At 47.0% G+C, this 107,961-nt stretch overlaps 2 protein-coding genes across 6 annotated transcripts; one reads left to right on the top strand and one right to left on the bottom strand.

The window, feature by feature from the left end:
- Positions 1–1,622: 1,622 nt before the first annotated feature.
- Positions 1,623–54,061, bottom strand: LOC140900621 (ATP-dependent 6-phosphofructokinase, muscle type). Its single transcript, XM_078849719.1, has 23 exons — positions 53,915–54,061; positions 42,340–42,438; positions 33,537–33,610; positions 30,345–30,422; positions 27,241–27,430; positions 25,879–26,044; positions 25,308–25,352; positions 23,967–24,075; positions 22,873–22,968; positions 21,381–21,473; positions 19,456–19,581; positions 18,701–18,765; positions 17,954–18,017; positions 17,062–17,208; positions 15,951–16,021; positions 14,799–14,886; positions 13,542–13,694; positions 10,795–10,959; positions 9,400–9,461; positions 8,411–8,522; positions 7,639–7,738; positions 3,227–3,332; positions 1,623–2,232 (listed from the first exon to the last, which is right to left on the bottom strand). The coding sequence occupies exons 1-23, from the start codon at positions 54,051–54,053 to the stop codon at positions 2,085–2,087; spliced, it is 2,496 nt and encodes an 831-aa protein (XP_078705845.1). The 5' UTR covers positions 54,054–54,061; the 3' UTR covers positions 1,623–2,084.
- A 3,245-nt stretch (positions 54,062–57,306) lies between these two features.
- Positions 57,307–90,070, top strand: SENP1 (SUMO specific peptidase 1). 5 transcript variants are annotated; one of them, XR_012155682.1, is made up of 18 exons: positions 57,307–57,429; positions 59,199–59,248; positions 60,656–60,786; positions 61,971–62,055; positions 62,568–62,727; positions 64,379–64,538; positions 65,151–65,251; positions 65,343–65,593; positions 68,399–68,453; positions 70,075–70,113; positions 71,832–71,916; positions 72,948–73,100; positions 73,794–73,925; positions 74,784–74,987; positions 76,120–76,199; positions 79,786–79,852; positions 86,155–86,239; positions 86,992–87,080. XR_012155682.1 is itself a non-coding variant. In XM_073318126.2 (18 exons), exons 2-18 carry the CDS (start codon positions 59,245–59,247, stop codon positions 87,927–87,929), a joined length of 1,884 nt encoding a protein of 627 aa, XP_073174227.1. In that variant the 5' UTR covers positions 57,307–57,429; positions 59,199–59,244; the 3' UTR covers positions 87,930–90,070. The 5 variants fall into 5 exon arrangements, 3 of the variants coding, with proteins under 3 accessions (XP_073174227.1, XP_073174228.1, XP_073174229.1); XR_012155681.1 differs by lacking the exon at positions 86,992–87,080 and adding an exon at positions 82,687–83,033 and having other exon boundaries at positions 86,155–86,241; XM_073318126.2 differs by lacking the exon at positions 79,786–79,852 and adding an exon at positions 87,867–90,070 and having other exon boundaries at positions 86,992–87,087.
- Positions 90,071–107,961: the final 17,891 nt, after the last annotated feature.

The raw sequence follows: 107,961 nt of genomic DNA, 5'->3' as shown, positions 1-107,961 counted from the left end.
TGTTTTTTGGTGGGAAATATTCCCCTTGTCTTCAAAACAAAACAACTCCCCTCCAGAAAAAGATGCCAGAGTTTTTTCCTCACTTACTTTATTTTTATTTTCTCTTTTCTAAAAAAACAGAACCTAGTTCAAAATGAAAAAAAAATTCAAAATTTTGTTTTGAAATTCTTGTAAAAATTGAGCAGGAGGAGAAACTTTTCTGCCATAGGGTCACCTCTTTTCTGTTTTTTGACAAAACAAAAGGCTTCCACCGTCTCTCCTCTTCAGCCTGAATTTCCCTCCGCCGGCCCCTCCAGAGACCAGGATTCTCTTCCTGGAGGAGGGGTTGTTTAGCGCAGCTCTTGGCATTTGTCCAAGGATCTGACCCATTAGTACCTCTGCTGCAGTGAAGGTATTAGCGGCAGTGCTCATGTGAGCCTCCACCGCCCCGTGCGGGTGACAAAGCTGGTAGACCTGGTATCTGTAACGTTCTTAGGCTCTGGCCTCAGCTCCTGCGAACTACCAGGTGCTGGGTGTTGTGATACGGAATTGTCATCCTGGAGGGGGAGATCATGGTTGGGGGGACATTATAGGCTAGGGGATGAGGACTCAGGCCCGGTCTCCATTAGACACTTTTGCCAGCATAGCAATGTTGGTTAGGGGAATGACTCTCTCTTGCCGATATAGAAAGGTCACCAAAAGACCTAACGTAGATGCAGGGATACCAGCTTAAAAGTGCTTTTGCTGGCATAGGTTATTTCACTCGAGGAGCTGGTATAAGCTATCCCAACACCAGCCCTTTATTGCCAGTATGAGATGCATCTGCACTAGGAAGGTTTGCCAGGACAGCTCTACAGGTAATCCTTTAATAGTGTAGACTAGGCTTCTGGAGAGCTGGGTTCTATTCCTGGCTCTGCCACTGGGTGACCTAGTTGACCCTGTGCCGCTTGTTTCCCCAGCAAGGGGGCTAATCCTTTGCTGCTGCAGAAGGGTGTTGAGGATAAATTCCACTAGAGAATGCGAGGTACTCAGATCTGGAGCTATGTGAAGTGTCCAGCTAGCTGGACGTGAACAGATAGTGTGTTCGAACGGTGGCATTCATAGTGCATTGATCGGTTAAGTATTGGGGCATGAGTTTGATTGAAGTAGCTTGCTAGAAAAGCAGGATGCTGAAGTAGAATCTCACCCAGACCCTGCGTGCATACTCCAGTAGCAAGCCCATATCCCCTCCATGGCTATGCTGCTGCTTTAGTAAGGCGATCTCGGGTAGGCCTACATGTGCTGCAGTCATACCTCTGACTGATTGCCGTGTAGACAGACCCTTATAAGCTCTTCGGGGAAGGGACTGTCTTTTTGTTGTTAGAAAAGGAGTACTTGTGGCACCTTAGAGACTAACTGTTTCTGTATTCCTTTTCTTTTTGCGGATACAGAGTAACACGTCTGCTACTCTGAAACCTGTCTTTTTGTTGTGTGTTTGTACAGCACCGAACACCGTGAGGCCTGATCCGTGACTGGGGCTCCTAGGTGCCACCATAATATAAATTAGTAACAGGATTCAGACAGGTTGATGCAGGCAACTCCCTGGTCAAACAATTCCTGTTCATTCAAGCGTCTGGAGAAGTTAAAACCAAAGTAATTCTACTCATAGTGTTTATTCTCATTTCGCTGGCACTTCCTGACATAACAAGAGCCAGTTCAGAAACATGGAGGGTTTCTTTTAAAACCGTGACATAAATTAGACTCTAACATTTTAAAATGATTAACTTGGATGTACAAGAAGCCTGACCGATTCATCCATTTAAACTACCCTGTGGAAGCTAAATCAGCCCCAGAAAGTGCATTTCAAAACTCTTTTTTAACCAGTAAATTAGGCAGTTTTATATACCAGGATATTGCATTGCCATCCTGGGAGTTGTGTGTCTTGTTTTCATACGCACACGTGACTGACTGCAGCCCCAACTACTGTATAAATGCTAGACTGCTGCATGCTGAGCTGGGGACGTGAGCTAAAACAGGGAGAACTTTATTTCAGAGGTCCCTGATGCCAAAAGCTATTTTTAGAGGCAGATCTGCTTTTGTTCCAGCTGTGTTGCCTCTCCAGCGGTTCAGATGTTGGCTTCAGCAGGCACCCCCTTGTGCGTGATGTGTTCCAAGTGGGCTTTCTCGGAGGTATCCAAGTCGGTCTTGTATTTGGCCAGAATCTTTAAGATTGGACGAAGTTTTAGCCACCACTGTTGTTTGGGGAGGCGGTGCCTGTTGGGGAAAAAGAAATGTATATTGTAAAACCCACTCCCGAACATGGGACACACGTTAGGCATATTGCTTAATGCATTACTGGAAGGTGCTCAGAAACTCTGATGATGAGCATGGTAGGGGAACCTATAGAGAAAAGAAAATAATTGTGATCAGCAGCGACTTTTTAATCCACACCTCTGGATCACACAGGCATATGCGTGATGCTGCTCATTCGTGAGCTAATATACTTAGAAAAGACTTGGAGTTACCAGGAAGGTCAAAGCAATGATCCCCACCCAGGGGCTGGATGAGCTACTGCTCCCAACAGGAAATAACTCTGGGAGCAGGCAGGGAAGTGTTGATTTTATTAATAGATTTCAAGGTCAGATGGGACATTCTGATCAGCTTGACCTCCCACAGGTGTAGAACCTCCCCCAGTGATTCCTGCTGTGAGCTTGTCGCTTCTGGTTGAGCTAGAGCATCACTTTTAGGAAGATACCTAGTCCTGGATTTTAAAGACTCCACATGAGAAAGGATCTGCTGTGTCCCTTGGGAAGCTGTTCCCATTTCTTACTCTGGTTTAAGGCACACATTTTTATTTCCAACCATGTGATTTTTATCTAGCTTCAACTTCCAGGTCCTGGGTCTTGTTACTCCTTTATCTGCTGGATTCAAAAGCCTTTCTTCATGCTGATCATGGTCTTTATGGTACAACTGCTCTGTACCCTCACACTGTCTTCTCCTGTTGGTTTCTTAAATGAGTTGAGCCGTGGGACTTCCACCACTTCTTTTGGGATACTATTCTGTTCGCTGAGAGATCTTCCCAGTTGGAAGACATACCTGATGTTCAGCCTATGATATACCTGTGTCTTAATTAGAGACCAGCCCTCTACAACCTCCCTCCTTGCTTCCTAACCCTTTCAAATATTGTTTTCATATCCTCCCTTACTCATCAATTCGTCACCAGTGCGGTAGATGGACAGGAAAGGGGAAGAATGTTTGGAAAACCTACTCAAAATCGGTCTGTTCTTCGAGTTCGGCGAGTGGCTGGAAGACAAGATTCCGTCTGCGCATGCCCAAGAGGCAGGCTGAATCTGCGGTGTTGGCAAAGATACGACCTGCAAGGAATTGGAGTGAAACCATCTTAGTACTTCAGTACCCAGCCCTCCAGCTCATCTGCTGCAGCTCACTGATTGTGTGCCTAAGTTCATTTGCAGAGGAGGCAAAAACCTGGACAAGGAGGCAGAGAACAAAGCAAGGCAGCCTGAGGCCACCCTCAAATGTGACAGTGAGGCCTCTTGCTGAATGCTATGGGATTGCATGGTCCCCTGAGCCATTTCATTCTGCCGAGAAATGCAATATAGGGAGATATCTTGTTTGAAGGCTAGTTGGTCCGTCTCTGCCTTCAACCAGTTCTGTTATGACTGGTGTATGGAGTACATGCTGTCAAGCTTAGATAAGTCTTAAGTGTAATTTTTCCCATATCCTCACACTGTACTTCAGAAGAGAATTATATGTACCAAACAAATTGTCCAATAAAAAAGTCACTGTCTGTGGGAGGAAAAAAAAACCCAAAACCAGGTTCCACCCTGCCCACTGATTGCATGGGGCGAATATCCCTGCGGATTTTGAAATCTGTATGTTCCTGGAGACTGACGCTAGGTGAATTCAAAGTAAGTGAAAAGCACAACTGGATGCAAGGATCCTTCCTCCTCAAACACATTTGGTTAACTTAGCAGCCACAGCATTTCATTTCTAACCATCACCTCCTCATGCGCTAAGCAGCCTGCTTCTCCATGTCCCGTAATAATGCCTAGCTCTTTTCATCAGTAGATCCCACAGTATTCTTGCCAGCAAGTTAAAGAAGTATGGGCTGGATGAATGCACTATAAGGTGGGTAGAAAGTTGGCTAGATTGTCGGGCTCAACGGGTAGTGATCAATGGCTCCATGGCTAGTTGGCAGCTGGTGTCAAGTGGAATGCCCCAAGGGTCGGTCCTGGGGCCGGTTTTGTTCAATATCTTCATAAATGATCTGGAGGATGGTGTGGATTGCACTCTCAGCCAGTTTGCGGATGACACTAAACTGGGAGGAGTGGTAGATACGCTGGAGGGCAGGGATAGGATACAGAGGGACCTAGACAAATTGGAGGATTGGGCCAAAAGAAATCTGATGAGGTTCAATAAGGATAAGTGCAGGGTCCTGCACTTAGGACGGAAGAACCCAATGCACCGCTACAGACTAGGGACCGAATGGCTAGGCAGCAGTTCAGCGGAAAAGGACCTAGGGGTGACAGTGGACGAGAAGCTGGATATGAGTCAGCAGTGTGCCCCTGTTGCCAAGAAGGCCAATGGCATTTTGGGATGTATAAGTAGGGGCATAGCGAGCAGATGGAGGGACTTGATCATCCCTCTCTATTCGACATTGGTGAGGCCTCATCTGGAGTACTGTGTCCAGTTTTGGGCCCCACACTACAAGAAGGATGTGGATAAATTGGAGAGAGTCCAGCGAAGGGCAACAAAAATGATTAGGGGTCTGGAACACATGACTTATGAGGAGAGGCTGAGGGAACTGGGATTGTTTAGTCTGCAGAAGAGAAGAATGAGGGAGGATTTGATAGCTGCTTTCAACTACCTGAGAGGTGGTTCCAGAGAGGATGGTTCTAGACTATTCTCAGTGGTGGAAGAGGACAGGACAAGGAGTAATGGTCTCAAGTTGCAGTGGGGGAGGTTTAGGTTGGATATTAGGAAAAACTTTTTCACTAGGAGGGTGGTGAAACACTGGAATGTGTTACCTAGGGAGGTGGTGGAATCTCCTTCCTTAGACGTTTTTAAGGTCAGGCTTGACAAAGCCCTGGCTGGGATGATTTAATTGGGGATTGGTCCTGCTTTGAGCAGGGGGTTGGACTAGATGACCTCCTGAGGTCTCTTCCAACCCTGATATTCTATGATTCTATGATTTCAAAGCGCTTTACAAAGGTCAGTTTCCTTATCCCCATTATACAGATGTGGAAACTGAAGCACAGAGAGGGGATGTGACTTGCTCCAGGTCACCCAACAGGCGCCCATGTTTCCGGAGTCCACCCAGTGCTCTAGCCTCTAGGCCACACAGTTTTGCTACCGTAAGCCTCATCCCAGCCTCTGTTAGTTTTTGAACGGCCAAATTCTCTTCTCCCCCAAACGTACCCTAGGTGTCTGTGGCTCAGGCTCTTGCGGTTCCTGGGGCCAGCGCTGGTCCTAGCCCTTATACCCCCATCTGTTTTTTTTTTCCCCATCAGAAATGAGGAGCTGCCTCCCCACCCAGCTGCTCTCCCACAGTCTGAAACGTCCTCCTTAACTCTGAAAAACCAGGTCCTAAATGCGCTGCGTTAGGGTTACCGCCTTTGTGAAAATGCACTGAGAACTTAGTTCTCAACGTCCGCCACTAGGTGGCAGCAGTGCCTTCACCCACTATGCTGTAAATGCAACACTCACCCACCTTGTCTCTCTACTCTCCTGGGACCCACACAGCTACACCAACACTGCAGGGTCCCACAAAGCAGCTGGCAGAGAAGCAACAGCCCCAGCGTGGATTGCCAAGTGCTTTGAAAGCATTGGTTTTAACCATGATTTAAATCAGCAGGCAGGAACCTCTGATTTAATAATCCGTTTTAATCTTATTTTGCATTTGTACTTAGTTATTTTCCTTTAAAAAAAACTGATTCTCATTAGTTAATAACCACTACATGTTGGTTTGCAACTAAATACAGCCTTTTCACTCCATCTGATGCTTCTTTTTGCTAACCAGGAAGCTGTAGTGTCTATTAGCTTAACATACATTTATTCAGATGCTTAATTTTTCCTTTTTTCTTACTCTTAGAAAACGGTGAATGACACATTTATTTACTACATTAATTTTTTACTCAAGCTACCTTAAATGTGCTGAATACATAAGAAAAAAATAAGTTTATCAAAACCAACTGATTTATTAAACAAAGGAAGCATTGACTGTAGTTGGTGAATTGAATTGACTGTTTTCTGGTCACTATGGCCCAGATCCACAGAGAGTTATGTGCCTAAACGCCAGCCAGAGGTGCTAAGTCCCTTTTTTGGCATCATTGCAATCCATAAAACTCAGAACCCGTAGGCCTTTATACTCACTCAGACCTAAGTTGTCAGGGTAAAAGCTACCTTGGTGCTTATGTTTCTGCCTCTGGGCATGCACGCTGCTGCCTCCCTCTAGGAATCCAGATGCCCATCTCCCACCTAGGTCCCAGAGTGATTCACAAACTGGGGGAAGATCAGTGAAAGGCCACCTGCTGGATCAGGTCTCGTTCAACACCCTGGTGGAGAGGGTAATGCCCACTCTTAGCCCAGTGATTAGAGCACTTGCCTGGTATGTGAGAAGGGAAATCCCTCAAATCCTACCTCTCCAGAGAGTGCTCTAGCCACTGAGCTATGCAATAGTCTGGTGGGGGGCTTCCTTAACCTCTCCCACTGAAGCTGTTCCACTCTGGATAAATAATGGAGCAATTGGAGCCGGGGGACTGGACGCTGGGTCTCCGTTCTCCCAGGTGGATGCCCTAATCGCTGGCCTACAGAGCCACTCTCAGTCATCGGGCCAGAGAGAGAGAGTGGCTCTGTCGGCCAGCGGTCAGGGCATCAGGTGGGTGATGGGCGACCCATCTTCCATTGACCTCATTCCATCAACCTCACACTGCCTACACTGGGGGTTAGGTCGACTTAACTATGTCTCTTGAGGGGTGGATTTTTCATACCCGAGAGATCGCTCTGCCGATACAACTTTTCAGTGTATACGGTGTTGCAACCCTGAGTCCCTTCATAGATCCTCATGTCCTTCAAGATTTTAGAGCCAGTAGATCTCATCCTCTCACAGCTCCTTTAGATGGAAAGAGGGAAAACAAACTTTCCTGCTTTTTTCAACTCCCATTCGGTTCCTCAGCTTCAGACAAACTAATCATGGAGCTGAACTAGTTGAATAAACCGAAATGAAGAAAACAGCCTCTCTGCACTCGCAGCAGAGGCTGTGGCTGTTAAAAGCTGGTTTAGCATGTCCGCAAAGTCTAGTTCCAGGTGCTAAGCCAGTGCTTTCTCCCCGCTCAGCGGTTTGATTTTCTTTAAAACTTCTACAGCAATCAGGTACTGTTTGAATATTTTTTATTTAATTTAAATGATTTTAAAAGATTATAGTAAGTTTAGGCCTTATGTAGGTTGTTAAATTTGAAATTAAATTTAAAGAAAAATGGATTTAATTTCAAAACCAAATCCCATTTAAATACAAATTTGATTTTTTAAAATCGATTTTTATCCACCCTGAATGTAGCCATAAAAGCACGTGACATGTGCACCCAACTACTGCACAGAAAGCTAGGTGGATGGCTCTGCCTGGGCCATGGGGGTCTCTTCCTACCGTGACGTGTAACCTACCATGCCTGGAGTATTCCTTGATTTTTCCAGTGAGCCATGCCACAGACTTTGCACCCATCTTTGTTCCAAAGTTCCTGTCGAAGGGAGTCGGCGTCCCACCCTGCCATTCGCAGCGAGAGAGTCAGTTTGGTTTCAGGCATGAAGAGTCATGACAACAGGGTGAACTCGCTGCCTTTCAATGGGATACCTGGCGCATCACCGGCCCAGAAGGCAGAATTAATCGTACAAGGGCTGTTGCTTCCGGACACTGTACCAACCCCAAATTCTAGCACCTGTGATCAACACCAAGACCCCCAGCACTTGGCTCAGCAAGGCGATTTCCATCTAGTATCGTTCTCTCCCAGCAGAGGATTTTGGAGCCCAGAAGAGCTGCTATTGGCTCTTTAAGGTGGTGTTGCCAGAAGCCAATCCAACTGCTCCTTTCCAGAGGTTTGGGTCATTTGGACAAAGCAATAGGGCAGAGGAAAGATGGTACTGAACTGGGAGGAGCTTTGCTGTCTAGAGGAGAGCATCCTCTGTTATTTAGCATATTATAATGGCACTGACTGAGATCAGGGCTCCATTGGGCCGAGTGGTACCGAGATAGGCACAAAGAGCTCAGTCTAAGCAGCCAAAGGGTGGGAGGGGAAACAGAGGCATCAAGAGGGAAAGGGACTTGGACAAGGTCACTCACCAGCTGAGTGGCGAAGCTAGGACCAGAACTCAGGTCTCCTGAGTTCTCGTCTAGTGCCCCATCCACTAGGCCACGCTACCTCAGCAGCTTACTGTGTACCTGCTGCATGTGTCCCAGCACGTTCTTCCTGCTCTCGAAGATGCCTTTCCCTTCCTCTGAATACAGGTTGAAGATGAAGTCGGTGGTGTAGTTTTCGTTGCACTTCTCATTCCTGTGAGGTGCAAACACGAAAGCCCAAGTGAATGAGGGGTGGACATGACAGATGGAGACAGAATACTCAAATAAGTGGCTTTTAGGCATTGGGTGATGGGGGAAAAACTGGGGCAGGAAGGAGATTCATGAAGAGAGAAATATAGATTGGTGAGGCAGAGCTGAATGACAGCTCAGGGTCAGCCCTTTAGAAATGTGCTGGGCCTGTATTGCCTATGGTTTTCATTTGTGAGTATGGCTGGATTGTTTTTTTTTTACCGTTACACCAGGGAGATGAGCAGATCTTTTCCCTAGACAGATCTGGAGAACATTCCCAAAGATACAAAATGACTCAGGTTCCTAAATCCCATTGAAAGTCAATGGGACCTGTGTTTCTAAAGCCCCAGATCCTCAGAAGTATTTAGGTGCCTAATTCCTACTGAACTCAATGGGCACCTAAATACCTTTGCTGAGCTGGGCCTAAGTGACTTAGGTGCTTTTGAAAATGTTGCCTTATAGCTGACTGTATTTTACGAATCCCAAGGTCCCTTGGTGGTCTTTGCACCAGGATTCTGATTGCTCTCCAGACCCTCAGAGCACCTTTGTTAATAAAGGCTGTGGAATGTATATCCCACGTAAGAGGCATCCAGCATAATATGGATTATCTAATGCTGTTCATGGAAAAGGGCTTTACGAGAGGGAAAGTCTCATCCCCAGGGTACAGCTGAGGAACCTGCTAGACAAAGAAGGCAAGTGACTTGCCTTAGGACAGCCAGCAGGGCTGTGGCAAAGCCAGGAACAGAACCCAGGTCTCCTAAGTCCTGGTCCAGCGCTTCAGCCACTGGCCCCTGCTACAGCCTGTGACTGTCCCCACCCTGACTTGTTCTGTTGCTGGTTACCTCAACACCAGGCCTCTCTTCACTGTGGTCTTCATTTTCTCACACAGATGCTCGACGTTAACCTGTTAACGTGGAAAAGAGCAGGAGGCTTCTTAGATTCCTGTGAATTTTTTAAAGCAAATCCAGATATTTTAAAAGCAATTTTTAGAAGGAGTAGACGCAAATCCACATCTCGGGGAGCAGGAAAACCTCTCCGGTCAGGCGATAAAGCTCAGCTAAAGGGGAATGCCTATCAGATGAGAGCTAACTAGGCTGCTGAAATGCCCGTGTGATGTATACCTAGACTGCAGTAACTGAGAGTTCAGAACTGACATTGATTTTAACGGGACGTTACGGCCAATGGCAAAACAGTGGTGTCTGCGTGCACCCTTGGAGGAGTAGATGCCCCTAACCGCAACGCTGATCTCAGTCTAGTTACTAGGCTCCATGCAGGAGTCGCTGGGTGAGATCCTTCAGCCTGTGAGGTGCAGGAGGTCAGAGCAGATGATCAGAATGGCCCCCTCAGGCCTTAAAGTCTATGGGCCAGCTTCTCATTCGCACTGTTACTGATTATGATTTGTATTCTGGCATGGACCAGGATCCCATTGTGCTGGGCGCTGTATGGACACAGGCCAAAAAGCCAGTCCAGGCTCCAAAGTGCTCACAGGCTCCAGTTCCTTTGTGTTGCCAGAGCCATGGAAAAGGGCATTGGTGTAAATAAGAACCAGGCCCTACAAAAGCCGGAATAACTCCACTGCAGCCCAGGGCCTTGCTCTGGATTTAGACTAGGATCACTGAGAGCAGCATTTGCTCCCTTGCCTGACACGAGCCTTTCCAGCAGGAAGTGGGACAAGTCCATCCACACAGACCTGCGTGGATTCCCCAGGGATCCCGGTCCACTGAGACCCTCCGATTAGTTTGCATCTCTGCCCTCTAGGATACAGGCCAACAGCTGAATTAAGCAGGCACTGCTCCATTGACTTTGGTGGACTTGCACTTGTTTCTGCTAGGGGTGAACTTGGCCTTGATGTCTGTGGAATGCCATGCCCCAGGGTGGCTCGTCAGCAGGAGGAAACAAACCTGGGGCTTCTGGATCACGAGACTCCATGGGCTGAGCTAAAAAGTCCATCGCTCTTAGCCAGGTCTGTAGCAGGCTCCTCAACCTGTATGGGGTGCTATCCCAGCCACCGCTCGAGGGAGAGCACACACTGAAGGGGCGTGGGTCAGACCTCGGGCCTGTTGGTTCCCAGTACGACAGCCACTGTGCTTTCTAGGTACATGCTTCTGCACAGCTGTAGCTCCATGCCTGTCTAGTGGAAGGTGCTTGGACTCCAGGTGAAGAAGTCGATGCACCGTGTACTTGTGCTGTGCTCGAGCACAGAGGAACAGATGAGTTGTTTATAGGTAGAGACTCACCTGTAAGTCGCGGATGGTGAAGGGATCTTCATAAATATAAGCTGCGTCCGCTCCTGAAGCCAAGCCTGCCATGGTGGCCAGATAGCCGCAGTACCCTCCCATGGTCTCGATGATGAACACCCGCCTCTTGGTGCCGGCTGCAGATTGTTTGATACGGTCACAGGTCTGGGGAGGGAATAGGAACAAGATTTACTTAGAGCCGCTTAATAAAGGCGATCAAGGCTGGGGTGATGTGAATTAGGGTTAAAGAACTACTCTGGGGGTGTGGGGACGGGGCATGTCTGTGAAACACCCAGTGAAATCTTTCATCGGAAGCGAGGTAGAGAGACTTTCCCACTCATCCCAGACCAGGAAGGCTCCTGGAGGGGAAGGACTCTCACTTTAACAGCAGCGAGGCTGAAGTGTAGTTCTCTCTTAACTGCAGAATTCCACAATGCCTCAGATTCAGTGGGATCTTGTTCTGCCGTGGTGACTTTGAGAAGCTGGGCCAAGCAGGCAGTGGTAGCAGATAACAGGGCCCCTGGGGTGGGGGTGTCACGCTGAATATTAGGGGTGGATTGGCACCTTGCAATCCAGCCTGAGTTATAGTGGTGGCGTGCGGCTGCAGTGTCCCAGGGACAGGGCAGGAAGCGAACTGAGACGGAGGGTAGCAGTTTGATCACTGCTTCACCATCTCTCCATGAGAGGGGAGTTAGCTGCCAACCCTTTTCCTGGCATAGCTTACGTCTCCCTCCATGGGCACAGCTGCATTGACTGGCACATTGTGAGAGAGGGGCACTGCTTTGGCTCCAGCCACTCCCCACCCCTGCCCACCCGTCTGCAAAGCAAGGGGATTAGCAGCCCAAAGGCCACTCTCTTCTTTGCACAGTGTCTGGCAATCATGGTATCCCATGCAGGGGAAGTGGGCTCCTCATGAGCATACAACAAGGCTCATAACTGAGGCCTTAGAAAGATGCAGCTGTTATGGATCAACTCATGTTTATTTTATATTTTGCAGTGGCACTGAAAACGCTTTTTATAGAACACCACAGACGATGCTCGGAATTTTGACTGTAATCTAGCCTGGAGCTGGGCAGTAGATCAATCTAATGGATTCAGCCCTCAGCAAGAAGAGCAATATACAAATCAGGTCATTGCTAGAGTTCGTGTGGGCAGGGAGGGACTGAGGAGGAGAGAAAGGGAGAAACTTTTGAGGTTTTTTTTCATGTTCAGTTGGAAATTTTAAGAAATTTTGTAAACTTGAAATTTCAATAAATAAATAAATTCAGCCTCCTCTATAATTTCCTCAATGTTTTTTCCTGATTTTCCCTCCCTGAGATTTTTAAAGCCGGAAGGAACCTTTGTGATCGTCTAGTCTGACCTCCTGCATAAAACAGGCCAGAAAACCTCACCCAATAATTCCTGCATCAAGGCCATAACTTCTGCTTGACTTATAGCATACTTGAAGGGGATGTCTCACAAATGGGAGATGGAATTCCCAGCTCGGGTAGAAGTACATGCATTAGTTTGGCTCGAGATCCTAGGTATGTATTCGGCCAGCTAACCTGAACTGCCGCCCATGCGGCTGCAACCAACTGCTCTTTGACTGCGCTAGCTTGACTGAAGTATCACACCCCCAATTGCTGTGTAGATGTACTCAAAGACTTCCAGGGATGGAGAATTCCCCCATTTCCATTGGTAGGGAGAACAATCGAGATGGTCGGGGTCAGAATTCAAAACATTCCACCCTGCTCTGGTAACTAGAATGGCACTAAAACCATTGATCAACTCTTGAATGAAATAAGACAGGTGTCTCCAAAAGATAAAATATTTTTTTCCTATGAAATTTCATTTAGTTAAGGTTGCTTTAATAAAAAATTTAAAAATAACCAAGGGTATTGCCTTAATACCTGGGAAGTATACAGCCAAGGAATTGTGAAGTAATTTCCTTTCTACATAAAGAAATATTTCAATCTTTTTCAGCAATTCTATCTTTCGTTTTTACCTCATTACACTCTTCCTTTACTGACACTAACTAATATCTTTCAATATATTTTCAACCTTTACTATGGACTTGTTGCTGATCTTTATATAACAAAGACAGTAAACTAATTCCTTTTGACAATTAGTAAGAACATAACATAAGCGGCGCCACCCCGCTTAGCCCAACCCCCAGTCGAGTTTTAGGCAGGGGTGTATAGTAAAGGCATGGACAGGTCACGGGCCGTGAATTTTTGTTTACGGCCTGTGACCTGTCGTTGACTTTTACTAAAAATACCCGTGACTAAAACATAGCCTTATTTATCGTGATAGATTCAAGGAGCTCAAGCTCTTTAGCTCAACAAAGAGAAAGTTAAGGGGTGGCTTGATCACAGTCTGGTACCTAGGTGGGGAACAAAAACTTGCAAATGGGCTCTTCAGTCTAGCAGACAAAGATCGAGCAAGATCCAGTGCCTGGAAGCTGAAGCTAGACAAAGTCAGAGTACAAATAGGCTCATATTTGTAAGTGTAATTAACCCCTGGAACAATTTACCAAGGGTCATGGCGAATTCTCCATCACTGGCAATTTTAAAATCAAGATTGGATGTTGTTTCTAAGAGATCTCTCTAGTTCAAACAGCAGGTACTTCAGGGAAGTTCTCTGGCCTGTGTTGTGCAATAAGTCAGACGAGATGATCACAGTGGTCCCTTATGGCTTTTGACTCTACAAATCATACTACTAGTGGACTGGAGGTTTCCATAGCAGGAAGAAGATTTCAAATGCTTTACCGTGGTAATAGTATTGAGGGCAGTGTCAGTTCCGATGCTGAAGTCAGAGCCAGGGACGTTGTTGGACACAGTGGCTGGAATAACACACACCGGGATGCAGAGTTCTTCGTATTTGCCACGGCCTTCCACGAGCTCTAAGCTCCCAGTGAAAGCCTACGGGATGCCGGGAAGAAAGGGAAAGCAGCACTGAAAAGCCCTGGGTTTGCTTCTGGCTGGGGCCACATTCTGCTCCAGGTGCAGGGAGGATAGTGACTGAGTTGAAAGCTTTTCCTAACACCCAGTAGTTTGGTAACATAATCCTGGCCCCGCTGAAGATGGGTGTTTTGCCATGGACTTCAATGGGGCCAGGATTTCCCTCGGTGCGGCATCTGGAAAATGGTCAGCGTGAAGATTAATCCTATCGTACCCAGAATGAGACAGTTGGGTATTTATTATTTGTATTATCATAGAGCCTGGAATCTCCAGTCATGGACCAGGTGGTAGGCATGGTACACAGAAAGGACAGGAAGGGTATTCTGCTGGATCTAGGGCCTTTTGGAGTGGGATCAAGATTGGTTCAGGGTCGGGTAGCAGTGGCTTTGTGGGATGCTCCCCTCCACCCCCAAAAGCCTGAAGACGGGCAATGGGTCCAGCAGGTGCCCAGCGTGTTGTTTTGCACAGAGCGGCAAAGAACGGACACCAGTGCCGTGCATCTACCATGAGAGCTTTGCTGAAGATCACCCAGTGTCCCATGCAAACACATTCTGGTCCTCTCAGAAATGGAGAACCAACTCCATGATCTTTATGATCCAACTCCAGCAATGCAACCCAGACACCCAGTGAGACCAGCCATTCTAGGAAGCTGTAGGGAATGGAACCCTGACAGATCCCCTGAGCCTGGAGAAGGAAAAGGAGATGGGCCTGGAAGGGATCAGCCCACTGGTTGAGTTCCTTAATGCCCTGGTGACTGGAGCCCCGCTCTGGATGAGACTCAGCACTCAGGCTGCATTGGGATGATCTGTGCTCCTGAGTCACCACGGGAGATTTCCAGCATTTTCAAGGCATTAACAGGCCTGGGAATGGTCAAGTTCCTCCAGTAATGACCTCCTATTCTCGGTGAGTATCTTTGCACCTGGCCAAGCAGCTGGCCTCACGTCCCCCAGGATTCAGATCTCCTCTGGGGTATTCCATGGGTGGAGAAAGGGGGCTGGCCCCCTGCTACTCCACAGGCCCGAGGTTCTACGCCTGTAAAGACTCATGGCAGCCTGCCTGACTCACCTCAAAGCCCCCGATGATGATCAGCCCGTGAATGTTAAAATCGCTGATGGTTGTGCTGATTTCCTCCAAGTATTTCTTAGGCAGAGTCCTGTTGCAGGCAGAAATGCCACAAAAACCATCAATGTACCCTCCTGGGCCTGTATAGTCCCTGGATGTGGCGAGCACTGCATTGGGGGGGGGGGGGGCGGGGGGGATGGCACAAGAGGAATTTGCTGGGAGGACATAGGGGAGTGGGGCTCAATTTGCTGAATGCAAGGAAGAGGCTGGATCAGTTTGCAGAGCTCCAGACTAGTTAAGGGCTTAACAGACTTGCCATCTGATCATTGCAACAGTCGCTTCAGTTTTCTCCATTGAATGCACGTATGTGTGAGCAGGTCAATATCCCCCCACCCCCAACACATCATTCATGGCATCCTGCTGTGTTTTAGAACAGGAATATTCTCTCTGTGCTCTGGATACCATCAAACAGCTCTCGCTTCCAGGCTGAGGCCAAGCGTGAGAAGCCACGGAAAGAGGAAAAGTAAAAAGCAACTGAAATGAGCGGCTCAGAATGCCAGGGCCATCTCGGCTTCTGCTTGCTACAGCATCGCCATGGAGACATGCGGGCCACGATCCTTCACTGCCCCAAGGGACAGCTGGTTGCAGCTCCCTGATCTCCAGTGGCCTGGGGCTGGCAGAAGGTCATGCTGCTTGAGGGGCTAATTTAACTTCCGCCGCTGGTGTAAGCTTCATGGTGGAGAGAGCTCAGCTCCATCACTCAGGCTAAGGATGCACCTGGGCGAATTCTCCAGTCTGTATCTCTGGCTGGTTTCAGTCTGTGCTGCACGTGTCATTTATTTGTGTTACAGTAGCACCTAGGAGCGGATCCTATTGTGCTAGGTGCTGTACAAACACAGAGCAAAGACAGTTTCTGCCCCAAAGAGCCTAAGTGATTTCTACGTACTTGGTGGCCCCTGAGACCTAATCTCCAGAGGTGCTGAGTGTCTGCAGGGAACGCTGATTTCACCTGGAGTTGCAGCAGGTGGTGTCACAAGTCTGAAAATCGGGCCTGCAATGACGCTGATCAAAGCATGTGTTTGAGACCACTCTGGTAATAGTATCTTGAAGGACACAAAGGTAGCTAGCTAGAGGAAGAATGCTTTAGTGGGTTACCTCTTTGTTCCAAGTTTCGATCCACCAAGCCCAGTCCAGCCACCTACGCCTCCCCAGCCAATCTCTTCCACCTGGTGAAAAAGGAAGAGAAGAACGGAGTCACGAAGAGCTGGGCTATTTGATTTGCCAGTAATTTGCCAGTAACAATGGAGGGAACAATTTTCCAACATGAAAACAAGGTGGGGACAGTGGAAGTGACTCCCGATGGGAAATTGCACCTACTGAGCCCAAAGCACATCTTGAAAGAACTATTTTCCCGTTTAGAGAGTAAGCAACTGATGTTGGTGTGAAATTGTGGGTTTGATTCTCCAGTGCCCGGCATCTTGTGATGTCATTTACCCCAGTGCTTCATAGGCAATAGACAGTGAGGCTAGTCTGTCCAGAGCAGCTCTTACCGGACAGAACTTTCCTAAGCAATTTGAATCGCGTCCTCTGGGACTGCACCCGATGTCCCCCCATATGTACAGAGTTAAACACCTTTCAGACACCTTCAGGAAGACACGTTCAAGATAGTTATGTATAGTACTCAGTACTGCATCTAACCAGAATCCACATCAGCGCGGACCTTCTTTGGGATATGCTTGTGTCTCCTGGAGACGGAAAGGCACCACTGGGCTGAGATACAGATACTGCCCACAGCAGCTTTTGATCCAGTGTTGCTGTCCACACTGCCTGGAAGCCCAATACTAAACCAAGAGCCTTTTCTCTTTCACCTTGATTGTTCACTCCATAACCCTGCTATGTCGAACATCACCTGAATAGGGCTGGAGCCTTATCGTAGGCTCTCCCGTTCAGTTTAGGATCCATAGCCTCCTTGGGCTTGCTCCAGCCTATCTCACAACCTTGTCCCTCTCTCCAGACCTCCACACCGCTAGCACGACCCTTCTCCAGACACTCCTGCCATGTGTTGTGTAAGCGCCTTCTCTTCTGCAGCTGTTGTTCTCTGGAAAGGCCTCCCTATCTCATCAGACCCCTGTTACACCTCAGATTTCCCTCCTCTCCATGGCTCTGAATGTTCCTCTCCCACGGCTGCTAGTCAGGGCTCTTTACAGCGCACGGACACTCTGTCTGGAAGAAGGATGCTGTAGAGCTGCCTTGTCCTAGTTGGTACCTGTCCATGGGCGAGACCGTCAAACCCATCGTGCACAGCCAGCATCTTGTGCCCATGGATCAGCCCAATCCTGACGGCCGCCCTCACGGCTGCGTTCATCCCGGAGGCTGGAGCTCCAACGTTCATCACAGCCAGGTTATACCCGCTCTGCAGTGGGGGGGGAGCAGGAGATGGCATTGAGAAAGAAACAAAGAAAACAGGAATGCTCCCCAAACTGTCAGGCCTGCTGAAATAAGTGGGGCAAGGTCCCAAAGCACCAGGACAGCAAGGCCCCATGGCAGTGGCACAGATGTACAGCTTTGGGCTGGCCCATAGTTCAGACTGGTAGCCTTGCATTGGCATAGCCGCATGGCCCCACAGCATGCTGAGGGTCTAGACCAGTGGTGGGCAACCTGCAGCTTCAGGGTAATCTGATTGCGGGCTGCGAGACATTTTGCTGATGTTGACCATCCCCAGGCATGGCCCCCCACAGCTCCCATTGGCCAGGAATGGCAAACCGCAGCCAATAGGAGCTGCGGGAAGCGGCAGTCAGCACATCCCTGCAGCCCGCAGCTTCCCGCAGCTCCCATTGGCCAAGAATGGTGAACCACGGCCACTGGGAGCTGTCGGGGGCTGTGCCTGCAGACGGTCAACGTCAGCAAAATGTCTCGCAATCAGATTAACCTGATGGGACGCATGCAGCCTGCAGGCCGCAGGTTGCCCATCACTTGTCTAGACTTTCATTTTCAAAGGGGCCTGGGGCATTAGGCACCTAACTCCCATTGAAAACTAACAGGGCGGGTTGGATGCCTATCTCCCTTAGCCTTCTTTGAAAATCCCAGCCCTGATGCACACACAGCTGCGCAGACCGTAAAGAAAATGGACGAGGAGCCACCTCTCGTTTGTTTCGTACCTTTGTAGAGGGCGGGCGCACATGAGCCAGCAACTTGTAAACGTTCCAGTTATTCTGAAAGCTCCTGCAAGAAAGGAGGGGGAGTCAGATCTCAAGGCCAGAAGGGGCCATTCTGATCATCTAGTCTGACCTCCTGCATCACACAGACCGGAGAACCTCTCCCAGTGAGTCCTGCATCCAGCCCAGCTCTGGTGGTTGAGCTAGAATATTTTTTAGAAAGGGAGGTCCAGCATTGATTTAAAGACCCCAAGCAATGGAGAATCTACCATGTTCCTGGGAAAGTTGTTCCAATGGTTAATTCCCCTCCCTGTAAAAATGGGTACCTTTCTTTTGTGTAGTAGATAAGTATCTTCATGCTATGGAAGAGGCTGTGAGCTTCACCTACTTGTAAGTCTCCCAATTAAGCACCATTAGAGGAACACTGGTTTCTTTTGAGTGCAGTGTGGCTTAGTAGCTAGAGCACTGGACTGGGACTCAGGAGACTTGGGTGCTATTCCTGGCTCTGCCACTGGCCTGCTGTGTGACCTTGGGCAAGTCACGTCACTCCTCTGTGCCTCATTTTCCCCACCTGTTTAATGGGGGTCATAATACTGACCTCCTTTGTAAAGCACTGTGAGATCTGCTAATGAAAAGTGCTAGATAAGAGCTAGGGATTATTTATTTATTAATTATTATTAGAGTATATTTAGAGCCACAATAGGTCCCTGATCCTTTAAATATCTTATTTTAAATAGCACATTCGCTCACCTTCCCCTCAAGTTTACAGCATCTTCAAATCGTCCCTCATTCATTGCTGTCGTGACATCTTTGGTCTGTGAAGAGGAAGCAGCAGGAAAAAGAAAAGATCTAAAGATGTGTCTCTAAAAATTGCATTTTAACTCAACTGCAATCCCAGATGGAAAACCATGTTAAGCACAAGCAGGTCTGGAGCAAGGCACTATGGGCCTGGGCTGTTCGTTCAGATCAGAATCTGTTTTCATTTAAAAATAGCATTCTTGGCTTTTGTGGATGCACAGAAAAGCTTGGAAATGTGACCTGAGAGTGACTAAGGCCTGCTGGAGTCTGCAAAGAGCCTGAAACAAGAGCTCCAAGAGGCGTGAACTGCTCCATTCATTTTAAGTCTGAAACCTGATACCTCCCCTAGGGTAAGGGCCATGCCACAGGGGTGGGGGGACATGTGCCTCAGACACTAGATTGCTTTAATTCATACCTGCTCTCCAGCAGTTCAGCCAGTCAACATCAGGAACACTATGATACCTAGAGAACATGGCCCCTAGATGTCTAGGTGGATGGCAAGTTGTGATCTCTGCTACTGATTGGCTAAGAACTGCCCATCTGTTTTAAAGCATCCATTCGTATTATTACCGTCCACCCTCTTGTTAGTCTCATCCACCAGTCTGTTAAACTGTAAACTCTTTGGGGCAGGGGCTGTCATTTACCATATGTTCGTACACCATCTAGCGCATTGGACATGGTTGGAGTGGAGAGAGGTAAATACTCACCACTTGGACACACTCCATGAGAGGCAGGCGGACAGCTTGATTCCCGGACAGGCTGACAACACATGCTGGGGTATCCGGAGTCCCTTCCAACAAGGCCATGACTGCTTCCACCCCCATTCTGCTTCCCTGAGACACACAGAAGGTGCTTTAATCCTTGATGAATCTATATTTCCTTGGACATCCATATCTCATGCTCCCACTTATACCCTCAATACAGATTCCCCCGAATCTTAGGAAGAACTTTAAAAAATCACAGTGTAACACATAGATAAGTAGATCTCTTCCCCCAGCCCTACCATTGGTGGCTAGTCTACATAGAAGATAACAGCCTACTACTGCTATCAGATAATGGAGCTACTCCTTTTGCTCTTTCATTTGGAGCTGGAGGTCACAGGTTCGTTCCATACTGATGAATGGAGGATGGTGGTCCTTTTTAGGTCTGGTCAAAAAAATTGCCATTGAAGCTGGGGGCGGTTTTTTATGTAAAATCTGGTTTTCAGCTAAACTAGTTTTTTTGTAAAAAGTGTCTGCTTTCTAGGAAAATGTTGATTTTTCATTGAAAAAATTAAATGTCCAAAAACGGAAATATTTCAGTTCTAAAATGCAACCGTGGTCCCTCATGGGCACTGTAGTTTGGGTGTCTTATTCCTCCATTCCCCTCTCTGGGCTGGGCTCTCCAACTGGCCTATATTTCCCATGATGCACCATGGCCATGAGACTGCCATGAGAGACAGTCCAGAGGAGAGCAACAGAAAAGATGCAGTTTAGAAAACCTGATCTCTGAGGAAAGGTTGAAAGAACTGGGCATGTTTAATAGAAGAGTAGGCTGCATGGGGTCACGATAACAGCCTAACAACATAACATAAGAACGGCCATAATGGGTCAGACCAGTCACCAATGGTCCATCGAGCCCAGTGTCCTGTCTTCTGACAGTGGTCAGTGCCAAGTGCTTCAGAGGGAACGAATAGAACAGGGCAATTATTGAGTTATCCATCCCATCACCCAGTCCCAGCTTCTGTCAGTCAAAGGTTTAGGGACACCCAGAGCATGGGATCGTGTCCCTGACCATCTTGGCTAATAGCCATTGATGAACCTATCCTCCAGTAACTTATCTAATTCTTTTGTGAACCTAATTATACTACTGGCCTTCACAACATCTCTTGGCAATGAGTTCCACAGGTTGACTGTGCATTCTGTGCAGGGGTGGTGGGTGAAGCTTCCCCTTGGGGAGGCCAGCATCCCTGCTCTGCCTCTTCCAGCTGAGGCCCTGCCCCTGCAGGCTGCTCTCAGCCTTCCCCCCTGCCCCCACAGTCCCCACACCCGTGGCCTTGGCCAGGACTGCAGTGGCGCTCTCAGCCCTGGCCAGAGCTCCAAGCCCGGAGCCCCTCCCCACCCCATCTGGAGGCCGCAGCCGCGGAGCTCTGAGCTTGGAGTCCCTCCCCCACCCCATCTGCTTGCAGCCCCCCCATGTCACCCACTGTGCCTCTTTTCCCCGAGGCCCCGCCCCCCACTCCCTCATTACCCACCCGCCCCCGCTTCAGCCCCAAAACTGGAAAAGCTCTGTGCCCCTGCTGGAGCAAGAGCTCCTCCAGCCCCGGGGCCAGGGAGATTTTTCCACTGGGCCACAAATTGGCCAGGGCCAGTGTGAAACGCTGGTTAAACAGTGACGCACTGGAACAGGTTCCCTAGGGAGGTTGTTTTTAAGACAAATCCCAGTCAGGGATGATCTAGGCTTAACCCTGCCTCAGGGCAGGGGGATGCACTGGATGACCTCTCGAGGTCCCTTCCAGCCCTGTGTTACCACGACTCCATGCTCTTCTCTGGAATCCCCTGGCTCTGTCTTGAAGGAAGGTCACAATGTGGGTAATCAGGGTTTGTAAAAGGATCTGAAGGAGAAGCATGGAGGAGATAGCAAATGTTCATACCAGGATGCGGTCAAAGGCAGAGGGGGTCCCACCACGCTGCACATGCCCGAGGATGGTAACTCTCGTGTCATAGCCAACGCGTTTAACAACCAACTAAAGGGAAGCGAGAAAATGACAGAAGAGATTTGTCATAAATATAAAGGGAAGGGTAACCACCTTTCTGTATACAGTGCTATAAAATTCCTCCTGGCCAGAGGCAAAACCCTTTCACCTGTAAAGAGTTAAGAAGCTAAGGTAACCTCGCTGGCACCTGACCCAAAATGACCAATGAGGGGACAAGATACTTTCAAATCTGGAGTGGGTGGGGAACAAAGGGTTCTGTCTGTCTGTGTGATGTTTTTTTCTGAGAACAGATCAGGAATGCAAGCCTTACCACTCCTATAAGGTTAGTAAGTAATCTAGCTAGAAAATGCATTAGATTTTCTTTTGTTTAGTGGCTTGTAAAATAAGCTGTGCTGGAGGGAATGTATATTCCTGTTTTTGTGTCTTTTTGTAACTTAAGGTTTTGCCTAGAGCGATTCCCTATGTTTTGAATCTGATTACCCTGTAAGGTATTTACCATCCTGATTTTACAGAGGTGATTCTTTTACTTTTTCTTTAATTAAAATTCTTCTTTTAAGAACCTGATTGATTTTTCATTGTTCTTAAGATCCAAGGGTTTGGGTCTGTGTTCACCTGTTGGTGAGGATTATTATCAAGCCTTCCCCAGGAAAGGGGGTGTAGGGCTTGGGGGGATATTTTGGGGGAAGACGTCTCCAAGTGGTCTCTTTCCTTGTTCTTTGTTTAACACGCTTGGTGGTGGCAGCATACTGTTCAAGGACAAGGCAAAGTTTGTACCTTGGGGAAGTTTTTAACCTAAGCTGGTAAGAATAAGCTTAGGGGGTCTTTCATGCAGGTCCCCACATCTGTACCCTAGAATTCAGAGTGGGGAAGGAACCGTAACAAGATTCATCTTTATCTCAAGAGTCCAGACTGTGACATGAGTGAACATGCAACAGCAGAGACCACCGGAGACTAAGATCTGGGGGCCAGATCCTCAGCCTTCAAATGGAACCGGGCCCGATTGACACCAGTTGAAGCTCAGCAACTGATGGCGGGTTTTAAAGCTTTCTGCTAGCAGAGCCCTGTCTTGCCCAGCCATAATGTCTGGCTAGCGGTGACCCTGCACAGCTGCTGGACAGCAAAGAGTACCAGCAAATCTTTAAGGCCTCCAGGCCCTCCAGATCTCATTCAGGCAGCCGAGTGGAAGGCTGCAGGCGCCTCATTCCGTTTGGGCATCTCAGGCAGCTCCAAATGGGGATGCACTTTTGGGGTCACATCTGTAGCTGGGGTAAATTGCCAACACTCCGTTGAGCAATCCTGCTTTACACCATCCGAGGAGCTGAGCGTTCGTGTTAGTTTGAAAGCAGACAGATACATTCTGGGAGATCACGAGAGCACAGGAGAGACGTTCTCGGGGCTGAGCACAGAGCTGATCCCAGGCCCCACTCACGTTTTTGATGTCCTCCGAGGTGATGGGTTTGCCCTGCCTGTTGATGGCTCCTTCAGCCACAATAATGATGTTTAGTCTCGATCCCCGGCCTCTTGTCTGAAGGAAGGGAAAGGAGAAAGCAACCCACTGATGTAATGTGTAAAATTGCATCCTGTGGATTGGATTCACCCCCATACAGGGGGACAGAATAGGGGCAGTGCACTGCTTCAGTCCCACTAACAGCCATGGGCTGAAGCAGGATCTAAGCAGAGCACTGGGTGCTAGCGAGGGCTGGCCGGGAAAGCAGAAGTCCATTCTGTGAACAGTTTTGAGCTGTCGACGTTCTTGTTCCATGTCAGAATGATGCCAAGGCCCTGCCTGTTTTTTTGTGAACAGAGACTGATTCCCATGATCAGCATATGACAGCACACTGACCACTGTGGCAAATCGCCTAGTGGTTAGGGCACTCCCTGGGGATATGGAAGAGCCTCGTTCAAAACTCTGCTCTGCCAGATTCTGACAGATCAGACCAGTGGGCTACTCAGGGGTGTCTCTCTCTCTCCAGAAAGCCCATCCTGGATGCGAGAAATGTTTTTTCACAAAATTCCTGATCAATTAGCCTTCCTGTCCCCGGGAACTCCTTCCAACAGGAGACCGGACCAAATGTAGAAAGGAAAGCATCGAGCTAAATATAGCTTCAGTTCGCATATGCCCCCCCCGCCACTACCGCAGTATCTAAGCACTTCACAATCTTTAAGTGGATTTATGCTCACAATCCTCCTGTGAGGTGGAGCCATGCTAATACTCATGTGGGGAATTTCAGGTACAGAGAGACGAGGGCTCAGATGTTTCGGCGTCTAATTCCCAGTGATGTCAGTGGGAGTTAGGCACCTAAATACCTCTGATGAGCTGGGCCTGCGTGACTTGCCAAATGTCAAACAGGAAGCAGTGGCAGAGCAGAGACCTGAACTCCAGGATCTGACCAGTGCCCTAACCGCTAGACCACTGGCCTTCTCAGAGCCTGACTCTTGAGCGTCCTAGTTTTAAGGCATCCCAATCTGGGATCAAGTCTGTGCCAAGCAGGAGTCGCCTACAAGAAGTTTGGCTGGGGTTACCTCAATTAGCCTCCTGCACAAGTGTTCCTCCCAGTCATCCTCAGGCGGAGATTCTGGAATGAAAACCCAGTCGGCACCACAAGCCAGGGCTGTTATGAGAGCTAGGTAGCTAAGGCGAAAGAAAAGGATGAAGGTTAGAAAGCCAGGGGCGTGCTGCGAGTTTTAAAGTTCACGCCTCGTGCTTAGCAAGTGGAGATGCTGCTGTTGATGGCCAGGGCTGGAGGGAGACACTCTGGAAATAACTGCTTGGTGGTTTCAAATTTGCATGCAAAAATAAGCTATTCCATGCAGTTCTGTTCGATGCCCTGGGGCACCCCAGAGCTCCCTGGCGCTCTGTTTCTCTTCTGAAGTAACTTCGATGAAATTTCAAACCTCCTGAAGTTTTGGGGGACAATCAGGGTGTATGTGGGGGACCATACTGCAGACTGAGCTCCCTCAGCTTCCCTTGGGGGATGTCTACCCTGGTGCAGGAGGGGCCCAGCTGAAGGGCAATTCAAGCCCTATTATGGGGGCGTATGTGGGACACCAGCCTTGTGCTAGGGGAGAATTCCACCTGCAGCTAACTTAACAAAACTTGTATACAACCACAGATCTCAAGGTCAGAAGGGACAGTGCGCTGAGCCCCAGAATTTCAGCCTTGATTTCAATGGAGCGACACCATTTTACACCAGCTGAGAACTGGCCCACTGTCTTCAATGGGAGCAGGATCAAGGCCCCAATCCTTATGACACTCGACATTTTCCCTTCCCTGAGTCAGCCTTTCTTCTCTTCAAACCGGAGGAGCTTGCCCTGCGGTTATGTTTATTAAATAGTGAGTGAGTCACAACCTTAACTACAGGACCAACGGTAAGACTAACGCCACTGTTTAGTGGAGGCCCAGTGAATCGCTTAGGGCGAGAAATGCCCCGGCAGGTGCGTCATCAGAGAATCCCATCTGAGGCTAGGAAGGTCCTAGCTGGAAAGAGGAGACTATTATATAGCGGGCGAGAGAGATAATGCAGAGAGGCAGCATCTAGGCCTAGTACAGTGATTTGTCACTTAAGCCCTAAGGGTGCACAGGACTCATGCTGGCCCCTCTGCATCAGGATCAGTTTGACCCAGCTTGATTACAGTGAAGAGTGACTTTTTTCCACCCCTGGGTTTTCACTGGCTTCACTGGTTGGAAAGACAGGCGGGATGGCTTTCCCCTCCGGCCTTTCTTTTCCTGCGACTGGCCCCTCTGTCTAGCCTCTCCACTTCCTGTGAAGCAAGGACCCCGCCTCCCCATGCGCTGGGCCAAAGGGTCAGGAGGTGGTGAAAATGCAGAACCGTTAAACGCGCAGAAAGGAAAGATTTACCCACCCGCAGTGACGGCCCATCACCTCCAGCACAAACGTCCTCTGGTGACTGCAAGAGACAGGAGAGAGTGCACCCAACAGTTACAGCAGGTATATCAACCTAAGTAATAACAAGGCCTTAATATTGTGGAGATGCAGCTGAGTCCAGTGGATGACTGGGATTCAGAAGACCTTGGTACTATGCCTGGCTCTCCCGTGTGACCTTTGGCAAGTCATTTTTCCTGTGTTTGTCTTGACTTTGCAGATTGTCAGCAATTCAGGGCTGGGACTGGCTCCCACCACGCATTTGTGCTGCACCTCGTTATTAGCGTTATTAATAATAATCTGTGTTGCATCAGTGCCCAGGAGCCCTAGTCATGGATCAGGACCCCATTGTGCAAGGCGCTGTACAGACACAGAACACAAAACCAAGTCCCTAATGTAGAAAGCTGCCCTATAATTACCCAGGGTGCTGGGCAGGCTGGTCCATCCACCCAATGATTGCAGTGTGGACATACCCTTAGGCTCTGGCATCCCAACACCCCTGCATCGCACCGCCGATGCTGAAAAGGAAGAGGTGAGTTGCAGACTCTCACCTCTGGGCAGTCGTCGTTATAGCGTCGACTATCTCCATGATCCTGTGAAGGGCGGAGTCTGTGCCTATGGTCATGTCCGTGCCGCAAAAGTCGTTATCGATGGAGCCGACCATTCCTACAATGTTCAGGTGACTCGAGTTCTTGGCTTCCTCTGCCGTGATGCCACCTGCGGAGAGATTCCACAGACCCCTTGGAACGCTGACGGTCTGCGGTGAGCTTATCATTGGGTGATGCACACCGAGGACCTGAGCCAGAGCCCAGTGAATTCGAGGGGCTTTGGGTAAGGCCCAAAGTCACACAGCTTAAGGCCAGAAGGAACCACCAGCCCATCTGGTCGGACCTGTTGCACATCACAGGCCACAAAACGCCACACTGCCACCCCAGTACCAAACCCAGCAACCAGACCAAAGAAGTACAGCCCTCAGGAGACTAAACTGTTGTGGGCCTCACGTGGAGAACAGGAGGGACTGAGTTGCCACCCATGCCCCAGGCCTCTGCAATGGCAAGGAATTGATTTAGTGAGATACACACAGATGATCCTAGCAAGTGACCTGTGTCCATGCTGAAGAGGAAGGGGAATCCCTGCCCCCCTCCTGACCCCCCCACAGATCTCTGCCAGTCTGACCACGTGGGAAATTCCTTCCTGACCCCACAAATGGCCATCATTTAGGGTCTGAGCATGTGAGCCAAGCCCCTGAGAAAATTCTCAGTACCACCTCAGTGATGCTTCAAACCCATCACTTCCTGCTAGAGCTGAATGAGGAACAACATCTGGATGGAAAAACAGTGAATTTCCCCTCCCCTAAGTGTTTGTGAAATTTTTTCCCACTTCCCAGCAAGCTCTACTGGCATTTGCATGCCCCCGTCCCCAGCTTTGCTCCACTGTGGTCTGCTTGGGGACGTGCATGGGTGGGGAACAGGGCAGACGGGTGTCCTGGGACGAGACACACACACTAGGAGGCGTCTCCGGGAAGGGAGTGCACTCGTGAGTGGGTGTCTTGGGGGCAGGAGCTAGGGAGATGACATGCACTTGGAGCGTGCGTAGTTGTGCCAATGTCCCTTGGGGAGTGCCTGGGGCTTCAGGGGTGGAGAAGACATGGGAAGCTGGGTGACATCGTAGAGGGAGCAGGGCCCAGATCCTCAAAGGTATTTAGGTGCCTGACTCTCATTGAAATCAGTGGAAGTTGTGCACCTGGTTTGCGGATCGGGGCCCAAGTGACTGAGGTAGCCAGTTACTTTGTAACTAAGATCAGGGGAAGGAGGAGACCGTGTACCAGAATTACTGGGGCTCCTGGCCACACTCTGGCAGGCTGGACAGCTTAACCCCCTCCCACTCCACCTATTGCTTTGTCACCACGGTACCTGTTTTAACCAGTTCCCCTAGCAAACTGCTCCACTCGGCCCGGAAGGTGTCTGCACCAGTCAGGCTGCCGTCTCCCCCGATGACACACAGGTTGGTGATGCCTCTCTTCACCAGGTTGCGGGCGGCTTTCAAACGACCTTCGTGCGTGCGGAAGTCCTGGCACCTGGCACTTCCAATTACAGTGCCACCCTGGAATGGAGGCAGAAGGGGGGTCAATAGGGAACCCCCCCACACCCACTCACCGAGAGGGTTGTGTGATCTGTCGCAGGAGCTGATCGGGCGTGGAGGCCAGCAGGTTGCAAGTCAAAGGGGATTCTCAGTGAGACTGACGTGGGAATGCCGAGAACAGTTCTGGTGTCCACATTTTAAAAAGGATGTTGACAAATTGGAGAGGATGCAGAAAAGAGTCACAGGGCTGGACAAAAAAACTGAGAGAGCTTGATGTGTTTAGTTTATCAGCCAGAAGATTGAGAGGTGGCTTGATTACAGTGGAAAAGTACCTTCCCCGGGAGAGGGCTCCCTAACTAGCAGAGAAAGGCAGGACAAGAACCAAGGGCTGGAAGCTAAAGCCAGACCAATTCAAATTCAAGATAAGGCATATATTTCTAACAGTGAGGATGCTGGAACAAACCTCCACAGGGAAGTGGTGGACTCTCCATCCCTTGCTACCTTCAGATCCAGACTGGATGCCTTTCTCAACGATGCTGATGTCAAACATACGATATTGGCCTCAACACACAGGTGAAATGTAATGGCCTGGGCTTTGCAGGAGTCCAAACTCAATGATCTAATGGTCCCTTATAGCCTTAAACGCTGAATCTATCTTGGTTACGCCAGGCCTTGATCTTTACACTGGCACTTTCCCAGCAGGCAGGTACCCTGGTAGATAAGAGGCCTAGGCACCGACTCCATGGGTGCTCTGGGGTGGCGCACCCACGGGGGAAAAATGGTGGGTTCTGAGCACCCACCAGCAGCCCCCATATCAGCCCTCCCCTCCCTCCCCCAGCGCCTCCCACCCGCCAGCGGTCCCCGTGGATCAGCGCTTCCCCGTGCTTCCCGCCCTCCACAAACAGCTGTTTCACGATGTGCAGGGGGCTGCGAGGGAGGGGGGAGGAGCAAGGACGCGGCACGCTCGGGGGAGGGGGTGGAGCGGGGATGGGAAGGGGCGGGGCGGGGGTGGGGCTTTGGGGAAAGGGGTGGAGTGGGGGTGGGGCCTGGGGCAGAGCCAGGGGTCGAGCACCCCCCAGCACTTTGGAAAGTCAGTGCCTGTGGATGGAGCTGCTATGATTTCACTGCCATGAGTAGCGCAAGCTACACCCCCCTACCCCCTACTATGGCCAGTCTTCAGCTTGTGGGGGGGGGGCCTCAGAGAGAAAAAGATTGAGAACCCCAGCTCTAGAACACAAGCAGCTAGTTATCCATGGCAGCAGTGTCCCGCGGCATTCCCCCTCGAGTCCTTTCAGAGGGCGAAGTTCACCTCTGTGCGGGAGGCCAGCACAAGGGCCTACAACCTGTGTAAGTTCCACATAAGCCTTATTTTGAGGACTTAAAATGATGCATGATTTCTGCAGAGTGGTCAGTTTTGTCCTTAGATACGGGCCGGAGAGTTAGAATCAGGTTTGAAACAACAACATTTGCACGTGTGGGGGGCTGGGGGGAGAGGGAGGTCTGATTTAATGCCAGTTGATTCCGTCTCGAGGGTGGCACACTGCTTAGAGATGGGCGCAGCCCTCTGCAGTCCTTGTTTGTGAAACCGGACCCGAGGTCCCCGATCACAAGCAGGGCTGCTGGCAGCCTTCATCTCTGATTTCACGTTATTTTAGGTCTCAGACATTCATTGTGACCCCAGCCTCGGGATATCGTTACACGCAAGTTCCCGAGCCCTTGCCTGTGACCCCGCCGAAGAAAAGGGCAAGATGCTACAATCATTTTCCTCCTGGCAGGAATCCCTTCCATGGAATTGCAATGACCTTTAGAGTCATCATAAGGTCAATGGTTCTCTTCCAACCACGGGTGGACAGGCGGGTCCAGCGAAGGCAAAAGCCTGGGCTCAAGAGAGCTGTGGTGACTATGACTTAATGGCACATTTCCCTGTCCCTGTTGCTAACCTGTGTTCCCCAGGATGGAGACAATGGTGCTCTCTGGGGTTCTGGGCCTATTTTATGTTCCCTCATAGCTGCTTGCCTCCAAGAACTAGATGGTGGGGTGAGCCTTGCTGTATGCCTCCAGGTGCTCCCTCCTCTCCTGTGCTGGCTGTTCACACGGCAGGTAGCATTGTGGGAAGTAGCTTGCAGGGTTTTCTACTCCCCACTCCCGGGCATGTGAGTGGGCGGAGCCTGGATTCAGCCCTGCCCCCTCCCTCCAACTCAGCCAGGCTGGCATGGAAGGGGAAGTATTCTGTGCTGCCAGGTATCCTGGGCTAATCCTAGGGCAGCCCAGCGACATGCTGCCCCCTTTGCTTGGGGTGTGTGGCACAGCCATGATTCGTGTGTAACGTGTCTTACCCGCTGATTCAAACCCAAGTGCCATAAGGCAGGAGGAAAAGTGCACTTGTATTCCCACCTGCCAGAGCTTCTGCCTGCGGCCTCCCGCCTGCCGCGGCCTTTTGCTGCCACGTGTAGCTACTACGCGGGTAGTGCCTGTATGCTACATGCTGCCGTAAGGGGACACATAGAGGAAAGCAGTTAGGAGCACAAGTCCCAGGGGGGAGGTCTAGGTTGGATAGTAGGAAAAACTTTTTCACTAGGAGGGTGGTGAAGCACTGGAATGGGTTCCCTAGGGAGGTGGTGGAATCTCCTTCCTTAGATGTTTTTAAGGTCAGGCTTGACAAAGCCCTAGCTGGGATGATTTAGTTGGGGACTGGTCCTGCTTTGAGCAGGGGGTGGGACTAGATGACCTCCTGAGGTCCCTTCCAACCCTGAGAGTCTAGGATTCCATGACTTTCAATGGGGACATACGTTCCAAAGCCCCTTAAGCACATTTGAAAATCTAGCCCTTAGGTCTCCAAATCCCACTGAAATTCAGCGAGAGTTGGGTGCCTGGCTCCTTTGTAAAGTGCTGGCTCCCTTTCACAGCCAGCAAGGGGATCCATGCTAGGACTTACCAGCTGAAGCATCATGGAGACACGTTCCCATGTGGCCTCCTTGATATTGTCACCGCCGTCCACCAGTCCTTGGTAACCCTAGAACAGAAGGCACAGGAGAGAGATTAGGGGCAAGTCTGAAGGCTTTGTGACGCCAGTTACCGCTTGGAGAGATAGATGGACAATTATGGTGATGGATGGACAGAGGGTGCCCACAGGAACTGGGGAGGAGAGTTAAGCAGAGTGAGCCTCAAACTGAATGGAACCATTAACATTCAGAGGAGCACTCCCTTCCTCAGCACAGACACCTCCCCAGCCCCACACAGAGGTACTGTCTTGCCCAAAGCCCACCCAGTCCATTGCAGGGTTTCAACAATCCCAGCAGCTGCTGATTTCAAAACCTGTATCTCACTGGCCTGTTGTGGACTCAGAGGATTGCTCAGACCATTTTGGGTAGACCCAGAGAGGGTGAGAACTGAAGAGGGGGGAGGGATAGTTCAGTGGTTTGAGCATTGGCCTGCTAAACCCAGGGTAGTAGTTCAATCCTTGAGGGGGCCATTTAGGGATCTGGGGCAAAAATTGGGGATTGGTCCTGCTTTGAGCAGGGGGTTGGACTAGATGACCTGAGGTCCCTTCCAACCCTGATATTCTATGATTCTAAGACAACAGTAGATCTGAGTTTGGTTCTGAACAAAGTACTCTGAGTAGGAAACACGTCCACATCGGATATTGGCAGTCCAGGCACACAATATAGGATAGTAAGCAAATAACAGACTGGCAATACAATGAGACACAGGACGAGGTGACATCTTTTATTGGACCAACTTCTGTTGGTGAGAGAGACAAACTTTCAAGCTTACAAGTAAGTTTCCCAGATCTGAAGAGGAGCTTTAAGTGTCACAGCTAAATACAAGGTGGAACAGATTGTTTAGCACAAGTAGTTAACACATATTTCAAGGGACCATTCCAGGTGAAGTGGCCTGTTAACACCTCTCCAGTTACAGGGAGGAAAGTGTGGGGGAAAGCAGGTGGGTTTTTGGTTGGTTTTTTTGGGGGGGGGGGGCGGGGGGGTTTGTTAGTGGGTTATAAATTGTTGTAATCAGCCAAAAATCCAGTGTCTATTCTGTCCATGATTTTTAGTGTCTAGCAACAACAACGAGGAGTCTGGTGGCACCTTAAAGACTAACAGATTTATTTGGGCCTAAGCTTTCATGGGTAAAAACTCGCTTCTTCAGTGTCTAGCAAGGCTCTCAATTTAAGCTCCCAGGCTCGTCTTGTGAAAGTGCAGTGCAGGTTCCCTTGGCAGTACAATGGACTTGGGAGTGTTCTTGTGCTTGAGCCTACAGCTTCTCTCTGCTCCAGTCTGCTTTCTCCTACGCTTACTGCCCTCCCCTTCCACACCTTTCCTGATCTTCTCCTTTAGCCCAGCATGAAGCATCAGTTACAATCACTAGGAAGCAGAAACGTGTAATGCTAAATTCCCTCTAAGCTGCTCAGCAGGCTATCAAGGGCTGCAAAGGTGCCAGGGAGAGGCAGCCCTCTCCCAGCTCCGGAGCTGCCACGGCCAGGGAGAGACAGCCCTCTCCCCTGGACCCGAGCTGCTGCAGCAAACGAGGGCTGGGGGGAGTCCTCTCTCCCTGCTGCAGCCTGGGGCAGCCTGTACCCCAAACCCCTCATCCCCGACCCCATCTGAGAGCCTGCACCGCCCAAAACCTCTGCCCCAGTCCTGAGCCCCTTCCCACACCCTGAACCCTTCAGCCTCATCCCCACCCCAGAGTCCGTACCCCCAGCCAGAGCCCTCACTCCCCGCACCCCAATCCTCTGTCCCAACCCTGAACCCCCTCCCACACTCCAAACCCCTCGGCCCCACCTCCGCCACACATCACCTCCATATTGGTGCACATAACAAAATTCATTCCGCACATGGATGTAAAAAATTAGAGGGAACATTGGTGTAACAAGAAAAGGAGGACTTGTGGCACCTTAGAGACTAACCAATTTATTTGAGCATGAGCTTTTGTGAGCTACAGCTCACTTCATCGGGTGCATACCGTGGAAATTGCAGCAGACTTTATATACACACAGAGATCATAAAACAATACCTCCTCCCACCCCACTGTCCTGCTGGTAATAGCTTATCTAAAGTGATCATCAAGTTGGACCATTTCCAGCACTGATGAAGTGAGCTGTAGCTCACGAAAGCTCATGCTCAAATAAATTGGTTAGTCTCTAAGGTGCCACAAGTCCTCCTTTTCTTTTTGCGAATACAGACTAACACGGCTGTTACTCTGAAACCTGTCATTGGTGTAACAGTCATCTGCCACTGCTGCCCTGATAACATGATGATGGGCATATTAGAAATGATGGCTACGTGAGTATTTATGGTGATGGATAGCTAGATGCGTATATGTAGAAATGAATGGATATAAATATGCTGATAGATATAGATAGAGCAATGGAAAGATGGGTACATGTAGGAAAGGATGGATGGACAGACATATGGGAACGTGGTAATAGATGGATAGACGATATTAATAATGAACAATAAGCTGCAGTTCAAGATAACTAATATATTCTCCCTGTTTCTCACTATTCCTCTTCCCATGTGGCAGATGTCTCCTCATATCTAAAGCCGGCTTCCTTTTCATACAAGGCAGGACAGTAAAACTAACATAGAACCTTTAAGAGCAGTATGTCCCATGGAGACATCACAAAATAAATGTCAAAATATGCACTCCGGCCCCGACTCTGATTAAATCAGTGAGTCTTAGTCTCAGGTGAGGTCCTGGTCTCTCAGTGGCTCTGTGTCTAGACGCAGAATGGGTCTTTGAGGTTACTGCAGGGGTGCAGGCTGCTGATGGAATTGCGGTGCTGGGGACCAGAGGATTGGGATTTAGGGTAGCAGGTTCTGGTTTAGGTTTGGGGTAGCGGGCTGGGGTACAGGGATGTAGGTTCTGGTTTGGGGCAGGGAGTTAGGGTGGAGGCCAAGGATTAACTGTAAGATATTACGTCAAGCACCCCATGAAAATCAAAAGAGATTTCCCTTTCTATCGCCCTTTGCCATGGGGATTTTTCTAGACACAACTGGCTACGTTTATAATGATTCATGTACTGTGGAGACATTACGTTATTAAAATCCCAATGAGAGCAAAGCTAGATGCAGTTCAGAGCAGAGGTGGGGAAGCCATCCAAGAAGGAAACAATCGTACCAACCTCATGAACAAAGTACACCTTGGCTCCTGTGAAGATACCCACTCGAACCACAGCCCGGACAGCCGCATTCATGCCTGTGCAGAGAGAGAGAGAGAGAGAAATCACTCTTGCATGCAAAACACCTGCCATCTCATTCCATAATGGAAGGGAATCTCTGCAGGACTTGGCTTTCTGATTCAGTAGTGTGCTCCAATTCAATCACAAACCGCTGGGCTCGGCAGCGGAATCGCCAGGTAACATTCTCTGGCCTGTGCCATGCTTTTGGAATGTCCTACCACTTAGATGATTCCGATGGTCCCTTCTGGCCAACATGATGGAGCTCAGGGGTTTCTGATGCAGTAACAGGAAGGGGCTTTGAGCAGTTCTGGGCTGGATATAGATTCCAGGTTTCAGCTGACACTTGCAGGAGAAGGCTAGTTTTTCCTACAGGACAGGAATGGTTTCAGCACTAGTCAAGCCTTTCCCCTACACAGCTGGGGGCAGCCTAGTCAAGTGTCTCATAGGAATTCATGGAGCCATTAACAAGAGATGGCTGGCCCAAAGTGAATGCAGGATGGTGCAACAGTGTGATGCATGGGAAGGAGGCAGCATTATTCCAGGCCCCTATATCTGCTGATCCTTCCCAGAAGCCCTCTTTGTCCTCTTCCAGCTCTGCTCTGGTGCCAGCCAGCTCAGTCTCTGGAAGGAGGATGCCTCAAAAGCAGACTTAGCGGGGTTAGCTTTTTCTTCATAAATGTCGATAAATGTCAATTTCACCCTGTACACACAAAAAATATTTCATCCATGATCATTGAGATTCACTGATAGGCAGAGCAAGAAAAATGCTGCTTAAGAATGGGTTAGAGTTTGATTTAAGGCTCTTTGCTTTGCAGCTTTTGACAAGTGATGTTGGCAGTTTGTGTTTTAATGTTATGAAGCTTTAACTTTTTGAATCTCGGTGTCTACGGTTATTAAATAATTATCGTCTGACCTCCCATAATTTTCTGCAAATCAATAAAATAAATGTTTAAATCAATAAAAATAAAAAATGCTTCAAATAAACATTATACTTTCCATCAAAATGATAAAAAACACAAAAAAATCTAATTCTGTCAGGCCTACTCAAAAGGGGTTGGTGGACACTTCTCCTCTATTGTCCAAGAGCCCCTCCCCTTACAGATCTCTCTGTACCTCACAGAAGGCACATCAAGTGGCTGTGGACCACTAGGTTGATGCTATTCTTTGATGACAGAACTGAACCCTCCATTCACAACACACCACCACCACTGAAGTAATCACGGGATAAATTGTGGAGCAAACGTGACTTGTGTGGAGCTTCCCTGTTCAACCACGCAGCGTTTCACTGCACCCTGTCCTTCCTCCAGCCGTTATCTGTTGAGGCCCTGAGCCTGCAAGCAACCCTTGTGCTTCTCTGATGTGAAATTCTATCAAAGCCATCAATGTTCAGAACATATTTGATTGAAGCAAATCCCATGAATCCCTGTGCTGCCTAAGCGGCCGTGATACAGCAGGGGTGGATTTTTATGGAAGCACTCGCCCAGAGGTGGGCAGGAAAAGCAGCCCTGTCAGCTCCAGCAGCTCAACCAGATAAGGGCCCAATTCAGATCCCTCTACACAACTCTGGTAGCCTGCAGTGGCTGTAATAGAGCCAGAAGGAGATGGTGGCAGGGCATCTGGCACAGAACCAGCAGAAGATTGATGTAAGAAGAACTGGGTAAAATTTTTCAACAAAAACTCCCCCCTCCCGGTAAAAAATTGTTGATTCAGCAACACAGAAACATTCAGGAAATTTGTGGATTTTGGCAAATCATTTCAATGGGGGGGGGGAACTTAAAAGAAAACTCCAAAAACATTGAAAAGTTTCATCTCAACATTGTTTAAGCAAAACATTTTGATTTTTTATCTGAAAGGACTTTTTGTTGAGAAATTTTTGTTAAAAAATATAAAAACCTGAAACAATGCTCGAAATTGAAGCAAAATGTTTCAATTCAGGCCAAACAAAATATTTTGTTCAACCCAAAACAGGATTTTCCCCCCAACTTTTCAAGTAGCCAAAAACGTAAAAAGAGTGTGTTTTCTGTGGTCCGAAAATGGATTTTCCCCTCCCCCAATTAGTTGGATATGCCAGTGAATTGAAACATCCCATTATTTGCCCAGCTCTAGATGTAAATGACCCTATGCTGCACCCCCCTGGGGGTCTTGGCATGGGCCGGGGCATGACAGGAAGGAATGTGCTCAGACCACTCTGTGCTACAGGGATTTTGGGCTGGGTTGAAGCCCTTGGGAAGCTGCTGTAAAAGTTAGACTAGTCCCTGAGGCTGCTCTAACTTACCCCAGGGGTCATTCTGGTCCCCAAGTCAACGCAAAAGCCAGAGAGTGCAGAGATGGCTTAAAGAACGTGCCCCTATTAAAGAGAAATATCCACAGGTTCCATTTAAATTTGGATTCTGGCACACAGACTAATGTCCCATCAGAGCTTGGGAATGGTTAGATTTCTCCAGACCCCTCCTGGCCACCACCCAGAAACTGGCCAGCTATAGAAGGGAACCTCCTCCAAGTGTTAACCTGGTGATGGCTGGGCAGGTGGAAAGCTGGGACCATTGCTACTGACCAGCTAAGAATTGTGCCCATCTTATTCTATTTATACATCACCCTGTCTCCCCCACCTCACCTTGGGCCACTGGTTTGTCTCATCTACCTGCTCCATCTTGGCTTTGAGGTTGGATGCTCTTTGAGGCAGGGAGTGTCATTTATCCTAGCTTTGTACAGCACCTAGCACAATAGTGCCCAAACTGGTTGTGGACTTTAGGTGCTCCCTCAATGTAAACGACAAGATATTATCTAAGGTACTTTTATGGCCCCCATCACCCTAGCATCTGGGCACCTCACCATCTTTAATATAGTAAATTAGTGACATAAGCTGTCATGCTTCAGGGCATAAGCTTGCCCCTAACTAACTGGTGGTCAGAAAGAAACTTTCCCGTCCCAACACTGCTCTGAGATAGGGCAAGGTGGGCCATTTCCAGTAGTTGACAAGAACGTGTGAGGAATAGTGGGGGCGGGGGAGGAAATAAACATGGGGAAATAGTTTTATTTAATTAGTAAAACTATTCCCCCCCCCCCCCGTTCCTCACACATTCTTGTCAACTGCTGGAAATGGCCCACCTTGATTATCACTACAAAAGGTTTTTTTTCTCTCCTGCTGGTAATAGCTCACCTTACCTGATCACTCTCCTTACAGTGTGTATGGTAACACCCATTGTTTCATGTTCTCTGTGTATATAAAATCTCCCCACTGTATTTTCCACTGCATGCATTCAATGAAGTGAGCTGTAGCTCACGAAAGCTCATGCTCAAATAAATTTGTTAGTCTCTAAGGTGCCACAAGTCCTCCTTTTCTTTTTGTGTCACACAGTAACTCAAATAGGCTTTGTGCTGTGTCACAGACACATCACGATCCATCCCCTGTGTGGGGTGATCCCCTCTAGCGGACCTCTTCAAGACCCTGCCGCTCCCTCTGCAACCTTTGCTCCCACTCCATGTGTGGGCAATGGGCAGTGGCTCAGCACAGCAGCTGATGTGCCAGCTTAGCCTCTGCCCTAAACCCATGCCACGTTAAAACATGCAAGGAGCTGGCTCTGTATCACATGGGGGGGCTCTAGGCTCCCCAAATTGTCCTCCATCTCTTTGCCCAGCAGAACCTCCCAATGCTGCCTAATATAACTCAGCCCTCCCCAGCCCTCCTGTGTTCCTGGAGCCCCTTACTGCTGGATGATGCTGTCTCATGCACCTGATCCCTCAGATGATTTTCACATTTTATTTTTGGTCTGCTGACATTTAACCTGGCGCGCCTGCGTGGCTGAAAATACCCCAGCAGGAGAGGCCTCTCCTTGGGACAGAGGAGTACTTTGCGATTGGATTACAACCCCTCTCCCACGGGGGTATTCCCAGCCACAGCTACCCTCCGTGTGCGGACAGCGGCCTTGTCTGAAGGCACAATGAGAGTTTGTCGGTCACAATGCAATCTTGGACGAGAGCCTGCAGACAAACTGTAATAGCAAAGCAGTGGGGGGAGATATTAAGAACGAAGACAAAGGAGAAAAGATATTTGTGCTCGACAAATTCACGCCAGAAATTACAATGCAATGATTAACAGGGAGGGTGATTAACTATTGGAGCAAGGGATGTGGTGGATTCTCAAGATAAATCAAGACTGGACCCCTTTCCAAAAGCGAGGCTCTATTTCAGTTTACAGGGGGCAGAGAGAGAATGGTCATCTTTACCTTCTTACACATCAAGGGCGGTTTCTCCCCTTGTGCATCAGCTGGCTCTGAGCCCAAAGACCCGAATTCAGCTGGGAGATGGTTTGACTCTCCCATAGAGGGACCCCCATACAGTCACGCCAGCTAATGATGCTATTAGCCAAGTCTGCTCCTGCCAGTGCTGATGCGTTGCTGGTATCCCAGCTCCTGGAGCATCAGGCTGGTGTCGCCCAGTTAATCACCCCCAGCCCTGCAGCTCCCACTTCACCCGCACATCCTAGATCAAAGCCATCAGGTCTATTCCCTGCCCCTTTCTTCTCTTGCTCCAGTGCAGGACATCCCTCAGCTAAGGGGACATGGGGATTCCTCCAGCCCTGTTCTACCCTTTGAGGATGAGTGTGTCACTTCTCTACCCCCTGCTGCAAGCTGCTGTCTCTCTCACATGGGAAGGGAGTTCTGTAGAGTTGCAAGATCAGTGGAGGTAGAGCAGAGGGCTAGGCAATGCCAAAGCACTGCCGGCACCAATCCTCCCCCCCTAAGCTTCCTGCACAATTTATAAACCGGGGGAGGTTGTGGGGGGGGCGGAGGGTCCCAGAAATTTCTGAGCGCCGCAGATCTTCTGTTGTGATTTACAGCACAGTAGTACTTCACACAGGGACAGACAAACATAACCCAGCCAAGGATTTGCAAAAGCAACTAGGGATTTTGGGTGCACAACCTGAAATGCCTTAAAGGGGCCTGACTTTCAAAGGGTTGAGGACTCAGCACTTTCTGAGCATCTGGGCCCTTAACGTGCCTTAAATAGGGCTCCCAGAATCTCTAGTCACTTTTGAAAGTATTCAGTTGAAACCAACAACATTGAACGTATGAAAGAACTTCCCTTGAAATGAAAAACTTAAGAAATTCCCAGACCCAAAAAAAACTTTGTTAAACTGGAGTTAGGTTGCAAATATTGATCAAAAACTTAAGGGGATCAAACTTGAGAAGAATGTTGTGATTTAGAATGAAATCAAACAGTGGAAAAGCCAGAAAATTCTCAGTTAGGGAAAATCTTGAAACAGACACAAGTATGGAAATGCAGAGTAAGTTCCCCTTAACTCTTCCCCTGTTGTTCTTCCCACCTATTCCTGTAATCATGAGATAAGCTCCTGCCTGCCCATTAAATACCTTCAGGATTGATACCAACTACCAACCAGTACTTTACTAATGTGTGACCACCCACCCTAATGAGTGCACATGGTACGTGCTATCTCCACAGCCCCAGATTCTCCTCCAGTTACCCTCCACGCTACCACCTTGCCTTGTGCTTCACACACACACACACACACACACACGGCCATCCAAGAAATTTCACCGCCATGTATATGCTTTACTCTCTGAACATATCCCATAGCTGCAGGAGTCTTGCAACTTCTTCTGCAGCATCTGGTGCTGATCACTGTCAGAGACAGGACACAGAGCTAGATGAACCTCGGGTCTGAGCCGTTCCGGGAGTTTCCTCTGTTTCCTTTAACATGTTGATGCTTTGCCCCTAATGTAAATGATAGTGGACATGCTTAAAGACATCTTCAGTCATAGACTCTGGTGAGCTTAAGATACAGCTCATATGTGGAAGGAAGAATGGTGTAGTGGTTAGGGTACTTGCCTAGGTCCTGGGAGACCCAGGGTTCAATTCCCAGCTTCTTAGGCAAGTCAGTCTCTCTATACTTCTGTACCCCCCCCCCGCCATCTGCAGAATGGGGATGATAACCCTGCCTGCCTCATACGGGTCCTGCCCTGCCTCATAGGGGTGTGTGAGGACAAATACAGTAAAGGCCTTGAAATGAGGGTTTGTATGTGAGATACACAGAGAACCCCTGTTCCTTGGTGCTCTCCCAGCTGCTTATTGCACAGACCTGCTGTCTCACCTCTTAGTGCAGGGGCCATCTGGGATATGTCTGCACAGCACCTAGTGCAAAGGGGCCTTGGTTACCTCGATATCAATAAGAACAATAGATGGACTGGACCTTGGGGCGAGGACAGAGGAAGGCTTGTGTGTCTCACTGTCCCTGGAAGCTATGCCAGTTGGAGCTTTCACTCCTGGTAGGATCACCTGAGCCGGACGGGTCAAAGGGTAGGGACCTGATGAACGGCAGCCGACTGGCCCCCCAGTTTGGGTTCTGAGTGACAGTGACAGCAGGAGAGACAGGGATGGCAGAGCCTTGTTTGTGCCATAAGCAGGGAAGGAAGCAAAGGGGGAGTCTAAAGTGTTGTGTTCTGGTGGGCTAGAGTTTGAGTGCATAATGAGTGTATGATGGGAGAGGAGAGTACACAGGGAGCATTGCCCAGCTCTCTGCTCCTGCACACAACCCTCCTCCTTGCATTCCCTGACTGCAAGCATCAGGAGAGCCTGCTGCAACCAAGAGCTGCCCCCTGGGCAAGGAGATTGAAGGGTCAGCCCATGCTGCACCCTGCTAAAAGCCATCACAGCCCTTGCAAGCTTGGCTGCGTGGAGCTGTTCTGCGAGGCCCCCGAATGCAGGCTGCAGCTTACAAGCTGCACTGGAGCCCATGGTGCTGCTTGACTGGAATGGGTCTCTTTACTTCCAGACCTGCTCTGTCCACACACGAGAGTCACTTTAATAAGCACCTTCCAGCTGGGGAGATCAAAGCACTTCACAAACATTGATCCTGTGGGGCAGGGGAGCGTGATCATCTTTCTTCTGCAGAAAGGGAAAATGGGGCAGGGGTAGGGGAAGCGACTTGCCCAGCATCACGCGGAAAGTCAGGGACAGAACCCAGGAGTCCTGACTCCCAGTCCTGTGCTCTACCCACTTGAAAATGCGTACTCCCATCAGCCCCGCTTGGGGTCTGAAAGCCAAGAAGCTGCAAGGCCTCACGCTCAGGCACGAATTCTGGAGACAATAGTCCATCCACAGTGAAACTTGCCACCAGAGGAGTCCAACAGCATAAGTGAGGACAGAATCGGGCCTTGCAGTCGGGACTTAGTCAATAATGCTGTGGTTCCACAAGAGGCATAGACTTCAGGCCCCTCTCCCATAGCCGTGTGGGTTCTGCAGGGCTAGCCGAAGCAGAATAAGAGTAATAGAAATATATTTCACTCAGCCAATCAGCTCACAGGACGTCACACTTGATGCTCCCCAATTTAAAATAAATACGGGTATCTATCCAGGTACCTGATTCTCTTCCCTGTAGTGTCCAAACCTCAACATTTGCCAAAGCGGCTTCTGAAAAATGATCTGTTTTAAAGTTTATATCTATATGAAATTTTGGGTCGCTTGATTTTTGGAGGGCTCTGTTTTAGCCACCCCTAACCCCGCAATCAATACACTTGGAATGAGAGGCCCCATTTGCAAATCAGGTTGTAAGAGGGGCATTATTGTATTTTTTATCTGATGGTTTATGAAAGCAATAACAGGCTCTAGGTGCCATCACAGATCATTGCAGTGCTTCCCTAGTAGTGGTTAAAGCCACAAGGGCTCATGGTCACCTGAGCCAGGTTGGCATCTGGTCCAAGATCACACCTTGTGATTTTATTGCCAGTCTCATGATAGTTAATGTTCTCCAAGCCCCAGCTCCCGGAGTCACATGATGAGAATCTCAGCTCTCCTTTAAAAAAAAGAAGTATGTTTCTAGCCTTTGGGGTTATGGAGAGAAGCTTGAAAACATGACTCCTAAAGGCTCAAAACCCCAAAGGCAAAGAAAATGCACCCACAATTTATTGTTTCCTTCAAGCCCCCCCCCCCCCCCCCCCCGATTTTTATGCCTATCTCATGACTTTGGGAGGTGTAACTCATGATTTTGGATGCTCGGGGAATACCGCATTTAAGCGCCAACATAAGGATTGGGTTTCCCGAAAGGATCTTGCCGACATATCTATACCACACACATTGGTCACCATTTTAAAAAACAACTGGGGGGTTCTGAGTTCCCAACTGGAGATACCTTAAAGCAGTGGTTCTCAACCAGGGGTACATGTACTCCTGGAGGTATGCAGAGGTCTTCCAGGGGGTACATCAACTCATCTAGATATGTGCCTAGTTTTACACCAGGCTACAGAAACAGCGCTAACCAAGTCAGTACAAACTAAAATTGCATACAGACAATGACTTGTTTATACAGTTCTATATACTATGCACTGAAATGTAAGTACAATATTTATATTCCTGTTGATTTATTTTATAATTAGATGGTAAAAATGAGAAAGTCAGCAATTTTTCAGCACTAGTGTGCTGTGACACTTGTATTTTTATGTCTAATTTTGGAAGCAAGTAGTTTTTAAGTGAGGTGCAACTTGGGGGTAAGGAAGACAAATCAGACTCCTGAAAGGGGGACAGTCATCTGGAAAGCTTGAGAGCCATTGCCTTAAAGGGACCTGCTGCAATGTGGGCGAGTGCTCAGCATTTCTTGAAAATCTCCAGCGTTCTCCCGCTGGGCTCTCCCAAAACTGAAGCAACCAGAACCTCTAGTCTCTTTTGAAAATCATGCCCATTGATTCAAACAGACAGACTCCAAACACAAACAGTGCTGTTATCTCCTTACCCTGTGCGTCTCCTCCTGAGGTCAACACAGCAATGGCTTTCCCAGTCCCCAGACTGTGTGTGTGCTCATGTTTTTCTGGTGGCGGCGACATTTTCTTAGCTGGAATATAAAAATAATATATAGATTGATGAAGGAGAGCCCCTTCCCAGGCGCCTCCTGCCTACCCGATTCCCACACAGTCTCTGGGACCAGGACAGTTTCTTGCAGTCGCGGCTATCTCCTTTCAAAGCACCACCACTCGGTAAACGACAAGCCAAAATGTCATACTGTAAATTATACTCTGTGCAGCGTCAGCCACACCTAAATCTGGATGCACACAACGAGTTGTCACGGTGTGTGACTGAGGGACCAATGGATACAGACTTTGGCAGAGCAGCTGGGAATTGCTGCTTTGGGGCCTTTTCAACAGGTTTTTGGGTTTTTTTTGTTTGTTTGTTTAGTTGTTCTGATTGTACACACCACCGACCTACAGACACATCCCTGCAAAGTAACAAAACCACATGGTAGGAGCTGAAATTTAGATTTGCAAAATTCCAAAGTACAATCAGAAGGGAAAAGCTAATTCTGTGCCTCTGAGGGTTTTTTCTCAGATGTCCCTAGTGACTGAGCAGCGGCACACACCAGCTGGTCAGCTAGCAGAAGTATCTGATCAAAGCGACCTGTTCTCCAAATATGCTGCTGAGTCCAAGGTCCGAAAGTTCAACAGTTTTTGCAAATACAAACATCATGGGCCTAATTCTCAGCTATGGTAAGGCCATTTTATACTGCTTTGGCAGTGTACAGGGCCTTACACTCTGCCACTGACATGCTGGGTGAACTTGGGCAAGTCATTTCACCACCCAGTGCCTCAGTTTCCCCATCTGTAAAATGAGGAGAATGATATGGACCCCCTTTATAAAGCTCCAATATGGATGAAAAACACCATAAGAGTTATGTATTATTAATTATCAGGTGAGTATAAATTACATTTATGTTCATTTTAAGGCCCCTTCACATCATCAGAGAGGTGTAAAGTGACTTTAGGGTAACTAAGAGTTAGGCTCAGAGGCACATTTAAAGAAACATTCTCTGGTGGCTTAAGTCCCACATGGAGGTTTTGGTTAAAAAGAAAAGAAAAGAAAAGAAACTCTAATATTAATAGATTTCTTTCATATTTTTCCAGTAAAAACATTTTAGAACATTTCCCTGCAGCATCTGGACCCAAACCATTTTAGCATGCTTAGGATCTCCATTCATCTACTGATGGAAAACCCTAGATAAGAGCTAGGTGCTAGCATGATTATTGTCCCAGGGCCCCAGAACCAGCCCATGTAGCTGCCTAGAAACAGAAGAGAAACTGACTTGCCTATTTTCATCCTGGGGTGAGTTTTAAAGAAAAGAAATCCAGCATCATAAACAGTGGCAATTATTCTTTGTGTTACAGGAGCAGAGATTGGCTCTGAACAAAAACCAGGGTCACATTGTGCTTAGCGCTGTACAAATACCTAGGAAGAGACAGTCCCTGCCCTGAATAATAATAAGGCACAAAGAGGGGAAGTCACTTGTCCAAGATCACCTGGAAGGTCAGTGGCAGAGCTGGGAATAGAACCTAGGTCATTTGAGTCCCAGCCTGTTCTATTCTATATAAGTTTGCATGGCGTGTTCAACACTGTGGTATCTGTGCACTATAGTCCAGCACTCTATTCACTAGGTCATACTGCCTCGCTGCCTGAAGACCTTATAATCTAAACTAACATGAAAGACAAAGGGTGGGAGGGGAAACTGAGGCACAGAGTGGGGCCGTGACTTGCCTGAGGTTATGCACCGGGTCAGTGGCAGAGCCTGAGTCCAAGGAGGTCTCCTGAGTCCAAGTCCAGTGCCCTAACCACTAGACCACGTAGCCTCCTCCATAAAAGTGTGACGTGTCATTCTTCGGTGTCTCAGATCAGGCACCCAAATCAGAGAGCACTTTGGCAAAGCTGGGCCTATATAACTGCAGTAAAATAAAACTCCTGTGCCCTGTGTGCTCCACCCTGTTATTAACTTCAACGTGATCCTCTCAGCCTGTCCCTACACTGAATCCTCCTGGTGTGACGAGCGGTTGTCCTTTCTCCATGCCCTTTCTCACTGTTGATCTCAGTGGAACTCTGGAGGTCACCAGCTTTCAGTTACATCAACATCTTCCAGGAAGAAGCTGAGCCGAAACCATTAATGCCGCCTGCCCACTTTGGGGACCCCGATTTGAGGAGTGGTGCTGGAGTTAGCAATGCCCCCACCAGGAAGCCATCTGCAAATGAAAGCTCTGGGGCCCGCAGTATATGCAGATGTTGTACCAGTTTAATAATTTTGATTGGGGGGGGGTGTGATTTTATACTTTGATAATTATAGTAACACAACCCCTAGTGACGGATGCAGTCCTCCTAACAGTGATAACAATACCTAGCTCTTCTAGAGCATTTTTCCTCAGTCGCTCTCCGAGCGCTTTACAGAGGAGATTATACAGGTACAAAGGTGCCACATGGACATGATGCACCATCTGTGCACACTGTCTGCCAAAAGAGCTCAGTCTTTGCTCCGACCAAGCTCTTTCAGCAGAAAGCGTGCTCTGTCCATGCAGCATCAGGTTGCACTGGCTGAAGCGTGGGGCACTGTCAGTAAGGCCCTTTGTTTGGGGTTTTTACCAGTTTTCATGGAAAATGTCCTGGGTTTTACATTGTTCAAGTTTTACCAATTTTCACCAGAATTTTGGAAGAGGGGAACTCCCCAGAACCAGCGCTCTGCTCCAGAAGGAGAGAGAGTGGCTCAGTAAATTGGTGGCCCAGGTCATCCTCCTGTCTCCAAATATTAACCTCAATATTTACTCAGAAAACCATGAAGTTAATTCTTTGCACCGATTTTCACCCATTGTAAAATTTTTGTAATAAATACTGATAAATTCTGGTGACATTTTAAACAAAATAAAACCCGAAAACAAAGGACTGTGACTGTGGATAGACACCCCAGCATCCTTTGGGCACATGGCCTTGTGGGAAATTGTCACTGTGCAGTGTGGGATACCCATTCATCACTCAGGAAGTTGTGGGTATTTGGGGTCAATCCCCTCTGTTCTATCCCATGATCAACAGCACACAACACACAACTCTTCTTCATTGTAAGGGCAGGGCATACAATCCTGCTGGCTTTGCAAGACCTGTCTCTACCTCAGCTTTCCATTGGTTCAAATGGAGACAATACCCATCCTTTGCTTAAACTCTTTGGGGACAAGGACTGTTCCTATGTGTCTTTACAGCACCCAGCACCACATTGAGAAAAGACTTGTTCTACCAGGACCTTGGTTATGGCTTTTAGAGGAAATGCCTCTACCCACTTTGAAAAAGGATCGACAACCACCAAGAGATATTCATTGCCGCTCTGGTTCCTTAGTAAAGGACTATAAAATCAATCTGCAGAGCCATCCATGGACTTTTATACACCTGAGATTGCAAAGGTGCATTTCTTTTGGATGGAGTAGAGCTGGCTTGGGCACAAGCCAAACAGTTGTCACAATATTGTTGTACATCCAACCTAAGAAGTGGCAGTCAGGAGGCGCTGGACTGTTTTATCCACTCCCTGGTGTCCTCTTGTAGGAGTGTCATGAACCATGTACATTATTTCCTTCCTTAGGTGAGTTGGAACCACCCACACAGGAAAAGGACCTCCTGTGTACATGAGGATTCTGTCCACTACTTGTAAATGCTGTCTATATCTCCTGTGTAAGGGGTTTAATGTTAATGATCATTCTCCTTCTGCTGTGGAAAGCTCCTGGATTACCCTCACTATGTCCTTGTCCAATTTTTGCATTTCTTTTTAAGTCAAGAATGTCAATATTTACAATCTTAGTTGCGGCAATTGGGCACATGGGACCAAGAGTAATGATGGAATACTCTTGGTCTTTTCCCCTCCAGAATTCCCCTGATCAGGCACCCTCTTGGGCCAATTTATCAGCCTTTCCATTCTCAGTAGTATAGGGTCTAATTTCCAGTGGGCCTTTATCTTTATCTAGCAGGCTAGCCCCATGGGCTGCACACTGGCCGCTAGGTGCAACCATAACACATATAATAGTTTTCAGAGTAACAGCCGTGTTAGTCTGTATTCGCAAAAAGAAAAGGAGTAGTACTCCTTTTCTTTTTACATATAATAATGTTGCTCCTTTGTTTAGCCCATATTTAGGGTGTCTCCCTTAGGAGGAGAAAGTGATGATATGAGTATTCTTTGACGCAATCCTGTTTACGTACAAAGTATGTACATAGCCCTTGAACACAGCAGACAAAAACAGCAGGCAGTTTCTTTGCTCACAATGCCCAAGCCTGCCTCCCCCACCAGTCCTGTGCCCCAAGGAGATCTGTCCCTCTGCTTCTTCATGAGTCATGACTACTTCACCTCCTGTCTTGCAACTTTCTGCCTTATTCACACACAGTTGCAACCAATCAATCCCCTATCCCCAGTGTTTGCAATCAATTCCAGGGAAACCCCTCAGCTCACATGGCTTAGATTAGAACTTCTTAGCTTTGCCATTCTGGCACTGTGCTTTGAGCGGTAGCCTCCTTTTGTTTCAGCTATCACTACACAAAGAGGTATTTAACTGCTTCTTCCAGTTGGCCCAAATGAAGGGTCATTATTACACCCATCAGCTTTAACCTGGTCTGTGACTGTCCATAGAGATCAATGACCCACTTGATGGCAGCCATGAATACCTTCCAGCAAAACAAACAACAACAGGGATTGTATATTGGGATGTATAAGTAGGGGCATAGCGAGCAGATCAAGGGACGTGATCGTTCCCCTCTATTTGACATTGGTGAGGCCTCATCTGGAGTACTGTGTCCAGTTTTGGGCCCCACACTTCAAGAAGGATGTGGATAAATTGGAGAGAGTCCAGCGAAGGGCAACAAAAATGATTAGGGGTCTGGAACACATGAGTTATGAGGAGAGGCTGAGGGAGCTGGGATTGTTTAGCCTGCAGAAGAGAAGAATGAGGGGGGATTTGATAGCTGCTTTCAACTACCTGAAAGGGGGTTCCAAAGAGGATGGCTCTAGACTGTTCTCAATGGTAGCAGATGACAGAACGAGGAGTAATGGTCTCAAGTTGCAGTGGGGGAGGTTTAGATTGGATATTAGGAAAAACTTTTTCACTAAGAGGGTGGTGAAACACTGGAATGCGTTACCTAGGGAGTTGGTTGAATCTCCTTCCTTAGAGGTTTTTAAGGTCAGGCTTGACAAAGCCCTGGCTGGGATGATTTAACTGGGAATTGGTCCTGCTTCGAGCAGGGGGTTGGACTAGATTACCTTCTGGGGTCCCTTCCAACCCTGATATTCTATGATTCTATGATTGGAAAAATAACTGCAAGAAAATAGTATTCAGTACCTGAATGTTTTGGGTACGGTTCTATATAATTTTAGCACAGTTACCACGGTCATTGGAACCTTTGACATTTCCTTTACACTTTGCAAGAATATACAATTTGGGGCGGGATGGGTGAGGCACTTGCATTTGATACACTGTAGCCCAAGCAATAAAGCTACAAAAGCAATGATGTTATTGCAAGAGAGGACGCGAAGGCGGATTAGTGGCTAATGCAGGGCCACGCAGTCAACCATAAAGTGAATTAGCTTAGGGCAGCAATAACTCGCACAGAATCCTAGAAACGATATGCATCTACTGGGGAGAAAACCTTAGCAAAGATCCCGTAGTGGTGTATATCTCCGCAATTGTTCCAACAAGGGATGCAAGTTACGCCTCATCAGAATGGACTGTGGGTCCAACCCCCAAATCCACCGGACTCCACAGGATCCACAGAAGACAAGGGCTATAAACCCAAAAGCCCTTATGTCTCTGGGTTCCTGATGCCTCCCATCCCATTCCCTAGAAGCATGGCTCCACTGACTTCCTCTAGCTATAGCTCCCTTTGGGACCTCCCTTAAATGGTGAGGGGAGTTCCCCACTGTGGACACCTGGCGGGGGGGGGGTATTTCCCTTTTCCTTGGGGATCTCCATAGGGGCCAGTGTGGTGGCAACAATTGTCAGCCCTGCCCCCAGTGTCAGATTGGAGCTGCCCCCACTCCCTATGCAGACCCTGACCCTATGAAGGGTTCTACATGGAGTCTCAAAAATGGGATTGGGGGTAGGGGGTGTGTGTGTACATCAGTGCCACAAACATGGTCTAGGGCAGCAGTTCTAAACCAGGGGTCCAGGGCCTCCTTGGGGGGGGGGCTGCAAGCAGGTTTCAGGGGGTCCACCAAGCAGAGGCAGTGTTAGGCTCACTGGAGCCCGAGCCCTGCGGTGCAGAGCTGAAGGCTGGGCCCCTGAGCTCTGCCACCTGGGGCCGAAGTTGAAGCTGGAACAACTTGGCTTTGCGGGGCCTGCTATGGTGTGGGGCCCTGGGCCATTGCCCTGCTTGCTTCCCCCTAACGCCGGCCCTGGCTTTTACAGCACAGGGGAGCCGTGGAGGTTTTACAGTAGATTGGAAGGGGCGGGCTCAGAAAGGAAAATGTTGAGAACCCCTGGTCTAGGGCTTACCTAATTCTCTACCCTGCCAAATCTCCATATTCAATGGGCGTTTGGGCCAGTCACCAAGGAGAGCTCTCAAGTCAAGCCCGTTAACTAGCATGGGGCTAGATTCTCTCAGGCCAAGGCGGAGGCCTCCCCAACAGCCCTCAGTCCAGTCGCTACTATAGGGTCTGCTCTCCTCCATGGGCCGCTAGCGCAGAACTCGGTCATTGTGATGTCACTGGAAAGCCCAGGCAACCGTTTCTCTGTTCACAGGTTAGGCCATCTCCATGGCCTGGGGGCCGACCCCCTCCCGGTGAGGACGGATGGGATGCTGCATCAGGAGGCAGCTAACCAGGGAGAGGATTTTTTTTTTTTAGCTACCTCTCAATTTTGTCCCATAGTCTCCCAATTTCCATAGCCACGCGGGATGCGCCAGTTCTACTTTTCCGCCAGCTCCCCTGAGATCCCTCTGCTCCAGCACTAGGGTGACCAGATGTCCCGATTTTATACTTTTTTCTTACATAGGCACCTATTACCTCCCACCCCCCTGTCCCGACTTTCACACTTTCTATCTGGTCACCCTATCCAGCACACTTGGCTGCTTCCCCGGGCACCGTACTCCTTCTGGTCCCAGTGTGGCAAGTGGCGTAGATGGAGTCCAATTCTGGCTGCCACACTACATTAAGTCCTTAGGAACTGCGGGTTCTTAGCATCTCTGAAGAGCAGGCCTCTAGGGCCAAGATCCTGATGGGCATTTAGGCATTGATTTCAATGGAAGTAAGGAGCCTGCATACCTTTGAGGATCTGGGCCCAGGTGTCTCAGGTTGGTCCCTGAAAAACTGAGGAACACTAATCAGTGACCACTTAAAAAAATATTGGCCAAAGCCTCTAGCTCCCTACAGTTGTGAAGGAAACCTTCCAAAGGTGAACCAGCTGTTGCAGCAACCCAAACGTTTTAAGGAGCAATTTGAAGAAGGAGAGGGTTCTTCAAGACACTTTCCCTGCTCCTCCAGTATTACAGTACGCTACAGTCTTCAGCTACCTTATGGCAGTGTTTATTTCCCATTCCGAGCCTAAGAAATCCTTAGAAAGCATGTCTGGGGTAACTCATGCAGGGCCACTGCCCACAACATCCTTTCCTGCTGGGTCTACAGGGATAAGGAAACAAGCCGGCAAAGGGTTAAGTGGATGGAGCTCAGATGCAGCTGGGGCTCATTAAGCTACAGGGCCCAGCTGCCATGTATTAAAGGAAGATGGAGGGCTAGATTTTTGGCTCCCCTGAGAAGGGGGAAAGATTGTTGTAATTGCCAGTATTGTCTGGGACAGTTTTCCACAGACTCTGGGGAGGCAGAGAGAGATGGTGTGGGGGAGCTAGGGGGGTCACTGGGCAGCTGGGAGTGGGTGGGAGCAGGGGTTGCTCTGATGGGAGGGGAATCTGTTGGCTTGGGAAGGTGGGGTGGGAGAGGAGGAAGAGTTGGGTAACGGGGGAGTCAGTGGGTGAGTGAGGGAAGCAGGAATGGGTGTGAGTAGACTGAAGGGACAGTGAGCCATTCTGTAGCAGCAGCCCCTCCGCTCCATGGAAACAATTAGTGTAGGCCTTAGACTATGTCATGAGCATATCCTTAGGGCTGCTGGGTGTTGTAAGAGGAGCTATGGAGTGGCATAGCTTTAGCTGCTAGCACTATTCCTGGCAGGGATGGAAGCATCCCCATCCCCATCCCCTCCTGCTACATGGGCTGGGGCAGCAGCTTCCAAGGGTGGGTGTTTTAAACCCCAGGACTGTCCTGGTGAAAACAGCAGAGTTGGGGAGAAGAGATAAGAATTGGGGGGAGCCCCAACCTGTGAGAGGCACGATCACACACTGTTGTTCCTGCAGAATCTGTCTCACAAGGCACACACTGAACAAGGTGGGGGGGGGGGGCGTGTGCAGTGAATGATTCCTGCCTCGTTCTAACCCTTATTTGTCTGTGGTTAACCACTGTGCAGATCTGCTGAGGGCTATCTATAGACTTGCTCTGAACTGACACCGACTGTCACTGAGCATAATCTGGTGCCTGGGATGGATGGTCTATGACGAATGTGGGTGGGGGAACTTGTTCAGCAGAGATTATAAAAATAACTTATTGCAAAAAAAAAAAAAGTGTATTTACACAAAATTTAAATGTATTTTAAAATAAGTAATTTAACTTGATGCACACAGAAAACATTTGATTTTTTGGTAGACAGGCACCACGTGTCCTGCTTGTGACCTTTTCTCTTTACTCCTGATCTACTAAGCGATTTAAAAATACATGTTGCATCCTTCCCACATTCACTGCTGCTATTACATGAATTCTAGCTGAAGCTCCTCATGAAATCAGAGCCCTGCAGTGCGAGGTGCTGGACATACACTTTGTAAGAGACGGTCTCTGCCCCAAAGAGCGTGCTATTTCCCTATTTTACAGATGGGGAAACTGAGGCACGGAGAACGAGCTTGTGATTCAGGAAGATAGCTAAGCATGTGCATCATTTCCATGACTTCAGTGGGACTTCTCACATGCTTAAGTAGGTGGCTGAATCAAGGTCTGTGTGACTTACCTGAGATCAGATGGAGTGCATATGGCAAGCCAGGTCTCCCGAGTCACAATTCATAGAGTTTAAAGCCAGAAGGGACTACTGTGATCATCTAGTCTGACCTCCTGCATATCACAGACCACAGGACTTCCCTTGATTAAGTCCTGTTCCAACTAGTGCATATTTTTAGAAAAAAAATCCAATCTTGATTTAAAAATTTCCAGTTGAGGAGAATCCACCATAGCCCTTGGTAAGTTGTCTCAGTGATCAATTGTCTTCACTCTTGAAAAAACGGAGCCTTACTTCTAGTCTGAATTTGTCTAGTGCTTTAACCACAAGACTCCTCTCTCGCATCCAGCTTGGCCAATGAATGGGGCAGGAGTGCAGCAGTAACACAATGAAAGCCTGTGTTGTGATGGACACAGGATTTGCATGAAACAACTAGTTGGACAATTATGAATAAATGCCCCTGTTATCAAACCAACCAAAATAATGATCAGTTGGCAACAGTTAATAAACAGAGGAAAGTTAAATTAATTGGCTAACATTCATGAACTGCAAATTGAGGGCTTGGCTTTAATCATCACAAACATTCCCCTTGTCAACTGTCTTGGTTGTCTCTCAAGGAAGAGAAGTGTGGTTAGTTGAGGGAGCTCTGCAGTTTGTAAAACCTGCTGGTTTGCATTTATAACCCGTCTTTATTAAGTCGATGCCATCAGCCAGATTTTCTCTGAGCTCCCTTCATGCTCTGAGCTGAAGCACCGGGGCTGGTTGAAAGTTTTCCATTTAAACTGTTCTTTGATGGAAAATTGGGGCTTTAATTAAAAAAATTTCATTAAAAGTGCTGGCTTTCTGCAGGGAATTTTGATATTTAATGAAAAACCTCAATACCTGAAATCCAAAGAGGTTTCACGTTTGGGCTGAAATATTTCAGGTCTTCCACCACTGCCCACTGGAAGAATGCCAAGATGATTAGTCTTAGAAGCCTGACAAAAACTCCTTGAGCAGAGTGGCCTAGAACTCACCAGCATCTGCATGGTGGCATGATTCCTGGGATTCACATACTAAGTAGTTGTGCTAGACTGCTTTCATTCCTGAGAAGGAACCAACTCCTGTACCTAGGTCAGATGAAAAAACCCAGCCTTGCACCCAACTTGCCATGCCTGGGCTCATAACTGAGTGTGAGCTATAGCTCACGAAAGCTTATGCTCAAATAAATTTGTTAGTCTCTAAGGTGCCACAAGTCCTCCTTTTCTTTTTGTGAATACAGACTAACACGGCTGCTACTCTGAAACCAGTGGGAGAGAGTGTGCTAACACAGGACCAGCTGAGTTATCCAGCCAGATTTCAAGGGATGTACACAAGACCAGACCCCTCTTTATCACTATGATTTGATGGCACTCATTTGTAAAGCATTTATCACTGCTGGTTTGGTGGCATGATAGGTCCTGGTACCTAGGAAGGGAAAGGCCAAAGGAACAGCAAACTCACTGACTCGTTATTGCTTTGTCAAACACCAAGTACATTGTCAGTGCTCAAGCTCAATAAATAATAATTAATAATAGGTATTTCCCACACCTGTACCTTTCCATTTGCTGAAATCCCCAAACCCTCCACCTGATATTCCCACTACAACATCTCTCCCTGCTCATCCACTAAAGTGCCACTGTCTCCTACCCTCTGCTGTAATTCCTGCTCCTCCATCCAACTTCAACAAACCTCGCTATCAGGGGGTAGCTGTGTAAGGTCTGTATCCACAAAAACAACGAGGAGTCCGGTGGCACCTTGAAGACTAACAGATTTATTTGGGCCTAAGCTTTCATGGGTAAAAAAACATTCTTCTCCAGATGCATGGAGTGAAAATTAGAGTTGCAGGCATATATATACTGACACATGAAGAGAAGAGTAAGGTAAATATACTGTCTGCATCTGTAATTTTCACTCGATGCATCTGAAGAAGTGGAGTTTTTACCCACGAAAGCTTATGCCCAAACAAATATGTTAAACCTATGCATCCGATGAAGTGAGCTGTAGCTCACCAAAGCTTATGCTCAAATAAATTGGTTAGTCTCTAAGGTGCCACAAGTACTCCTTTTCTTTTTGCGAATACAGACTAACACAGCTGTTACTCTGAAATATGTTTCAATTAAGATCTTTTAATGAATCATTTCTCAGCACCAACATGCCCACTGGCTCCAACCATCCCCCCATCATACACCCAGACCCACTCCATCCAAATCCTCTTCAAATCCCCAGCCTTTCCCCATCCCAGATGTATTCAACCCCGTACCGTGTGCATGCTCAGTTTCCATTCACTTGTTAAAGAAGGGCTAGATTGTGATGTCCTTGCTCACTTTGGGTAGCTTCCTATCCCATCAGCAGCCCCATTATAATCAACCAGATGATACCTGGGGAATAAAGCACTACCAGGTGCAAGCAAGAGTGTACCAATCTGATCCTAAGTGTTTCAGCAACAAATTACTCATCAGTCTGCAAATATCAAACTCCACTAACCTGGTGGCTCTTTTTTTTTCTGGGAGAACGGGAAGAAGGTGAAGAAAAAGAAAACTGCAAAAGCAAGTGACACAGAAATGAAAAGTTTGGACCCAACTACAGAGAGTTCCAATGGAGACCACATAACCGGAAAGTGCATGCTTTCTTCCCTTGTATTTATAGACATTATATCAGCCCACTGGAGCAGCTGCCTCTCCCATGCCTCCCTCTTATTGGCTAATATAAAGGGCATGGCCTTACATTGAAAAGGTTTGAATCACATTGCCTTGCAAACTAATTTTAAAAAACAGGGCCTGATTCCCACTTACACTATGGCCTCTTTATGTCATTCTGGCAGTGTAAAAGTGCCTTGAAGTGGGCATAAATGTCCCACCCACCCCTGCACTGAGAACACCCTCCAGACAGAGGGCCACTGTATTTGATTCAGAACAGAGATAAGGGCTCTACAATAGCTCTACCATTAGCCCACAGCATAGGAAGGAGAAAAGGGGTGTAGGCAGAGTGCACCGCACTGGCCCATAGGAAGCAGAGTATAAGTCAGGACAGCCCCACGGTTGCTCTGACTTACACCATGAGTCAGGCCAGGCACAGCCACAGAATACAGGGAATGCCAAAGTGGCTTCAATCTACCTTAAACTCCCTCCACCCACACACCGTTCCTGCCCCAAGTGCAGAAAAATAACACCAGGCCTATAAAATTTACTTTATTTCAATTATAAATGGTTAATTTCAACTGCTCAGCAAACAAAGTTACAAACAGAATGGTCTCTTGGATTCTCACTGCAGAAAGCACCATCATGATTTGAACAAACAGCAAATCCCTCTTCTGAATCAGGCAGGCAGAAGATTTGAATCCACATCTCCTACCTCCCAGGTGAGTGCCTTAATCACTAAGCTGAACAGTTGTTTGTTCTCTCTGGCCCAATGACAAATTATATTTTTATAGAAAGTGGAAGACCTTCAACAAGAGAGCTTGAGAAGATGACTAGGCTACAGCCTGGTGGTTGGGCTGCTCACCTACATAGGGGAAGATTTGAGTTCAAGTCCCACTGCAAGAGTAGGGATTCAGCCCTGGCTTTTCCATACATCAGGCAAGTACCCTTATCACTGCGATAAAGGTAAACACACAGTTTTCTGCAGCTGAATTTTTTCAGTTTGATTTGATTTAAAAGTTTGCTGGGCAAACCAAGTCCCAATGTGGCATCCTATATGTACCAGGCCATGCTGCCTCAGCAAGCTTCATAGAAGGGGCCAGGTGCTCTGCAAGTTTCCCTCATTTTCACCAACCCCTCCAGCTGAAATATATTTTAAGGAAGTTTCAGTAGAAGTGGGTTTCTGAAAAGCAGCAGGGCTGGCCCACTCCCAACTGGAGAGAGCAGGATAATTTATTAAAGCATGTTGAAAAATAAATTTGTGATGAAAAATTTAGATTTTTCAACCAAACAAAACTATTTTTTATTCTTTTTTTTTTGGGGGGGGGGGTTTAAATATGTCAAAACTGAACTGTTTTTCCAACACATTTTGATTTTGAACAAAGCTGAAAAATCTCAACCAGCTGTGTGACTTGTATAGCATCCAAATGATAAGTCCTTTGCAGACAAATATGAAGACAAGAAGATAAAGTCCCTCTTCCAAAGTACACACCCAGCTAAAGGCTTCTCTACACTCAAATGTATACTGGTATAAGATAAGACTTACACCAACACAAGTCATTCTGGTCTCACCTCCTGTGTGGACACTCTTCTTCTAGGATGAGTGCCTTCTTTTGGTTTAGTTTATGTCACTGGGGAAGGGGCTGAAGATAAATGGAGAAGAAAAAACAAAACAAAACAAAAAAACAAAAGCAAACCATGCTTATACCAAACTAAAAGTATCCACATGGGGGCTATCCTGGTAGAACTGGTTTCAGAGTAGCAGCCGTGTTAGTCTGTATTCGCAAAAAGAACAGGAGGACTTGGGGCACCTTAGAGACTAACCAATTTATTGGAGCATGAGCTTTCGCAAGCTACAGCCCACTTCCTCAGATCCACGAAAGCTGATGCTCAAATAAATGTGTTAGTCTCTAAGGTGCCCCAAGTCCGCCTTTCCTTTTTGCTGGTAGAACTGCTCAATCTTGCCTGTGACAGCTAGCTAGCTCGACAGCATAATGTGATGCCCGGTGTATTTTCCACTGCAGGCATCCGATGCAGTGAGCTGTAGCTCAGGAAAGTGGATGCTCAAATACATATGCTAGTCTCTAAGGTGCCACAAGGGCTCCGGTTGTTTTTTCTGCGTATGTCGGTGCTCATGGTCTCCCTCGCCCAGGCTGGGCTGCACCGCACCGGGCACCGAACACGGCCGCCCGCGGCTCGCTCCCTTCCGTTCGCAGTTTGGTCTTTCGTGCCACCCTCTCTCGGGGGCGCGTGGGGGGGAAGCGATTTTTAAAGCGAGTTTGGAGGTTCCCTCCCCCCCAACTTCTTAACGTAGCTGCCTCCGCCCCCCAGGTACCCCCAGCTTGCTCTCCGCCGTGGGGCTGCTGCTGCGGCTGCTTTCTCACCCCCCGCCCCGTGAGTGACCCCGCTCCCCTCCCCCGGCAACCAACCTACTCGGAGCCCCTCCCCCAGCACACCGCCCCTCCTCTGATCCCCGGGGCAGGGGGGGGAGGCACACACTGACCAATCTACGCTCCTCTCCCATCCCCCCCCCCAGCACACTGCCCCCCCCTCCTCTGCTCCCCGGGGCGGGAGGGGGTCACACACCAACCAACCTACGCTCCTCCCCCGAGCACACTGCCCCGCCCCTCCTCCGCTTCCCTGGGGGGCACACACCGACCAACCTACGCTCCTCTCCCCCCCCAGCACACTGCCCCCCCCTCCTCTGCTCCCCGGGGGGGCACACACCGACCAACCTACGCTCCTCTCCCATCCCCCTCCACCCAGCACACTGCCCCCCCTCTTCTGCTCCCCGGGGGGGGGCACACACCGACCAACCTACGCTCCTCTCCCATCCCCCCCCCCCAGCACACTGCCCCGCCCCTCCTCTGCTCCCCGGGGCGGGAGGGGGTCACACACCGACCAACCTACGCTCCTCTCCCATCCCCCCCCCCAGCACACTGCCCCGCCCCTCCTCTGCTCCCCGGGGGGGGCACACACCTACCAACCTACGCTCCTCTCCCATCCCCCCCCAGCACACTGCCCCGCCCCTCCTCTGCTCCCCTGGGGGGGGCACACACCGACCAACCTACGCTCCTCTCCCATCCCCCCCCGAGCACACTGCCCCCCCTCTTCTGCTCCCCGGGGGGGGCACACACCGACCAACCTACGCTCCTCTCCCATCCCCCCCCGGAGCGGCTAGTCCCACTCTGGCCCCGCCCCCTGAGGGGACGGCGCCAGCGCCCTTCCCGACCTGCCGCGCGCCGAGGCGCTCTCCGAAGCGTCACTTCCGCTACCGCCCGCCGGGCTCCCGCCGTTTCCGGCCGCCTCGTTGCCGGGGTTTGGGGGTGAGGGGCCCGCGCGCTCCGGCTGGTTCCGCTTCCGGTAAGCCCCCCCCCCCCCGCCGGCCGGTGGGATCCCCCCGGCCAGGCCCCCCCAGGAGCTCTCGTTACCCCCGAGTGCCTCCCATCATGTCCCCCCACCCGCCCCATCCCCTCTGCTTCCACCCCCGTCAGACACCATGACCCTTGGTGTGTCTCCCCCCCCAGTCCTCTCCCCCCCACCTTCCCGGCTGGCCCCTTCCCCTCAGGCCCTGGTGGTGTCTCCCCCATAGGTCCCCACCCCTGCTGGTGCTGTGCTCCCTCGCCCCCCGGTAACTCTGCCCCCTGAGTGCCTCCCAGTCTTACCCCCCCCCTGCAAACTCCCCTGTCAGACTGTCTGAGCCCTTGGGGTCCCCCTTCCCCCAGTGTGTCCCCTTGTCGCTAACGTCCCTCTCCACTGCTACTTCCCTTTCTTGCTAACATGCTCCTGAGACCTCATGATCCCATGGTGCTCCCCCCCCCCCGGCAATTCCTTTACCCCCAGTAATTCCTTGTGTCCCACCACTTCCACCACCTGCTAACATCCGCCTGTCGGGTTCCTGCGTCTTCCCTTCAGGCCCCTGCCATGGTGGTTGTGGGCTCCCTTCCTGCCCCGTCAGATGCCTGTCTCTCTCCTTCTCTTTCCCCATTGAACCCTAAATGCACATACCCCTTGTATCTCCCTCTCCGGCTTGCTAACATCTCTCCTGTATCACCACCTGTAACCCCTAACTGCAGGTCTCCCTTTCAAGTACTAGACCTGTCCATTCTTGCTTAACTCTTATGTGCTGATGGGATTGCAAGGTGACATGGCAGCAGCCTTCTCTCTGCCTGAAGACTAGTGTGCACCTGTATGCTCCCTTGCTGCATGTGTCTACATCTTACTATGCAAACAGACTTTCCCTCTAGCAGTCAAACTGCTAGGTCGTTTGCAAAGCTGTTCTTGTTCAAAGCAAATAGATGGGAGATCAAATCCTCCAGCACTGGTTCTGTAGCCAGTCTTATTCCATACTGAACTGGAGAGCAGAAAGAAAAGGAGTACTTGTGGCACCTTAGAGACTAACAAATTTATTTGAGCATAAGCTTTCGTGAGCTATGACTCACTTCATCGGATGCATGCAGTGGAAAATACAGTGGGGAGATTTATATATATAGTGAACATGAAACAATGGGTGTTACCATACACACTGTAAGGAGAAGTGAGCTGTAGCTCACAAAAGCTTATGCTCAAATAAATTTGTTAGTCTCTAAGGTGCTACAAGTCCTCCTTTTCTTTTTGCGAATACAGACTAACACGGTTGCTACTCTGAAAACTGTAAGGAGAGTGATCACTTAAGGTGAGCTATTACCAGCAGCCCCTGTCAGAGGGGAGAGTGCATACCTGTGGTCTAGAGAGCCTGCTGGCCTATGTCGTTGGTGATGTGAGTGCAATTTGTTGCATTTCAGAAGCATTCTATAGGAGTTTATATAGTGGTAGGTAACTCACCAGTCAACCAGGTATCTGGTAGACCAGATGAGAAATAGGACTGTCCCAGGAATGAGGCGGGGGCAGTCCCTGGCATGTGGAAAAGATGGCAGCTGCCAACATTTAGTGAAGAAAAATGGGTGCACAGCGTAACAGACTGAGATGGAAGCTCTAAAACCTTTGGGTAGCAAGTTCCATCTCTCCTGCTGTCCCTGTGTTCTTTTCATTCAGAGAAAGCTAGTGTCTGCTTGGACATCAGGTTCATACTTGATTTGGCTATTTGAGGTCTTTTGTGTTGTGTGAACCGTATTCTTTCCCTTCCTTTTCAGTTCCCTTGAGTTTGTCGTCAGCATCAGTGATGTGAGCAGTCTGGAAATGGGTAAGTGCGTGTGCATTTCTGCCAAATGAGAGGGTATGCTGTCTCTAGGTGTGTACAGGACCAAACTCAACAGGGAATCTGAGTGCTGCCTTGACACACCCAACCTCTGGAATTCTGTGTGTTTTGCCTGGGCCTTATGTCTGTGTAACATCATGTAAAAGAAACTTGCAGCTGAAATGTTCTTGCATTTTCACTGAGGAAGCACAATAAGCTGTGTCTCATTTCCAGGCACTTCTGCTGCCTCTAGCTTTTGGTATGAACTAGGAGCAGGCTTGTTATGAATGATAGAGCACTTTCAGTCCCATGTTTGTTTATTCCTCATGTTGTTTAAATTGTATCGAAGGATCAATATCAGTTCTGTGCTGTAGCAAACTTGAGAGGGAAAAAAGGGCCAGATTCTGCTATCAGTTACACTAGTATAAATTGGGAGTAAGTGTACTAAAATCGGTGGTATAAGAGGATATAAATGAGAGGAGAATCATGCCCATAAATGTAAAATAAGGATATTAAAGCACATGGGATAGTGCAAGATCAAGACTAAATGTCTTGATCAGTGAGGCTTTCATTGCTTCATGTGTGAGACTGCTTGCTGCTAAGAAGGTTTCCAGATAACCTAAATTTTCTGTCCCGTAATTTCCCCTAGTTATAGCCCCATGTATCACCCTAAATAATTCCTCTCCCTTCTTGGCATTTACACCCTTTAATTAATATTAGTATTTCAGTAGTGCCTAGAGGCCCCAACAGAGGTTAGGACCCCATTGTCCTTGACACCGGACAATGGGGTCCTTTCTATTGAGATTGTAAACTCTTTAGGGCAGGGAATCGTCTCTTACAATCAAAGGGCATGAGGCAATATAGAGGCACAGATTTGGGCAAGGTCACACAGCAGGGCAGGGGCAGAGCCAGGAATAGAACCCCATTGTCCCGATTCCCAGTTCAGTGCCCTACCGACTAGATCAGGCTGCTTCTCATATTCTAGCATGTAGATGGTTCTTACCTATCTAACAATTTTATCATCTACTGGTGAAAATTGCATAAGAGCTGGGTGGTTTTTTTATTATTTTATCATCATTATAAAACTTCTATTGGCTTCTTTAGAGTCTTTGTATCATTTATGAAGGAGGTATTAATGATCTCTGAGGATTAGAAGCAAAAAAGGTTACAAAACATATTCAGGTGTTTACATGATGTGTGGGGATGTTTTCTAGGTAGAGGTAAAAAAGTACTATGCCTTTGTTTTGGGGTTACTGTTTCTCCTTGGTTTTTGCAATATGTTCAGGTGCTTTTACTAAATCATTCACTGGCATTAGCTGGACAGAAACTTTTTTAAAGTGAGATTGCATGGAAAATGCCTGCTTCATTGGAGAGCCCTTTGTGAGAATTGAATACAGAGCTGTGTTTTCTCAGATGAGATTGCTGATCCTATGAGGATGGAAGCTGGTGACGCAACGTTGGCTAATCACAACTTGATATTCAAGGCCTTTCCTCTACAACAGACTGCTATTCCAGGGGATCAGCTTTCACAGTCTGATGACAAGGTTTGGGATCATTTACTCTTTACTCATTTACAACTTCACATCTGTCAATTCAGGTTGCTGAAATGCATCGTTTTGACTTAATGTTTCTGTTGGTCCGATTTATTTTTAATGTTCCTGAAGAGCTAGTTTCAAAATGAAATCCCTCCTTAAAACTCTTTTCTGCTGTGATGTGTACAAGACATTTCACAGTAATTAGGCAACTGATATGCTGTGACAGCTGCTGTTCATGTTGACTGGTTTTGTCTCATTGTGTCCTTGTGCTTTCCCTGTCTATACATCTATCCACTTGTGGTCTCTTGTCTCACACTCAGATTGTAAGCTACTTGTGGCAGGGGCGGTCTTTTTGTTGTGTTTGTGCAACACGTAGCACAGTGGGTCCTGATCCGTGACTGGAGTCCTGTGGTGCTGCCACAATGTATAAATGATAATACAGTGATGCAGAATAGTCTTTGAATTCTAAAATCTTGCACATTTGAAATTGCAACCTTTTTAGTATTTGTAGTACAGTAGCATCTGAAGCCTGAGCTGTGTTTTGCTAAGCACTCTCTGAAAATATAACAAAAAAAAAAAATCTCTTGCACCAAAGAGTGTACAGTCTGTGTTTACTGATCAATGTAGAAAGCTATACTTGCATGTGTACACACACGCTAATATTAATATATCGTGAAAGCTACACGCATAGTCTGTGGAAGCTACACACATATGGATGCACACAAATATATATTTTGTGAAAGCTATACCCTTGTATGTGTGTACACACTCTCACGTATATCTTATGGAAGCTACACAAAATTGCATACCCTTATTTTTGAGACAACTGTGCACTTGCAAGATAGTTATGAAAATTTACCAGCTTAAGTACAAAATCTGGTTGCCTGCCCCATACTGTGGTGATGATAAACTTAATATTTTACTGACATCTCAAAAAAAAATAATAAAAAAAGTTCACCCCAGAAGGGTAGAATTTTGCAAGGCTGCCTGTGGATAGAGCCATCTCAAAAATTTGCCAAGTTGTCAGAAAAGTGTTGACATTATATTACAACTCATCCTATGATCACACTGTCGTAGATTAGTAAGTTGCAGAAGATATTAGAGTAGTGTAGCTTTATTTTTCATGTCCCGGTGTCATTTTTCTTTAAATAGTAACCTTAACAGTTAATAATTTTGATTTTCTTTTTGTGTAGTTTTTACCAAATAAGTTTGGCAGTTTGGAGAGATCTTTTACATGCTCTGCGGGAAGTGCATCATGCAATCCAAGTAACTACTCAGGTAAAACATGCTTATTTGGAATCAGTTCAGTTACACAGGAAGTGTCTTTCTAAGTGCTCAGAAATTATAGCCTTGCATTAAAACACTTTAGCTCAGGCTGAGCTGGCACCTCCTGCTCTGTCACTCATAATATTTTCTCAAATATTGTCTTAGGCTGGGATTTGCAAAGGGAGTTAGGGCCAGGTTCCTCTGAATATCCCATTTTTTCACCCCAGGACTGAGTTATGTTTTTGGAAAGTTAGAATAAAATCTTTACAGCCATTTGAGTTGTGCAAGTTTTGTTTGTTTTTGTTTGTTTTGGTTTTTTTGAGGGGGGCATGGGGAGTGTGGATATTTCTGAAGGATGCTTTTAGGCTCTGATCCTGCAAGCTGTTCCATATGGTTGAATTCTTACACATGCAGACAGTCACTGAAGTCAAGTGATACCTGAGGTCCTTTAATATTTAATGCTGAATAGTTGGAGCTGAGTATGTGGGCTCTTTATTTACTGTTCAATATTTCTCTCCCGGCAGAAGTTCCATCCTCTGAGAGTTACCGGGTGTCGGGAGAATTGAGAATGTTGGGACCAAGTGCCAACGGACAGTGGAGGGGTTTGGTACCCACCCTGGGTTCTATGTTACAGAAACCTAGAGTGAGTCGAAACTTGTATCTCGACACTCGCAAAACTCCAAGGTGTGTATGGTTCTGCTCCATCTTTAACATACTTCCACAGGATCCTCATTAGAAACCATTCATTTAAGTTGTGTGTTGTGGAGTTTTTACTGCCCCCTCTGACACTCAAGCAGCATCTTTTAAAAGCCTTTGATAAGCAATCCCAAATCTTTCAATATCTTAACAAAGTTCAATATAGCATTGAATGAGTGGTGATTTGGTGTCTAATGTGACTCTGCTTTTGCGTCCTCATAGAGGACAAGGTCCTCCTGGGCTCTAACTGCTGTCTGCATACATGGTAGATATATCTGAAAATCTTTTCACCACAGCGGTATAATTTGTCATCTTTAGAAAGTTTGCATAGCATAGCCTTTTTTGGGGGGAGGGGCCCTTCACACAGATCCTTAAGGTCCCAATCAAATAATAGTTGGAGAAACATTCTCCATGACTGCGTTATGGTCATTCTTTGCCATTCCATCGTCACTTGGCAGCCAATGGGGGGGAAAGGCGGGAGCAGGGTGTCGGGGGTGGGGGAGTAGTACGAGAGACTCAGAAGGGAACAGGTTTAACCCAACTTTGAGTGCATTTAAAAATTTCCTTTTAGACCTTATCTGAACACACAAGTTGTGACACTTTCACTATATCAGTCTAGTTAAAACAGTACAACCCCCTTTAGAATGGAGGTATTTATGCCAGTATAAACCTGCCTTCTGCCAGTGTACCTTATTTCCATATAAGGCAGCTTTATACTGGTATACGTATTCCATGCTAGGGGCTGTACTGGTATAATTATATTGCTTTAAAAAAGCACATCTCTAACAAAGCTATACCAGTACAAAAACTTAGTACTGTGAACAGATGGGAATTCCTACAGAGTAGCTATTGAAACTATATCTGAATTGCAAAGTGAGGTCATGAATTACTCTCTGGAGCCCGAGATGAGAGAGATGGAAAAAAGTATGACTAGGTGAGAACAAGACCAGTGAAGCAGCTGTTAATTCTCTTGTCTGACCAGCAGCAATGGAGATACCTTCCATCTTAACTTTCAGAATTGTGTTTTAATCAGGATCATTGTGCCATCTGGGGGCCAGACTTTTAAACTGTACTTAAGTGTAAAATCAGCTTAAAGGGGTGCATGTGGGGTCTGTTAATTTTAGATTGTTTTTAATTTCACAAAATGCCAGTTTCTGATCAATCCCCCTTTAAAGAAGATGGCCAAATATTTTTTTTTTTAAAAAGCATTAAAAGTTCTAAGGGTTTTCCTGCATCCCTGTTGATGTTCACAAGAATCATCTGGGTAGGCCGGAGATCAACAGTCCCAAATGGAGGCCAGCCCCTCCTGTCCCCCTCTATGTGCACATGCCGGTGGCAGCAGTGAAATGTGGTCTCTGTGCATTTAAACACCATCCCAGGTCCTTGGAGAGAAGAGTGGAGAATCCAGTTTCTTGCTGTGTCCCTAGGCTCTCTTTGCTCCCTGATCTACCTGGGGGGAGAGTTTCTGTTGCATTCTTGCTGCATACAGGAATCTAGGGAGAGAATAAAAGGGTTGCTCCAGCCCTGCATCAGTCTCCTTTTTCTCCCAGGCTCTTTGAGGGGGTTTCTGGGAAAATGTATACGTGTCTGTGATTGTAATGCTTATTTTGTAGACTAACATTCTGTCCTCTTTCCACAGTGGAATGTCAAATAGTTTTGTAGGGAAGTCAAACCATCATTGCCACATATCTGCCTATGAAAAAACGTTTCCAATCAAGCCCGTTACAAGTCCCTCATGCCGTCGCAGCCTGCTGAGCCCCAAGAAAACCCAGAGGAGATTTGTCAGCACTGCAGAAGAGGTAAGAACAAGCAGTGGAGACTTAAGTTTGAATACAAGAACTTCCATTGGGTAGCACTGTATGCTGCTGTCTGGGATGTTCAAGTGCTCCTTTCTTCCTGAACTCCAACCCATACCCCTTTCAAAATCGTGCTGCAACCGGAGTGATAACTTCCCCTTGAGATCTCAGGAGGGGGAAAATGACGAGAACCTCAGGAGACCTGATTTGGCCCCTCCAGCCTTGTGAGATGTGAAGAGGTTGAGCAAGGGTTCCTGTGCACTTTGAAGACTAGAGTCAACATTCCCCTTTATAGATGGAGTAGTGCCGGCATCTGAAGTACTTTCAGTTTCCATTAGGCAGAAGTTCGGACTGCAGCCTTACTCCTGTGGAGTTTGCAAGCTCTGCCATCAGTCTAGCCCTGGTAGCTCTCTGATCCTGTGGCGCTTAAGTTCTGTAAGTTCCTGAGACCCCCGGGGTGTGTGTGTGTGCCGGGTGTCTGCTCCAGCAGAGTGTATGTAATCCACAGTGTCTGTCTCTGCTCCTGTTCACTTACTATTATTGATCGTGTTTGTATTTGTTAAGCCTGACTTGAGTCTTAGGGCAGTGGTGAAGTGTCTGCTTATTTCTCTGCAGACAGTTCGAGAGGAAGAGCGAGAGATCTACAGGCAGCTGCTTCAGGTGGTCACAGGAAAACAGTTCTCAACATCCAAGCCAGCCTCGCCTTTCCTCCACCTGTGAGTATATGAAATACCCTCCCCAACTGAGGGTCAGTACCATGGTGCAATTCTTCTTCTTTGGGAGCTTTAATTTTCTGTTTGTGTGTAGGTCCAGATGTTTGAGTTCCAGTAAAAACGTAGTGAAAGAAACCCCATGCAAGAATGCAAAACCATTTGAAATGTACAGCCTCGCTCCAGGCTGCCAGTCAGCTAGTGTTCTGGGAACACAGGAGCAGCCATCACACAAGCCACCACCGTACCCTGTATCCAGTTATCCATCAAATGTAACTTTTGAGTCCGATAATACCAGCACTCAGCATCAGCAAGATAATCTACCAGCATCCAACGCCCAGTCTGAAGGTAAAAATACACTGAGATCAACTAAATGTATAGGTCAGAGATCGCCTTTTTGTTCTGTTTCCCCACTCCGCAGCGCCAGGCACAATGGGGCCCTGGCCCATGACTGGGACTCTTAGGCGCTACTGCAATACATGTAACAAATAATGGTTTGAATAACATTTTAAACCAGAGCTCACTGCTCGCTTTCATCCCAAGTTTTGCTTGCGGGTCACAGACTTGGATCTAATTTATTTCCCTAGTGGGAGAGGAGGGGTAGGTCCTGTTCTGTCCTTGTAGTTGCTTTGCTGAATTGTAGGAGCAGCAAATGTGTGAAGACCAGTTAAATCGCTTCCTTGTTCAAAATGCCTAAAAGGTAGATGTCAACATAAGCATATCTTTGTGGTCCTTGGTAGTGATTGCTATAGTGAAGGTCACAAATAGCTTCTGTTATAATTCCCCATTTCTGTAACTTCTGGAAAGGTTCACCTTTGCACTGATATTTCCAGGCTTGAGTAAAATATCCAAATCTGATTTAGGAGCCATTGAGAATCAATGGGACTTAGGCTCCTAAGTCACATAAGTGCTTTAAAAATGTTTACCCATGGCTTTTGCCTGAAGGAGATTATAAGAACGGCCATCAGACCAAAGGCCCATCTAGCCCAGTATCATGTCTTCCAACAGTGGCCAATACCAGGTGTCCCAGAGGGACTGAACAGAACAGGTAATCATCAAATTATCCATCCCCTGTCACCCATTCCCAGCTTCTGGCAAACAGAGGCTAGGGACGCCATCCTTGCCCATCCTGGCTAATAGCCATTGATTGGACCTATCCCCCATTAATTTATCTCGTTCTTTTTTGAACCCTGTTATGGTCTTGGCCTTCACAGCATCTTCTGGCAAAGAGTTCCACAGGTTGGCTGTGCGTTGTTTGAAGAAATACTTCCTTTTTGTTTTAAACCTGCTGCCTCTTAATTTCATTTGGTGACCCCTTAGTTCTTGTGTTCTGAGAAGGAATAAATAACACTTCCTTAGTTACACTTCCTTAGTTACTTTCTCCACACCAGTCGTGATTTCATAGACCTCTATCATATCCAATTTTAGTCATCTCTTTTGCAAGGTGAAAAGTCCCAGTCTTATTAATCTCTCCTCATATAGTTATTTTTCTTTTAAATTGGAGCAAATCCCTAGGCATTTTGGGGCAATGTGCTTGCCAGTATGGAAAATAATTTTCTTCTGAATATGTGCAGCAGTGCATGTTTCCAAATGTCTGCAGTTGGATTATTGGAAAATCAGTTCTTTTTGGAAAAAATTAGCCAAGTGCTTGCTACTTTTGTAGGGCCATGCCTTGGCCAGATTTCAAGTTTGAGTGACATTTTCAAAGTCTCCTAGGGAGCTGGGTAGCCAAGGAGAGATGATTTTCAAAAGCACAAATGAGAGTTAGGCACCAACCTGCCATTTGTGTCTTTGAAAAATCTCTCCAGACCCCTTGCAATTTCAAATCCAAAAAAGCATCCATCTCCCTTTGGACTGAAATTTTTAAAGCTGTCTAAGGTTCAGGATAAAATTTTCAAAAGTGCCCAAGTCCCATTGAAAATCAGTGGGATTTAGGCTCCTAAGTCACTTGGGGGCTCTTGGAAGTGTTACATTCAGCCGTCTTGCATTTTCACCTCCCGCCCCTCGTGGAAGGGAGAGGAGGAGGAAATCACAGTAATTTTTTTTTATACATCGGGGGGAAATGTTCCTTATTCACCATCTCCCAGCTTAGAAATGGCTGCAGGCAATTTGCTTATCCCCCACACGTCACCTGGAAGCATAGACCAAGCAGGGAAAATTCCCAAAAGATGTATGTTTCAGACAGCTATAGCTATTCAAAAATGAGCATATAATGGAAAGTGTTTGACAGCCAGTTTTAGCTGGCACTGCCTACACGCCTAATCATATATTTGTCTTTCTGTGGCACTCCTAATCCATGGGACTTGAAACATGTTGCAAACAATAATGCACAATGCATATTTTCTCCTGAGAAATGGGCTATAAGTCAGGAAGTGCAGGGAAAGAGAGGTAAATTGAGGGATTCTGTCACCATCCTATTCCCTGACCTATTCGTTACATTTTAAAGCCTGAGAAATTAAGAATAGATAGGGGGTTACAAAACTGCATTGTCTTTGGCGTGTATCAAAACCACAGGTCCCAAATGTGGTTTCAATACAAATGTGTCTTCTAGAGAACCTGCTAAATAACAAAACCCTTCTAGGTTTGTTCCAAATACTCTGTGCATCCAGTCAGCTTAAATACACAGCAGCAGCTCTTGCATCAAATACGGCAATACAATACAGCAAACATACAGCTTACTCCTTTCTTTCCCTTCCCACTGCTTATCTTATTTCCCATTGTAGCTCTAGTCTCCTCTGTTCTATTTTCTCCCTTCTTTCAAGCCATTCATACTTCCTCTGCCTGTTACAATTATGTATTATTTTAGATTATTTTTATGGTTTGAGACAAAGTTAGTTTTCAACACTAATATCTTCTAGGACAACATCAATGATTTTATAATCTTTTGTTTCTGTAATCTAAAACCTAATGTACCTTTAAAGCTGAGCTTTCAGAGGAACCTAAGGGAATTAGGCACCCAAATCAGGCATCTACTTCCCTTAGTTTCCTTTGAACATCCCTGTCTGAAGTTTAAAATGAAGATTAGAATTTTGAATCCAAACTGAAAACCTGTTTTAAGAATGAGAATGGGGCATAAGGAACAGAAATTTGCATAGAGAGTATATTAAAAACTAGCAAGAGTTTGATTAATATTATTTCTTTTGCTTTGGGTAGGATCTGACTCAGTCATTGTGCTCAAGGTAAAAGATTCCAGAACTCCGACTCCAAGGTAAGTTTGTAAAATGGCATATATAAAAAAGGGTGTTAATTACTCTCAAAATATCTTCCTGCCTCTGGCTAATTGGCTGTTTCTTTGCTCTATCACTGCCAACTTGCGCAGATTCTGCACTTGGATTATTTTTTCCATAAGACTAGGTTAGTCATCTAGTCCGATCACCCGCATGTTGCAGGGTACCTCCCTCCACTGCTTCCACGGACATCTAGCACGTCCCTGAGTCTTCAGTGACGGTGCCTTGAGCAGCTCCCTTTGGAGTTTGCCCAGTTGCTCTGTTGAGTACTGCTTCCTAATATCTAGACTAAACGTTTCTCTGCTTAGCTCAGGCTGTTGCTCCTTATGTCATTATCTTCTGCGATTGTGAATAATTCCCTTCAGTGGAAACCTTTCCTGGAATTCATTTCTAGACTGTGGCATTGTCTCTGTGAGTCTGCAGCTGAATCTACATGAATTAAATCTCCCCCGTTCTCTCCTTAGTGTCTGATGCACTGATCCTTGTATCATCTTTGTCACCTGTTTTAATTTTCCTGAGTCTCTCTTTTCACTTCTTAAATTGATGTGTATGGGCCTGGGAGGACCATTCCAGGTGGCACAATTCTAGTGATGTGCAGAGCAATACTCTCACCTGCCTAGTTCTGCAAGCAATTTCACTACATATACATCTTTAAATAGCATTGTCTGTCTTCATAATGGCATCACACTGTGACCTTTTTAGTTTGCTTTCCCACTGTTTTTTTTCCCCCTTGTAGGCTTGATATTTTCCGTGTAACTGACTTCCCCCAGCTTGTATCATAGCTGATATCCTGGCAGAAAGTTAAATGTAGAAATGGTTTCTTTGCAATGTATAAAATCTAAGCACAGAATCTGAAGGGTCAGATTTTCCAAAGTGCTTAGCAACCCCCATTGGAAAATCAAGGCCAGGGCTACTCTTAAAAGTTTTGCTGGCATAATTAAACTGGCAAAACCTTCCTAGTATAGTGACAGCTGTACTGGGGTGAAAGTGCTTTTGCTGATGTAGTTTGTCAGCTCCTTGAACTGGCAAAGGCACTCTGAGGTTGGTATAGGTTTATCTACACTAGGACGTACATAGCTATATTGGTAAAAATTCACGTCTCTAACTGACATAGCTATGCTGATCTGACTTTTAAGTGTATTGCTGTTGTTATTTCTGTTACAGATTGCAATAAAAGGCCCACTAACCCAATAATTTTGGCTAATACTATATTAAACTTTCATTTGATGGTGAAGGGCTGAAGTTACTTTTAAAATAAACTAGGGGGAAAATATTTGTCCTCTGAGAAATAATTCAGGTTGCTGTAGGAACTTTTGTGTATTCCTGTTTCTGTTGATACTTCTGTGGCGCAGCAATCATGTTCTTATGTTGATTGATCATGTTCTTATGTTGAACTTTCCTTTCCTCTCATGACTGGGTTGGTATGCATGTAATTGACTTGAACCTTAACGCTAAAGATGGTCTTAAATTTTTCACATTTCATCCAAGGGTCATGGGCATACTCAGATTGCAATTATTTGTTATGTGAGCAATTAAAACAGTTGTCTACTGTCCATGTAGAGCAATATTCACATTTTGTCTTGTTTTTTCCCCCTCTTTTAGCCTCCCTTTCTTCCAAGCAGAACTGTGGATCAAAGAATTGTAAGTTCCTCACATTTTGATTCTTTCCGTTTGCTTTGGTTTGTTTTTATTCAGAAGGTCAACAAATGATCTAACATCTCTAAGATCTAGACCAGTTTTACATGGTGTGTAGGCACCTAAAGATGCAGATAGGTACCTAATGTGATTTACAAAAACACCTGTCTGCAGCTTTAGTTATCTAAATAACTTTGTATATCTGGCACCCATCTCTGTCCAGATGGCTAAATTCTCATCCAGGCCCTTATCTGATGTCTTGTCTTGTGCATTCACCTCCTTTCTGTCCTTGACTATTGCAATCTTGCCTCCCTTCAGTCCATTCAGAATCTTGCCCTCTTCCTAGCTTCAATCATATCTCCTCTGTCATGGAATCCATCCCCCGGCTCTATCTTTCACACGTTGCATACAAGCTTCTTGACCTTCACCTTAAGGTGCTTTGCAGTTTAGCTCCTCCCAGCCTATCAGATCTATCACAGCATTGACAGCTACCTTTCTACCAGCTTCTTCTACCTGTTAGTCTGCTTTTCCCTCAAGTACCTCTGTGCTTTCTCCCATGTCATCCCCTTAAGCCTTGTACAAACTTTTCCCAGGAGTTACTTATCCTCCCTCAGTTCCCTTCATAAGGTTCACTTCCTCTGTGATGCCTACAGAATGTTTCCAACGTGTAACAGTGAGGCAGGTGACAATACGGTGACCAAATAGCAAGCGTGAAAAATCGGGACGGGGTGGGGGGTAATAGGAGCCTAGGTAAGAAAAAAGCCCCAAATACTGGGACTGTCCCTACAAAATCGGGACATCTGGTCACCCTAGGTGACAAGCTACATTGTGCATGTGGACTGACTTCAATGGGAACACTCACATACTGTAAAGTCAAGCATGTGTTGAAGTACTTTGCTGGATCATGGCCAGAGGACTCGGCACTTTGCAGGAGTAAGCCATGTATTAAGTGCTATAGTGACGCTGATTCCCATTGCTTTGCTTGGTTCTGGGCTGTGCTATGGTTCTCTTCCTGCTAGAGACACCTGATTCATCCCATTTTTGCCTTGAAAAACAAAAGCAAACCACCACTGCTCCCTCTCTGGAAGTTCTTGGGCTGTAGTGAGACAGGTGGGGTGGGAGAGGACACAGCTGTCTTTCGGAGAGATAGAATCATAGAATATCAGAGTTGGAAGGGACCTCAGGAGGTCATCTAGTCCCACCTCCTGCTCAAAGCAGGACCAATCCCCAACTAAATCATCCCAGCCAGGGCTTTGTCAAGCCTGACCTTAAAAACCTTTAAGGAAGGAGATTCCACCACCTCCCTAGGTAACCCATTCCAGTGCTTCACCACCCTCCAAAAGTCTGATGCTCTACTGACTGAGCTAGCTAGGCTCACAGATGCTTATTGTTTGCCCACCTGCCTGAAATCTGCACTGTTTGTTCTGTGCTGGTGGAAAGTAAGTAACAGAAGGTGAAAAATTCTCAGTATTTCAGGTACTTGGTATCCATAACCCCTTTGCTGCTGCCAGAATATGAACTGTTTAAGCCACCCAAGTAAACATGAATTGCAGATAATACAAAATATGTTCCATAGTGCCCGAGCTGTGCACAGTTAATTTGTTAATGTAGGCAAGAAGCTAACCCAGTAGCTGTAGTAGTTTAATACGATCTGTTTTCCTTTTGTGGTCCTCTTTAACACTTGCAACAAACACGCTCTTTGTACCAACGTCTTTGTTTTCCAGAACCAGCGTCTACGATTCACGAGCTCGGGAGAGATGGCGTCAAATAGAAGAGCAGAAAGCTTTGGCGTTGCAGCTGCAGAGCCAGGTGAAACATCTGGGCATATCTAGCACGGAGCGTTAGGGTTTAAAGCTGCCTCCCAGGTTCTCCAGATAGTTGGTGGCTTAAAATATATAGAGTTGGAAGTAGCGTGAGCCAGTGGTTATGCTGCCGGACTGGGGATCACAAATAAATGTGTGCTAAATAGAGGGGATTGCAAATGAAAATGGAAATCAGAAGGGGTCATGAGGAAACAAAACAAAAAATAAACTGTAGGGAGGTGGAAGGATTTTATCTCCCCTTTTCCCCTTTTGAGGCCATTGGTGTCTGGGGCAAACGCTACCCATAAGCATCTCTCTCTAGCCTCTGCCTGCCTGGCCAGCTGGCATCATTGGACCTGTGTTGCTCCCTCACTAGCCAAGGTACAGAGCTTATTTGAATCTAGGTCTCCACAGGCAAAGGCTTAAGGGCGTGAACCAAAACGCTCCTCCTATTGACTGTCATGGGACAGGGTTTTGGGATTAGGGGCCTTCAGTGCATGGACTCACCCACTACATTGCTCCTTTTGACTTTCTACCATGGGGTCGGCAACCTATGGCACTCTGCTGCCTGGGTTCTGTCCGCCGACCCCGGGTCCTGGCCACCGGCCCTGCTCATCCCACTGCTGGCCTGGATGGACAGAACCCCGGGCCGGCAGTGGGCTAAGTGGGGCTGGCAGCCGGTACCCGGGCTGGCAGAGGCCGGTGGATAGAACCCCAGAGCAGCAGCGGACTGAGCTGCTCAGCTTGCTGCCGGTCTGGGGTTCCGTCCGCCGGCCCCCACTGCCGGTCTGGGGTTCCGTCTGCCGGACCCTGTAAATGTAAAATGTATTACTGGCATGCAAAACGTTAAATTAGAGTGAATAAATGAAGACTTGGCACACCACTTCTGAAAGGTTGCCGACCCCTGTTGTACCAGAATCTGTTGCTCTAAAATGAGTCCCTCTGTCCAAGACAGTGGTTGGGAATTGGACACCTAATGCCCAGAAGGTGCCACAAAAATCCTCGGCTGTTATTCTAACCTAAAGATCTCTCTTTCAGAGATTGCAGGAGCAGGAACACTTGATACAGGATCCAGTGGATTTGAATCTTCGAGTGCCTCTTGAGAAAGAGATCCCTGTCACAGTTCTCCCAGAAGAGAAAGAGAATGCTAAATCAGCTGATAATGAAGAGGAATTCCCTGAAATCACAGAGGTAGATCTGCATAGATTATTAACACTTGAGGCAATTAGCAAGTCTTGGAGAAGCACTCTGTGTGGCAGATGTTGATCTTGAAATTGATTCAAAATACCATGGGGAGGAAGGGAAAATAGTACACTAAAAGTTATTCATTAAGTAAAGCAAGGCAGGGTGTCTTTCTAAAAGATATGCTATAGCTCATACAGGAGTTACAGACTTGACGCAGGTCTTGATGGATGAGGTTCTCTGGCCTGTGTGATACAGGAGGTCAGACTCCTTTCTGGCCCTAAAATCCAGAATCCCAATGAAGCCAAAGAATAGAGGGGCTTCCACATGGACAGTCTCTGCCCAGTATTGTTCCTGCTGCCATTGCTTCAAGCCAGTTTTGTATTTTTCCAGTGGGATTAACTAACCAGACGCCCAAATCCTCATTGTGCTTCTGCAGTGTCATTGTCACATCATTCAGAGATGTCTGGTGGCGTGTTCTTAATTTAGGCCTTGTCTCCACATGGTTTTTTGTGCCGGATTCCTGAGCTCAGCATTCCAGGTTCTTTTTGCTTGTTGGAGCTGTCGTAGGACCAAGCCTTTCCCTTTCCCCATTGGAAAGGGAAAGCTCTTTACTAGTTTAGGTAGCTAGAACGCTTGAGTTTGTGGGACTAGAATATCAGAATCTCCTTTTTGTTCCCATCACATATGTGTCCTCTGTAGGAAATGGAGAAGGAAATCAAGAGCGTATTCCGCAGTGGAAACCAGGATGAGATCCTGAGCGAAGCTTTTCGGTTAACGATAACCCGGAAAGATATTCAGACTTTGAACAACCTGAACTGGCTTAATGATGAGGTAACTCCTTCACCAACACAACTGCAGGTTCCTTACTTCTAAAAGTGAAAAGATTCTGGGGGAAGCAGTAGCTACTCCACACTAACTCTCCATGCGGACACTCTTACTGCACACTGAGTGCCCTTAGCTAAACTGTCCGAGGGCACTTTTAGTGCACGCTGAGTGTGTCCACATGGAGAGGTAGTGCAGAATAGCTGATACGCTTTAAAATCAGACCCTAGCTTACTGCATTCATACAGCCCTGGGTAGTAACGAGAGCTAAGCGCATAATTGACTTTTCAGTTTAACACCCCCCGCCCCCCCCCAAAAAAAATTGGTTTGGATCCAATGAAATGTCACATGTCAATTCCAGTCAACATTTCTGATTTTTTTTTTCCTTCAGTTTTGGCTGAAAAAAACAATCCACCAAATTTGACCCAGATTCAAAACTAGTTTCTGTGTTCCAAAAAGTTCATTTTTCAGCACTTTACTATTCAAATTTTTTTTTTTGCTCTGCTCTAGTAAGTAGCCTTGTCACCTTTTCTTCCCCCCCACCCCCCTTCTTCTCTAAGGCTACTGAGGAAGGAGTGGGCTGATGGTGGATAATCTGAATGGGCAGTGTTTTGCTAAATTTTAACGTAAGGGCTAGTAGTCCACAGTGCAGAATGGGTACCTGTAGCTACGCTGTAGGAACTCTGAAGAAGTAACTACTACTTAGTAGAGCTTAGGGACAAAAGTTCAAAATCCAAGTCATTAACATTAAGTTCTGAAATCCATTTTTAGAAAATATTCTTTTGCTCAGAAAACTTCACTTTTTCACGTGCATGCAAAGTAATTATTGCAAAGTTATCAACACACATGGATGATTTTCCCTCCCAGATAATTAATTTCTACATGAATTTGCTGATGGAACGAAGCAAAGAGAAGGGGTTGCCAACAGTTCATGCATTTAATACCTTCTTTTTTACCAAATTAAAAACTGCTGGGTACCAAGCAGTGAAACGGTGGACAAAAAAGGTGGATGTTTTCTCTGTGGATGTTCTCTTGGTGCCTATTCATCTTGGAGTCCATTGGTGCCTAGCTGTGAGTATTCATTTGTTTAATGTTGTATTAAAAAGAATGAATAGCTGGAACAGATGCAGCATGAATTCGTTTAACCTCCCCATCTGTTTTGTGGTTTGTGCACCGGGCAGATATACCCTGAGAAATTCACATTCATGGCTAAAGATCGGGAATTCTATGGTGGGCCACAAAATATCTGTAATTTTTAAAGCGTGATTCTAACCTAAAAAGTGGCTCTGTAAAAATGAGGTGACATCATTTTTGTCTTCCTGGGATTCACGTCAGATTTGCTCAGTTTTTGCATAAAGAGATTTCACCGTTGGTCCCACAAACTCATCCTACGCTCTGACAGCCAGTCAAGGTTTTTCACTCTGATTTATGATTACCAGTAATAAAGGGTTCTGTGGGCCAAATTAAGCCCTCTGCTGTACCTGCACACCTCCGTGGTCCCTCCGAGACTCCTGTCCAAACCTACCTGAGGTTGATAAGAGAAACATGGAAAAGCAGCGGTGGTGATAGTGAGCAGCAAAACCAGATGTGTCCTCTCTCTCTACTGCCCTTGGAATACTGCATGCAGTTCTTGGCACTTCAGCACCAGAAAAATGTAGCCCAATTGGAGGGAGTGCAAAATTAAGCAACCTCCTGCTACCTTACAATAACAATAGGCATGTGAAATCTAAGAGCAGGAGTAAGTAGAATAGTAATTGAGGAAAAGGGTGGTGCAGTAGTTAAAGTGCTAGCCCTGGACTTAGGAGACCTGGGTTCAATTTCCTGCTCTACCACAGACATCCTGTGTGACCTTGGCCAAGTCACTTAGTCTCTCTGTGCCTCATTTCCCCAGTTGTAAAAATGTGGATAATAGCCTTGCCCTTCCCCACAGAGGTATGTTGTGAGTATAAATATGTTAAAGATTGCACGGTGCACTGATGCTGTGGTAATGGGGGCCATAAAAGGACCATTTGATAGAAAAGTCCTCTGAGAAATCCTTGAGATTTCAAGGGACATCCCTGTGGATGGTCTAAATTCCTGTCAGTTTTTTTTTCTTATCCTTGCTTTACAGAGAATACGGCTCTAGATTTGCAGAATATATGTCCTGGGAAAGAGGAAGTCACTTTGTTTACTGTATTATTAACAAGACTTTCTCTTTATGTAGGTTATAGACTTCAGGAAGAAAACCATCACCTATTACGATTCTATGGGTGGAATAAACAACGAAGCCTGCAGGATACTGTTGTGAGTAGCTGATCTGTATTTGAGTGTCACTGTTTTGTCTAAATGTTACAAATATTTCTGTCCCTTACTAAATGATGAAGTAACACATGAGACATTTAAGATTCCGAGAATAGATGGAAAGCCGTGCTCTTGGCCACAGTTAGTAGCTGAACATCCAGAAACAGCTAAGGATACAGCAGGACCCTGCTCCCACTGTGGTTTGGTCAAAGGCACACCCTCTTAGTTGAGGGAGCAGGTGTTGCCACCATGTCTTCCAGCTGTTTCCCCACAGTGTAACTTCTGTTTTATGTGGGGTTGGCCTAACCTTGCTAACTCTCATCCCAAAACCCAGCCTCTGCTTGACACTGGGGAATCTGAGCTTCTGCCATATCTGGGCCTAAGGAAATAAACACATGGAGCTGTGACATTGGTATACTGAAGACATTGTAGTCCACTGCCTCACTATCTTCTCTAAGAACCACCTGTGTTGAACAGAAAGGTGATGAAATAGAACCATGTGGGTGCACTACATAAGTGGTCCATCAGGGTATGCAAACTATTGCACAATGCTATTCTCTATGTCCAGGGAATGGAACCACAGGAGCACCTGGGCCTTTCCTTGTCGAGGCTCCTAGGTGTGTCGCTGACCGATCTAAAAGAATCAGCATGGACACTTGATCTTCATCCGTTGCCAGAAGATCGTCAGCCAGTGAGACCAGAGTAGTTTCCATAAAATACTCAGTCTTAACGCCCCCCTCCCCTCCCCCCACTGACCTATAAATTACAGACATCGGAGCACTCCAGCTATTTCCAGATTCTGTGCTGCTACTTTTTCTGTGATCTTTGTCACAGTGCAGGGCAGCTACACCTGGATACCCCCTCAGTAGTTCAGCAAGGGCACCTGCTCTCTGCTTTCAGCTCCCCCGGCTGTCGCCTTTCTGTGGTGGAGAGCTGCATCTCTCTTCTGACCAGGGTATTCCCAGACTACACTGTTCTCTTGCCTTTATTGTGTAATTCCCAGCACAGTCAGATTGTCCCAGGATGCCTTCTTGCTTTCTCTTCGGAGACGGGTAACAGTATAAGTACTACAGATAAAAGCGATCACACACCGTTTTCTAGGCAAACCTGCTTCAGTCTTAAGGTAAAAAGGATTACAGAGAAAACCCATTAAAACACAATAAAAGAACCTACACGCATACTAGTAGATTTATCAGAGATCATCCCAACCCTCACATAGGCCTGTCAGGTGCAGTCTTTTAATACCTTCCTTAGTGGCATCCTTGTGGTTACAAGTTCATCAGAGACTCAGCTTCAAACAAGCACACTCATAACATGTTCAGTTGCTTTTTGTACACTTCAGGGGTCTTTGAACAGGAGTTTCCAGGAGCAGGAAGTATGCAAAGGATCTCTTTTCCCTAGGGCATATCTTCAAAAGGTTGGCTTTGGAGTGGGAAAATTTGTATTCTCCTCACCTCAAGATATTTCCTGCAGAAGTCCACTTCTCATGTATTATTCCAAAAAGACCTTTAGTCTTCCTTCCAAAGATGAACACAGTCTTGTCTTTCTGCTACAGAAGTTCTGTAAAATCTCACAATAGTACATAAACATTTGCATTTGTAATACAATGACTGCCAAAAACACTAATTCAGTAAGATTTAATTTAATTCACTAAACTTAATCTTAACTACATTAAATTTGCTCTGGATATTTCAGGAAATTGTCAATCCATCACAGTCTCTCTGAAAGAAAGAAAGCAGGACTGATTTTCAGATTAAAGAGATGGATTCTGGTCAAGAATCCAACATCTGCCTCTGAGAGATGGCACCTGTTGACATCTCCGGGAATGAACCCAGTGTTTCCGCTCTGGATTTTGCAAGCCTAGTGCCCACGTACTTACCGTGGCCTGTTCGTGTCAAATAGCTTGGTAACCTAGCTCCTCCATTGCAGACTGACACATTCTTCCTGCTTTCCCCCCACCCTCCAAAAACCACGAAATATATCACTCTCCCAAGAGGATCATTAAGAACCAGGATGCCCTAGGTGGTGGGTGGCTTGTGTCTCGTGCTGAGCACCAGAGCTCCTGATGAAAGTCTGGGAATGTCATTTATGTCCCTAATGAATCTCAAGGCATGAATGTGCCTTAGTTTCTGTTACCAACCTGGACTGGGGCTAAGATATTTTTCTTTCTGACTCATGCTGAAAATCAGTTCCTGCTGTCGTGCCTGTGAGCATGACTCTTGGATATATGTGCAACCTTCAGTGCAAACAGGCTTGCCCAAAGAGTCTGGAGACTTGAAAGGAGCTTTCATTTGAAGTATTGCGAAATCCAGAAAAGAAAAGAAATAAAGAATCCAGTTTGAATCAGCCCCTGCACTTTCCCATACCAAGAAGCTGGGTCATTAGAGCAGGGTTACAAATGCAGCAGCGTACAAAAAGGCAAAAACTTGCAAAGGTTCTCAAGTCCTATTTTCAGAAGTCTTTGAAGTGCAGAGGTCCCCAGGTCTCATTTAAAATTAGTGGGACTTTTGAATATAGGACTCAGGCTGCTATGTCCCTTAATGTAGTTCTTATTCTAGGTTTAAATGGGTCTGGTAGCTAAATCTCTCAAGAGTCACAGCGCACTCAAGTGATGCGCTCTGGTATTGCAGGGGATGTGTTTTGTACTTTTTCTGAAATCCTTTCTGGTTTCTCTCTGCACCGAGTGAGTCATATTTAGAATTGGAACAATCTGCTATAATGTAAATGTTTATGTAAATGAAATATGGACATGAAGGAGACAAGTGCAATATAAATGCCTAGCTAGGAATCCCTTTCAATATAATATTGATTGTATTTAGCACTTTTCATCCCTTAAGATCTCCAAGTGCTTTCTGAGTTCCATATGCCAGAATAACTTCACTCACTACAAAAATAGCTACAAGGCTTCTCTTCCATTTCTGAGTAGCTAGGCTGAGAGTCATAGATTCCAAGGCCAGAAGAGACCATTGTGATCATTTAGCCTATCTTCCTGGATAGCACAGGCCAGAGAACTTCCCCAAAATAATTCCTAGAGCAGCTCTTGTAGCAAAACATCCAGTCTTCGTTTAAAAACTGTCATTGATGGAAAATCCACCATGACCCTGGTAAATTGCTCCAATGATTGATTAATCTCACTGTTAAAAATTTACACCTTATTTCCAGTCTGAATGAGACAAATCCGTGAGAAAGGAAGAATTATGAGAAAAACATAAAACCTCTGAAAATGGGCTTAAAATACAGTGGTCTCAGACTTAACTGCTGTTGCGATAGCAAGAAGTCACCAACATCTGGTAAATAAGGCTACAACTGAGATGTGATCAAGTAAGTCAGGAGGTTTTGCCTAGTAGTGCATTTAGGGTTTGGGATGAGGACCCAGCTCTTTAGATCGCTAGCTAACAAAACTGTTAAGCTACCACATAGTGGCCTTAGATTTTGGCCTATTGGCTAATGGGATAGGTGGGATTTGAGATAGAGACCCAAGATTTCAGCCTATTGGCTAACAGCACGGTTGGAATCGACAGTAGCAATGTGCAATTACAGCTCATTCTATGCCCGTGCCATAATTGCTTTTCCCTTTGTTTCCTTTTAGGAGGCTTTTTTGGTTGAATGCACTGGGAGGATCACACCGGGAAGAGGGGACGGAGGTCCTATTCATGGTTAGTGACCCTTTCATGCTTTCAATCTTTAGAGCTTCCTGAAGGTGGTGAGTTTTTAAATAATTTTTAGCCCCATTTTACTGATGGGAATGATTTTCAGGCATAGAGCGGTTCGGTGATTTGCTGAAGGTCAAATGGCCAGGAATGAATAATGGTTCCCCAGCTTTCTATAGCTGGGTGAATGTCATGGGAGTTGTGCTCTGTGTTGCTATTTGGGGGCCTGGGGTATGTGAATGTCATGGTAGCTGTGCATTAGACCTTGCAAGCGAAGTAGGGTTGGCCTGGTCAGTATTTGGATGGGAGATCTTTCAAGAAGGTGATGCTGGTTATTCAGCTTGTTTTTTTGATTATCTTCCTTCATAAATCCAGTGCCTGGTAGCAAAGTACCCTGGACTGTACTAGGAGGTTCTGCGTTTTGACTCGGGCTTGTACACGCTACCTCTTATGTTGGCATAACTGATGTCACTCAGGTGTGTGAATAAAGCCACACCCTGAGCGACGTAAGTTGCGCCGATATGGACAGTGTTATGTCGGCGGGAGAGCTTCTCCCACTGACATAGCTACCACCTCTCGCGGAAGCAGTTACGATGCCAGCAGGAGAGCTCTCTCCTCTTGGCATAGAGCGTCTTCACCAGACGTGCTACAGCAGCACAGCTATGCTGCTGTAACACTTCGAGTGTAGACTAGCCCCCAGATGTAAAACTAAGGTCTTTACCTTTTATGGTCATTACAAATCTCAGTATCGTTTTCTCAAGAATAGGAGTGATAAAGGGACCACTTAAAAATCAACCTTACTAAATCTTTTTATCTATGGTTATAAGTCTCACCTAAGAATGCCTAGAACTTGAAAGATTAGAGGGGAACGTTTTCTCTGGTTTTTCAGTTTTTTTAAACCCTGTGCTTGTAGCAACACATTGTGCATCGATTTCAATGTTTTACCTTCAGAGTCAGTCAATTTCTTCTCGTTTGTGAAGATCTTGGAGGGAAAAATATTTTAAAATTTACATTATAAATCCACAGAAATTTATGGGGGTGGGGGGATTTAGGAGCTGAAGACTCTTAGTTATACTATTTTAAAAATACCTGACTATATCAATTTGATTTATCCCTTTTAATCCAAATGTCATGACCAAATGCAACTTGGAAAAATTAAATTTCTGCCCCCATAAATTTCCTCATGCAGTTTCAACTGGAGAGATGCATTTTCTTTCCCTCCCTAAAAACTTGTTCTGGGTTGTTGCTTATGCACAGTTGTTGCCATGTGTATGTGGCTACATTCCTGCAGTGGCTTGAGTGGTCCTTATATGTGCAGACTGTAAATCACCAAGGGATACTTCTGGAAAACCGCAAAAGAGATGGTCACTGTTAATGATAGTATGTAGTTGTTAATTCCCGTGCTGTTCTAGAAACCATAATGTAGAATTTCCTGGCCTTTGTGCATTTACCCTCTCAACCCGCATTGCAGTAATATGGTTTGCAATTACTCTAGATCTAAATTTCTAGATTACATGAGCTGCTGAATCTAGTTCTTCACTAAAGCTCATATGCTGTGTTTACACCTCAGCTGCATTCCCTTTACCCACTACACCTTGATCCTGCTCTTGACTCCCCAGGCCTGCCCAGAGTCTCAGGGTTCACCCACAGAGATCCAGTTGCAGAACTGAGGTCTCATTCTGAAATACATTCCAGTTGATCTCGCCTGATGCATTCTTTATAAATCTGCTATTTATTGTTCTGAGTGCTCTTCTCTTTAGAGTGTGTGCAGATCAGTATTCTCTTTGGTTATGTCATTATTTTACTAGGGATTGAATTTAGATGTGCAGACTGGTAGGATTTCTTCTCTTTAAAAAAGAAATCCTGAGAGTGCTTGTATAGTGCAATGAAAGATACAAAGCACCGAAGAATAAGAGCCAGGCAAGTTCTTGTTTTCCCTAGATCCTGACCTTTTCCCCCAGCACCATAGGATCGGGCTGCACCTATCTGCCAGTATATACCGTGGGCAGCTCAGACTTCTGCACAGGGGCTCTGCCACACTTCCAAACAGTCCCTCACAAGACTCTCTTCCTCTGGCCAGCTGTACAGGGTGGGGGCTCAGCTCTCCTTTCTTCCCGTTTACAGACTTTTTTTGACAGTTTGGGGCTAGTTGTGAGCGATTTGCCTCCCCCCACCCGCCCAACCTCTTTCCTTCTCTGGGGCCAAAACTTGGAGATTTTAAAAAATCTCCAACAAGAGAAGGCTCGTCTCCAGAACTGCACCACCTTCCAACCTCCTCTCATGTATTTGACATCATCCTTTCCTCACAGGCTGGCTGAGTCAGCCAGCTGGAATAAGCGAAAGGCGAGGAGACCCCTACCTAGAAGCCGTTGTAGAGATTGCAGTCAGCCAGCAGATCCTTGCTTAGCCAAGTGAAAGGGCTTGGAGTCTAGACAGCTTATTGAGGCTTCTCCATTTCCCCCCGTGCCAGCCAGACACTGGTAGAAAATATATTGCTTGGAACAATCTAATTTCAGCTGATATCCAGGGAGCTGGACCGCCCCCACCAGACCCTATTTGCATCCAGCAAAATGCAGATTGCCTTTTCTCAAAGGAAACATACCAATGATCATCAGGAATGGACACTTCGGTGAGGGAAGGATGGACTAGCTCCCACTCTTCATTCAGGGCTGTTCCAAGTTATCTACCTGCTGTCAGCTTAGCTACTCTGCTTTCATATACTGTGCCCATCTTATGTGCCCATGAGAGAATCTGCCATCATTTCAGCAAGTAGATTCAAGTAACACTTCTAGCACAATGGACATGTTTTGGGACTGCCCCAAGTCTTGTTCTTTCCACAGATGATCCTGGAAATCGGGAATAGACAACCTGACTGTTCTTATCTCTAGGAGGCTGATGACCTGGAGTGTCTCTGACCTTGACTACATTCGCCATGGATGGAGGAGCCCCCTCTGTGCTGCTTGTCTTGAAGCTGATGTCCATTGGCAGGATTTGCCAGTGGGGTTTGCAAAGGAAGAATTCTGCTATTAGATGGGCTTTTCTTTTTCCTCTAGCCAGGGGATGGAATTACTGGGTGGCTTCCTCATCTTCCTTTATGCTGAGACTGTTTCCAAGCATCTAAGAGGAATCCTTGAAGCTCTTTTAGGTGCACCCTTGCCCATGAGGTTATCTCTGTGCAAGAGAGAAGGTAAAGTTGGATGGTGAAGCTCTGCTCCTTCACACCTATAGGAGTATGGGAAAATTCTCCTACTAGTGCCACGATGGTAGAATTGACCACTGCTCTCAAGGACTTCTTTGCAGGGTGGCCTTGAGCTAGGCCACGGACATCCTACCATTGCACCTCATGTCTTGCCATGTGTCATCAACTCTGGCTCAGGCAAGTCTGCAGTGGATCACGTTTCCTTAGGCCGGCACCTCTGTCCAAACTGACAACCAACACTGTTTTCCTTAGCTGGTATCTTCCCACTGTGCTACTGGCTTCTGTGTCCCATCCATTCAAACCCACGGTATTTAATCTCTGTTTCCTTTCTGTGCTTACTGATCAAAACCACCACGGCAAGAAGAATCCCTGAAATTTCTGCTTTGAGAAGATGCAAGCCCTGTGGTACCTTCCAAAGGGACAACATTTTTCTTTAGAGTTTAGAGTCCTTTGTAACCAAGATTTTAAGCCTGCATTCCCTACCTTACAGGAAACCAGTTGGTCTGTCCAAGGTAGCTGAAGGAAAAAGCCTAGCATGTGTTAGATGGCAGAAGAGCAGTGAAAATTTACTTTAGGAGAACCAAACAGCTGAGGGGAAATATCATTTGTTCATCACCATTCAGCCTTAACTCCTGGGTTTGTGGAGCTTTGGAATCCTCCCACGCCAGGCAGAGCTCTGCATCACCATGGCTTGCACAGCTTCCGATAAACCGATTCCAGAATGGATCGGAGCCCTGTCAACCCACCCCCGCATCCTGAGCAGAAAGTGCCTTAACTACTACTGAGGAAACCAACCGCAAAGCTGGCCCCTGGTCATCCATCAGCACCTGCAGCAGCCTCTTTCAGCAGGAAGGTGCTCCCAGGAGCAGTCCCAAAATACTAATTTTTAGGGGAGGGGGAAATTGCATTCTTTGAATGTTCTTCTTTCTTCCCACCCTGCCAGTGTTTCCATACCCTAGTTGCTTGGGGCTGAGGATGAGGTCAAGGTCCAGGTCCAGAACTGAAAATCTGATTTTTTCCCTTTTTAGGAGTGACCTCATCCCCAGTCCACCCCACCAAGATTAGTTCTTTGGGTGATTTTTGCGATGGCCTCTTTGGAGTCCATGCCTACAGCCTGCATAAGAGGTTTATAATAAATCTACTGATAAGACATTTAGGGTTTCAATGCAGCGTGGAAGCACTCATCTGGAGAGGATTGTTTTGAGGTGTGGCCTTCAAAGAGAGGCCTGAGTTGTCTCTGGAGGAGAGACACAGCCCAAATGTCTGACAGGGGCAGAAGTCCTTTCCAGAAAAGAAATAACTAGGCAACAGATTTTTCCATTATTTCACTGGTACCACACTTGCCCTTTTCCCGTCCTCCGGCACCTGCCCCGATCTCAGTGATGGCTCAGAAGTGAGGGCCAACTTGTGAATAAATTCACGAGCCTGTTCCTTGGCAACTCTAGGCCTCATTTAGTCTGGGCTTGCTCTCTTGAATGGATTGTTTTCCTATTTTCCCTTACATTTTGTGTCTTCAAGATAGAAGTCTTCAAGGAATTTCCCTGCGGTCAGATTGGCAGGGACCTGGGGGAGGGGGTGTTGCATACTTCAAAGCATGGAGCATGGTTTACCTGTGATCCTTTGGGCATAACTCACCTAATCAGTCCTTGCCATTGCAGGGGCCTTGGGCATCGATGGCACCTCAGTCTCTCCTAGTCTCTGTATACACAGCTTAGTGTCCTGAGGACTGAAATGCTTTGGTCTAACTCAAGATTTTGGGCTTAACGTAGGAGTATTTGGGTGAAAATTAATAGCCTGTGATATACAGAAGGTCAGGATAGTAGATCTGAGGGTCCCTTTGGTCCTTAAACTCTGAAAATATTATTTCTCATGTTGTAGACAGGTTTTATAGAGCAATTTTATAGCTTGGCCTCTCTAGACTTCTGTATAGGAGTTGTCCTGACTTATTAATGCATCATCTTCGTTGCCAGTATTCCTTTCCTCCCAATGGATTTGTAAAAACCCTGTCTGTTCCCCTTTGGTTAGCAGTAGTTCATTCTGCTGCCCTGATTCCACCACCGCTTTAGCTAGTATAGCGGGTGTATTCTTGTTGGATTCTCTCCTCTTTTTTTTCTTGTGCAAACTCATTTTTTCTCTGCACATCTTTGGAGTTACTTTGGCTACTTCTTGTTTTTTCGCATTCTCTTGATGGCTTTTGTGGTCTGATGCACCTTAATTTTGGTGTTTTCAGATGTCCCATTTTCCCACTGCTGGACTGAGTGTGATTTGCTCACTAGATTTAATTCCCCAAAGATGCTTCCTTGAAATCTAATATCCTTGAGTCTTTACATTGCACACCCCCCCCCCCCCCCCCGCATTACTACATTGCATTCAAATAACTCCTGACCACTAGTTCTAAGCTTTCCTATTGCACACACACACTGTCGGTCCCTCCATATTGGTAAGAAAAAGATGAAACGTTATATCAATGACCGAATGGAACCCTGGGTGAAGAGGTCTTGGAAAAAAGATTGCGGAGTTTTAGAACTGATGTTAGCAAGTTACATAGCGTCCTTCAAAGTTTAGCATCCAGGTTACTATTTAACATCTACATACCTGCAACAAATTGCTCTTGTCCACATTCACTGAGGACACCACATTAAAGTGGGAGGAGATGATGAATGAGGACAGCAGAATGTGAGCAGCAACAATCTACAGGAAGCTCTAGATACAGGAGAAGTGAGTTCAGTCTCCAAACCTAAAGCTCATTTTGAAGGAGCCTTTCCAGCCAAACCAGTTGCTATTTTGGCTCTTCCATATCATGAGTCGCCCCTTAATTAATCAGGAGATTTCTGCTGACGTGTTTGTGGCTTTGACCCTTGGCTCAGTGGATATTTTTGGGATGAGTTTCAGAGCTCTGCTCAGTCCTACTTCAGATTGCCTAGAACTTTAAAATTCTGTGTTAAAAAGCAAGAACTGCCAAGGGTGAGAGAGGAAAATATTAAATTTCCGAAGCCCAGTTCTCAGAATTAATTGGAGATGGAAGTTTTAGATAAACTATGAATTAAAAATTGATTTTTGTTTGTTTGTTTCCTCTCTAAGCACATTCTCTGTCCCCTGTTTCCTGCAGGCAATACTTAAAACAGGAAAGTCTTGACAAAAGACGGAAAGAATTTGATGCTAACGGCTGGTTGTTGCTCAGCAAGAAGAGTCAGGTGCGTTGGTCTCGCACAGTTGGAGCCCATAGTAGGGACCTGAGAGAGCTGCACAGATGGTATCGTGGCCTAATCATTCCCCGTTGTTAATCTCTCACTGTCACTTGATGGTTGTGCATGGGAAAGCTGCTCTTCTCCAAGATGAGTCAGCAGCAGCCCCAAGGGGATCCACTCTCACATCACAGAGCACACCTGAGCATAGCACTTCCATCTCACCAGGGAAGAAGGATGGCTGTGTGGTTAAGGCAGTGGAATGGGAGTTAGAAGGACCCAGGTTCTGTTCCTGGCTCTGCTTCAGCCTTTTTATGTGGCCTAAAGCAAGTCACTGCTCTCTCTTCCTCCATTTCCCATCTGTAAATTGAAGCTAATCCTCCCCGCTTCTCTACAGGGGTGTTGTAAAGACAAGTTCACCAATGACTGAGGTCCTCAGACCCTAGGGTGCCTAGATAGACATGACTACCTGGAGTCCATGATGCACCATCAGTCTCCTCATTTCAGTTGCTTCCCAGAGTGGGTTGCTCCTCACTTTTTTTTTTTTTCATCTCCATTTGACCAGGCAACTATTGGCCCATCTGTTTCAAAGCTTCATTTTGCCCCAATGCCCTAAATCTCAAGAACATGGAGACACCCTGGGGTTTTCTTACCCGCTTCATTGCTCATGGCCCTTTATCTGTGGAGCGTTTGCTAAAGTTGAGGGGAGGCTTTGGTCTCCTCTAAATCTAGAGGCTCAGAGCTTGTTTTTACTGTTAAAGGAAATCCCTCAACAAATGAATGGCAGCGACTGTGGAATGTTTGCCTGCAAATATGCTGACTGCATTACCAAAGACAGACCGATCAATTTCACTCAGGTAAGCTGGGCACTGACATGTTGGGGTGCGCTGTGGGACTAACGCAGGATCCCATTGGCAGCGGGTTGGCTCACACGGAATGATGATAGGAGGGTCAATAATGATGTTGCCAATTGACACTAAATGTCTTTATTTTCCAGATCTTCCGCTCCTTTCTCAGTTGTCAATGTCTTCTAATAGTTTTCCACACTTAGCACAATCATTCATTAGGTCCCTTAACACCCCAGGATCCGTAGGACTGGATGACACATTTGTATATCTTCAGATTTTGTTTTCCCCTTCATCAATATCTATTTTAGAGGGTCCCCCTTACTAGCTGTGCTATTCTCTTTACATGGGGGAAAAGTTCATTCTTGTGCAAAGGGCAAGGTGTGTGCATCACTCAAGTCCCCAGAGTAGGCCTTACTTCATTTGCACAGAGGATTTCTACTGGCCATACAAATTTGTGCCACCAAAGGCACCCCCACCCTCCCCAGTGTAAACACTCTTTTGTACCTTTTAAGTGGTTAATAGTAGATTGGCTTGAAAAGAACATAATGATCATGGTTTCATCTCCGCTCACACGCAGTGAAAAGAATTAAGGTTGAGATTTTCACAGTAGCTTAAGGGAGTTAGGTGCTCAAATCCCACTGAATTTCAATTCAGGCACTTGGTTACATTTCATGGGGAACAGGCACATGTGTAATTAATGCGCATTCTGTGGTGATCGGGTGTAGAAACCATCTATTAGGAAAAGGGGCATTAATGTGGGTGTCTTTTTCTCTCTCCCTTCCCCCAAGCAACACATGCCCTACTTCCGCAAGCGGATGGCCTGGGAGATCCTCCATCGCAAGCTGTTATGATGACACTGTGCCAAAAGCTGGATCCTTGAGAGATTCTGTCAAAAGCGTCCAGACTCGCCCCTCTCAGCAATCAGCAATCTCCACTCCAACAGACATGGGACTTGCGCTGGTTTCCAATCAAAGAAATCTTAAATGACTCAGTATGAGTTTTTATGAACTCTGCTCATGGACCAGTGCATGATGGGAACTGTCAGAAGCACACTCGCCTTGGGGTTTTTTTTGTGTTTTGAAACCTATTTTTACAATCCAGTGGACAACTTTGGACATTCAAGGAATTTATTTTCTGCTTCTAGAATCTCTCGCTGTCAGTTCCACAGAGCTGATTGCTCTACACTTTCAGGTTTCTAGATTTCAGGGAAGGGGAAAGCAATTACATGGGTTTCAGCATTCCCACTGTGAGCAGAAGAACCTAACTCTTAAACTTCGTGGTGGGTGGGGTGGGATTTTATGTAATGGGCATACTTGGGGATGGAAGCTTTGTGGGCTGTTAGGTACCAGCACATAGGAAGCAGCTGCTCTGTTGATTGCCAGCAAATGGGTATGCTTGCAGCTGGTAGAAACTGGACAGGAAAACGCAAGCCCTTTGTGTTGATGGTCAGAAATGGTGATTCTAACAAGGACTCATTGGTCCTTTGTATCTATTCTGCTAGTGACCCTTCTGCTCTCTTTCAAAGCCAGCATTTTTTCCCCCTAATGGCAAGCTCAGCCGACGGTCCCCTGAAATCAACGCCTACCTATCAGTCGTGCCCATGGTGCCTGAGACAGAATAGGACATGGTGCTTGCTTCTTGTAGAGCTGACAGGAAAACTACAAGCATGGGATAGTTTCTTTTGCGAGCAAATTTTTAAGCCGCCAGGAGTGAGATGATCCATGAGGCTGGATTTGCTTGGGTCAGGTGCCACTTCTACAGCATCATTTTTCTGACCAAGGAAAATAAGTCTCCCAATTTTTAACATAAAGTGTTGTTTATGGAATTCAGGTACACATACAACTTCTTGTAGATTAGGACAAGCGTACTGAGTATGATTAATTGTTTCTTATATTTATATTTGACAAGTGTTTCCCAGAGCAACGAAGAACAAACAATTTAATATGTATCTTGTTCAGCAGCTGTCCTCTTGCTTCCTTGATTTTTAAAGTCCTACCAAGAGACAATGGATTTGATTCTCGCCAGTCACCTTCATTCAGGGCATGCATTTACAGCTGAGCAGTGTGGGTGTGAAACACCCCGTATCTGAACTCTTCCCCCCACTGCTTGGTAACATTTTGCCTAGGTATAAATGATGACACAAGGTGCGAGGCCGTGGTGTTGGATCCAGGCTCTGGATTGAGGTTAAAATGTGCTTCCAGAGGCATCATTTTTAGGTACATTCAGGCTGAGATTTTCAAAGGAACCTAAGGGAATTAGGCACCAAAATCCCATTGATGTTCAGTGAGGAATTAGAAATAAAATTTTTAGAAGCACTTAAGCCTGTTGAAAGTCAATGGGATGTAGGCATTTAAGTCATTTTAGGTATTTCTGAAAACTTTTCCCTGGGTGTTTGACTCCCTTATCATTTGAAAATCCCAGCCTTTGTTTTTGCTGATGCATTCAGCTGTCTAATTTATTTTGAAGCCTGGTGTTTTTGTTTTTTGGGGGGTGGTGGGGGTCAGGGTGTGTGTGTGTGGAGGGGATGTTTGACTACAATTTCCCAAACAACCAAGCCTAGTTTCTCCAATTTATGTATCTTTTTAATTATCAAGTAAAGAATTCAATAATGTGCTTTTGTATTTTGTCTCCAAATAGGGAATATTTTTTACATTTTTTCTGTACCCGTATAAACAGTAGTTTTGTACAAAATGTCCCCACAACTAGGTTGTGTTCTTCATAGACTGGTTTGTAAATTCCTTTGTCTGTGTGTGTGTTTTATACCAAGCTCATTTAGTACCTTTTTTATCTTTTACTGCAAGTAAAGATCTGAAACCTGAAACTGTATTTTTTGTAATGTTACATTGTTAAACTGTCTGTAAAAGTGTCTATCCTAATAACCGAGGGACTCCAACATTGTTTCTCTAACAAACTGTTCATATAGATGGATGGCAAATTTACTTAATACATTTTTTTTGTATTTTGAAATAAATATCACTTTCAATAAGCTGTCCACACTGAGTAGTTTTAGTTTTTCCCCACAGTCGTTTCTTTACCGGGGGCCCTAAGAGGAAAGACGCATTTCATGATGAAAGGTTTCAGAGTAGCAGCCGTGTTAGTCTGTATTCGCAAAAAGAAAAGGAGGACGTGTGGCACCTTAGAGACTAAGCAATTTATTTGAGCATGAGCTTTCGTGAGCTACAGCTCACTTCACTATTACCAGCAGGAGAGTGGTATTACCTGCTGGTAATAGTGAAGTGAGCTGTAGCTCACGAAAGCTCATGCTCAAATAAATTGCTTAGTCTCTAAGGTGCCACACGTCCTCCTTTTCTTTTCATGATGAAAGATGCTTTTGGAGGATTCCCAGCTTCTGGCTTGAAGGTTTTTTCCTTTTCAGACATTTGAAATGATTGTCTCTGGTTTGTACGAGCTGTCTGTGGACCTGCTCCCATCTGTGGCACATCCCCATTATTATGGTATCATGTAAACTCTGCTGTTTTGCCTGTGGTACCGCCTGTGTGGGTTGTACTTTAAGATGCTGTGGACCTGATTCTCAGTGACCTCATTCCTGCATTTAAGCCACCCAATCCAGAGACTATGAAGGTTCCTGCCTCGTGTGTACCCACCCTCCTTCCCGGTGTAACTTAGAGCAGCCTCAAGGTTGCTCTAATTTAAGTTTGGCTTCCCATGGTCCCTTGGAAGCAGGGAAAAAGCTGCAGTGCACTCTGGCTGTCCCCCCTTCCAGGGGTTGGGAGCAAGGCTCATCTTACACCAGTTCTGCACTCGCTAGGGGAGGTCCATACACAGGGTATAGTCTTATAGGCCATTTCTACTCACCTTTAAAGCCCTTTTAAGGCCTCTTTAACCTGCTCTCACAGTATAATGTAACAATCAGGTGTCTTGCCAGGGGTGCAAGGTGGAGACCTAAACAGCTGATGCCAAGTAATGTCATTAACTCCTTCAGTGTCAGTAAATCCAGGAGAGAGAGAGAAGGGTGGTTTATTCTTTGGAATTCTAGCTGGATTTTAATCCCTTGAGACCCTCTATACGTACATGCCCTTTACTTCCTAGACATGTGGGTCTGACACCAAAGCAACTGTGCTTTCAGTTGACACAAACAGTACAGATGGGCTCCCACTACTGCTGGTTCTGGCCCTGCTTCTGCAAAGACATACACACCTGACAACACTACACCTGGGTGTCGTTCCACTGACTTGCATATGGTTGCTTGTGCACTGTGCAGGTAAGCAGTTGTCAAAGTCTGCTGGGTGATCAAACCTAACCATCCAAACTGCTGCAGTGGCAGCAGGTTTAATCTAGTGCATGTATTACAATGCTTTTAAGTGTTCCCTTCCCTCACAGGCATCATAGAGTGGTTTACAGTACCTCAAGACCCCCACCAGGATTAGGGTCCCTGTTGCACAAGACGGTACCAACATATCGTAGTCCCTACTGCAAAGGATTTACAAACTACACAGAGAAAAGATGGTTGAAGGGTCCCTGCCTACCACTGTGACCCCTGTCGTTTCCTTGCGTTCCCCTGTCAGCTTGTCTGTATCCCTCTGTTGTCTCCTGTCTACAGATTGGAAGCTCTTGGGGCAGGGACCATCTTTTTATTTTGTGTTTGTACAGCGCCTAGCACAACAGGATCCTGGCCTGTGACTAGGGCTCTTAGGTGCTACCGCCATATAAACGAACAACCTGGGTTTCCTGAGGTCCCGGCCAGTGCCCTAACCACTGAACTCCATGCTGTCTCATTTCTTATATGATAGCTCTTGTAAGCCCCGCCAGGAATCCCACCCTGGCGTACATTGTTAATTCCCCATGGCGGGTGGGCACGGAAGTGTCACATAGCAATGCTCATTACAACCTTTAAACGGCTGGACCATTCCAGAAAAACATCAGCTGTTAACTATGCATCAGTCACTTCAGGTACTTAAGTAACTTTTTAAAAAAAGGTAAAGATAAGGTAACTTCAAAACAAGTCTTTGAGAATCTGGAAATGGAGTCACAGAGCTACAGGACAGGCCCCCAACACGACCAGCACCTGCACACTTAATCCAGCCACTGAAATTAGACTGAAGTATTACAGCACCTGGGAGACTAGACTGTTCTGGGCAGAGACTAGAGGGATTGAGGTGCACCAGTGCCCAAGCCCCTGCAAGGGCAGGGAAGGAATTAAGTGAGACACACCCAGGTAATCCTGGTACGTGACCCACACCTACACGCTGCAGAGGAAGGTGAAACCCCAGCAAGGGCAGTGCCAATCTGACCCAGGGAAAACTCCTTCCTGACCTCAGATCTGGTGATCAGTTAGACCCTGGGCGTGTGAGCAAAAACCAGCCAGCCACGCAGCTAAGAGAGGGAATGCTCAGTGCCACTTCCAAGTCCTGCCTGCATCCCCTCATCCAATGTCCTCGCTCCAGCTGTGGCCATTCTGGTTTCAGAGGAAGGAGTTAAACCAATCACCCAGAATGCACTGAGGTGGGGATGGGGCAATCCCTTCCTGACCCCTGCAGGCAGCCAGCTGAAACCCTGAAGCATGAGCGAACAAACAAACATGGGCCCATTCCCAGCCTACCCCTGCATACTACACATATGTATGCAAAATAAGAGCAGATTCCCGCCCCCAGGAGAATGTCAAACTGATGTACTGGCTTCTGACTTGCAGAGGAGACCTCCCCCTGGCCTTTACATTGCTCCTCATTTAAACTGAGATAAATTGGGCCTTGGCTGCTGGGATAAATTGGGCCTTGGCTGCTGGGATAAATGAGGCGCTGGGATAAATTGGGCCTTGTGCTGCTTCCTGCCTCGTCGTGGGTTTTTGAGCTGGATCCTTTAAAAAGGTAAGCACGTTGGTAACTATCGACACCAAACAAGCAAAGGGGTCACGTATGTTCTGGGGCCTAACAAATTCCCCAACAAAAGACATATTAAGGTGAAGTCGAGAGCAATATTGGTAATTTAAGGTCAAATACATTACAGGGCTGTTATGATTCTTCCTCAAAACAAGGAGACTCTGGTTTAAAGTTAAACCTAAAAGGAATCCAGGTGTGGAAATGCAGAGTGAGAGCACCCAACCAGGTTTAACTCTGCCCCATAATAACCCCAGGCACTAATCACACACTTAAGGTACTTTTGTGTTTGTGGCTCTGGATTAGAGGATACTTGATATTTTTTTCCCTCCTGCCTCTGCCCCTTAGTGCCGCTAGGGGGCAGTGCTAAGGTCGTGTGAGTGAACTCTGCGCATTTTCATGTTCTGCTTTCTCCAATTCTAAGGCAGCCTTGTTCCATGGCTGCAGCACTAGACTAGGATTTAGAAGACCTGAGTTCAATTCCTGCCTCTGCTCCAGGACCTTGGGCAAGTCACTTCAGCCCAGATCCTCAAGGGTACTTAGGAGCTGAAATCCCATGGATTTCACCTAAATACTACTGAGGATCAGGGCCTTCCCCGTGTTTCTCCTCCCACCCTTTTTCCTGTCTTGCCTATTTAGGCTGTAAGCTCTTTGGGGCAGGGACTGTCTCTCACTTTGTAGCATTATGGGGTATCATAGAATATCAGGGTTTGAAGGGACCTCAGGAGGTCATCTAGTCTAAACCCCTGCTCAAAGCAGGACCAATCCCCAACTTTTGCCCCAGATCCCTAAATGGCCCCCTCAAGGATTGAACTCACAAGCCTGGGTTTAGCAGGCCAATGCTCAAACCACTGAGCTATCCCTCCATTCCCCGCTCCGTGCCCCACCCTGCCCCATTTTGGTAGGGCCAGAATGACTATTAGTCATGGAGAGATTTGGCCTCCCCAAAGTCTGGGTCTGAGAGAGCCTCTTCCAGGGTGTTACTAACACAACAAATAAGAGTCTATTTTATTTTCATTGGCTTGCCGGCTCCTAACAACCAATAGCAAACTGACGTGTCAAAGGCCGCTTGTGCCTTTTTTGCACACTTGCAAAGACTCGCTTGTAACCTAAAGAAGCTACATCCAGATACCGGCATGCAGGCTCGCATCTCTCCGTGGCCATGAAATATGCATTCAGCTTTTCTTCCTACCCTCCCTCCTGCCTCATTAACAGAATAAATCATGTCACCCAGCTTGCCTGCCCATCCCCGTCTGGGGTTTTTCAGGTCATGTTGACTTTTGCTCCTTCCTGCATCCTTATTTCTAGACAGGAGTGAAATTTTACCCAACGTTTCCAACAGACCAGTTATTTGCATCTTTTAAACTCTGTACAAACACACACACGCAAGCAGTGTCTGTAAATACCATTTTGCAGCCTCCCACCTGCAGGCACAATGGTCCATTCATCACTTGCAATAGTTTGGTCCCAGAAGCAGGGGACTGCATCTTCCATGGCTCATATATCTGAAATGAATTTAGGCATCTCCAGGGGCACAAATAGGGTGACTTAAATGTCACTAGTCCCTGATTTAGGGTGGCTTATATGTCAATAATCCCCAAATCTACAGAGGATGTGGTCTGTTCTAGCTAGTAGCTGTAGGTACTTTTTCTTTAGCTCAACCTACTGGAGGTCACAATCTTTAGGTCCTTGGTTCAGTCCCCAGTGTCGGTCATCAGATAAGCAGGGGCTTATCCACAGTGTGAATGGCTGTGAATCAGGATGAGATTCCTATGTCACCCCCTGGCCGCTGCGTATTCGCAGCAGAGCTGAGCAAATAACTGATCTGTCTGTTTGGTGGCAGGCCCAAAAAATAAGTCAATAAATCAATCAGGAACCAAGTCTGAAATGGTTCATCATTTTCAGTGACTCGGAAGAAGCTTGGGTTTGTTCTAGGAGAGGGAGTCTTCTATAGGGGAGATGAGGGCCCTAACCTCTGGCCTAAAGGTTATAAGGCAATAGTGGCTCTGGGAGCAGCACCACCTTTTCCTCCCCCTGATGTTTTGTGACTGGCCAAAACGATTCATGGCACATTTGTGGATAGTTCCGGGTCCACAAATTGTTTTAATCCAATAAACGATTCCTCTAGAAAGTTTTGCCCAGTTGGTAGCTGAGCGGTTACGGGGCTTGACCGCAATCCTGACGCTTGTGGGTTTGAGTCTCGCTTGATTTCATGCTGAAAGGTCACCTCCGATTTACCCGGCTACCAAATGGGTCTCTGACCCATCGGGTGAGGGTAGTCAAAGGTGGTGGGGACACGATGCCGGGCACATCTCTCCCTTGTGTGCCGCTGGCTATGAAATTGACATCCTTATCCGTGTCAGTCTGGTGAGCCATTGACTTGGGGGAACTTTGACAAGTCATCAGTTCTGGGGGCACTGGGAACAAGTCTGTTACAGGTGTGTCAGTTCTGGGGCTTAGTCTGTTAGCGCAAGGTGCAGCGGCTGAGGTGTTTAGCTCAGCAAGCTCCCCAGGCACTGGCTACGTCATAGCTTGGCGTAGCTGCGACCTACATTGCTGGGTGGTGGAGGCTCACACTGCACTAAAAGCAAAAGCAGCTGCAGGTTACCAGGTCCGTTAAGAAAGGGCCCTTGTTAGGGTGGTGCAATTCACCACAGGGGGCAAAATTGTGAGGTTAGGAACTGGGCAGCCGTGATTGTGTGGCCTACGGGAAGGCAGGGTGGCGCTGGAAGGCCCTCTGGTAGTGGGGTTGGAGATTGAGCCCTGCAGCAGAGTCTACCATCGACCCCAGGAGTGCCAACCTTAAGTGTTCAGAAATGACCAGCCACAAGTGATCAGGCTCCCCACCATCAATCACGAGACCAGCTTAACAATCATGAGATCTTAAAATGATTAAACAGCTTTTTTAACATGCCCTCTGGGTTTTGAATTTGAAGTCTTCACTTTTTCTAGCTCCTCTCTGCAACCGCAAAGGCTAGATGCGCTTTTAGTTTGATAAGAAAGCCGACAGTCTGATGTCATCCCATGACTCCAGGAGCTGGGACTTTAAGAAAAACACCGAGCATCACACCATTAAAATCACTTGAGTTGGAAGTGCTGCAACATTTTTCTGTTTAGTTAAAATTTTTTAAAAGGTTAGCTTGAAAAATGACAGCATAAGAACCTGCAATTGGCCAGTTGCTGGTTAGACCTGGGTCCCTGGAGGAATTTATTTGTATAACTGTCTATTTAAACTGTGGCAAGAACTGCCTTGGGCAAAAGACAGACACACCTTTTTATGGAATGTGCATATGAATTGAAAGTAAATAATGAGACTGAGTGACCAGCCATGTTGAAGGGGCATTTCAGAATACAACTTTAACAACCAAGTTGCTTAACACAATGCTACCGGAGCAGGTCAGTTGTGAACCCAGGAACAGAACCCAGGTCTCATGAGCAGAGCTGGGTGAAATGTTTCACGTGAAACTTTTTTTCATGGAAAAATGCAGATTTGGGTTGACAAACCTTTAGCAAATTCGTGTGGAATTGGCCGAATTATTTAATTCAAAACCAACCAACCAAAAAACAGTCCTAAAAAATCAAACCGTTTAGTGTGGACGTTTTCAAAACAAATTTTTGTTTTGAAATGCCTTGGTGTTCTAAATTTTACTTCCATTTTATTTTTTTAAAAGGTTAACAACTCCCCCCCCACCCCCAATAACGAAACAAAACATTTTGGTTAGGGTTGAACTAAACATTTCATTTGACCTGAAACAAACTTTTTCGGTTCACCAAAGTAGGTTCATTTCAGGTTGACCGGAAATTTTTATTTCAATGTTTTCCATTTGGCAAATGAACCGAAAAATTTGGTTATTCCTACAGCTGTCCCAGAGTCCAGTGCCCTATACACGACCCCAGATTGCCCATCTTCTCCTGTGTAGACCTTGGGACCACGAGGATTTCACCATAACAAGTTGACATAGTTACCTAAGGAGGTTGTGGAATCTCCACCATTAGAAAGTTTTAAGAACAGGTTAGACACAGGCCTGTCGGGTCTGGGCTAGGAACACTTAATCCTGCCTTGGTGCAGGAGCCTGGGCTAAATGACCTCTCGCGGTTCCTTCATGGCTGAGATTGTGCACATGACTTGCCCTAATCTGCAGGGTCAGCACCGTGCCAGGTGTGCAGAAGAGGGGACTGGATAGATGGGAGGTTAACGAGGGAGTGGCAGAGCCTACTGATTGGTGCGAGGCCCAGATGAACCAATGCGCACTTGGTGCACGTTCACAGGATCCTACCTCGGGGGGCCAAACCTGAGTGATGCTGTGGCCCCCAGCTGCCAAGTCACAATGCCACTCGCTCGGATATGGCCCAGCCAGCTCTTCCCTCCCCATGATGGAGAGACAACTGGGTGAGATTGGAGGGAAATTGTGGGGAACCCTGATTTCCATACTGCACAGGGCCCCAAAATTCCTTAATCTGGCACTGATTGGTGCAGCACCCAAGGAACACAGGACAGGGCACCCACCCCTAACAATTATAAAAAACCCGGAGGGAGAAATGCTTTCTGTTCCCTGGAGACGGCTCTGCAAGATTCCATGGGATTCAAGTATTTCCCTTTCAAGTGGCTTCAGACAGCATCATTATTATGTCATCTAGCCAGTATTATTTCTTCAGCATTGCCTTTGGCATTATGAGGCATCCCAAGGTTTTCCAGAGAAAAATGATGGAGCTGTTGCAGTACTTGGAAGTGGCAGTCAACTTTTGGCCGATACCCTGCCCATCGAGATTGGTGCCCCGTTGTGGTAGGTGCTGTACGTTCAAATAGAGAGCGAGACAGTCCCTGCCCTGAGGAGCTGACAATTGAAGTAGGCAATGGAAATAATATCATCCCCTATTCACAGCTGGGGCTCTGAGGCACTGAGCGATCAAATGACTTGCCTGAGAACTCACAGGAAGTCTGTGGCATAGCTGAGAATTAAACTCACAGCTCCCGAGCACCAATCCACTGCCTCAGCTACAGCTTTGATTGGCCTTCCAGTTTGTCTTTAGAAGTCTTCTAGTGCATGGCCTAGAGGAAGCTGTAATTTCATGAGATGCAGTGCTAATAAAATTTGTGGATGACACAAAGCTGGGAGGTATTGCCAATACAGAGGAGGACCGGAATATCGTACAAGAAGATCTGGATGACCTTATAAACTCGAGTGATAGAAATGGGATGAAATTTAATAGTGCAAACTGTAAGGTCATGCAGTTAGGGACTCACAACAAGAATTTTTGTGATAAATTGGGGACGTATCAGTTGGAAGTGACAGAGGAGGAGAAAAACCTGGGTGTACTGGCTGATCACCAGATGACTATGAGCTGCTAATGTAATGCAGCCATGGAAAAGGCTAATGCAGTCCTAGGATGTACCAGGCGAGGTATTTCCAGTGGAGACAGGGACATGTTAGTATCATTATACAAGGCACTGGTGAAACCTCATCTGGAATACTGTTTGAACTCTGGTCTCCCGTATTTAAGAAAGACGAATTCTAATTAGCACAGGTGCAGGGAAGGGTGACTAGGATGCTCAGAGGAATGGAAAACTGACCTTACAAGACTAAGAAACTTGGCTTGTTCCGCCTAATCAAACAAAGGCTGAGGGGAGATCTGATCGCTCTCTATAAATACATCAGGGTGATAAACACCAGGGAGGGGGAGGCGTTATTTAAATTAGGGCTCAATGTGGGCACAAGAACAAATGGATAGAAACTGGCCATCACTAAGTTTAGGCGTGAAACTAGACAAAGGTTTCTAACCATCTGAGGAGTGAAGTTCTGGAGCAACCTCCCAAGAGGAACAACAAACCTAACTGGCTTCAAGACCGAGCTTGATAAATTGATGGTGGGGATGGGATGATGAATTTGCCTACAATGGCATGTGGCTGATCCGCAACTGTTAGGCTGTTGGAGACATTTGCTGCTGAGATGGGACACTAGATGGGGAGGCCTCTGAGTTGCCACAGAGAATTCTTTCCCAGGTGGCTGGCTGGTGCGTCTTGCCCACATGTTCAGGATCTAACTGATCGCCATATTTGGGGTCGGAAAGGAATTTTCCCACAGGTCAGATTGGCAGAGACCCTGTGGGGTTTTTTGCCTTCCTCTGCAGCATGGGGCATGGGTCACTTGCAGGTTTCAGCTAGTTTAAATGGTGGATTCTCTGTAACTTGAAGTCTTGAAACCATGATTTTGAGGACCTGAGTGACTCCGGTAGAGGTTAGAGGTCTATTACAGGAGTGGGTGGGAGAGGTTATGTGGCCTGCGATGTGCAAGAGGTTAGACTAGATGATCATGATGGTCCCTCCTTCTGGCCTTAAAGTCTATGAGTCTAATATTCTCCATGTTTATCTAATCTATCTATCCTTTAATAAGATCACCCAGCATGAGGTACCTGAGCGTAATCATCATCACAGTAATAGTGCAGAAGCGCCTGGAGGCCACCAATGAAAAATCAAGGGCCCAATGTGCTCCATGCTGTAGACACACACAAAGAAATATGGTTCATGGCCCAACGAGCTTGCAACCTAAGTCATGTGGCCATTCAGAAGAGGAACAGGATAAGACGGTTTAGTGCCATGGAAACAATTTTATCTGGTCTGCAGGGCTAAAGCTTGGCTGGGGAGAAGGGTGGAACTCACTGCCTCAGGAATAACCAGCTGACTTGGGACATTACACAAATGAGACGTGCCCAGAGTGAGTAAAAGCTGCTGAGGAAACGCAGCCTCCTGAATCTGATAGGGAATCAAAAGGAATGCTAGGTGCGGTGCACTCGCTAGGCCAATCTACCCAGCAGCCTCTTGAAAAGCAGATCCTGGTCCATAAGCCAACAATCACGTCCATGAGGCTGAATATGAGGGAATAGCATAGTCCGGGCTGACCTCTATAGAAAGTGGAGGAAGGTGCCTGGCACCTGGGTTCAAGTCCCTGGGCTGCCATGGATTCCCTGTGCGAACCTGGGTAAGTTACTTAGCCTCTCTGTGCCTCAGTTTCCCAGCTGTTCAATGGAGGTAATAAGGGGTTCTGAGACTGGGAGGTGCTAGGGGAGGGGGGGGTGGTCAGACAAGCACCGTCTTACAGATCTCTCCATTGGATACACAGGGCTGGTGCTTCGCTCACGTACACCGTGCCGGTCAGGAGTCATGTCTTCAAAGGCAACGCGGCGCAAGGGAAAGGCGAAAAAGTCCCTGGCACAGCAGGTCGTTGATCTGTTCAGAGGCAGGACAGCGCTGAGCTGTGCCTTATGGAGTAGCTCAAGCCAGGCTTGCCTCATCCGCACAAAGTTCATTTCCTTTGCCATGCAGTGGGGCAAACCTTTCCCACCTGCGTTCCCCTCTGCCCACAAAAATGGCCCTTTTCTCTCATAACAAAAGAAGCTTCCTGGGAAAATTTTCATGTCATTTGGACTTTTTTTCCACAGGTGGTCGATGCAAACCAAGCACTTTTCAGCTGGGGGTGGGGGTGGGGGCATCAAAAAAACTACATTTTGTTTTGCTTTCCCCCCCCCCCCAAAAACAATGAAAATACATTGTCATTGTTTTTTAATCAAACAACCTGAACATTTCCACAAAGCCCCCCCCCAATCCCTTCCCCATTTTCAATTCTTTGCAAATTTCCCCCAGAAACGACGTGCCATTTTCTGACCAGCTCCTACTTTTCAAAGGGTGGGGGGAATGGGGGGGGGTTTGGTGGCGGGGGGGGGCATCTTGAGTTGAAATAGAACATATACATTTTTGGAAAAGTCCCTTCCCCCGATGGATTCTATCGGACCTGGAGGTTCTTGTTGCCCCTTCACTGAGAGCAGTATTTTTGCTGACACAATGTCTCCTCAGAGCAATGCCCTTCAAGCTGGCACCTCCTCTTTCCAAAACAGGTTCCAGCTTTGCTACCTGTCTCCTGGAATAGCCAAATGGAGCCAATATTTACCTTGACCAGGTATAGTCAAATACAGGGGCAGCTGGTTGCCAGGCCAGGCTCAGGTCTCATTCCCGACAATCCCATGAACACGGCACCTTTATAAAGTACTTCGAAGCCTGTGCCCGGTGGCGGATATTGGGTTGGAGGAAGGCAGCCAACCTATTGGCTTCCTTCTCAATTCGCTGAGTAAATAGAACATCTCCAGCTCTCTGTGGAGAATTAGGACAGGAACAAACCTTTTATTCACCTTTCCATGTGTCCCCTTCTGGTCCCTTTTGCTTCTGCTTGCGATTCCTGATCCCAAATTCCTGCTCCACTTCCCCATATTTCCTCATCCTGGACACCTCGCTATCTATCCCAACCCTGAACACGGCTGGGAGGTCCAGCCTTTAGTTAGTTACTCACTGAGACCGAATAGGCCTGAGCGAACAGCTTTATAATACTGCTCCCCATAGCTCACCCTTAGGGTGTCACATAAGGGTGCAGCAATTGTACTTAGAATCATAGAAATGTAGGACTGGAAGGGACCTCGAGAGGTCACCTTGTCCACTCAAGGCAGGACTAAATAATATCTAGACCATTCCTGACAGATGTTTCTCTGACGTGTTCTTAAAAATCTCCAATGATGGAGATTCCACAGCCTCCCTAGGCAATTTATTGCAGTGCTTAACAACTGTGACAGTTAGGAAGTTTTTCCTAATGTCCAACCATTGCTTCTTGTTCTATCCTCAGAGGTTATGGAGAACAATTTTTCTCCCTCCTCCTTGTAACAACCTTTTACGTACTTGAAAACGGTTATCATGTCCTCCCTCAATCATCTCTTCCCCAGACTAAACAAACCCAGTTTTTTCAATCTTCCATCATAGGTTATGTTTTCTAGATCTTTAATCATTTTTGTTGCTCTTCTCTGGACTTTCTCCAATTTGTCCACGTCTTTCCTGAAATATGGTGCCCAGAACTGGACACGATACTCCCTGATCTGCTAAACACCCAGCATGCCACTTTTAGCCCTTCAGCTTGGGACCAGGCCTGGACACAGAGATAAACTGAAGGAGGAAGAAAGTGTTGAAAGGATCAGGTGTCAGTGAAGGTGGACGTCTGTCTCTGAATCTCTCTCTCTCTAATTGTCTTTCTAGGTGCTGATATAAGTCCTGTAGCCCGAAGCCCTGGAGAGAAGGAAGCTCACTGTTGACACCTGTTGGTGAACGGCGAGAAGAGCAGCCCAGAGCTGCTAGCAAATGCCAGAGGGCCAAAGGGTCCATGGGAAGAGAGGTCCCTGTTGCCATCTGTTGGTGAGCAAGGGGAAATGACTGAAGGGGCTTGACTTCATTTGCATGTCATTTATGTGTCAGTTTGGGGGCATTCTGGTTAAAATACAGTAAAGTTTTGAGTTTGGGGACAAGTAAATGCTGTTGCCCTGTTGGGAAATGAAGAGACAAAAGATCTAGACCAAATGTTCTTGGGACGAGGGGACACCCTGACTGGGAGTGTTGTCAAGCAAAGTTGGTCAGGGGAACCTGGGACAAGTTGAAGAAGACTGCAGAGTTATTGGTACCAGATAAAAAGGTTTCTTTGGAGGCACGGCCTCTGTTAAAGGTCTTGTGTATCATTGATTCCTTTCCAAAGATGCAGCCCAGAGGTCGCTTCAAGACAGTGGACGGGTTAAGGCAGCAGGCGGAGCAGGGCTGAGGAAGGTGGCAGCACTGAGGTGGCTGGGGCTAAAGCAACTGTTTACTGGGAGGTTTCTGGCGTGGGCCTCGCTACCCAACAAGCAAAGCTGAAGCCACTTTCGATGGGTCAGGTGGTAGACCTCCTAGGGCAGCCCTTTGTTTAGGGGACAGCAGAATGTCCTGCCTTGTCCAACCTGGACAACAAACTGTGAGTGGGGACCTAGGGAGGAGGGAAGTCGCCAGAAGGCATCAGCCACTCCCAGCTGCAAGAGGAGGAATGAGGTTAAAACTATTGTTAAGATACTCTGGGGATGGGTGGCTGGGTAGGGGAGTCTCCCTCTTGGATTCATAAAGTTCCATTATACAAAATAGATTGCAAAGTTTGCTGGAGCTTAGGTTCCTCTTATCATGCAACAATACTGATGTCCCTCCTAACTTATCTTGGTGGGACAAGAAAGAATGGGCTCTCCAAGAAGATGGCACAATCAAAGTTGTCTCTGTGCCAATGCAGCATGGATTTCATATTATCTACCATTCCTGCAGAGATGGCTGAAGAAGATACAGCATCAGCATTGATAATGATCCAGCTAAGAACAGAAAACAGCACCTACCAAACATACCATTAAAAGTCCTGACTTCAGCTTATCAACCAGTTTCCAAAAGCTACTTGTCTTCCCATGCGCCAGGGTTTGTTACTGACGAAACAAACACTAACTCTGCTCAAGGACACACAACATTAACCAAGGGCTGCTTGGAAAAAAAAAATCAGACAAAAATTACCTCTATGCGGAGCAGGGAGCAGCTGTATGTTACGATTGGCATTCATATTGTTAGGTAAACTTTAAAAAAAACATAAACCTTTCCATATTTTCCAATATCTAAATAATTGGTTGAGTTCCTATAAACTAAATTGTAGATTTATTGAGTCAGGAGAGACACAGATGCTCTGTGTCTGAAAGGATCGCTCGGAAAATATAGGGAGGTATGAAGAGAGAGACACACCATTTCTATTGCTTACTACAGGGATTCTTAACTTGGGGCTCACAAACAGGTAGGAGGGGATCATGACCATGGTGTTCTATTCTTCCCATGTTGCCATAGAAGAGGGGTGGGGAAGATCCAGTATGGAAAAGGGGGATGTTGGTGTGATAAAGACTGAGATGAGTGGCCATTAGATTCACAGATTCCAAGGCCAGAAAGGACCTCTGTGGTCATCTAGCCTGACCTCCTGCGTAGCACAGGACAGAGAGCTGCCCCCAAATAATTCCTAGAGCAGATCTCAGACAAAATCATCCAATCTTGATTTAAAAATTGCCCGTGATGGAGAATCCACCACAACCTTTAGTAAATTGTTCTGATCGCTAACTATCAGTAGGGATAGTTCATAGACTCAGACACTAGCCAAGCGCTGAAGAGGCTCGAGTTCAATGCCCTTATTTGCCACAGACTTCCTGTGTGATTCTGGGGACGTCTACACTTTGAGCTTGAGGTGCAAATTGCCACTAAAGGAGCCAGACCTGCACTAGCTCTGATTCCGCCAGCGTGCTACAAATAGAATCATAGAATATCAGGGGTTGGAAGAGACCTCAGGAGGTCACCTAGTCCCACCCCCTGCTCAAAGCAGGACCAATCCCCAACTAAATCATCCCAGCCAGGGCTTTGTCAAGCTGGGCCTTAAAAACCTCTAAGGTTGGAGATTCCACCACCTCCCTAGGTAACCCATTCCAGTGCTTCACCACCCTCCTAGTGAAATAGTGTTTCCTAATCTCCAACCTAGACCTCTCCCACTGCAACTTGAGACCATTGCTCCTTGTTCTGTCATCTGCTACCACTGAGAACAGCCGAGCTCCATCCTCTTCAGAACCCCCCTTCAGGTAGTTGAAGGCTGCTGTCAAATCCCCCCCTCACTCTTCTCTTCTGCAGACTAAATAAGCCCAGTTCCCTTAGCCTCTCCTTGTAAGTCATGTGACCCAGCCCCCTAATAATTTTCGTTGCCCTCTGCTGGACTCTCTCCAATTTGTCCAAATCCCTTCTGTAGTTGGGGAACCAAAACTGGATGCAATACTCCAGGTGTGGCCTCACCAGTGCCGAATAGAGGGGAATGATCACGTCCCTCGATCTGCTGGCAATGCTTCTACTAATACAGCCCAATATGCCATTGGCCTTCTTGGCAACAAGGGCACGCTGCTGACTCATATCCAGCTTTTCATCCACTATAATCCCCAGGTCCTTTTCTGCAGAACTGCTGCTTAGCCAGTCGGTCCCCAGCCTGTAGCGGTGCATGGGATTCTTCCTTCCTAAGTGCAGGACTGCACTTTCCTTGTTGAACCTCATCAGATTTCTTTTGCCCCAGTCCTCCAATTTGTCTACGCCACTCTGGACCCTATCCCTACCTTCCAATGTATCTACCTCTCCCCCCAGCTTAGTGTCACCTGCGAACTTGCTGAGGGTGCAATTCATCCCATCATCCAGATCATTAATAAAGATGTTGAACAAAACCAGCCCCAGGACCGACCCCTGGGGCACTCCGCTTGATACTGGCTGCCAACTAGACATCGAGCCTTTGATCACTACCTGTTGAGCCCGACAATCTAGCCCGCTTTGTATCCACCTCATAGTCCATTCATCCAATCCATACTTCTTTATCTTGCTGGCAAGAATACTGTGGGAGACCATATCAAGAGCTTTGCTAAAGTCAAGATATATCACATCCATCACTTTCCCCATATCCACAGAGCCAGTTATCTCATCATAGAAGGCAATCAGGTTGGTCAGGCATGACTTGCCTTTGGTGAATCCATGTTGACTGTTCCTGATCACCTTCCTCTTCTCCAAATGCTTCAAAATGGGTTCCTTGAGGACCTGCTCCATGATTTTGCCAGGGACTGAAATGAGCCTGACACTTCTGTAGTTCCCTGGGTTCTCTTTCTTCCCTTTTAAAAATATGGGCACTATATTTGCCTTTTTCCAATCATCCAAGACCTCCCCCGATTGCCACAAATTTTCAAAGATAATGGCCAACAGCTCTGCAATCACATCAGCCAACTTCCTCAGCACCCTTGGATGCATTAGATCTGGACCCATGGACTTGTGCATGTCCAGCTTTTCTAAATAGTCCTTAACCTCTTCTTTCACCACAGAGGGCTGCTTACCTCCTCCCCATACTGTGTTGCCCAGTGCAGCAGTCTGGGAGCTGACCTTGTTTGTGAAGACAGAGGCAAAAAAAGCATTGAGTACTTCAGCTTTTTCCAAATCATCTGTCACTAGGTTGCCTCCCCCATTCAGTAAGGGTCCCACACTTTCCCTGACCTTCTTCTTGTTGCAAACCCTTCTTGTTACCCTTCACATCCCTTGCTAGATGCAATTCCAGTTGTGCCTTGGCCCTCCTGATTACACCCCTGCATGCTCTAGCAATATTCTTATACTCCTCCCAAGTCATCTGTCCAAATTTCCACTTCTTGTAAGCTTCCTTTTTGAGTTTAAGCTCACCAAAGATTTTACTGTTAAGCCAAGCTGGTCACCTGCCATATTTGCTATTCTTTCTGCACTTCGGGATGCTTTGTTCCTGCACCCTCAATAAGGCTTCTTTAAAATACAGCCAGCTCTCCTGGACTCCTTGCCCCCTCATATTAGCCTCCCAGGGAGTCCTGCCCATCAGTTCCCTAAGGGAGTCGAAGTCCAGGGTCCGTATTTTGCTACTCTCCTTTCTTCCTTTTGTCAGGATCTTGAACTCAACCATCTCATGGTCACTGCTGCCTAGATTGCCACCCACTTCTACTTACCCTACCAATTCTTCCCTGTTTGGGAGCAGCAGGTCAAGAAGAGCACGGCCCCTAGTTGGTTTCTCCAGCACTTGTACCAGGAAGTTGTCCTCAACACTCTCCAAAAACTTCCTGGGTTGTCTGTGCACGGCTGTATTGCTCTCCCAGCAGATGTCAGGGTGATTGAAGTCTCCCATGAGAACCAGGGCCTGTGTTTTGGAAACTTCAGTTAGTTGTCCAAAGAAAGCCTCGTCTACCTCATCCTTCTGATCCGGTGGTCTATAGCACACACCCACCACGACATCACCCTTGCTGCTCTCGCCTCTAAACTTAACCCAAAGAGTCTCAACAGGCCTTTCTCCAGTTTCATACTGGAGCTCTGAGCAATCATACCGCTCTCTTACATACAATGCAACTCCTCCACCTTTCCTCCCATACCTGTCCTTCCTGAACAGTTTATACCCATCCATGACCGTGCTCCAGTCATGTGAACTGCCCCACTAAGTTTCTGTTATTCCAATCATATCGTAGTTCCTTGATTGTGCCAGGACTTCCAGTTCTTCCTGCTTTTTTCCCAGGCTTCTTGCATTTGTGTACATACACCTAAGATAACTAGCCAGTTGCCTTGCTTTCTCAGAGGCTTCCTGTCTTGTACCCACCTCCTTGTGTTTCCTCCCGGTGGGTGTAGCAGTGATGGCGGGAGGACCTAGCCTCCCTGAATCGGACAGGATCGTACATGGGTGGCTAGCTCCTGCTGCCACGGGGGCTACACTTTAATTATTGCATGCTGGCTTGATTGGAGCCGGCATGGGTATGTCTCCTCAAGCTTGAAGTTACCCCTCCAACTCGTAGTGTGGACAGACCCTTAGCCCGTCTGTGCCTCTGTTCCCCATCTCTGCAAGGGGGTGGGGGCGGGTACTACCACTGCCCCCACCTCACACTGGGTTTGGGAGGATAAATGCATTCAAGACAGTGAAATGTTGGGATGGTAATTGGGGCCCTATTAATGCCTTAATTATTTTAGATAAAGGTTAATAGGATCACATGGGGGCAGGAGGATGTAGCAAGTATACCGAGTCATTAGTGGGCTTGACCTCAGTTATTCCTGCCTTTGTCCCCTCTCAGCTGGACTAGAGCAGGGGTTTTCAACCTTTTTTCATTTGCAGCCCTCTAAAAAATTTGGAATGGAGGTGCAGACCCCTTTGGAAATCATAGACAGAGTCCATGGGGTCCATGGAGCACAAGTTGAAAACTACTAGACTACTGCAATGCACTATACATGGGCATGAAACCATCAGTTCATAGGAAACTCCAGGTGCCTCAGTAACACTGGCTACTGCAAGCACATCCCACCTATTCCCTGCTCCCTACCCTGGCCCCCTCTAGAATATCAGCCCATGGCCTCGGTCCTGATCTTCAAGACACTCCATGGCCTGAGCTCAGGGTCCTTAAAAGAAACTGACGCTCCAGCATGAAGTGTGTGGTTGACAGCTACACTCCTCTGGCACGATGGAGCTCTCCACAATAAAGGTGAATCCCGTCTGTGCAGGAGACAGAAGTTTTTCGGGGGCTGGGCCGGTCACAGACCATGGAATGAACTCCCGCAGGACCATTGCAGACCTCCCCACTTTCTGCTTCAAGTGCAAAGTGCATTGCTTTGATCTGCCTTTCCGAACATGGAGCA

The sequence above is a fragment of the Lepidochelys kempii genome, chromosome 20, assembly GCF_965140285.1.
Source record: "Lepidochelys kempii isolate rLepKem1 chromosome 20, rLepKem1.hap1, whole genome shotgun sequence".
NCBI classification, from domain to species: Eukaryota; Metazoa; Chordata; order Testudines; family Cheloniidae; genus Lepidochelys; species Lepidochelys kempii.
The sequence above is the reverse complement of the archived record's forward strand: the minus strand, read 5'-3'. Positions and strand labels throughout refer to the sequence as shown.

Coding starts and splice junctions, on each gene's coding strand:
- SENP1 (XM_073318126.2), top strand. Junction 68,454..70,074: donor TCCAGAACTCCGACTCCAAG/GTAAGTTTGTAA, acceptor CCCCTCTTTTAG/CCTCCCTTTCTTCCAAGCAG. Junction 74,988..76,119: donor GAGTCCATTGGTGCCTAGCT/GTGAGTATTCAT, acceptor CTCTTTATGTAG/GTTATAGACTTCAGGAAGAA.
- LOC140900621 (XM_078849719.1), bottom strand. CDS start 54,053: ATGCACTTTCCGGTTATGTGGTCTCCATTGGAACTCTCTGTAGTTGGG. Junction 14,887..15,950: donor TCGAAACTTGGAACAAAGAG/GTAACCCACTAA, acceptor TGCCTGCAACAG/GACTCTGCCTAAGAAATACT. Junction 13,695..14,798: donor TCATCATCGGGGGCTTTGAG/GTGAGTCAGGCA, acceptor GGCATCCCGTAG/GCTTTCACTGGGAGCTTAGA.